The 144,179-nt window shown below is 34.6% G+C and overlaps 1 protein-coding gene across 1 annotated transcript; it reads right to left on the reverse strand.

Annotated features, from left to right (window-relative positions):
* Positions 1-21,908: 21,908 nt before the first annotated feature.
* BCHE (butyrylcholinesterase) lies at positions 21,909-91,918 on the reverse strand. Its single transcript, XM_033211619.1, has 4 exons — positions 91,760-91,918; positions 83,792-85,316; positions 35,061-35,227; positions 21,909-22,506 (listed from the first exon to the last, which is right to left on the reverse strand). Exons 1-4 carry the CDS (start codon positions 91,872-91,874, stop codon positions 22,382-22,384), a joined length of 1,932 nt encoding a protein of 643 aa, XP_033067510.1. The 5' UTR covers positions 91,875-91,918; the 3' UTR covers positions 21,909-22,381.
* Positions 91,919-144,179: the final 52,261 nt, after the last annotated feature.

The raw sequence follows: 144,179 nt of genomic DNA on the forward strand, positions 1-144,179 counted from the left end.
TTCAGCCGTCCGCGGACAGCAAAACTAAGAGAGTGCACTATAACACTCCCTCCAAGGCGTCAGGGGTCATGGGTAGCCCCCTAGATGTTGCCACGGGTCCAGCACGGGGTTCCTTCCTGCCACTGCCCAAAGGCACTCACCCCAGCTCCTCTACCTGTTCACCTGTGTGCTTCCCCTCCTATGAAGGGCTGAAAACTATGGGCTGAGTAAATGAACCACCCTGTTCACAAGTCCCATGAAGTGGTTAGGGGAACTCCCTCATTTCAAAAATACGTAGACTGATATCTACGTATGCATATTTGAAATGCATCAAAAATAAAATAAATAAATTGTTCCTTAGAGGCATGTTTAGATACATCAAGATGAAGAGATATCTGATAAAAGTAAATATATTAAATGTTAATTGCAGAGTTGACAGTGTATATATGAATTTTTAGTGTGAAATTATTTCAACATTTCTATATGAAAATTATTCTAACGAAATGATAGAAAACATGAACACCTTTTGAATCAGCACAATCTAACATGAAGAATGCATTCTCAGTGAATATTTCTATGCACTTGAGAATTTAGAAGAATCTATTCTTACTAGTTTTATGAAAGTATTTTACATTGCTTTAAATTAATTTAACTTCAGATCTCTAGTTCGATGTATACCTTGATAATTGTTTATAGTGGGCAATCTTAAATGTGCCTTTCAGTTTTTTTTTTTTTTTTTATTTCACTGTGAATAGGTAGGAATTTTAAAATACAGAGGAGCAAAATTCTGAAATATAAATTATCTGTGTACTCCCTACACTGAGATATTTAGCATAAATTTTTATGAATTTGTTTTAGATATGCTGTTTTAAAAGTTGAAGAGACTAAAGCAAATATATGGGAAGCATTTATTATCTTTGTCATTTAATTGATTTGGTCAGAAACTTTACTTCTTAAAATACAAATTTATCATTTTGCACCTGAACTCTATTGTGACAAATATTTGTTTTTATCCTTCATATTTCTCATTGACCTATTCCATGGGTATTTTGTGTTCTATTGATTTTCTCAGCTAGTAGAATATTGTACATGTAGTTTATAATATAATAATATTGGATTGTATTGTCTCCATAGCTTAGAGACTGAAATGTTTATTAAGTACTATCTGATAGGTACCACTATGAGTAGAGCCAGAAAGAAAAAAAAGATAAAGAGAAATAAAACTTACTTTAAAACATATTAAATAGATCATTTTGTTGAATGGTTGAGATAGGTAACTTCTCTGAGCCCCAGTTTTCTAACTTTAACAGCTTTAAGAGGCTTAAAATAAAATACTTGTAACACCTCAACTGACATGTGCTCAGTAAATCTAAGTGGTAGTTGCTATTGTATATTATATGTAATTTATACATTGTTAGGATATTGGCAGACAAAAATGTACAATAAAAGCCTTTAAAATAAGTTTTTACATTTTCCCATAAATATTTTTACAGTTATGTTTTTATTAAGTCTCTTTTCATTGCTAATGCAATATTGGTATTTTCAGCTCAGACAAGTTCTGACTCAAAAACAATTTCTGTTGAGTCTCGGTTAATGAAAACTTTGTTACTTAAGAATCTAAAATAATAAAACTCACCTAATGTTTTGGATTGTTTCGTAAGACATCATTCTTTTACCCCTTTACTGGACTAGGTAATCCAATTGTGTGTAACAAGTCATTAATGAAAGCAAAGGCTATGTTCCTCAAATTACAGAACTTTTTAAGTTTCTTTTTAAACTAAAAGTTTTCCTTTTGTCACATAGCAGCCATTACTAATCTATTCTGTTATTTGTAAAATCCTCACTTTCTTTCTTTTTTTCAATCACAAAGAACAAATGATACATATCTACTAGTAGCAAAGTATTGGGAACTGACAAAAGTTGAAGATAGTACTTTAACTTCTTCAACCAAAATTAAATGTTTTTCAACAAAAATAAAAAGATACTTATAAAAGATTTGCTTTGAGAAAAGTCATATTTTTACTCATAGTTTTCAAATCATACCTTTGGTTTTTCAACTATACCTTTGACTTTCCTGCTTGAAGATGTATCTAGGAAGAGTGATTACTATTTTTATATGTGGTGGAACTGAAAATACTGCTTGTGAGCTATTTTTCAGCATTAGTTCATAGAAAAGATGGCTTTTTGTAAGACTTTTTATGCTGAGCTAGTTTCCAGAAATTTTTATATGAATTAAATATTTACTCACTCTTCATACCTTCTATTAGTATGTATAGATAAAGTGAAAGATTGCTGCTAGAGAGAAGCAATTGTGCCTGGTAAGTGTCATGGAAAGCTGAAGAAATAAACTGACGTATGCTTACTATACAGGACATGTAATATTCCATTAGGAAAGTATGCAGATATAAGTAATTCAAAGGAAAATAAAATAACAGTTGATTTTAGAAGATATGGTTTAAGTATCTTTATTGGGATTAACTAGGGAGGTGATTGGAGAGAGATTCTGGATCAAAATTGAAGATCTAATAATTTATCCTAGGAAGTATGAGGTTTATTTTAATATAAGCAATGCAGATTATAAGCATGTCCAGAACAGAACACTTGAATTACACACTCAGCTAACAGATTTGTTCTACTTCCTGAGCTTCCCCATCTCAGCTTCTCTATCTTATCTCACCACAATATCCGCCACAATATGCAGTTAATCAAACCAAAAATCGTACTCATTCTCAAGTATTCATTTCCTTCACACTCCATATTTAATACATTAAAAATCTTTGATGATTTCACCTTCAGAGCATATTTTATTTATCTTATCTGAAACTTAACTACTACTATTCTCTTTCAAGCCACAATTATTTCAGCACAAGTCATTTCCTATATGGACTATTTCAATAGCCTCTTTATTGGTCCCCCCCTTTCTTCCAGGGCTACCTTTCCCAAGAATCTATTTGTCACACAGAGTCACAGTGATCTTCTTGAATCTATGTCAGATCATGTTATTACCATGCTCATTATCCTTCCAATATCTCCACTGAACTTAAAATAAAATAACAAAGCCTAATGCTCTTATAAGACCCTACATGATTCAACTTCATCTCCTATGGCTTTTCTGTTTTTCTCCAAATTCCAATTTTTTCTTAAAACACAGTAAGTTTATTTTTGTCTTTGTGTTTTTGCAGTAGCTTAGAAAGCCTCTTCCTCAGATCTTTGCATGACAGTCTCATTATTGCCATCTTCATCTCAGATTTCAGTGTTACTGACTCCTGACCACCCAACCTAAGGATATCCTCTAGGCATATGCTATTACAGTGCCTTTCTAAGTAAGCTCTTTCTGAGTACTGCAGCTGGAAAAGGAAATAAGAAATGGGAGCCAGAATGTAAAACAAGGCACCACTTTCTTTATCGAGAAAGACTTGCTGTATTAGAAAAAAGGCAAATATAATATCTTTTGTGTAACAGTCATGCTTCCTTTATTCATAAACTACAGAGGCCTCTATGGTGAAAATTCTGCAGAGAGTCAGATCTATCTTGATCAGAAAACAGATCTGAGAATCTGATAAAGAACCTGACTGGGCATGTTATTCTGTTTTTTTGCTCTTTGTTATTACTGCCCCTTATTATCTTAATGGAAAAAAGAGGGTAGTCTATGTGAGTAGTATGAAGTTTAAAGGAATTCTGTCTGGATGTGGTTATGACACCAAAATTTTGGTGCCTCTTATGAAGTGGGGAAATGACATGGGCTTTAGGCAGGTCCTCACGTCCATTTTGTCTATATTCCAGCAACCTAGGGTATACATAGATTCAGATATTGATGGGAGAATACTGTAGTTATCATGTTAATATACCATTATGTAAATTGAAGAATATAAATTGTATTTGTATTTAAGGGTCCTATTGATTATTTCTCTTTCTTGTGAAAGAACCAGTGCTTTAGTTGAGATCCCAGAGTTCTGTACCACAGAGCATGGAAGAGACATATTTCCCTGGAAATGTTGCCAATTATTGGGGAACTTTGGCGAAACCCTTGCCAAATGTATAATTTTAGGTACCACTGTCTTCATGGGTTCTTCAGGATTAGTTAGCAATGAAGTGCTATTCCAAGTATTTGAAGGCGTTAACGTGTTGGAAGGAATTATTTAGCATTATCTTTTAAAATGCTGAAAAATACCTCCTAAAAGGAACAGTATGGATATTCAGTTGTTGTAATTTTTCCCCTGAGAAAAATTAAACAGGTTTGGCAGCCTTTTTAAAGTTAAATTTCACTATTTGTTTTGAATAGGTAATATATACACATGCTACAAACTCTAAGAGGCACTCAAATAGAGAACATGAGAAATCATTCTCAGTCTCATATGTGTATCATGGCCATCCCATTCGCTACCCACAGGTATTTGCTGTTATGTTATACTTTTTAAATGTGGGCCTCTAGAGAGAATATGTGCATTTTCAAGCATATAAATCAAGCATATTTTTTAAAATAGAAAGCAGAATACAGATATAATACTATGTACATTGATTTTTTCTAATTTAAGAAAAATCATCGAGATTTTTTCATATTAGCACATAAAGAGTTACCTCATCAAACTGCTGCATGATACTTCATTTTATGAGTAAATCAAATTAACTTGAATTCTTTTTCTATTGGTAGACACTTAGGTTGTTTTCTAATCTTTCTAATAAAGTAGAGTTTAAAGCTTAGTAGAGTTTCTAAAATTTATGTGCTACTATGACATTTTTTTCCCCTTGAGAAATAATGCTCTTTTTAAACTTACAAACAAAAGTTTCCTTTAATACACTTTTTTCCTCAATTACAACTTTATTTTATTTTGTCCTGCAATTTCAGTTTTCAGATTTTAGTGGCTGATTTTATTGGATTTTTTAGAAAATCTTTTTTACATATTTTATCTGTTTTTTAAAACTTTTTACCTTTTATTTAGTTTACTTTTCAGTCCTGTTATATTTTCCTTCTATTTTTATTCATGATTGTTCTAATTTGTGTTACCCCTAATGTTGACTTCATAACTGAGAGTTTTTTTTTTTTTTTCTTCTATGTCTTTCCTGTGTTCTGCTAACTCATGCATTGTCACTGGAATCTACTACCTCTTTCCTGAATTCTTATTTCTGGGCTTTGAATTGCTGATTTATGTCACTTCTTGTTGCATTATTATTTTCTTATTGAATAACAACATATTTGGTCACAATTTATATCTGCTCCTTTAAATAATTTTTCTTTTTCTACTGTGTGTTTTTTAGTGTTCATCATTTATTTTCCTGTTTTCTTTTCTCACCCCAGTATTTTCCTGTATATCTTCTGCCAGTTTCCAAATTTGTGTTGAGTTCTAGGACCCACATTTTACAGAAACATTATGTGAGACAGAAATTTATTTAGGGTATTATTAAATGAAGACATCATTTCCTAACTTTACTATTGAAATAAATTATTATATTCACAATACACTTTTATATTTAGATATACGTCTTAAAATCTCTTAGCTTAGTGATCCCACTTGTTCAACTTGACCTTTATCAACCAATGCTATCCTTAAGATAATAAAAAGAAGAGGCATATGAATATATTAGAGAAAAAAGAATTGATTTGTTGCAACGCAGGGTTAGAACTACACCTCTTAACTCAATTAAAAATTACTTCAATGAATAATAAAGGCAATCTTTAAATGCTACTGAACGTATAAACATGTTATAAGAAAATATGTCAGAGTTATTCTGTCTATTACAAAGAAATAAAATCCTTGGATCCTTGGTAGATGTACTAGTTGAACTGAAAACTGGGGTAATGTGATTCAGTAAAAATAGTTTTAGAATTCTAACTATTATGTGATTGCACTAACATATATTTTTGGATGCCTCTTTTAATAGAACAATTAATACCAATATTATGGTTACCTGTTTATATCAATGTAGCCATATTACTTACTTTTTTGTGGGGGATGTTACCCTTTGAGATTCTGATGTAAGGCCTCTGACACATTGATTCACCTAAACTTTTTGAGGATATACAGGTTGTATTACTTTTTCCAAGACAGGAATTTCTGCACCAAGTCACACATAATCCCAACCTATGTTGCTTCACATTTTTACGATGTAAAAAAGTCTATACCACTGCAGTCAGAAGCTTTTGGACTCTACCATTTAAACTAATAATTTTGCTGTTACTGAAAAGGGAGTTAGGCAAAGAGCAAACAGACCTTGAAGGTGATCCCAATGACCATGTTCATTTGAGGCTAAAATAACATGAAATAAAATAAATAATAAAAAATAAAAAATAAAAACCAAAATGAAATGTAGCATTGCTAAGGCAATTTTCTGTCTCTCTCACCTATTTTGGGAAAGAACTCTCTAGAATCCATATAAATGTCTTCTCTGTGGGAGGGCACTCCACTGGGATTTCCTTTAAACACTACAAGATATTGGATTTCCACATTGATAAATCAATCATGTTAAATATAATCTTTCTCTTCTTCCTTTGCTTGTGCCTGGAGATTTTGAACAAGAAGCCCCAACAATTTTTGCCAAAACTCATCTCAATCAACCTCTATAATAGTGTGTTAGCATAGGCCTATGAAAAAATCCTTTATTTAAAAGGAATGAATATAAACTGCCATTTCTCACAGCTATGACCTAAGTTAGGCCACACCATCCTCTCTTGTCTAGAATAGTTAAATAGCTTCTTCCAATCTCACACTTACCCTGCTAGTCTCCAAGGAGCCAGAGTGACCCTTCTGAAGTAACATATAATTCAGATCCTGTTGCTCATCTGATCAAAGCCCTGTAATGGTTTCCTATCTGCCCCTCTCCCCACTTCCTATCCTCATCTCCTACCAGCCTCCCTTGTTTTCTCCAGCAGTATGCCTCCTCGCAATTTTCTTTTATTTTTTTTGTTTGTTTGTTTGAGACAGAGCCTCGCTCTGTCGCCCAGGCTGGTGTGCAGTGGCGCCATCTTGGCTCACTGCAAGCTCCGCCTCCCGGGATCACTCCATTCTCCTGCCTCAGTCTCCAGAGGAGCTGGGACTACAGGTGCCTGCCACCATGCCCGGCTATTTTCTTTTTGTATTTTTAGTAGAGAAGGGATTTCACCATGTTAGCCAGGATGGTCTCGATCTCCTGACTTCGTGATCCACCCGCCTCGACCTCCCAAAGTGCTGGGATTACAGGCGTGAGACATCGTGCCCAGCCGCTTGCCTTCTTGAAATTTTCTAAACACCATATATGAGAAGAAGCCTCCTAGAGCCTTCTCATTTATTTCTTCTGTTGGAACTGATATTCCCCAAGATATTTGCATGGTTTACTGCCTCATTTCCTTCAGGTTTGGCTGACATATCATCTGTTATCAAACAGGCTTTGCCCAATTGTACATCTTTATTTTCTTACTCTGCTATATTTTATTCTTGGCCCTCACATTATGCACTTTTACTGTTTCTTGTTTATTGTTTCATTGTGTATCCTATACCAGTAGAATTTGAGTTCCATGAGAGAAGATTTTTCTATTTTGAACACTGCCATATCACAAGTGCCTAAAACTATACTTGGACAATAATAATAATAGCTGCTAAATTGTAAATAAAAAGGTGTATATATGTCCCAGTATATCCTAAGAAATATTTTGATATGTATATATAATATATATGTATGCAGCTTTACAAAATATAAAAATTCATTAATACATGCACATGGGAATATATCATAAAAATAGAGATTATCTCTAATCAGTATAATTCCATTTTTTCATATTTCTTAAGATTTTTTTAATGCACACATTTTTAAAATAAGGACATATCTTAGTAACATTTTCTAGAGATAAATGAAAAAGAAAAATAGAAGATAATTAATTGGAAAATGAATATACAACCATCAAATTGTTTTGAAGATAGAGGACCTAGGATACCTGACCTCTTATACTTTATCAAGGAGTCCTTCTCTAAGGCTGCTTTTTAAATCTGTTCTGTAGGAACACCTTAGATGGAAAAATGTCTCAAAATATTCCACCATTGAATGTCTTTAGATGGGGTCCAAGCTAGACTTATGTTACTGAAATTGACACCCTATGCATTGCAGTGATAATAGTGATATGATCCATCAAATACTTTTCATTAGGAGTTTAGCATATAATAGTTTGAGTTTTTCTCCTTTCAAGGGGTAGTGGCAATTAAAAAAGAGGTTGAATAAATGGTAAGAGGTACTAGACAAAGTTAGAAAAGTTAGAATGTTTTTCAGGCAATGAAGAATGCATGCAAAATGGTAGAATTTTATATACCAGTGCAAACTGATAATCAAGAACCTTAGATTATTAGGAATTTGAGGCTTTCCTTGGTCACCTTCAATCCACTATAAGTAAATGACTACCTCTCTAACTGGCTGTTATACTATGAACTAGGAGGAAGGGCATGGTACTAAAACTTCCTGTCTTTGAAAGCTTACAAAATCTGAAAAGAGAGAAGGAATAGTGTTCTAATTCTCATTTAATATTTTACACATGACTTCAAAGAGACAACTCCAAAGGAGATTATTAAAATTTTATCTTTCATGGTTATGTGAAAATGTTAATTCACTTACCAAAGAGAATATTATGCACACATTTAGTTTAATATTGAAATGCCACAGCAGATGTTAGCATTTGAGATTTCCATTCACTTATTACTTTGCACGAAGATAGTAACTTCAAAATTATCATATTACAATGTTGTAAAACAAAGATAGCGCATTTCAACAAAAGAAAACCAGGGCGATATCTTTAAAAGCAATGGGAGAAGAAGCACCCTCTAGGACTAGAAGTGTTGTTTTGTATCTGAGACTATAAACTAAAGACAAATTTCTGTTGATGTATTGAAAAACAAGAGCTAAACCAAGTTTCATGCATCCTGAAACTCAGACACTTTAAGGAACCCTCTTCCGGGCGGAGCTTGCAGTGAGCCAAGATCCGGTCACTGCACTCCAGCCTGGGTGACAGAGCGAGACTCCATCTCAAAAAAAAAAAAAAAGAAAAATAATATAAATTTACAAATATATAATTATAGACAGTGCCTTTGAAAGGGGTCTTTGCAAGTCATTATCTCTAAAATGTAAGTTATTTTAGCTTCCTGATTAGTCTTTTTCTGGCAGAATGTTATTTTCCAGGGCCTGTTCCCAAACGCCTAAGATATAATGAAAATTTGCATTACAGATGTAAGTGTAATCCTTTAAATCACCAGTGACTTTTAGACCGTGACTCAAGCTCTCTAGCTATTCCTTTGCATTAATGGAAAAAGAAAGAAAAGAAACCCTTTATACAAAATAAAGTAATTAATTTGTTTAGAGTCTTTCTGTCAGGAAAACAGTATAACCATGAAAACTTAGATTTGATATAGAAGGGAAGAAGAAGGAAAAAAAAACTCTGACAACATTAATAAATACTAAAAATGCAAATGCCAACAATTTGAGATTAACACAGGTATGCACATTACTATCTGCCTAGGGTCTAAAAGATATTAGCAAAAGATTACACAAAAAGTAGGTATTCAAGACTTCTTATAAATTCAGGGTCTGCTACTCACTTCATTAGATTGTCAAGGGAATCACTATTTCTAAAGGAATTCTGCTGTAGGCACATGCTTTTATTCTCCTGATATGGTAATAGAAAATCGGTAAAATTTAGAGTGTGCCCTAGGCACTTTAAGAAGTGTTGGATTTTGGTTACTGTCAAAGTAAAAAATGCACCAGATAAAGTTAAACAGGCAAGGAAGACTTTATTTAAAACTATTTCAATAGGGGAGAAAGACTGAACTCAACTTTATTGAAACAAAAAACATGGTTTTTAAGTGCTGAGGTGAGCTAGTGGAAAAGTACTAAAAGGCATTAGAAGAGGGTTGATCAATGGAATGTGTAGAGCACATTGAGTAATTCCTGAGTTAACGAATGTTTTTCACTGTGATTGGGCCATCTGTGTTTGGAAATTGGTGCCCATTGAAGTTAGGTTTTTACCTTCATGCTTACATTGGAAGAATGGAAACACTATCTCTTTTGACGTTAAATTTCCCCAGTCCTTGAGAAAAACCATAATATCCTGGATTATAAAACTGGTAAGAGGCTGGACGAAGATTTCTTTATGTTTCAAAGGGGCAGATACAAAAGTTACAATTACAAGTTTTCTACAGCAACTAACTGCTTTAAGAAAAGAGCAGTCAAGGCCTATGGCGGGGTCGGGGGGGAGGGGGGGACCTGTCTAAACTTTAGTCATGTTGAAGAAAGTTAAGGCTATCTTGTATCTTGGTCAAGGCTAATAATTTTGAATTTATATTTCATGTATAAATTGGTTTAGATATATTAGTAACATTCATTTGTGCTTTTTAAAAATCTTTTGCTGAAATTGGATCACTGCAACCTCTGCCTCCCAGCTACAAGTGATTCTCCTGCCTCACGACCCTAGTAGCAGAAATTACGGGCATGCACCACCACACAAATTTTTTGGTAGAGACAAGGCTTTGCCATGTTGGCCAGGCTGATCTCAGACTCCTGGTCTCAGGTGATCTGCCTGCCTCATCCTACAAAAGTGCTGGGATTACAGGTGTGAATCACTGGGCCCATCTAAAAATATAACCTTCTAGTGAAGAAGTCATGAATAAAAAAGTCTATACTATAAATTTATTATAAATAATCAGTAAACTGTGTACATTTTTTTGTTCAGAGAGAAACAATTAGTTCACTAACAAGTTCATTTCTTTCTAGCATAAAATTGCAGGTTTTATAGCTATGTGCTTGTGAGTACTCTAGCAATATGAATATTCCCCCAGTTCTTTAAATTAACTATCTAGAATGGGTCATTGGTTCCCCAACTTCATTGCATATTGGGACCAACTAGTAATCATTAAAAAATACTGATGCCTGACTCCCACTCTCACATTGTGATTTAATTAGGATGAATTGTGGCATGAATATTGGAATGTTTAATAACTTCCCAGCTGATTCTAATATGTAACACATTTTGGAAACTAGTGATCTAGGACCTATACTTGCCTCTCTGGAGAAAGCATTGCCATTAAACCTGTCATAAGAAATAGTGCTGTCATAGAAAAATAAAACAGAGTCACCTGGGAAACTTTAAAAAACAAATACCGATATCTAGGCTCTGTTCCCAGATATTCTCATTTACTTCGCTTAGTGTGCAGCAGGCCACAGTTATCTCCAGGGATTCTAAAGTATGATTAAGGTAGAAAGTTAGGAATCACTGAGTTAAATGCCCCATAAATCTACATAAAATTACCCATTGTATGTATCTCCATTTCCTTATCTATTACCTCTTCCAAGCTGAAACTCTCAAATGCCTCGACGGCTCATTTGGAGAAACTCAGTTCCAAGTGGCTGCAGTGATATCTCTTCTCTTCCACTACCCGCTACTACTCATTTTCCTCCATCTTCTCCTCTTCCTCCTTCTCCATCTTCTCCTTTCTTTCCTCTTCTTCCTTGGTTCCACATATATCCCCTTGGCTTCCCAAAGATTCACAATGAAATTTTCTTCCCACATAGCAGAATGAAACTCTTTCATATATTATTCCATTCATCCACTTAATAAGCACCGAACACACTTATGGAAGCATTGTGCAAGCATTTAGTATCAACTAGATATCCAGAGATGAATCACTTACTACCAAGGCAATGAAAGCTAACTGCTTTTAAAAGTTGTTGTTTTTTTTTGCCTTTAGAGTAACAATAAAGTATTAAACTAAGAAATTGGTTAATATATGAAAGAGAAATAAGCCTTCTTTTGGTGAGATATATGGGTTTCTGTTGTGCTCTATCTATATATAGGGACATGAGGCAGAGAAATTCTGGCCAGAAGAGTATTGACCCCAAGTAAGGGCCCCATCCTCACTCCGAAAAGCCTGACACCTTGACCCAAAGTGAGAACTTACATCCCTGTTGTCCTGCTCGAATGTTGCCTTTTCTAAAACCATTCAGGGCCCGTTCCCACCCCCATCTGGTGTGCATAAAAACTCTAGACTCAGATGACAGAGACAGAAGAAGCAGCTGGACATTGGAGACTATGGTTGGATGTTGGAAATAAGTGGCTTGACTTCAGAGGGTCAGCTTGATGGTGTAGCTTCAGAAAGGAACAGACTTCAGGGGAATGTCACCTTCCTGCCCTGTCCCTTTTTTAGCCCCCCTTTCAACTAAGAGCTACGTTCCTTGGCAATAAAATCCCTTGCATTTACCATCTTCAACTCATTTGTGCAACATCATTTCTCCTGCACTCTGAACAAGAACTCAGGTGCCATAAGTGTGGGTGCAAAAGGCTGTCACATTGACCCTCCACTGAGCTCTTAAGCTATCTGCAGATGGCAAAGCTAAAAGAGCACTGTAACATTTCCTTTGGGGCTTCAGGGATCATGGGCACCCTCTCCTAGATGCTTTTGTGGGGCCAGTACGGATTTTGCTATTACTGACTCCCAAAAACTCTAGCCTTGGCTCCTGTGCCTGCTCACCTGCGCTCCCCATCCTATAAAGGGTGGAGCAGCGAGTGAGTGGTGTTCACCCCTGCTGACGCCCATGCACCCCAGTTCCTGCCCATGAACGGGTCAGGGAAATATCATGTTTCATATGTGTATCTATTTGTTTTAGGATTCACCTCTAAAGCATTATGCCACTTTTGTTGACTTATTATCTCACTTATTGGTAACTCTATTTTATTTTTTAATTTAAATTTTTATTTTGAATTTTTGTGGATACATAGTAGATATATATTTATAGGATACCTTAGATGTTTTGATATCAACATGCAATACATAATAATCATATTGTGGAGAATAAGGTGTTCATTTGCTCAAGCACTTATCCTTTGAGTTACAAATAATCCAATTATAGTGTTTTAGGTATTTTAAACGTACAATTAAATTATTATTGACTACCGTCAACCTGTTGTGCTATCAAATAGTAGATATTATTCATTCTGACAATTTTTTGGTACCCATTAATCATCCATACATCCCCCCACACACAAGCCCCACTACCTTCCCAGCCTCTGGTAACCATGCTTCTTCTCTCACTCTCCAAAAGTTCAATTGTATTGATTTTAAAATTCTGCAAATGAGTGAGAACATGTAATGTTTATCTCCAATTCCACCCATGTTCTTATAAATGTTAGGATCTCATTCTTTTTATGGCTAAATAGTATTTTGTTGTGTATATGTACCACGTTTTCTTCATCTATTCATCTATTGCTTACAGTTAGGTGGCTTCCAAATCCTGACTACTGTGAACAGTGCTGCAACAAATATAGAAATGCAGATATGTTTTTGATATACTCATTTCTTTTCTTTTGGGTATATGCTCATCAGTGAGATTGCTGGATCGTGTGGTAATTCTTTTTTTTTTTTTTTTTTTGAGGAACCTCCAAACTGTTCTCCATAGTGGTTGTACTAATTTCCATTCCCATCAACAGTGTATGAGGGTTCCCATTTCTCCACATCCTCGCCAGTTGTATTTTGTGTTTTTCTGTGTACTCACTATTACCAGTAAATTTTGTACCTCCAGGTGATTACTTATTGTTCATTAATGTCTTTTTCTTTCGGGTTGAAGTACTCCCTTTAGCATTTCTTATAGGACAGGTCTGCTGTTGATGAAATCCCTTGGCATTTTGTTGTTGTTGTTGTTTGAGGAAGTCTATTTCTCCTTCACGTTTGAAGGATATTTTTGTTGGATATACTATTCTAGGATAAAACTTCTTTTTTTTCTTCAGCACTTTATGTCATGCTACTCTCTTCTGGCCTGTAAGGTATCTACTGCAAAGTCTGCTGCCGGATATATTGGAGCTCCAAAATATTTTTTTTGTTTTGTTTTGTTTTGTTTTGTGTGTGGCTTTTTGTATCCTTTCTTTATCATTGGCCTTGGTAAGTTTGATTATTAAATACCTTGAGGTAGTCTTATTTGGGTTAAATCTGCTTGGTGTTCTATAGTCTTCTTGTGCTTGGATTTTGCTATATTTTTCTAGGTTTGGGAAGTTCTTTGTTACTATCCCTTTGAATAAGCTTTTTGCTCCTATCTCTTTCTTTAGTTTCTCTTTAAGGACAATAAGTCTTAGATTTGCCCCTTTGAGGCTATTTTCTAGGTTCTCTAGGCATGGTTTATTGCTTTCTTCTTTTTCCTTTTGTTTCCTCTGACTGTGTATTTCTAAATAATCTGTCTTTAAGCTCACTAATTTCTTTTTCTGCTTGCTCAGTTCTGCTATTAAAAGACTTACATGCATTTTCTTTTTTTTTTTTTTCTTTTTTTTTTTTGGACACAGTCTCACTCTGTAGCCCAGGCTGGAGTGCAGTGACCAGTGACACTATCTCGGCTCACTGCAACCTCTACCACCCAGGTTCAAACGATTCTCCTGCCTCAGCCTCCTCAGTAGCTGGGATTAGATGTGCCTGCCACTGCACTTGGGTGATTTTTGTATTTTTAGTACAGATGAGGTTTCATTATCTTGGCCAGGCTGGTCTTGAACTCCTGAACTCATGATCCACCCTCCTTGACCTTCCAAAGTGTTGGGATTACAGGCATGAGCCACTGTGACCAGCCAACTCTGATGCATTTTCAATATGCCACCTACATTTTTTAGCTTCAGAATTTCTCCTTAGTTCTTTTTAATCATTTCAATCTCCTTGTTCAATGTATCTGATAGAATTCTGAGTTCCTTCTCTGTATTATCTTGAATTTCTTTGAGTTTCTTCAACAAAGCTATTTTGAATTCTCTGTCTGAAACGTCACACATCTCTGTTTCTTTGGGATTAGTTCCTGCTGCCTCATTTAATTCATTTGGTGATATCATGTTGTCCTGGATTGTTTTGATACTTGAAATGTTCAGTCGTGTCTCTGTATTGAAGACTTGCATATTTACTATAATCTTTGCAGTCTGGGCTTATTTGTAACTGTTTGTCATGAGAAGGCTTTCCAGATATTTGAAATGACTTAGGTGTTGTGATCTAAGCTGTATCTGCTTTAGGGTGCACCCCAAGCTCAGTAACATTGTGGTTCTTATAGACTCACAGCATACCACATTAATAGTCTTGGACAAGATCCGGAGGATTATCTGGATTACCCGGAAGAGCCTCATGTTCTCTTTCCTTACTTTCTCCCAAACAGTTTTTCCTCTCTGTTCTGAGCCCCCTGATGCTAGGGGTGGAGTGACACACCCCTGTGGCTACCACCACTGTGACTGCACTGGGTCAAACCTGAATCCAGCACAGTACTGGATCTTACCCAAGGCCTGTTGTAATCACTCTCTGGCAACTCCCTATGTTCATTCAAGGTCCTGGACCTCCACAAGAACTATTCAGGCCTGTGATTTTCCTTTTAGAGTGGCAAGCTTTCCCAGGCCCTGGGCGAGTCCAGAGGTGTTGTACAGGAGACAAGGACTACAGTCAAAAACCTTAGAATTTGACCACTTGTTCTATTGTATTGTGAATGAGTTTGCACTCAAATCATAAGATAGAGTTTATTTTCACTTCTTCCTTCAATTTACGAGGTAAGGGAGCCTGAACTTGTGGCCACTGCCACCACAGGACTATGGAGAGTATTGCCAGACTATTGCTGATGTTCCTTTAAGACCCAAGGGTTCTTCAGTCAGCTTGTGCTGAGTTCCGCCTCATCTAGCACTCACTGTTTAGGGCAGTAGGCTCCCCTCTAGCTGAGGCCAGGTCCAGCATCACCATCTGAGAGCCAAGGCTTAAAATCAGGTACTCCAAGAGCTTTCCTGGTGCTTTACTCCCCTTGGCTGAACTGGTACCTAATGAGCAAGACAAAAATCTCCTTTATTTTTTCCTGTGCTTTTCTCAAACATAAGTAGGCTCTCTCCATAGCCACCACAACTGGGAATGTGCTGAGTCTCATTTGAAGCCAGTAAGTCTCAGAGTCTCACCCAAGGCCCTCGACATAGTACCTGAGTATTGCTGCTGGTTATTCAGTACTCGAGGACTTTTCAGTTATCAAGAGATGTATACTGCCAGGACTTGGTCCTTCCCTTCAAGGCGCAGGTTCCCTTCTGGCCCAGGGTGTGTCTGGAACTGTTGTCTAGACCATTGGTCATGGAAAGGCAGCCTCATGACTCTGACCTATGCCCTATCCTGTTGTGACTGAGCTGGTATTCAAATTGCAAGCCAAAGTCCTCCCTACTCTTGCCTCTCCTCTCCTTAACAGAAGGAAGGGGTATCTTTTGGAGTTATAAACTGTGCAACCTGAGGTTAGGGGAGAGGTGAGGCTAGCTCTCCTTTAGCTGCCTCTCTCCAGCTCCGCATCCCACCCCCGGCAACCAAGTTCACTGTCTCTTGACCCAGTTCAGTACTAGGACTTTCCTAGGAGTTGCAGTTCTTGTGGCTTAAACTGCCTTTCAGGTTTATTTGAAGCATGAGAGCTCTTTAGCCTGTGATGGTGAGGCTTGCAGGAACTCAAGTTCCAACTACTGGAATTAGCAAGTCCCCTCTGGCTAGGGCTTGTTTGCTCTCTCTGTAGACAGGCATCAGATGTGTTTTAACTGCTTTTCCTTTCTGCTATAACAGAACAGCACTGAGTTCAATGCCTCACAATTGCTACACCCTCCCTCCCCCAGTGCACAGAAATGTTCCCCACACCATGTCAGGGCTGCTGAGGAGTGTGGGAGGGGTGGTGTCTCTATTCAAGACTGTTTTTTCTACCTCTTCAGAGTCATGTTTAGTTATACAAAACTACAGCCAGGTACTGTGAGAACTCACCTGATTTTTGATTCTCATGGAAATGCTTTTGTTGTGTAGATGGTTGTTAAATTGGTGTCTTTGTGGGGGTGGGGGACGATCCTGTAGTAGCTCCTGTTCTGCCATCTTGCTCTGCCTGCTCTTTCTATTGCAAACTCTAATGGAATGATTTTTAACCAGGTGAAAAACAGGTCAAGGTAAGTTAACTTCATTGAATCTGGGGGTTAATGGCTAACTGTAGAGGAAAATTTCTCCCTCATTCTCTCACTTTTCAAAAAATTCTGAATTATAGATATTACTTACTTTGGATACACGTTTAAATTTCAGTGTGGCTATATAGATATTTTTATTATTTTTTCCTCCAGTAAAACAGTAATGCCTTGCTATTTTTGTTGATAATATTTTTTACTCAATTACTGACAATGTAATATAATATTTAATTCAATTTGTAAATAGAAATGTTTTCCAGTTACAGCTGCAGTTGAAAATGACAAATCAAAAATGACAACTGGCCCTAATATATGTTATATTCTATACATTATGTATTTTAATTTTAAAATTATATATGTATATAAAATAATTTATATCATTTTGTATTACTTCTTAATGTTTAATTAGATGACCTTCATATGATCACCACAGACTGTCCTTTTCTAGGATTCAAAATGTCCTTCTTTTTTCCTTCTTTTGGAGACATTTATTGAATGGCTCCTTAAAAATAAAATGCAATTTTCATCCCTGTAATCGTGTGTTGGACATTAACAGTCTCCTGTATGTATAAATTATGTAAGTATACATGTACATATGCATGTATACATTTATAAAACTGGTGTCCCAGTTTTATTCTTTTTTGGTCTGAAGGTATCACCAAGATGATGTTCATAAATAGTGCTTCTGATTTACATTTACATTAAGTATATTTAGTCAAAAAAAACTAATTTTTTTCTTGATCGTCTCATTTTAACACAAACTGTTTACATTACAGAGAATATTGAATTTAGTAAGACTACAGCTACAACAAGAAATTGTACTGAGTTTTTCACCCTTCCTCAGCAATGTCAGGAAAGTTCTATTTATTAGAATATTATTCATAAATGCCATAACTAAAATCATGTTAAAATTTATCTATGAAATCTAGTTTTGGATGGGCAAGAAATTTATTACCTTAACTTTAAAAATTATTCTCTTCAATATTGTTTGGATCCAATATTGAAATATGAAATCTCATGTGAAATTGTAATCCTCAGTGTTGGAAGTGAGGCCTAGTGGGAGGTAACTGGATCATGGGAGTGGAGTTCCTGTAACTGATTTAGTGACATCCCCCTTGATACTATATAGTGAGTGAGTTCACACAAAAGCTGGTTATTTAAAAATGTGTAAAACTTGCCCCTTGTTCTCTCTTCCTCCCGCTCTATCCATGTAAGATGTGCCTGCTTCCCCTTCACTTTCAACCATGATTGAAAATTTTCTACATCCCTTCCAGAAGCCATCATACTTCCTGTACAACTTGTGGAACTGTGAGCCAAATAAACTTCTTTTCTTTATAAATTACCCCTTCTCACATATTTCTTTATAGTAGTGCAAGAATGGACTAGTATACTCTTCATGCCAATAATATTCAGCAGCCAATTTCTGGAAAAACACAACCAGCTATAATTTTTTTAAGGAATGTGACTTATGTTAATTTTATAATACTACCTAAGTACCAAATGATAAAGGACGATTACTTTCCAGTACTTAAAATACTGATTGGGCTAAATGCCCTGATACTGGTTGGATTTACTACACTTGTTCTTTTCTAAACTTAGAGCTAATTTTCTCACACTTTGAAGAAACATACCTAAAAAGTTCGCCAAAATCAGGTAATACCCCCTGTGGCTTCGTATCGAATACAAATGCCCGTGGCTTTGTGTGTTTATGCTAAGATAGCACCTCACCACAGTCCGTCCTGTAGGTAGGGTTTTATTTCATTTGGTGTTTTAATACTTATACACTGTTAATGTCTAAATTCAGCAATCTTTTTGTCATCTATGTGCCCACGAAATACAAATTTCCAAGGAGAAGTCACAAATACTGACTTCCAAGTTTCTACCATCACTTGGGAGTCCCCGAGTTAAAATCCTCCCTCTAAACTGACCTTTAAGTGGTGATCTCAGTAAAGAAACTCACATAGACCCTGATATGCAACTTTTTTTGTGGGTTTGTTGCTGTTGTTATAACCTTAACCTAGATTTCTGCAACAGTGCTGGGAAGAGTAGCTTTACGTTAGCTTTTTATAGAACAAACATGGAAAGGTTTATGTGCTGGCTGACACTTCCTGTTGCATTTGACCAAATGCTTTATAATAAGTCAAGGAATTTCTAGATGTAATTCAAGAGCACGGCAATTGTTTATGCAAGATGGGACAAAGTAGTTCATGAGATCTTTCCATATGACTAGGACTTGACATACTGTGTCCAGAATTGGTGGGTTCTTGGTCTTGCTGACTTAAAGAACGAAGCCGCAGACCCTCCTGGTGGAGGGTTACAGTTCTTAAAGATGGTGTGTCTGGGAGTTTGTTCCTTCAGACGTTCAGATGTGTCTGGAACTTCTTCCTTCTGGTGGCTTCATGGTCTCGCCGACAGCAGTGAAACTGTAAACCTTGGTGGTAAGTGTTACAGTTCTTAAAGACAGCATGGACCTGAAAAGTGAGCAGTAGCAAGATTTCTTGCAAAGAGCAAGAAAACATAGCGTCCACGCACGTGCAAGAAAATCTGAGCGGTGTCCGTTGGCTGTCTCAGGCAGTCTGCTTTTATTCCCTTATCTGACCCCTCCCACATCCTGCTGATTGGTCCATTTTACAGAGAGCTGATTGGTCTATTTTACAGAGAGCTGATTGGTTCGTTTTGACAGAGTGCTGATTAATGTGTTTATAATCCTTGAGCTGGACACAAAATGCTAGACAGAAAAGTTCTTCAAGTCCCCACTAAGGTTAGCTAGATACAGAGTACTGATTGGTGTATTTACAAATCCTGAGATAGACACAGAGTGCTGATTGGTACGTTTAGAATGTTTGAGCTAGACATAGAGTGCTAGAAGGAAAAGTTCTCCAAGTCTCCAATAGGTTAGCTAGATACAGAGTACTGATTGGTGTATTTACAAACCCTGAGCTAGGCACAGAGTGATGATTGGTGTGTTTAGGATCCCTTAGCTAGACATAAAAGTTCTCCAAGTCCCCACTAGACTCAGGAGCCCAGCTGGTTTCACCTAGTGGATTCTGCACCAGAGCTGCAGGTGGATCGAGGGCCACCCCCAGCCACGCCTGCACTCCTCAGCCCTTGGGCCGTTGATGGGACTGGGCGCCATGGAGCAGGGGGTGGCACCCCTCGGGGAGGCGCGGGCTGCTCGGGAGCCAACTGCGGGGGCAGGCTCAGATATCATGGGCTGCGGGTCCTGAGCCCTGCCCCGCAGGGAGGCAACTGAGGCCTGGTGAGAACTCGAACACAGTGCCAGCCCGCTGGCACCCTCTGCAACTGCTGACCCGGGTGTTAGGCCCCTCACTGCCCTGGGCCAGCGATGCCAGCCAGCCACTCCGTGTGCGGGGCTGCTGAGCCCATGCCCGTGCCCACCAAAACTGGCGCTGGCCCATGAACCTGCGCGCAGCCCTTGTTCCCGCCCGGGCCTCTCCCTCCACACCTCCCTGCAAGCAGAGGGAGGAGACTCCCACCTCGGCCAGCCCGGAGAGGGGCTCCCACAGTGCTGGGGCAGGCTGAAGGGCTGCTCAAGCGCTGCCAGAGTGGACGCGGAGGCTGAGGAGGCGCCGAGAGCCAGGGCTGCTAGCATGTTGTCACCTCTCAATATCTAGCAGTTTTACATATGTTCTATGAACATCTGTTGTTTTCCTAATGATTAATCTTAACAAGTATGTTTTTAAAGGGTCTTTAATGGTGTTGAACAGGTGTCTTCCTGTTGTTTTATATATTAGAGTACTCTACATCAAAAGGAGACTCAAGTGATTGAGAGAAACAGTGGAATCTGGAAAGAATGACACCTGAAACAAAGATGGTGGTGTAGAACTGAGAATCTAATAACCCATCTATCCTGTATGTGGTTGTTTTTTTCTCAGAATGAGGGAGAAGCTATAAAACAAATATCTTTATTTACAGTAACCTCATAAGTAATATAAAAACTGGCATGGCTCTTATTATAATTGTATCTAGGGTACCATGAACTTTGAGTGAGTACTGATGACAGACACATACTAAATCTAACTAGAGACACTTTCTGACCAATAAACAATGGGGCATGTGGCCAGGCACAGTGGCTCACTCCTGTAATCCCAGCACTTTGTGAGGCCAAGGCAGGCAGATAACTCGAGGTCAGGAGTTCGAGACCAGCATGGCCAACATGGTGAAACCCTGTATCTACTAAAAATACAAAAATTAGCCGTGTGTGGTAGCGCACACCTGTAATCCCAGCTATTCCGGAGGCTGAGGCAGGAGCAGGAGGATTGCTTGAATCTGAGAGGCGGAAGTTGCAGTGAGTTGAGATTGTGCCATTGCACTCCAGCCTGGGTGAAAGAGGGAGACTCTGTCTCAAAAAAAAGAGAAAGAAACGATAGGGCATGCTTTAACTGTCAGTATACAGACCTATAAATTCAATTTGTCCTATTCTGAGTGCAAATTTTCAATGCGTAATTAGCATAAATAATATACACTCCTTTGTTCTGCAATTTAAAATATCTTGACTTCTCTCCTTTAGTAAACTACTGAGTGAATTTATTCAATGGCATATATTCCCTTGCCAAGCATGCTAATAAATGCAGCTCTGTAATTTTTTTAATTGCAAAAATAAGATAGTTTGTCTACAGAAAGTACAACGATTTCTCTTCTGGAATTGAACAATTTTCCTACTAATATGTTAATATTTCTGGGTCCAGGCAAGGGTTCCCCTGTCCCAGATTGTACACAACCTAACTTTAGACTTCTACGCATCCAGGTTTGTAAAAGTTTTGAATTACGGGAAAGGTAATTCACATATATACATGTTTGTGTATAGTTGAGAAAAGAGGAGGTGAGGGAGAGCAAGAGTCGAATGAAGAATATAATTTGAAGACATTACATAAATAATTACATTATTTTACATTTTGTTTCTTGGTAGCAGCATTCTGTTTCTATTATAAAGTGTTTTAAAGTGATTCTCTCATTTTAAGATTCTTTCTTGCCTTTATATAAAAAACAAAGAGACCAATGATTTTCTGTGCTTATTTTAATATCTCATATTGACATTAAATTCATATTTTAATTAGGAAACATAATATTGTAAACTATAGTGTACAGTGTTTCAAAATTTAATTCATTTAAAAAAGATACCTTTTTACAAGTGGTAATGAAAATATATGTGACTAAAAGCAGACCATTGATAATTTTGGGTGGAAAAACTTAAATTTATTAAGAAATAAATTGAAGCAGGACATTGTATTAATATGCATATAATTAATTGTAGAACTGTATATTGTGAAATTTAATTAAACATGTTCTAGCCATTTGGGTTTTGAAATGCTAGGTAAAATACTAAGTTAAAGATGTGAGGAATTGATATTATCCTTCTGGCATTTTTGTTTCAGCTACAATAGCTTTCTTAGTAGGTGTGTAAGAAAGCTCCTGATATTTTTGCCTTGATCTAAAGGAAAATAAATGTTCTATAAAGGGTGAATCTATTAATTAGAGACCCACACAACTTTCTTTCTTGCTAGTGTAATCGTTAAATTGATTTTTCCAGTCCATCATGTAATTGCTCCAGCGCTGGAATCCTGCTTTCCACTCCCATTCTGCTTCATCAATATTTCCTATAAAACATAGAATAAGTTGTATTAATCTAAATTTTAATCTGTTTCATTAATTGAAAAACAATTTAGAATGCAAAAGCCATTTTCTCTAACTACACTGTACAGCATTATTTTCTTTTTTCATTTATTCTTTATTATTATTAGCTCTCTCTGCCTGAAAAGAGATTTTAATAAAATGTTTACAGATTATGTGACAATGCAAATAATATATATAATTTATATAAAGTGTAACATATAAAATAGAAAATGAGTTTATATATTGTATTATGCATAATTACATTACGTATATTTTCTTTAGTTTTCAAGAAGATATGTAGATATTGTGCTCTTCTCTTGACCCGTTTTAAAATAACATAAATTTCATTGAATGGTCTAATTTACATATATAGTTATAAAACATAATTATTTCTGATGAAAATTATATATGAATACAGTCATCCTTAGTATTTGTGGGGAGTTGGTTCTAGGACCTCTCAGGGATACCAAAATCCTCAGATACTCAAGTCCCTTATGTAAAATGGCATAACATTTTCATATAAGCTATGCACATCCCTAGATAATTTATACCTAATATAATGAAGTGCTATATAAATGTTTATTATATTATATTGTTTAGAGAATAATCACAAGAAAAAAAGGTCTGTATATGTTTAGTATAGATGCATTTATTTATCAAATGTTTTTGACTCATGGTTAGGTAAATCCATGGATGTGTAATCCATAAATACAAAGGGCATACTGTATTTATTAATACATAAGGATAACTTTGTAATTGTCATTCCACATAGATTTTACCCTTATTATAATACATTATTTTATTATTATTTTTTGAGACAGAGTGTCACTCTTGCCACCCAGACTGGAGTGCAATGGCGCCATCTCAGCTCACTGCAACCTCTGCCTCCTGGGTTCAAGAGATTCTCCCGCCACAGACTCCCAAGTAGCTGGATTACAGACGCGTCACCACCATGCTTGGCTAATTTTTGTATTTTTGGTAGAGATGGGGTTTCACCATGTTGGTTGACCAGGCTGGTCTCGACCTCCTGACCCCAGGTGATCCGCCCGCCTCGGCCTCCCAAAGTGCTGGGAATACGGTCATGAGTCACCATCCCTGGTCAATACATTTTAATAGGAAACAATGTTTAGTCATTGTTTCAGCCACTTACTGTGAAAGCAGTTTATTAATTGCGTTGTAAAATAGAAAGATGATTAAGATAATTTATGTTTTCAAAAGTCGTTTGCAAAGTATATGCATGTGTTAGGAGAAAGGAGTGTGTAGGCAGGAATAGTGTGAGGCAGTGAACCACAAATGGTCTATATACTGCAAGAACTTTCAAATTCTGATTTATTTGGAAGTGTATTGTTAAAAAATACAGATTATGAACAGTAAAAACTATTAAATTGCCATGTTTTAAGACACATATTTCTGTTCCTGATATAAAGGCATAATAAGCATTATATATAACTGTGGTTTTCTTACTTTTTAAACTTTTAGAATGCTAAGCTACCAAAAAATTTTAAGTAATTTCATGTATACTGAAAGTAGGGACGGGCAACTCTTCTAATACATACTTTTCAGTTAGAAATCTTTGAAATTAATTAAACTTTGTAAGATATTACTTTGGAGGAGAAAATGTAGTGACTCATTTTAAGCTAGTACAAAAATAAAAATACTTAAATATTTGTACAGACATTACAATATCCCTTGTAATTTAGGATATATTTAGGTTTGAAATGTTCATAATGCTTGGATATTGGAAAAATATTTGAAAGTTTACATAAAGTGTTTCACTTTCATGTAAAATGGCTTTTAAAAAGGTTAATCACTATAATCACTATTTTTTTGTGTGTGAATAATAGAACTTCCATAAAGGGTCAAAAAAGATTACATGTGGAAGAAAGATGTTATATATCATACCAAATCATCCACTTTTATGGCCTTTAAAAAAATAAATAAATGCTGTTTTCAATGTTATTATATAAAATAAAAACTCTAAAGTCCAGAAAAAACTTTTCTTGATAAATACATTTTTGGTAATTTAAAATTTAGACCATGAATTTTAATCCTTATAGAAAGTGTCCTAGATCTGATTTTCTTTTCTTGTTCATGGAATAATACCAAATTCACTGATTTATATAAATTTACATTTATTTCCTACATGCCATAATCAAATGTCTATACAATTTAAATGATTTTAAGTGCACAAATGCTCTATAAATCTAAATACTATTCTGCTTTAGAAATAGGGGGCGCACTGAATAAGACAATAAAATATGAAACGTTTAATTATTTTCTAACAAAATTCGGAGAAAGCGAATATGCCATAATAAGTAAATATAATTTTGAGTTTGAAATACATCAAATTCAAAATTAAAAGTTTTCCTCTTTCATCTTCTTCTTTTCTTAGTCCTCCTCTCTTTCTTTTCTCTTCTTATTTCATGTTGGCTTGTTTGTTACTAAGAAGACAAAATCTAGTCACAACTCAATTTTCATATTATTATTAACATCAGCAATATTCATGATTAAAAACCATCTAACTTAAATGTTTGGAACATCATAATAAAAAAGTGAGAGCTGGCACATTATAAACAGAGATTAAACTTGATTAGCAAATTTTAACTTATTTAAAATTTGAGGGAATAAAGACCTTTATGGTAGACAATGTATTTGCTTTACAATTGATTAAAACATAATTATATTGTAGAACGGTCATAATGCTCAAACAATACAAGTTTCTTAGAATTGTAACCTCAACCAAAATGCAGCCTTCTAACTCAACGTACTTATTGTGAAGGAATCAATATATATTTTGTATGAATTCAGAGATATAAAGGAAGAATAACGCTGCCACCGATGTTTCTTTTCATGCCTCATGGTGTCTGAAAGTCCATAAATGCAACTTTGTCATTCTGTAAGTATAAATATTTTTTATAAGAAAAGGAAAAATAATCAAATTCTGAATGAGAGAAGAAAAAGAAATGTGTAGAGCGAAAAAGAAAGTGGAGGCTTGATACTAAATTCACAGGTCAAATATTGATGTGACGTTTTCTTTAAAGAAGATAAAAATTAATTTTAGAAATAAAGAACCCTAACTTGTAGAAAGAGTTTTTTTTATTATTTTCTTTTCTTTATAGTGGTAACATTTTGTGTTTTGGACACTGTGAACAAAATGGAAAGATTACCATAATATATTACAGTTTTAATTATATTTTATCAAGAAAAATGATGAATCAATTGATTGACCTTTCCAGATTCTTATGTAGAGAGTAAATATAAAGTCCTTTTTATGCATACTCTAATGATCTTACTATATAATAATATGTATAAAAAGTGTCTTAATTAATAATACCAACAATAGGTCACATAGTATTTATGTATTGACCTCAGCTGATGGCATTTAAATAATACATGTAAAATACAGTAATATAGAGGAGTGAAAATAAAAGAACAAGGGCAAATATATAGCAGAAATGTAAATAAAAGAAACAAATCAGAGTTGGCAACGTGTATAGCAGGCATGGTAACAATCAAGGCCAAAAAACAAATGAGTAAATAAGTATATATTAATAAGATTTTAAATCTTCAATATTAATAAAGCTTACAATTCTCATAACTATTTTTCAGATAAATATCTTCATGATTGTAGAATTTCATGCATCTTTATTATTTCTTAAATAAAAATAAAGCAGAAATAAATAAGGACATTAAGGACCTTATTCATATAACTATGTAGTAAGAATATAGTTGATTTAAAACATATGTAACCTTAGAGATAGATAGTTTACTTTTGCCAAAGAAAAACAATGTGTTAAAAATAATGTGTTGTTACATTAATTATCACCCCGAATAGAACTTACTAAATTTGCATTTAATATATAAATATGTAAAATAGGAAACTGTATAATTTATTTTTTATAAATTAAATTTCATGTCAAGATGTCAAAAGATCAAATAGACATACCAGTTAAAAAGATTATCTAATACTTAAGACAGTTTGTGAATGTTTATAACTTACACATATGTATAGAGATATTAAAAAACAAGTTTCTCCAAAGCAAATCTCTGTGTGCAAGGGCAAAGCAAATTTGCAAGTACAAATGTTCAAAAGAAAAAGTAAAAAATATACACACAGTTGACCTTGAACAACAGGAGTCTGAACTGCACAAATCCACTTATATGTGGATTTTCTTCCACCTCTGTCATTCCAGAGACAGCAAGACCAACAGCTCCTTTTCCCCTCCTCCTCCTCCTCCTCAGCCTACTCAATGTGAAGATGACAAGTATGAAAACCTTTAGGATAATCAACTTCCACTCAATTTCTCTATCTTATGATTTTCATTTTCTTTACAACAACTTACTTTATTATAATAATATAGTATATAATATAAATATTATTCAAAATATATGGTAATCAAATGTTTATGTTATTGGTAAGGTCCAGTCAAGTTGGCTTAATTAGTCAACTTAATCCGTAGTTAAATTTTTGGAGATTCGAGAGTTACAGGCATATTTTCAACTGTGCAAGGGTTGGTGCCCCTAACCCCCGGGGTGTTTTCCAGAGTCAACTGTTAATGCAAACATAGATGATATTTCCAAATTTGCATTCAGAGGCAAATTTACTAGTAAATATTTTTACACTAAAACAAGAAAAAGCAATTTTAGATTAATTTTTAAAGCATAAATAAAATAAATATAAGAGAAGTGAATATATTCCTGATGCGAATGAACCAGCAAACAAAAGAAGCTATTTGGAAGAACAACCCTACCTCAGAAATGAAATATCATGTTGATGCCATATAATAGTCTTACATACTCTAAGAAGACAAAGGTAAAAAATAAAACTCATGAATATAGTAAAAGCTTATACATTTATGAATCAATAACCAGAACATATCAGTTTCCCATTTAAAATTACTAAATAGCTTTACTTAGGATATCATTTAAATTCCTTAGCATGATACACAAGACACTTCATCTCTGGTTCCTGCTTATCCACTTTGCCTTCACATTGAGATTCAGTGCAGGTATCTTCTCTTCTTAAAAGCTTTTCATGGTCCTGGGCCCTGACTCCACTTCACTGTGAGTAAGCAGACCCTGTCATTTTCATCTGTGCAGCTCTAGCTGCTAGTGCAGTTCCTGGCTCACAGCAACAGTGTATAGGCTCTGTAAATATTACCAAATTAGTTGACAAAAAAGATTTTTTAAAAGATAAATTATATTTATATTAGGTATCTTGTTATACATCTGATAAGATGTCCTGAAAAACATTCAGAAACTAGTTAACTGTCAACTACCTAGGAAACATAACCCATTTAAAACCACCACAAATGTCTATTTAGAAATTTTTTTTTCTCTTTCCATTTTTTATATTTTCATGGGTAATTGCCATTAGGAACGTTTCACATTAGTTTTCATTAATAAATATTTTGCAAACCAGTTGCCCTCCCAACCTGCAAAATACTTATGTTGACTTTAACAAAAACGTTAAGTGGTATTTTGGAGAGGGGATTATACCAGCATTACTCATACTCATTGTAATTTTGACAACATATTAATCTCGTACTATGGATGCGAGTACATTTTCCACTCTCTAGGAAAAGAAACTTTGAAAATTCTGCAAGGGAAATGGCCTTTGATAAAATTCAACATCCCCTCACGTTAAAAAGTCTCAACAAACTAGGTATTGATGGAATGTATCTCAAACTAATAAGAGCTATTTATGACAAACTCATAGCCAATATCATATTAAATGGGCAAAAGCTGGAAACATTCCCTTTGAAAACCGGCACAAGACAAGAATGCCCTCTCTCACCACTCCTATTCACACAATATTGGAAGTTCTGGCCAGGGCAACCAGACAAGAGAAAGAAAGGGTATTTAAATAAAAAGAAAGGAAGTCAAGTTGTCTCTGTTTGTAGACAACATGATTCTATGTTTAGAAAACCCCATAATCTCAGCCCAAAACCTCCTGAAGCTGGTAAGCAAATTCAGCAAAGTCTTAGGATACAAAATCAATGTGCAGAAATCACAAGCATTCCTATATGCCAATAATAGACAAGCAGAGAGCCAAATCATGAATGAACTCCCATTCACAATTGCTACCAAGAGAATGAAATATGTAGGAACACAGCTAACAAAGGATGTGAAAGACCTCTTCAAGGAGAACTACAAACCACTACTCAAAGAACTAAAAGTACACAAACAAATGGGAAAACATTTCATCCTCGTGGATAGGAAGAATCAATATCATGAAAATGGTCATAATGCCCAAATTAATTTATAGATTCAATGCTATTCCCATGAAACCACCATTGAATTTCTTCATAGAATTAGAAAAATCTACTTTAAATTTAATATGGTACCAAAAAAGAGCCTGCATAGCCAAAACAATCTTAAACGAAAAGAACAAAGCTGTACATATCACGCTACCTGACTTCAAACTATACAAGGCTACAGTAACCAAAACAGCATGGTATTAGTACCAAAAGAGGCATATAGACCAATGACACAGAACCGAAACCTCAGAAATAACACCACACATCTACAACCATTTGTTCTTTGAAAACCTGAAAAAACAAGCAATGGGGAAAGGATTCCCTATCTAATAAATGGTGCTGAGAAAACTGGTTAGCCATATGCAGAAAACTGAAACTGGACCCCTTCCTTACACTTTATACAAAGATTAACTCAAGATGGATTAAAGACTTGATGGTAAAACCTCAAATAATAACAATTCTAGAAGAAAACCTAAGCAGTACCATTCAGGACAAAGGCATGGGCAAAGACTTCGTGACAAAAATGCCAAAAGCAATTGCAGCCAAAGCCAACATTGACAAAATGTGGGTATAGTTAAACTGAAGAGCTTCTGCACAGCAAAATAAACTATCATCAGAGTGAATAGACAACCTACAGAATGAGAACATTTTTGCAATCTATCCATCTGACAAAGGTCTAATATTTCAGAATCTACAAGGAATTTAAACAAATTTATAAGAGAAAAGCAAAGACCCCCATCAAAATTGGGCAAATGATATGAACAGACATTTCTCAAAAGAAGACATTTATGCTGCCAAAAAAACATACGAAAAAAGGCTTAACATCACTGATCATTAGAGAAATAAAAATTAAAACCACAATGAGATACCATCTCACACCAGTCAGAAAGGCAATTATTATAAAGTCAAGAAGCAGTAGATACTGGTGAGGCTGTGGAGGAATAGGAATGCTTTTACACTATTGGTGGGAATGTAAATTAGTTCAACCATTGTGGAAGACAGTGTGGCAATTCCTCAAGGATCTAGAACCAGAAATACCATTTGACCAGCGATCCCATTACTGGGTGTATACTCAAAGCATAAATTATCCAACTATAAACCCATGTATGGCCAGGTGCAGTGGCTCACGCCTATAAGCCCTGCATTTTGGGAGGCCAAGGTAGGCAGATCACCTGAGGTCGGGAGTTCGAGATCAGCCTGACCAGCATAGAGAAACTCCGTCTCTACTAAAAATACAAAATTAGCTGAATGTGGTGGCATATGCCTATAATCCCAGTTACTCCGGAGGCTGAGGCAGGAAAATCACTTGAACCCAGGAGATGGAGGTTGCAGTGAGCCGAGATCGCATCATTGCACTCCAGCCTAGGTAACAAGAGTGAAATTTTGTCTCAAATAAATAAATAAAGCCCATGCACATGTATGTTTATTGCAGTACTATTTACAATAGTAAAGATATGAAACCAACCCCAAAACCTATCAATGATAGACTGGATAAAGAAAATGTGGTACATATATACCACAGAATACTATGCAGTCATAAAAAGGTATGAGATAATGTCCTTTGCAGGGACATGGATGAAGCTGGAAGCCACCATCATCAGCAAACTAACACAACTAACACAAGAACAGAAAACCAAACACCGCCTGTTCTCACTCATAAGTGGGAGCTGAACAATGAGAACACATGGACACAGGGAGGGGAACAATACACACTGGGGCCAGTCGGGCTTGGAGAGTGAGGAGAGGGAGAACATTAGGACATACAGCTAATGGATGCAAGGCTTAAAACCTAGATGACGGGTTGATAGGCTCAACAAGCCACCATGGCACACGTATACCTAATGTAACAAAACTGCATGTTCTACACATATATCCCAGAACTTAAAGTATATAAAAAAATAAAGAACATTCTGCAAAAGACCAAATGGCTCAGTATGCATAAAACAGTTAAAAGCTGGCAGATTATAAATTTTTATGTGGTATGAAAAATAATAAAGTTTTTATTTTCTAAAAATAATTGCCTAATGGATGAGTGGTAAACACACACAGAAAATGTGAATTTGTATGATACAATGTGCATAACTAAATGTAGCAACTCATATTGTTGACCTGAATATTCCTTGGAAAAAGGACAGTACTTTATACCTAGGCTAGTAGTTTTAGTATAAATTTTCAAAGCATATTAATAGGACATAAATCTAATAAGAGGTTAGAGGCTCTACATATAAGTATGAATACATTACATATATATATTCACCTAGATACATATGACCTATTAATCTGTTATATTTTTATTCTTCAGTTTTCTATGCCCAATTTTAAATCAACAATAATATCCTTTTTAACCAACTCAGTAATATGAGTGATTTCACTGCTTTAAAATTATTTCAAATGTCACCAAGTCTTGTTGTGATTGTGAAACGGAGACAACTTGCTTTGTGTGTGAGTTTTGGGGCGATAGAAAAGATGGGAATCAGTTTTTTGTTTAATGTCTCACAGGGTAAAGAGAAGGGAAGAGTCATGGAAGGCAATTTATGAAATAGTAAATTGATAAACATATTGGCATAACTTTTTCAGTTCACTTATTTGTGATCTTTGTTTTGCATGTATTGTCTTATTTGAAAAAAAAAATTGTTTTCTCTCCTGTGAAAATAATAATGATTTTTTTTTGTGCGTGTGGTTGTTGTGTTTTGTCTAGCCAAAAAGGACACTGAGTAAATTTTCACCAGAGCCAAGTCTATTTAATAAAGTCTAAGGAATTAGAAAATATTTTAGTCCATTCACACTACCATAATAAAACATCATACACTGGGTAGCTTATGTACAACAGAAATTTATTTTTCACAGTTGAGGAGCCTTTCCAGCAGATTAGACTTCCATCTAAGACCAAGCAACAGTAGACTGGTGTCTGATGAGAACCTGCTTTCTGGTTCATAGGTGGCATTCTCATTGCTATGTTCTCACATGGAGGAATGGGGAAGTTCTCTCAGGATTTTTTTTTTTTTTTTCTTTTTTAGAGCATTAATCTCTTTTGAATGGGCTTTGTCTCCATGAACTCATCACCTTCCTAAGGATTTGCCTTCTAATACCAGCACCTTAGTGATTAGGATGTCAACATATGAATTTTAGGGGGACACAAACATTCAGACCCTAGCAGAAGAGAATGAAGAGGTGAATTAACCCACAATTGCTAGTGGAAGTGAAGATAGAAGAGATTATACTGATATTTAATTATGTTTGCCATCATAATTAAGACACAACAACAACATTCTTCATGTATTTGAGTGTTCACTGAAAATCTCTTCTGTCTCCATCACATTATTATTTTTCTGTTTTTGATCAGTTATTAAATTTGTCACAGAATGCATACTTCTTTATGCAATAAATCTCAATCATTAATTTTTCTGTTGCAATTTTGAGTATAGGGTAAGATCATAAAGTGAACCGTATAAACTCAGGCTAGGCTTTGTGAAGACTTCATGTAATTTAAAGTGAAACAGTTAATTTAACTTGATTACTAAGTTACTTAAAGCCACTTGTTTATTTGTTTTGTTTTGCTTTTAATGAGGAATTTATAATTCAGGCATATTAGGACAATAAGCTAGTACCATTATTTTCTCAAAATCAGCTTTGCACTCCCTCATCTTTGACTGACAGTCTTGCTGATTAGCAAATAGTAGTAAATGACTCTCAAAGTAACCAGTCCAAAGGGCATTTTGGCCCTTAAATTTACACGTGGTTTTTAGTGTTGGCAAGCACGATTTACTCAAAGGTCAAAGGAGGAATTATTGGATCTAATGTTTTTTCTTCATTGGGATAAAACGAAGGACTTTTGTTCTTTAAATAAATTTACCCTTCCACTTTTAGTGAAAAAATATTATTAGCCTTGACAATGGGTCATTTTTCTACTTCCTTTTCTTTTTTCAAATAGGTATGAGATTGTAATATTGAATAGTTATATTCTTATGTAAATTTGAATTTTTAACATTTGAAATAAATATTGTGAATTTTATTTCTTGCAGATGCATGCAATAACAGCATAGCCGTGTGCTGAAGTATGTTCTGAAAGTAAGCGTTAGAATTTGTGTATTTAAACAAGTCTGAAGAATCATTTTATTTGAGAACGTTTATTGCTCAAATGTAAACTACTGCTGAGGTGGTACTTACAAAGCTTATTGGGCTTCCATCTTGAGTAATGCAAATGTTTTTCCTTTTAAGAAAGCCAGCTTTCTTAAATTCTTTGAAATTTTTCTTTACGTATAGAGTTGCTTTAAAAAAAATTCCAAAAACTTTAGCCCAGGTCATCTGAATAACCCATTCTCAAAACATTAAAGATTAAAATATTTGAAGTTTTGTGACTTGAAAAATGTAAGGTATGGCAAGAACATGGGCCCTTAATCTTTTTAATCTGTCCACACTATTTATTTATAAAACATAAATCCTTCTAACTGCAAACTGACTTTGTTCAAATGCAACATTTTTATTACTAATGAATACATGTTACAATAATCCTATCATGCATTTACTTTAAAATTATAAAATATATCTAATATGAAAACCTTATTATGGGAGAATTAATTAGAAAAAATGGTATAATACAAAATTATATTTTCAAGACACACTGAACCCAACCTTATGCATGGTCCTAGACCACAGCTAGATAAGTATTTTCATAGAGCTCAGTGTTACACAAGCTAGGAATTTGTTCAACATCGTATGGGAAATAGCGGCAGCTGGCCAAAAACTTTGGAGTTTGTTTATTTAATCTGCTTTCTGACAGGTAAGTACTTGGAAACAGAAATTTGTGAAGGATAGTTTTTAAAAATGCTAACAATCAAATTTTATTGTATCATCACATAAATTGCAATAGATCACATGTGATTCAACCAGAACGGCTCAGCTTGGCTTATAATAAATAAGTCACTTAAAGTAACCCACTCATTTTATCTCAAATTATAACCCTCTCATATAAAAATATTTTAAATAAAGATTAAGAATATGTAGTATGTGATACGGTAAATCATAGTAGCTCTTTGGGTCTCTTGGCAGATTAATGAATTACCTCATCGTTATTTACAGCCGGAGGACACAGGGATGGCACTGTTGCTCTGCCAAGAGAAGCAGAATCCCATTTCTAGTTATATATTATGTCACAGAACATTTGGTAATACGCAGAGCACTGGTATATCAGAAACATTTCCCAAGCAGATGGGGTACATTATTATAATTTTGGTGAGTAATGTCTGATAATCCAAAGGCATATGAAACAATCAAATACAGCTCTGAGATGCCCATATTTGCTGAAACTAGCCCCTAACTTATCTAAACAAGAAATGGAAAACATCTACTGTATTATGATACCTAACATATAGCCTGAAAATTACAGAGCATCATGATGAACAGAATAGCTGACTCTGAAGGACCTGACCGGCAATATGTCTGATGGCTGAAAATTACTTTTAGAAAGTACACTTAAGGAACCACATGGATTATAAACAGCAGACATTTTAAAAATTAGACAGTGAGTTGGATATATGTCATATTTGTCAGAGAAGATCAAACTAAGGTGACACATATTTGATCACTCAAGTGGATTGAATATTTTCTTAATAATGAATATTGAGATAATAAATGAATAAATTTTGATAGTATTTCCTTACGTATTTCTCATCAATCACTTCCTGAAGACTAGTTAACTAAATAACTATTTGTTTATAATATGTAATATTATATAATATTATATTTTGTAATGTGTGTGTGTGCGCTCTTAGATAAATATTTCCAAGTTCAGAATATTTAGAAAATTTTTATTGTGTTTTTAAATATGTAAACTTTGGAGTTTTTTTCTCCCTTTAAATCAAGGTTCTATTATTTATCAATAAATTTGTTTTTATCAATTTTTGCATATTTTTTTAGTTCTATACATTATGATTGATATATTTATTTCTTTGCTCATTAATTAATTCCATAAAGATTTTCTGAATAACAAGTAGGGTTCTATTTTAATTTCCTTTTTCTATTTCATATTTCCAAGGGGTGAAATTTATATTTTAGTTTTCTTTATTTAACTACTAAAGTACGGCTTATATAGTAAGAGTTCAAAACATATCTAAACTTGATAGAAGAAAGTCTTAAAAATAATGTATTCATTGAATCAAGTTATTTTAAAGTCAACGATACATACAGTAACTCCATCATCATGCCTTAGAGAGTATACTTCATCCCTTTTTTACATAAACCATCATCTTTTAAATAACCAAACACTAAAACACACACACCTGTCATTTCCAAGACTTTTGGAAAAAATGATGTCCAGAATCGGCATTGCTGAGCACGTAGTTTAGTCAATATTCTTGATGACTCTGTATTCAAGGTTAGATATTTTTGTTCAGTGCTTTTGAAGACAGGCCATCTTGTGCTATTATTATGAGTCCCATTTGGATTCCTAAATAATAAAATAAAGACATTATAGTAAAACTGAAATCATTGTTAGATTAAAAACAATATTGTTTTCTAACAGTGTTCACAAGAACTTTAAAGAGTTTAAGACAGAAAAAATGTGGATATATATTGATAATATGAAACGTAAGTGAACTGGGCTTAGTGGTTTTAGAACTGAGAACCACTATGTTATTTAAAATTGTAAGAATTAAAATTTAAAGTTGAATTTTTTATATGCATTTCTGCCTAACATATTGGAAGAAAAAATTTGTTATTTCAATAAAATATATCTTCATTCACAGTTAAACGTGCTCAAAGGGTGGTGCTACTTTTGTTTCATTCTCTTCCCTTATCTTAGACCCAATCATTTCACAGTAAAGAATCATATCACTTACACATCTTTTATATCTATTTCATCCTATATACTCTTATTAATACTGCCTGAATTTAATACCAAGTTTAATTACAAATCTTATTATGTAATAATCTCATTACTTCAGGAAACTTCTTTCAGTCCCACATTTAAGTTTATCTAACATCTCCTAGATCTGTTTACCAACTAAAAATCTTTCAATAATTCTTCAGTGGTTTCATATTAAGGTTAATGAACATGGTACCATCCATATTTCCAAGTTTATTTTCAGATATTCTTTTTATAAACCCAGCCAATAGGAATTAGGTAGAGTTCCCCAGTAAATCCCTCCTTTTTTCATTTCTTCTCTTTGCTCCAGCTGTTACTTCTGCTCAGAATTCTTTTATTTTCCAATTTTATGTGTCTAAACTCATTCAAAACTTTTATATTATCTTTTCATGATATTTTCCATATTTATAGCTGTGATTTGAAAATGGATAATTGTCGACTTTATCTTTTCAATAGCTATAGTGTTGAGCTCATTGATACCTTTATAGCACTCAATAATATATTAATTCCAAGGTCACACAAGTAGGAACTCAGAAATTTTTTTAAAGTGCCTCTACACAGTCACTACATCTGTAGATTTCCTTATAACATATCTTTGTTATTAGTATGAGTTAGACACGGATCTAGGCTCTAGAAATATAAATATGAAACACAAAGTTTTCCTCAGGGAATTTATAAGCATGAAAACCCAGGGAAACAAAGAACTACAACATAAGACAGCATAAACCAAGTCTAAAAAAGGGCCACAAATTGTTCAGAAGAGGGAGCAGTCATTACATGCTTGAAAGGAAATTACCTTATGGAATGGGAATCTGACTGAAAGAGAGGAAATAAGGAACTGAACTGGAAAGGAAACCTGGGAAAGCTAGAAAAAGGGTTAGAATTAACATAGACATTAATGATTAATCTACTTCTTAGTTCAAATAATGATGAAAAAACTAGTTTTGTTTAATTCTAGGATAGAAGGAGATACCATTGAATTTATGTACTTAGCATATTAGTGTTATCACATTAAGGTCTAACAGCCCTGGAAAATTGTTTAGAATCGAACTTGTAGGCATTTACTACTCTTGAGGAACTTTTGACTAAATGGCTACTAAATGGCTAGTGTGAGCATAATATTTTTGATCTCAAGGTGAGTATTTAGAATAATCAAGCTTTTCAGCCTTCTCTAACATAAACGAAAGATTAAAGTGACAAAGATAAGTAATTCATTCCTTGCTCTTATTCAACCTTATGCAAAATCATGTAAGAAAAACTTTAGTTGAACTTTTCTAAAAGTTCAACACAAAAAATCCTTCATCATTCAGATATCTTCTGCATATTATTAATAGATAGAAATTTTGGAGTAGTATGAGCAGATCTAAGTTTGTTTTGCTTTGTTTTGTTTAGCCAAGGTCTCTAAGTCCAGTAGAATTTGGAAGGAGAAGTAAAAGTATGGTTATCAAGAGGCATATTTTTGCATCAAGAACTTATATTGAATACGCACCATATATTCGTATTTTATCACAGATGCAGACATGTTCAGCCATGAATTCAGGAGCTTTACAGACAAATAGTTTCTTGATGTACTAGTTTATTTTATGGAGGAATGGGATATTTTAATAAGAATTATTAATAATCAGAGCTATTCAAGCTAAACCAATATCATAGCAGAGTTGAAACCTCTTGCTTTAGGGTATTATTTGAGAGAGGTCAAGAAGAAAATTTCTCTAGATCACAGATGGCACACTTGTCTAGGTAAATTATGTAGTCTTTTTTCTTTCTTTTAAAGCTGTAGAAACTAACAAATACAGCTGCTGGAGGTTGGATATTAAACCAGGAGAACCGATGGTCTGATTCAGTACAGCAATTCTTATGTTCCTAAATTGCCCACTTTTCTTCTAATTCTGCTCTAATTTACTTATGGCGCCATTTTAACTGCACATTCATTTCTGTCCTCTGTGAATGGCGACTTAAACAGAGCTGACTTGTACTTGAGTTCAAGAGCAAAGCACTGCCGGTGTTCATTTAACAAACTTTGTCCTATGAAATAACTCATGACATACCAAATTGTAATTTAGAGATAATAACATTCCTTTGCCTGAAGATGTGGATACAGTTTTCAAAAGATTGAAATAGCTATTGAAGTGATGAAGTATTTTATTCTATAATTTGAGGAAATCTCCATGACTTACAAAGTAACAAGAGAGACAATTCTTTCTGTCTGTATCAATTAAACACTTTGTGAAATACAACATATTTCCACTATACACAATTCCAAAGCATTACATTTTTAAATCTCAAAATCATAAGATCAATTTAAGCATCTTGACTTTGCTGTTTCTCAAAGAAGTTTTTGTTCTCGTAACAAAATAAAGACTTCAAAATAGTAATAATTAAAATTTTCCATGAAGTTGTATATGCTCTATTTTTATCAGTATCAGGTTCTTTTTCTACCTTGTAGTATACCAAAATGCTCTATAGATCACCCATTAGAATTTTCTTCATATGTAGGTTTGAAAGGTTTTAAGACACAGCTAATTTAACAACAAAAAATCAGAGAGTATCTTTCTTTAACATCTGTGTTACAGAAAATTACTTGCTTGACATTGATATTTGAGCACACAGTTGATAACTCATTTTATGAACAGATTAAAGAAAAAGACATCAATTGATTCAGGATGCCCTGATATGAAGAAAAATTCTGCATCTAGCTTCAAAAATAAAGTTTTCTTGGAATTATAGAATCCTAGGATTGCCTACCCAAGCCTAAAATGAGAATTGAAATTATCCTTAGGAATTCAGAGACAGTTATTTCTAAGTAAGCTATAGTAGTTTTTGAGAGAATGTATTTTAATTAGCTTTAAAATCTAGTAAAATGAAGCTAATAGTTAATAGTTATATATTAAAAGTTTAGATGAAATCTTTCACTGTCATAAGAGGTTTGAAGAAAATATATTGAAAAACTTTTAAAACGTTAAAATATTTATAGATTCCATTCCATGTCACTTAAATGAAATTCTATTTTAATATAAGGAATAGAAGGGCTATAAGAAGACCTAAATTTAGAAAACAGATTCATTCATTCGTTCAACCAATATTTATAAAGTGTGTACTAGGTCAGTTATTATTTGAGTGATAACAGATTCAACAAATACAAAATAGAAATTTGTTTATCTTGCCATTTTTATTTGATGAGAAAGACAAGAAATAAGATCAATAAAGAAATGATATAATATGTCAGATGATACCAGGTGCTAGTGATAATAAAATGAGGAATGGGGATAAATAGAAATGGCAGGTGAGTAAGTATCAGTGTGTGTGTGGCAGGGGGATGGTGAGGGAGTCCATAATAAAACATCTGATTGTTGTCTGTCTCTTGTTCTTGCAATGTAATCTCTAAACACTTGGAATATTGTGTTACACATAATAGCTTATGCTAACATGATGCCTTATGGTGAGTATATAATAACTTAGGCTCATGAAATGACTCAGGGTGGGGATGGCCACACTGATGATCTTAGGGTGGAAACTAGCCCTGCCAGAAATACCGTCCATGTTATTAGAGGGATGAGACTTTTAGCTATGTGATATCATCCTGACTTCCACGGAGGGGACGGAGCTGAAGACTGATTTTAACCATGCGAGCAATGATCCAATCCATCTTGCCTATACATAATAATAAAATCCCAATAAAAACTAGAGATACAAAGCTCAGGTGAGCTTCTTAGATTGGCAATACTCCATAGATACATAAGCACAATAGATGTCGTGAAGATAATAGATCTCTGAGAAGAGAGAAGTTTTACATTTGGAACATTCTAAGTCAAAGATGCTCTACGTGTCTCATCCTCAGCTAGTTCTAATTTATATATTTTTGTTATAAGAAAACTGTAATTGTACTTACAGGGCTTTCCTGAGTTCTGTGAATAGCTCTTGTGAGTTATAAAATCTGAGGGAGTCCAGAGGGACTCCCATATTTGTAAACAGCTAGTCTGAAGTGAGGGTAGCCATGTGGACCCTAAACTTCTGACTGGTGTGAGAAATCTTGGACCAATTTCGCAGACTGGAAGATTAAACTTCACTTTCTGTAGCTCTGGGTAAGGGAGCTTTGTAATATTTAATAGAAAATGAAGTGAAGACTTGAGGAGAAAAGGGATGAGCCAAACAGTTGTTTGGGGAAATAGTATTTCAGCAGAAGGGATGGAAAACAATGATCATGAGAAAAACGTTTGCTTAGAGTTTTCCAAGGAAAGCGGGGGGGCAGTGTGACTAGAATAGAGGCAGCAAGGGAATGAGTGTAGGAGGTGAGGTTGGAGAGGGGACAGTAAGGTCACATTACTTAGTGCCATGTATGTCTTCAAAAGTATTTTGCATCTACTCAGAGTAAGAGAGGGAGGAATTGGAAGGTTTGCACAAAGAAAGAACAAGATTGACCAGGCATGGTGGCTCACGCCTGTCATCTTAGCACTTTGGAAGGCCGAGGTGGGTAGGTCACGAGATCAGGAGTTCAACACCACCCTGGCCAACATGGTGAAACCACGTTTTTAATGAAAATACAAAAATTAGCCAGGAACGGTGGCGGGCCCCTATAATCCCAGCTACTCAGGAGGCTGAGGCAGGAGAATGGCTTGAACCCAGGAGGTGGAGGTTGCAGTGAGCCAAGATCACGCCATGGCACTGCAGACTGGGTGACAGGGCAAGACTCCATCTTGGGGGGTGGAGAAAAAAAGGAAACCATAAGATCTCATTTACATTGTTTAAAAGATCATCTGTCTGTAGTGTTGGGAATAAACTACAGATGGTTCAAGAAGACCAATTAGGAGGCTACTAAAATAATTTATGTGAGAGTTGATGGCTACTTGAACTAGAGTAGTAGTGGCAGAAATGGAAAGAATTAGATCTTACATATATTTTGTAGCTAGAGTTGTTACTAGGCCGATAGATTAAAGAGGAAAGGAGCAGGCAAGGTTGACTCCAAAGTTTCTGGCCTGAGAAACTGGAAGAATGAATGTGGTTCACATTGCTGAAATAGGAAAGACTGCAAGAAGAGCATGTTTGGAATGCAATATCAAGAGTTCATGGCTGGACATGGTGGCTCATGCCTGTAATCCCAGCACTTTGGGAGGTCAAGGCAGGCAGATCACTTGAGGTCAGGAGTTCAAGACCAGCGTGACCCACATGGTGAAACTCCGTCTCTACTAAAAATACGGAAATTAGCCGAGCATGGTGGCGCATGCCTGTGATCCCAGTTACTTGGGAGGCTGAGGCAGGAGAATGGCTTGATCTTGGGAGACGGAGGTTGCAGTGAGCTGAGATCTCACCACTGCACTCCAGCCTGGGTGACAGAGCAAGACACTGTCTCAAAAAATAAATAAAGTAAAATAAAATAAAATAAAATAAAGAGTTCACATGTTAAGTTCACATGTTAAATTTTACATCCAAATGCTGATGGTAAGTAGGCAGTTGGAAATTTGCAGTTACTCTTGATTTTACTGATAGAATCTCTGCATTTCAATTAGATCCACAAGTTCTTATTTAACTTGTATTTTTTATTGGGATGACCTTGTCTAGAATGTGACACACATCCCATGATTAAAAATGAAAAGATAACAGAAATTAAAATAGCTTTGTACTGAATAGGAGATTAGACAATATTATTTCAAGGTAACTTCAAATTCATTTAAAGGGTATAATATTACTTTTGATAAAAAAAAAAAAAAAAAAAAACTTAAGTCACAGAAATTTTCTTTTAGGAAAAATTACCCAGAAAACAGTTAACTGAAACAATTTAAGAATAAAAAATCTTTGATCATAAAATACTTCTGATTATATGCTAATAACATAAAATGCTTCCATGAGAAATATTTGAGGACTGAAATGAGACATCATAAAACTTCCAAATAATAGAAAACATGAATGGGATATTTTTACTTAGTAATGATTAGTAAAATAATTGGGAAAAGAATTATTGAAAAACAACATTCCATTATATGTGGAAGGTAGCAAGCATATCTTTATTGTTACCTCTCTAATATTAATATAGATTTGAAATTATTTTGGTCAAAGGTTTTCACCAATTAATTAAGATTCTGAAATGGATTACTAATATAAAATAGATTATTTTGTATGTATCACCATTTTAATGGTGACAAATTCAGTATTCTTAGATGCTCACTTTGAAAAATTAATTAAACATGATATAGGCTCAATTCTGTATGTATGTGTATTGCAATAAAAACTGATTTAAAATGTTTGTTGTGCTGACATCTTCCTCCAAAAAGTAGTATCATTGCTGTCTGAGCACCTTAAAGTGGCACATTTGGTTGTTTTATCTTACTTTTCCTATAAACAATGTCTTTTATTGATTTTCAAATACTTATTCGCATTCTGGAGGTTGTGTCTTTTCTCTGTTAATTGTTTCCTTTGCGGTGAAGACATTTTTAGTTTAATACCGTCCCATTTGTCTAAATTTGGTTTTGTTACCTGTGCTTTTACAGTTTTAGCCATAACATCTTTTCCTACATCAGTGTCCTATAGTGTTTTCCTTATGTTTTCTTCTAGTAATTTTATGGCTTTAGGTCTTAAGTTCTTAAATGTAATATTCTCCTAGTTACACTAACAATGTTACTCAGTTTACAAAATTCAACACAGCTATAATATTTAAAAACACACATAATGCAATATAACAATTCATAGGATATACAATGCCTATATTTCCCCAAAGCATAGCTCCTTGTCCTATTCTCGTCCTACCATCTCTTCAGACAGACCTTCCTCAGGAACCAAATTGAAGTAGTCAGTGTTTATCACCTGATATTGTTCCATGTACTTCAGCTGTCCTTTTTCCTTTTTCTCATAAGAGGCTAAGAAGTCTCATTCAAACTATCATTTGATTGTTTTGTTGACAACCTGAAATTGTGCCTGACTCAGTGTGTGCAGGCAAGAAATATGGGTACAATAGGTAAGAAACATCACAACTGATGTGTGGTTACCTCTTCGTCCTTCACAGTAAATGTTCACGTTTAAAAACTACTACCACATGGGAAATAGTTCACAGATGACAATTTCTGTACTTTCAAGAAAAACAGTACTCCAAACCAAATAATGTGAAATTCTGCTTCCAATCACTATTTGTTGTGGCAATCAGACACCCTGGGACAACTTTTCAGTGTCTCACATGCAAACTATTTTTTACCATGTGCACTCCTGTAATCCCAGCACTTTGGGAGGCCAAGGCGGGTGGATCGCCTGAGGTAAGGAGTTTGAGACTAGCCTTACCAATATGGTGAAACCCCATCTCTACTAAAAGTACAAAAAATTAGCCAGGCATGGCGTTGTGCACCTGTAGTCCCAGCTACCCTGGAGGCTTAGGCAGGAGAATTGCTTGAACCTGGGAGGTGGAGGTTGCAGTGAGCCGAGATTGTGCCATTGCACTCCAGCCTGGGCGACAGAGTGACACACCATCTCAAAAAAAAAAAAAAATTACACAGATTTATTAAATTAAATTAATTATAATATTTATTGTTAACTATATATCCAAATAAAATGAATTTAACATCCATTGAATTTTATTAGAGCAAGTTAGTATTAACCCACAAATGCATTACTACGAGTAATTTAATCATGCTGGTTCCATTTTAATCCACAAGGCAATGTCCTGGGTAATTTGTTAGTTTTATAAACCCTTTTATTTCATGGTTTTCTACAAGCTTCTAAGATGAAGCTTTAAAGATAAAATAAAAATTTATTTTTTCTTTGCATACTTACACATATACACAAGCTATCATAGTCTGTTTGGGATGATACAACAGAATACCATAAATTGGATAGCTTACAGACAACAGAAATTGATGTCTCATATTCTGGAAGCTGGGAAATTCAAAATCAAGGCACTGGGAAATTTGGTGTCTGATGAGAGAGCTTCTTGGTTCATAGACAGCAGTCTTTTTGCTGTGCCCTCACATAGAAGGGAGAAGGGAGTTATTTTAGATCTCTGATATAAGAGCACTAATCTCACTCATGAGGACTCTGCCCTCACCACCTAATCACCTTCCCAAGGCCTCACCTCCTAATGACAGGTGACAATGTGCTAGCAGCCCTCGCTCTTGGTGCCTCCTCAGCCTCGGAGTCCACTCTGGCAGCGCTTGAGGAGCTCTTCTGCCCTTCACGGCACCGTGGAAGCCCCTCTCTGGGCTGGCTGAGTCCAGAGCCACCTCCCTCTGCTTGTGGGGAGGTGTCCAGAGAGAGACGCAGGTGGGAACCGGGGCTGCGGGCTGCACTCGCGGGCCAGTGCGAGTTCCCACTGGCAGGCGTGGGCTCCAGGGCACAGCACACGGAGCGGCCAGCCGGTGCCGCCAGCCCAGGGCAGTGAGGGGCTCAGTACCTGGGCCAGCAACTGCGGAGGTTGTGCCGGGTCCCCCAGCAGTGCCGGCCTGCCAGTGCAGCACTCAAATTCTCGCCAGGCCTTAGCTGCTTTCTGGCCAGACAGGGCTCGGGACCTGCACCCTGCCATGTCTGAGCTCCCTCTCTGTGGTGCCCCTTGGCAGCTGGTCCCATCCACAGCCCAAGGGCTGAGGAGTGCAGAGGCGGCTCTGGACTGGCGGGCAGCTCCGCCTGCAGCCCCTGTGCAGGATCCACTGGGTGAAGCCAGCTGGGTTCCTGAACTGGATGGGGACTTGGAGAATGTTTATATCTAGGGGGAGGATCGTATGTGCACCAATCAGCACTCTGTATCTAGCTAACCTAGTGGAGACTTGGAGGACAAGCACTCTGTGACTCTGTCTAGCTCAAGGATTGTAAATGCACCAATCAGCACTCTGTGTCTAGCTCAGGGTTTGTGAATGCACCAGTCAGCACTCTGTGTCTGGCTCAGGGTTTGTGAGTACATTGGTTGGTGCTCTGTATCTAGCTAACTAGCACTCTGTGACTCTGTGTCTAGCTCAAGGATTGTAAACGCACCAATCAGCATGCTGTCAAAATGGACCAATCAGCTCTTTGTAAAATGGACCAATCAGCAAGATGTGGGTGGGGCCAGATAAGGGAATAAAAGCAGGCTGCCCCACTCAGTCAGTCAGTGGCAACCTACTCTGGTCGCCTTTTGCATTGTGAAAGCTTTGTTCTTTGGCTCTTTGCAAGAAATATTGCTGTTGCTCACTCTTTGGGTCCACGCTGCCTTTATGAGCTGTAACACTTACTGCCAAGGTCTGCGGCTTCACTTCTGAAGCCAGCGAGACCGCGAACCCATGGGGGAGGAACTAACAACTCCAGACGCGCTGCCTTTAAGAGCTCTAACACTTACCATGAAGGTCTGCAGCAGCTTCACTCCTGACAGTGAGACCACGAACCCAGCAGAAAGAAGTTCCAGACACATTTGAACGTCTGAAGGAACAAACTCCAGACACACTATTTTTAAGAACTGTAACATCGTGAGGGTCTGAGGCTTCATTCTTGAAGTCAGTGAGACCAAGAACCCACCAATTCCTGACACACTATTACCTAATACCATCACAGTGGGAGTTAACATTTCAACATACGAGTTTTAGAGGCACACAAGTTTTCAGCTTACAGAGCAGCCAAACGTGTGTGTGCGTCTGTGTATTCTGTAACTCGAATATTAGAAATACCCAAAATAACTGAACAAATATCATTTATATAAAATTTTATTTTATATTATAAGATACAAATGAAACACTTAACAATGCCAAGTTACATAAATTAAAAACTTATATGTTGAGCCTCAGAAATAATCTAAATCTATTTATTCATGCCCAGTGCCTACGATAAGCCTAGGAAAGTATGCATTGAAAAAATGCTTTTTGCAATGAGAAGTGAGTAGCTTTTGGAACTTTGGATGTATGCTGGATCAATTCACTATCAGTTCTAAAACAAAACTTTTCACTTTATTAAAAAAGAGAAAATAACCGTTTCTCATGTGTTAGAAGTAAAATGTCTTGTAAATATTAATCTTCTAAAACTCACATTGACTAAAAACTCACCCTGATTCTTCAGGTGCAGTGAGATAGCACAACGTTTGACTTCAACTTGCTTCATCTGCTAATGAGGCATCATTTTATAGATGAATATGTCTTAAGCCTGTTCACAAACTAAAATCTAACTCAGAGTTTTCAAGCCCCACTTATATTCTCCATCTTGACTTACTATGGTTTGTTAAGAAGGTCTTTATAACTGTGTTTTTGTTTTCTGGAAGATGTAATAAAGGCAGAAAAAATTAGTTAACTAAAGCAATGTGAACTGTATAATACAGCTATGGATAGAGACTATAAGAGGATTATTTGCAATTTAGATTATATTTAATGCAAATATCTAAATCTACTTCACTTTTATTAGTTGCTTCCTCCCATCTCCAGATATTTCTATTGCTAACGGTAGAAATGAGAAAAATGATTACTGAAAAACAATTCCCTAGATTCATTATAGTTTGTTCAGTTTTTCTATCTTTGTTAAATAATAAGGTTTGTTATTTTTAGGCAGGAATCAAGGTACCCAGAGGGACAGGTTTATAATAACATACCTTAGAAATTTGCAAAAATTCAGAAATTAACTAAGGATGATTTCTCGTATCTAAATACACTGTGCTATAGGAGTCCATGGCCAAGCGGCTGATTGAACTTTTACTGTTTCATCATTCCTAACTTGTGGATTGGAATACATTCTCAGCTTCGCGGAGAATTTGGATATAGGTTTTTTTTTTTTTTTTTTTTTTTTTTTTGAGACAGAGTCTCGCTCTGTCGCCCAGGCTGGAGTACAGTGGGGTGATCTCGGCTCACTGCAAGTTCCGCCTCCCGGGATCATGCTATTCTCCTGCTTCAGCCGCCTGAGTAGCTGGGACTACAGGCGCCCGCCACCGCGTCCGGCTAATTTTTGTATTTTTAGTAGAGACGGGGTTTCATTGTGGTCTCGATCTCCTGACCTTGTGATCCGCCCGCCTCGGCCTCCCAAAGTGCTGAGATTACAGGCGTGAGCCACCGCGCCCAGGCTGGATATAGGTTTTTATGAGAAAAAAGAAGGGAAGAGAAAGGGAGAGGAGAGGAGGAGAGAAGAACCCTACAGGAAATATATAATCTGTATAATCCTGTACACAAATTTGATCAAAGGCAAAACATTTCAATGTGCTAAACTTTCTAGGAAATAAAAAAAGAAGACATTTTTATTCAGCTCTAATAAAGAGGAACAAATTACACTTCAGTTAAATAGTAGGAAGATGACATATCAGCTGCACATAATTTTCAAACTTTAAGAAAAGTTAACAGCTGTAGTTCACGCAAAAATATGGGATGAGGCTTCATCACTAGAAATAAGCAAAGACCAATTATAATATAATATAGCTTGGCATGTGTTATCAAAGTGGATGCCTCATAAGTAAGAAAGAAACATTTTGTTTTAGGGGGAAATTAAAACATATAAACAAAAATGCAAAACTGAACCCTGCATATAAGGTGAGACTTCTTGAGTGATTTCTGGTATCAGGAGTCCTACCTTACTCTAATCATTTGTTTTATTACTAGTTCCTAATGAAGAGTCTTGTTCATTGTTGTCAATTAGTATTGTTAAGCTCTGTTCTGTTCAGGAAATAAAATGGAGTAAAAAACGCCTTAAGCACACAGAAATATGTTTCTCTTTTTAATCCAAATCAAAATCTTCACGTAGATTTGATTTTAATCCAAATCAAAATTTTCACCGTTGCTGAGATGTACTGTGTTTTTTTAATCCTAAATTTCTAACTGGGAATCAAGTGCCCACTTAAAGCACATTTTTATTTATTATGAGAACATTTTAATCTTAATAAGTATTTAAAAGAGGCTTGTGTACTTAACCCACTCTCCTAAACACTTCACTAAAGTAGTTGGATAGAGTCATGAAAACGAATTGATTCCCAGTGCACAGTTCTCTTCTAGTAATTTCTTTGTATCGCATATCTTCAGTTATTCATCAGCTGAAAGGTTAAAGAGTTGCCAGACAAAAGATCTCTAAGATCTTTAGTACACTGTTGGTATGATGGATGAACAAAGCTTTCATGGTCTGGAAGATCATTCTGTCTTCTTTCCTCTGCATTGTTTGGATATAAAGGTTTGCATAATTAGCTGGTGAGTTAAACAGGGACACTAGGCAATGTTTAGCCTCCTCCAACTCCAGAAAATGAATTGGGCTGAATACGAAATCGTATTAAAGAAAATTAGACATTTTTTTCTTTTCCTTCCTTCCTTCCTTCCTTCCTTCCTTCCTTCCTTCCTTCCTTCCTCCCTCCCTCCCTTCCTCCCTCCCTCCCTCCAGTCTCTCCTTTCTTCCTTCACTCCTTCCTTTATTCTTCCATTTTTCCATTTATTCATTAGCTAAGCAAGTACATCCAGATGTCTTCCCTAATTTCTAAATGTGAAGATGCATTATGTTTGTACCCATTTTCATTTTCTAGTGACAGCAAAGCAACTGTTATCATTTGGATGTGATCATATGAATCCCAGAGGAGTGACAGCCTAATGATCTGTAGAGAGCTCAAACGTACTTTCAAATAATGGCACTAGAACACTTATTTTAATAAGGGTGCAGACTTTGGATTAATTATAGATAAGAAAATAATCTCAAACTTGAAACAAATTGGCTTCTTTTTTGAGTCTTCCAAATTCTATCAGTTTTGCTCTTATTCACTTCTGTTTGCGTTAGTCTGTGCCACAGAATTGATGGCAGCAAGCCCACAGTTTCAGGAATGAGCCTAGGAATTGCCAAAAAAATGTCCTGGAAACTTAGTTTTGTAGTAGCACATACAAATCTTAAAATAGCTTGATTTTTAAATGAATACTTAAATATTAGAAAAGACCTGGGAAATAATACTCCAGGAAAATTATACGAAAACTTAATTGTGATGTTTTTCTTTAATGGGTAGTTTCAGCATATCAAATAAATATTCTTGAATTCAAAGTTATTGACTTTATATCACTATTCACAGGAGGTCCCTATATTTGGCTAATCACCTCCATTAGACTTTAAGGCTCCATAATAGCAGACAAAATGTCTGTTTTGTTGACTCTTGTAGCCTTGCATAGAGTCAATGTTTGACAAAAGGTTGTTTGGTAAAGGTTTTACCTAAGTAAGTAAGCCATTAGACTAATTGTATCAGAATGAACTTTTAAAGTGATTAGAATTATACTGCAGTGTATCCTTGAAACTACAGTGTATCCTTTTAAACGAAAAAACAAACTGTGTGTGTGTGTGTGTGTGTGTGTGTGTGTGTGTGTATTTTCTCTTCTAAACAACTGGTGTGGATGTTGGCTAAGATATTTTGAAGTTGTTTGAGATCTGTTTCAGAGGTATATGAGTAAATTTAAGAATATACTTTAGGCCAGGCGCGGTGGCTCAAGCCTGTAATCCCAGCACTTTGGGAGGCCGAGACCGGTGGATCCCGAGGTCAGGAGATCGAGACCATCCTGGCTAACACGGTGAAACCCCGTCTCTACTAAAAAATACAAAAAACTAGCCGGGCAAGGTGGCAGGCGCCTGTACTCCCAGCTACTCCGGAGGCCGAGGCAGGAGAATGGCGTAAACCCGGGAGGCGGAACTTGCAGTGAGCCGAGATCCGGCCACTGCACTCCAGCCTGGGCGACAGAGCGAGACTCCGTCTCAAAAAAAAAAAAAAAAAAAAAATATACTTTAAAAACATTTATTAGAAATTTTGTATCTATTAGACACTGAACTAAGCACTTTTTATGCAAAAACTCAGTTAACATTAACTATGATTATTTGAAAGAGGCAATTTGATTATTCACATTATATAGATAAAGAAGCTGAGATTGTCCAATGTCACACAACTTGAATGGCTGAGGTAGGTGAATTTTCAAATCTCAAAGCCTACAATGTCAAAAACATAAATCTGGTGTTTTCATGGTTTCAACTAAGTACCTCAACATTAATATTTTTAAAAAAATTACTGTTTCCCAATAAAAAGCAATTTTGCTGAGTGTTGTTGTGTATGCTTGTAATCCTATCTAATTGGGAGGCTCAACTGAGTTAGAAGGATTGCTTGAGTCCTAGGGTTCTAGATCTGCCTGGGCAACATAATGAGCTCCCCATCTCAACAAAAAAGAAGAAAGCAGTCTTCTCATGCAGATTTTGTAAAACAAAACCAACAAACAAAAAACTAGAGTATATAGTTGCATACAGAGATACAAACAGAATATAAAAAAAATTTCATCTTCTACGATAGAATTACAAATAATACAGTTTTTAGGATAATATCTGTGGCTGTGGGTGACTATCTCGTCTCCTTATTTCTTTACTACTTATTCAAAACACATACTTGTATCATCTTACAGATAACTTGGTAAACTTTGATGAATAAAACATTTTTCAACTTTTAAGTTGAAATAATTTTTTTTCTATTTTATTTGAAATCTTTACGAAAATCCTATCCAATTTTCAAAATATTTTCTCTGTATTTAGCATTGTGTTTCCTTCCAAATGGCACAGATCTCATCTTGGAATAATGAGAATATAATTTCCTTACATATTCTTCCTGCTTTAGAAAAACTGTATGTTATTTTAGTTGAAGTTCCTTTTATGAACCTACACTCCTGCCTAGTAGTGAATTTAGGTTAAAAACTTTAAGGTGTTGAACCTATTGTCATTTTATGTATAATACGCACAGTGTCTAATGTGCAAAGAGGGGATTTTAAGAAATATAATGAATTTAGTGAAGCTAAAATTTAAAATAGATCTATGTGTATTTAATTTTATTTGTAGGTCTACATAAATGATGTTGTCTATAGGGAAAGTAAGATGTAACAACCAAATGTGCCACATTAAGGTCCACAGACAGCAATGACACTATTTATGGAGGAAGCTGTCAGCACAACAAATAAATATTGTAAGTCAGTTTATTTATTTATTTATTTATTTATTTATTTATTTATTTTTATTTTTTGAGACGGAGTCTCGCTCTGTCACCCAGGCAGTGCAGTGCAGTGGCGTGATCTCGGCTCACTGCAAGCTCCGCCTCCCGGGTTCACGCCATTCTCCTGCCTCAGCCTCCCGAGTAGCTGGGACTACAGGCGCCCGCCACCTCGCCCGGCTAGTTTTTTGTACTTTTAGTAGAGACGGGGTTTCACCGTGTTAGGCAGGATGGTCTCATCTCCTGACCTCGTGATCCGCCTGCCTTGGCCTCCCAAAGTGCTGGGATTACAGGCTTGAGCCACCGCGCCTGGCCGGTAAGTTAGTTTTATTACCATAAACATACATACAGACTCGAGCCTAAATCATGCTTAATGAATTTTTCAAAGTGAGCATTGAACATTGAATTTGTAATAATTAAAATGGTGATACAAAATAATCTTATTTCATTTTAATAAAACATTTCAGATACTTAGCTAATTGGTGAAAACCTTTAACCAAAATAATTTCAAATCTATATTAATATTAGAAAGGTAACAATAAAGATATGTTTGCTACCTACCATATAAAATGTCATGTTATTTTTCCATAATTCTTTTTTCCCAATTATTTTACTAATCGTTAGTAAGTTAAAAATATCCCATCCATATTTTCTACTATTTGAAAGTGTTACAATGTCCCATTTAGCCTTCAATTATTTCTCATGGAAGTACTTTATTTTATTAGCATGCAATCAGAAATATTTTATAATCAAAGATTTCTATTCTTAAATTATTTCAGGTAGCATTTTTCTGGGTATTCTTTTCTCCAAACTTTTTTTCTGTTACTTGAATACTTTTTTTAATCAAAAATAATATTAGGCCACTTAAAAGAATTTAAAGTTATCTTGAAGTAATATTGTCTAATCTTCCATTCAGTGTTTTATTCTCTGTAGAATATCTGCACAAAGCTATTCTAACTTCTGTTTTTTCACTTTTAATAATGGAATATGTGTCACAATCTGAACAAAGTCATTCCAATCCCTGATAACTTTATTCATTACTAAATCTAGTTGGAAAAACAGACCTGCATTCAGGCCCTACTAGAATTCCAGGCCCTGGGGCTATTTTTATTTTTTTTCTCAAAGAGAACTGTGTCTTTATTAATAACAAATATAATACTAAGCTAAACAATATCTCCATAAATTTTACCCAGGGATTCTGTTTTTCCTGTAGAATAAATTTAAATTCTCCCTATGACATAATTTTAGTTGTACTTGATGCCAGATGTATTCACTATTGCTACTCTCTCTCCGTATATATAGACCTCAAGACTTAAGATAACCTCTTTATTGTGAAAAAATTAGATTACTCTTTTCTGGAGAAATAGCATATGAGGGCCAGTATTCTGTTGATTTTTTAAAAATCCACAATAAAAAAACTGAACTGACTTTTTTTCAGGAAACTGTTTGTTATTCAATAATTGAATTTTATTGCCTGACATGTGCCAGGAATGTGGGCAATGGATATAACAGTAAACAGAACCTATAAGTCACTGATTGCTGAGCTCCATCAGTTTAATGACTGGAGATAAATAATAAATTGATTAATAGATATGAATTAAGGTAGTAATATCATTTATGAAGAAAATACAAGCATGATAACCAATTTTTTTTTTTTTAAAATGTGGTAATTTGGAACTGACTATTGAGTCATAGAAAGGAATTCTCAGTTGAACTGAAGAAGGGTATTGAAAACCAACCTTCCTTCCTGCCCTTTTTGGCTACAGCTTTCTAGCTTTTCCAAACAAATAGAAACGTGAAAAAGATGAACAGACTGGACTTTGCAGCTCTCATGCATGCTAAATATAGCACAAGCAATTCCTTCTAGACTCTTCTGAAATGATAGTGATGAATGTGATTTCTGAATGACTTGCTAATTGCAACTAAGTCAGTCACAGGATTTCATTTCTTATGTCCAAGGCAGATGTGCCATAACGAAAACGGCAAGGGTAATTATTTTATACTGAAAACTATTATTTAATAACTTATGATTTAAGGGCAGTGTACCTTGGAAACAATCTCATGACTTTCATTCAAAAATGTCTATCTGAGGGAATGCTGAAGAATCGGAAGCATCTTGTTTTATTAAATTTTATACCTCTTTATAATTACAGCTACAGAAATATTGTAATGAGAAGATTTGCTTTTTGCATTTTGTATAAATACATAATTATGAAATATGGAACAAAACATATAATATACACTATAAAAATAAATAAATAGAAAGATTTTGAAATTAGAAATTAGAAAATGTCTTTTCGGATAATGTTTACTTACTACACCGAGCATGGTAACTTTATAAGAAAGATGAGAAGTATCCCTGCCAACAGTATATTCATCTTATGTTTAACTCTTGTTTTTCTGATTTTAGGATTCCTAAGGTATTATTTTAGGTACCACAATTTAAAATAATATTTTACAATCAAGACACACAGGTGGAAAAAGTAACCCACAAAAATTAAAATATTTAAAAAATGTTAATTGTGTCACCTAAACTTCCAATCATCAGTTGCTTTATTTGTAAAATAGGGATATTAATGCATTTTACACAGAGTGGTTATAAAAACTATATGCAAAATCTATCTGGAATACTTAGAACCCTGCTTGGATTTTAATGAAACATTTAATAAATGGAAACTATCAAAGGAAGAAGAAGATAATGAGGCAGAGGCAGGGACTTTAATGAAGACAGCTACAATACCATCCTATTACCAATCTAGCTGTTGCTTACAGACTCATCTGTAGGTATACCCAGATCTATTTGCACATACAATAAAATACATATATACATATTACTCACTGGGCAAGTTTACACAATAACCATGTGAGGTAGGTTTTATTAGAAAAATATGGACATAGAGGGAACAATTAACTTGGCAACTATGTGGCAAACGCACCTTCAAAATCAAGCTGTTTTCCTCTAATGCCGTGCTAGTTTTGATGCATCATATTATGTTGGAAATTCAATTAAAAGTCAATGTGTTTTCTTTGAAAGTGAAAAAACCCAAGAAATTCATACTTAAAGGCGTGTTTTGGTTTTTAACATCTAACCTGAATTATTTTAATATTTTTTGAAAGTAATAAAACATATTTTTAGAAATTTAATTAAAAGTAATTAAAGTAAATAGTATTACATTTTTAAAAATGTTTATAATTTTAAGAATCATCATTCCAATTCTTTTCTAGGAAGTGTATTCTTTCAGGCATGCATTTACCAGTAAGTCACACTATTTTTTATATTGGTTATATAATGATAAGAGTTTTAGCCACAAAATAGTTTTTAGTTAAAGTACTTATTTATTTTTAGGCTGTACCTGTTTTGCTACTACCATTTTAGCCAGTCACAAGCTGTTGGGAATAGGTCTCTGAACCTTCTTCTGTTTTTGAGTGCTGACCAATTCATGAATCATTATTTGCTCAAGTAACCTGTTAAATTTAGTTTTCCTAAAGCATTTTCTTTTAACACTATAAATCAATGATTCTCAATAGGAAGAAAAATTAGAATGAGGAGAAATTTTGGTAATTAGTAGACACATCCATGTAGCAGATGGTACCAGTCTGATTTTCAGGATTTTAAAATTTACCAACCAAAGATTGTATTAAAGATATATATGTCCCTTTTTCACCTTTAAAATTACTGTTATTTTGGCCTGGTGTGGTGACTCACACCTGCAATCCCACCATTTTGGGAGGCCGAGGTGGGCGGATCACCTGAGGTCAGGAGTTCAAGACCAGCCTGGCCAACATGGAGAAACCCTGTCTCTACCAAAAATACAAAAATTAGTCAGGTGTGGTGGTGGGTGCCTGTAATCCCAAGTACTTGAGAGGCTGAGGTGGGAGAATTCCTTGAACCCGGGAAGCAGGGTTGCAGCGAGCTGAGATAGCACCACTGCACTCCATCCCCTGGGCGACAAAGCAAGACTCTGCCTGAAGAAAAAAATAAAGAAAGAAAGAAAGAAAGAAATTGCTGTTATGTTGATCTCGTATTCCAGAAACAAGTAAGACCTTACTACTTAAATGTTGTAAAAAGTAAAAAATCAAACTATGATTCAGATTCTGAGTTCCCAAGACATAACCTCGCCCCAAATTTCTTTTCTCTATACACTATTTTAACAAATGTATCCATTTTTGTTTCTAATTATACTTACACATGGTGATTCACATCTGTGTCTCCACAATCCTTCATCCACAATGTCTTCCTGATGTCTAGTCATAATATTACACACACTGCATACACACCTATATTTAGCTATTACCCACTTCAGTGTTGCAGAACCATGCTATATTAACCTTCACTGTCCGCAGCCCATGCATTTTATGTTCTGTAATTTCATTAATGTCCCCAACTTGTTTCCAGTAGCACATTACACTCTGAGGTGAGAACTGTATGTTGCATGGTTTGGAATCACTAGCTTTGCAACCGGCGTCTGCTACTAAAAGCTGGTTGAATTTGCATGAAGTTATTCAAATTATCAGAGCATATTTATCCATTAATTTGCAATAAGTGATATGAAGGAGACCAAGTTGGTTGGAGTATAGTGAGCAGAGAGATTATTTTATCAGAGACTGTCAAAGAATTTGTCATATGGGCCCATTTAGATAATGATAAGAAATTTAGATTTTATTCAAGATAAAATAAAAAGATCACTGAAGAGTTATTAACCAGGCAGTGCTAAGATCTGGCTTATATTTTGAAAGGATCTCTCCAAAATAGGGAGGAGAATAAACTATGAAGAGAAAAGGGTGGGACCAGGGAGACTGGCTATTGTAGTAAACCGGAAAAGATACCTTGGTGGCTCAGATTAGGCTTTTCGTTCTGAAGATAACGAGACCTAAGTTACTTTCAGATCCATTTTGAAGGTCAAGATGATAGGAATTTGCTGATGTGGAATGGGGAAAAATTTTAAAAATAGCAAAATTTTTTTTTTTTGTAACTTGTTAATGAAGGAGACATTTACAGAGATATAAATTCATGAGCATTTACATGATGTTTAATGTCATAGAAACAAATGATTTAGAAACAAATGATTTTGTTTGTTTGTCTGTTTTTGTTTTGTTTTGTTTTTTGAGACGGAGTCTCGCTCTGTCGGCCACGCTGGAGTGCAGTGCAGGCTCTTGGCTCACTGCAAGCTCTGCCTCCCAGGTTCACGCCATTCTCCTGCCTCAGCCTCCCGAGTAGCTGGGACTACAGGCGCCCGCCACCACGCCTGGCTACTTTTTTTGTATTTTTAGTAGAGACGGGATTTCACCATGTTAGCCAGGATGGTCTGGATCTCTTGACCTCATGATCCACCCCCGCCTCAGCCTCCCAAAGTGTTGGGATGACAGGCGTGAGCCACTACACCCGGCCAATAGATTTTTTTTTTTTTTTTATGGAAGAGTTCAGGAAAAGAGAAGAAAAGAGATCTAAGAACTTAGCTCTGGGAAGATTTAGAGATTGGGAAGGTGGGAATAATCCATCTAATAAATAATTACTCATATATTCAAAAAGTATTCATTGACTACCTGTTGTGTGCCTAATAATGTCGTAGGTACTGGGAATATAGTTGCAAACAAAATAAATGAAAAGTCCCATCTTTTTAGAGCTTACATTTTGGTGAAAGAGAGAAAGATGAGCAAGATCAATCAGTTAAGTAAATACATGCTAAGGAAAAATCTAAGTGTGTAGGAAGTTGCAATGAGTTTCTAACTCATTCTATTCACTTGTTTAATTCTGTAGTACAGATGCTATGATATTGTACAGCTAAGAAATTTAGTATGCACATCTAAAAAAAAGGTCATATTGTTACTGAGCCAAAACAACACTCTCACACTTAATCAATTTATTTAACAATAATCTCTTAATATCATCCAATTCACAGACTATATTCCTGACTATTCTAAATTACTAAATATATAATGGGCATAATAATTATAAACAATGTAAACTCTTAAAAAAATTCTGACTTGGTTATTTTTCTAAAGGTCAAATTGACAGAATTTACTAATTAACTGGCTATGGAGAATGATGATCAATATTGATCCTGAATTTTTTGGCATAAGCAAGAGAAAGAATGAAATTGTTTTTTTAACTGAAGTGAGGAAGTATATGAGGAGAATATTAAAAGTAAATTAAGAATATATAAAGTTTGAAATGCATATTAAATACTTAGGTAGATATGTACATAAGGCACAGGGGTTTAGGAAGAGACCTGGGCTGCAGATATAACTATAAGTCATCAGTATGTAGAAGTTAGCTAAAGCAGTAAAACCGACTGACATCACCCATGGAATAAACATGCACAGGAAAGAGTTGTCCAAGGACTGAGCTGCAGTACACTACAGTATTTTGACATGAGAAGAAATCACAAAGGAGACTAAAATGGTAAGCCTAGAAAGGTTAGAAAAAAAACTCTGATGATTCCTGGGTTTCCATGACTCCACTGAAACAGATGCTTCAAGAAGAGAGATTACACACACATCAAATACTGATGATAGGCTAAGATGATTCAGAAATAATTAAGTGACTTGGCAACATGGAAATACAGACCAATATGAGAATAGTTGGAATGAGGTAACTGGTATAGTGAAATAGTTTAAATAAAGAATGAGAGGATAAAAGTGGGCAATTGGTAGAGGTAAATTATTAGTGAGTTTTGCTGTCAAGAAGAATATGAAAATGGGAAAGTAGTTATTAAACAATATGAGGTATTTTTTCAGATTATGCATTTTTTTTCACAGCAGTAAAATTACATGAATAATTAAATGGAGGGCAAAAATGATTTTTTAAAAAAAGAAGAAAAATGCTTTTAGAACTAAATTCTTGCATAGTCATGCGTGAATGGGCTCTAGAGAATCCCACCGGCAAGTCTAGATGGGAGACAAGGGCATAATTGACATTGCAACTGGAAGGAGTTAGAGAGGACTTAGCCATGGTTTTTGATAGGCTAATTGATTTTGTGATCTGATTAATTTTGGATTTTGTTTTCTTGTGTGTGACTGCATAAAAAGCAAGCTTGTAGCTGTGCGAGTAGAGAAGAAATTTTTGAGTTTTGGGAAGACAGAACAGGTATGAATATCCTTTAGGAGCACTGAGGGAATAAATTGGCTAGAGACATTAATGCCAGGCAACATTAAAGAATCTCTTGAGTTTAAGGTCTTGAATTGATTAACATAGTGTGTATACACATTTATATCCAGACACATTAATTAAGCTGTTTGATAGCAATCACATATTTAAACATAAACAAGTTTGTGATTCTTACAGGTGAGAAAGATTAAGATAAAAAGGTCAAAGCATTGCATAGTTTATTTGTATGAACACCGAAATAATTTAAAATGTTTACAAATCTTTAGCAGAGAGAAGGAAAATAAGCTAGATGCTAAAACATCTCCAATGGATGAGTAAGATTCAGCAGGCTTTAAGCAGATGAATGCAGCAAGAACAAAATGTAAATGGCATACTCTGATATAATCTAGTAGAATCTACTTCAAGAGAGTTTATTCTGTGGAGGAAGGAGGAATAATGTTTTGAAAACAATGACGAGCTCTTAGTAGGCATATATATGTGTATATATGGCTGTATGTACATGAGTAGTGGGATAAAAACGTCATCACTTGAGAGGGGTGAAGATGAAATAGAAACTTCACGATCAGTCACGCATCAGTTAAAGCCAAAAGGTAAAATAAGTGTTCATAAATGGAAACTGCAGTTAGTTTTGCTGCCAGATTGCAAATCCCAAAAGAAGAGTTGAGGGCTTCAGAAGCTTAGAAAATGTGTTAGTGTGACTAATGTAGATTTCAGTATAGGTTACTAAAGGTTACTAATAGGTTACAAAAACCTATTTCCAAAGGACTTTCAAACATGTTTCTTAGTGGCTTACAAGGTTTTGTTACATATTTTAATTATTTAACACGATATTTGCACACTCATATGCAAATGGGCAGATGGAAAGACATGTCTCTTCATATGATTCTGTAAGATCTGAGATACAGCACAAACGGATGACAGCAATAACCTAAATCATTAAGCACAACGACCGTATTTTTAATCTTTACCAATCTTTCACTTTTATTTTGGTTAAACTTACTTTCTTTGCGTTTAGAAATGCCACAATTCTTTTTCTAATTTTTAAAACACTTCGTCTTACTTTAATTTTCAGTCCTACATACGTTCTTAACTCATGAAATAGCCCTGGGTATTGCTAAGTAAGAAAACTGAATCACATTAATTGGTTTTCCTTTCTTCTCACACACTCTTCGTATCTACCTGATTACCAGAGCTCATAGATAATATTCCCTGAACATCTGAAAGCCATCCTCTGGTTTGTCTTTTCATTCCCAAAGTTACTCCCCAGTGTACACAATTTGTATTGCTGCCCTGGAATGCGACAATGTGTCTCTTCTCATTCTCCCTGTCAGCTTTCTAACTCTCTTCTATGCCATTCTCTCTTCTGCACACAGAATGATGTTTCTAAAATTCAAATCTGATAGCATTCTCCCCTCACATTAAAGAAAAATTTGCACATGGTGCTCTTGGCATGTGATCTAAAACAAGCTTGGTTTACAAATGTACAATCTGGTTTCTTCATAACTCCCCAGATCATGTCTCCTCACACCTGACCTTTTACTTTCTCTTTCTCTATCACTTCTCGGTCTTTGCCTGTACTGTTTCATCTTCCCCCAAAATTTTTTATTTTTTTGAGAAAGGTTTCTGTAAGCTTCTAGGACTGGACTGGGGTTCCCCTATGTTTATTTCCTAAGCCTGTAGTTAACCATAGTATGGTTCTCATTATGTGGTTTGGTAAATTGTTTATTTGCTGTGATCTGCCAGCAGTAAGTGGTAACCTCTGTGATAGTAGGCCTGCATTTTATCCTACGATATACTCATACTGACTCCATAGCACTTAGCCCAGTGTGTGGCTCACAATTGGTGCTCAATAAGTATTTGTGAAATGATTATAATAAATCATACAGATGTGAGGTAAAATTTAATATAAAATATCAGATATTTTATGATCATCATTTGCATTCATAATGTTGGATAAAACCAAAAGGTATTAGAACCAGATACATAAATAATGGTGTAAACACATCTTTATAATAATCATTATATAGTTTTTTAAATCTGCCCAAATAATAGCTAAATCATAAATGAAGTATTATTCTAATTGTTTAATCGCTATATTTGGTTCTCTTTATGACAGTGTTGATTGACTATGCAAAACTCAGTTGTTAAAGGAAGAAAACAGCATGACCAGAACACTATAATCTTACAGAAATAATTATAAAACATGACACCATGTCTTTAGGAGGATATGTTAAATAAATACAATCAAAATCTCTAACTTTAAAACAACTATGGTCTATCATATTTTCCTTAAGAAATTATTACCTTTTTGGGGGTTGGTGGAGTGGAAAAGGAAATGTAAATTGTATCTAATTTTCATTTCCTTTTTAATTTTAAAGCTAAAAGATTTCAAAACTGAAGAAAATGTTTCACTGAGTTCTTCACGTTAATTCATTAAAATTTTTCACACTGGTATTTTTTATAAGTTCAGTACAAAAACCTTGCAGATTGAGGTAAATTATAATTGAATTATAATGTTTGTCTACCTTTCTGACATAATATGATTTTTATTTTTTCTGTGATTGCTCATGATAGGGGCCATTTTAAAAATCAAGTCATATTTCCTGGAACCTTATTTGTCTAGTAAATTTCCTTAGGAGCTATAGTTAAAGTTCTCCCTGTTTGGAATACAATAATACTGTAATATACCTAAAACATAGTTGTTACCATCAGCAGCATAGTACACTCAGATATTTACTTAATAATGACTGAGATAAAGATAAAGAAATGCTATTATGAGATTTATTTATTTATTTATTTTTATTTTTGAGACAGAGTCTCATTCTGTCACCCAGGCTGGAGTGCAGTGGCATGATCTCGGCTCATCACTGCAACCTCCGCCTCCCAGGTTCAAGTGATTATCTTGCCTCAGCCTCCCGGGTACCTGGACTACATGCACATGCCACCACGCCTGGCTATTTTTTTGTACAATATTTTTAGTAGAGACGGGGTCTCACGATGATGGCCAAGCTGGTATTGAACTGACCTCAAGCGATCCGCCAAACTGATCCTCCCATAATGTTGATATTACAGGCATGAGCCACTACACTTGGTTGAGATTTTTTTAATGCAAAAATTATTTACTCATAGTGAAGTTTTTACACTTAACATTTGTTCAGTTGAATTTCCTTTAATAGAAACTGACAACCTGGTATATTGTTGCTTGTTTTAAATAATGTTAAGTGTTTCAACTCCAGCTACTGAAAAATAGTGACAGGTTCTGGTCGTTAATTTGTATATGCTGATGGAAAACATATTCCAAGATTTATTTTAACATGTCAAATACATACCTAATTTTTGCATACCAGATACCTATACCATATGAAAATAATGAGAAAATCATATATTCCTTTTAGTAGCTGTTGATATGTTTAATTTGTAATACTTTAGTGACTTTTATGAACAAATGATACACAGTCTATGATGTTGTAAGACTATCGTTAAAATGTGTTTTACTTAAATACGAATTTGGTCTTCTTTTATAAACATGAAAAATAAATATTTAATTTTAAAGGCTGTGACTATAGACCGGGTGAGGTGGCTCATGCCTGTAATCCCAGGACTTTGAGAGGATTGTTTGAGCCCTGTTTGGTTGAGGTTGCAGTGAGAGCCGTGATTGCACCACTGCACCCCAGCCTGGGAGACGGAACAAGATCCTGTCTTTTCAAAAAAACAAACAAAAAAAAGGCTATGACTATACTATGGTTACTTTATTTCTGCTACAACTCAAAAAGACTAATTTTGAATCACATCTATATTGCTATAAATGTACTTCTAAAGAGCCATACATATCTACAAAACACAGGCATATACTGCAGAAAAATGCTAAATATAATTTTCTCTCTGGGTAAGTTAAGAAAGTAAAACATAAGAAAAAGAAAGCTATCAATTATGGAGTAATATACTTACAGTTTTTATCCCTTTTGACTTTATATATTATATTAAGTTTAAAAAGTAAGAAACTATGCTTACTTTATTTAAAAAGTAAATGATCCATATGTATTTATCAAAATATTATTAAAAGTTTTTTAATGGATGTCATAATGTTATTTGGTATTTAGATTATGGAAGAAAAAGTTGTTATGGCCCTCATGTTTCTATATTGCAAAAATGTTAATTTGTATTTTATGTGATCCTTTTGAGGGATTGGATGGACAACATTAAGCCAATATAAGCAAAAATATTTAAATCCAGGTATAAAACCGTAGCTAAACCCAAATTCCATGTGGTTTAAATTGTAAGCATGTATGAGAGTTTTCAGCTGTTGTGAAAACATCACTATTGCCAAATTTGAATATTCGTGTATTTTTTTGTATGGTATTCTGAATAAAACTTACTTACTGTATACTTTTAATGCATTTATTTTTATGCAATAAACACTTAGGATGAATGAGTAGATTTTAAATATTTTTATATCCAATATGCTTTAAAATGTTATTTTTCACTATGTATATGTCTATATAATCCTACATGTATAACTTTTTAGATCCATTGCACAAATTTATCAGAGATATATTAAAGCAAATGTTAGGTATATTTTAGTCTAATAATTCACCCAAATTTCCATGCATTTTCATAACACAAGGGTAGCATACCTTCATGATATAGTATTTCCCAAAGAAAAAATACATACTATGATAATGTACACAAATCATCTAAGAGAAGTGTCATTGCTTTTATAATGATTAAATTTACAGTAATAGCAGCAGCTCACTTTAAGGGTGTCTAGTAGAGCATAGTCTTAAATTTCTTTAACTGTCAAACTTTTTAAAAAGTATTATCATGCTAAGAATTATGTTATCATAGTTTATGAGAAAATGCTCCTATTTTCATTCTTTTATTAGTATTTTACACTGGTCAGAATTTTCCACACTCCTAGGAAACTTTTATATGTTCATGATTATTGGTAGTATAAGTTAATATTAAAATTACTATTCTTAGTCATGCTTACTAAATGATAGACATCATATTACATGATTCACATAATTCTTTAACATCAGTTACAGAGTTGAGATATATTTTGTAGACAAAGTAGTATGTTTCAGATAGGCTACCTTTTGCTTACTGAGGTTTTAAACATAAATATCTGATAACAAGAATTAGTTGTGTTATCTTTAGTTACACTCAGTGTGAGGTAAGGATATTCGTCTGTTCAAGTTCTGATAGTCTAGCAGCAGGTTCTGGTTCACAGAAAGTGTCTATGAAAGTTATCCCTATTATCCCTCCTAGGAAGATTATGCCCACTCAAAATATCTCAGTAGACATTACATATGGTGTTCCAGAAGAATGCAGATTCCCAGCACATACATTTCCTTCCTGTGTGTGTGGATAGGCATATTTTAAGAGATTCACTGAGTACTTTGCATGGATTCATCACTTAACATTGGTTCTTATTTTATCTTTGGATATGCTGTTTTATTGCTAGATTTCTACACTGAGGCTAGACTAGGATATTGTGCCAGCCAAATCATCTACTAAAGGCATGACAAACATGATAGGAAATATGCAAACAAACACCACTAGTCAAAGTACTGCTGGGAGTGGGGATGCATTGTGTTCATTAGTTCTGTTTTGTGGCTACCTGGAGAATTAAGTTCCTCCATTTGAAATGAATAGTAAGTTTTTCTACATTGGCTTCCTTAGCAGTATTTGAGGTAAGCTTGCTGTTACTCTTCTGTCTCTTTCAAAATGTTTTGGTCTTTGGTATACTGTTAAATGAAGAACTGGTGTGGTGCTTTCATCTCAAAGGACACACCATGACATATCCAGCTGATAAAACTGATGGAGAACTTTTAGAAGAACAGAGGATTTGGCTCAAGATTAATATATTACAACTCTAACTAAAATATATAGTGGAGTGAAGTATCCTTTTCCTTCTGCATTTTATTGGAGTTATAAGTTAAAGTGACCGAAATTTATTGCACAGTGATGATAAAAGTAGAGCTGCATTACCTAATTGGTATTTAAGACCAAGAAATCTTTATTTTAAAAAATCGGTCATGAAAATAACAGTAATGTTATATTTTAATTAGTAGAATATAAAAACCCAACAATTGAAACTCTCTTGCCCAGAAGTGAAAAAGTAAAACTGTAGGTGAATTTAAAATTGAGGATTAGACCTCTCCATTTTTGTAGGCAGTTAGACTCTTGACAGAAGCGTTAAATTTAGAAATGATCTCTAAAGATGCAGGTGCAGGTTTAAGGCTTCTTCTATCTGAATTTCCATTTGATACCGAAGGAAACCAGTCTGACAAAAAAAGTGAAAACATAGTTACCCACATATTAATGAATGGATAACAAGTTGTATGTAGATGTGCCTAATAGAGCAGTGTAAGTGTGTGTGTGTGGAATGCAAGGATGTGTGATAAATGAAAAAATAATACAATTGTTTTAAACATAAGGGAGGTTTTGCATGAACAGACAACGGTAATGCTCTAGGAATAACTGAATTCTCTGTGTCTACCAAAAAAAATCTAAACTGACAAAAAATTAATGTTATTTGCTCTTAGAAAATTCTAGTTTTGGAATTCTGTTCTCAGTATTATTATTTTTAATTTATAAAATTCAAAGAAAACTTAATATAATAATTTAGATATAATATTTCATCAGCAAGATGATAGTATACACAGATAACCATAGTTTTACCTTCCTAATGCATACAGTTAGAGCCTAACAACAGAAATATTATTAATAATAAGTACTGATCCTATTAAGGATTAAGAAATAATAAAAAACAATAAATTTAGAGTGACAATGTGGCTAGGTGATCTAGTGAAAAGAAATGGGCCCTCATGTCAGAAAAACTTGGATACAGAAGCCCATTTCAAACCATATCTGGCCTTTTGACTGTTTTTCCTCCTTTTTTTCCTTTCTGTTCTTCTCATCTTTCAATCTCCGGAGATTCCTTTTAGTGTGTGTTAGTTCCAGCTCAAAATATCTGAAGGCTGGATATGAAAGACTGTGAATACTGACCTTCAAGAACAGACAGAGGACCATCTGAATTACATCAGGAACAAACAAGTTTATATACATAAATATTTTTGATCTTTATTCATTCTCAATATTTTAGTACCAACTCTAAGATACACAATTTTATCAATAGCTGAACAGTTTGGAAGTATTAAAAATACTATAATATCCTTATCCAACTATTTCTTAGACATGAATCTATCAATGAAAAAAATGGATCTCATGAGTCTTTTGATTTTTTTTGTGGTCCCACTACAAGAGTTTATTATGTATTTTATCAAATCTTTATCACACTTTATCAAGCATTTATCCATACTTATACTCTCTATATAATTTTAGACATTATCTGTTATTATTGGCATGATAATCTAACCATTTATTTTGCATGTTACACAATAAAATGATTTTAGTGTACTTTCAAACAAATGGACTGTTCCATGCTTAAACTGGATTTAGCATGGGCATTTCCAGTTTTCTGTATGATAATATCTTTATTTCATTTGAAAATTTATCTCTTGCTTGTATTTAGAACTTAACTACTGTAGAACAACAGAAAAACAAAAAGAGAATTAAATATTTTACATAAAAATGTCCATTTTGTTTTTCAGTTGCCAGTGGCATAATTGTTATTTAGTTTGGGCTGTATTTTAATGTGGTAGTTTCTCATAATGAAAAAGGTTTAATCAATATTCTCTGAAAGGAAGCATAATACAGTGAATATGCATATACTCTAATCATGTCTGAGTATTGGAGAGGTGCTTCCTAAATGCCCCCTCAGAAATGAAAGTATAGTCTAGTCATTAAAGGACTGTGGTCCATAGCACTTTACACCAGCATTAGTTCTTCCAGAATTTTTTTCTATACTTCTTTCTCTGTGTCCTCATTGAAAGCTACTAGAAATGTTCAATATCCTTCATAATGTAATAGGACTTTTTACATTTTTCTAATTACTCTATCATCTTTACTTTTGGTCTGAAGCATTCCATGAGGGTCCTTTTTTTTTCTGTCAGGATAATTGTTTAAAACTTTTTTTTACCAGAAAAAAATATCATAAAATTAGAGACTACTGTGAATTTAGCAGCAGAAGTTGCAAAATTATAATAAACAGTTCTCTGCATCATACTGTTAAATAAGACTACTTACTAATAAAATTTATAAGATAATTTAATATGTAGTTGAAATCTTTCTATTGCTGAACTAATTTTTTATATTATGTATAGGTGTTAATCAAATCATTATGTTTAGTGTTTTACAATAATCATCTATTTTGTTCTCTTTTATATTTTTGTTCTTTGTTACATGAACAGTTTCTAGTTCTAAAATTACTAAAGATTGCATGTTCATCGTCTTATTATTTTCCATTTGTAGATATTTGATTATGTGTTTATACCTGAAGTAGACTCACACTTCTGGTTTACCAACATTTTGTAAAGTCAATGCTATTGAAATTTCATTGAAATGTTGATTACAAGCAGATTGTGTTACAACTGTGATTGAACTTATTATTTAGATTCCTTTACTTCAAAATCTTTTCTAGTCCAAAAAAGAAGGAAAAAATATAGAAACACAATAAAAATAAATGTATGATTAAAAGCATATTTTCTGTAGAAATTTCAAGAATAACAAAGCACAATTATAAAGATAAGGTTTAATTTTATATTTAGTAGATAATCATTTATCTGACTCTAATATTATTTTTTCTTTATATATAAATGGTCTGCCTTGTACTAAAGGAAGATAAATAATGTAATTAAATTAAGAAAGATTAAAAAACAACCAGTTCAGCTATCACCTATAATTTAAGGTAGAAATTTAAAAAAAAAAAAAAAAAACTGTCTTAATTTACACATACTCTACTGTAAGTATGAGTAACTAACAGAATATCTGACCCCAAATTTGATGGAGAAAACAAGATTAGGATTTGTATGTACTAAAAATTTAGTAATTTTTCATAAGTGTTAGGTTTCTTTGACTTCCACAATGATTTCATTTTAATAAATACAGGTAGTATCCTTCATATTACGATATCTGAGTTAATCATATACTAAGTATATAAGATTATTGTAAGCAGTAAATTTAGTAATAAATAATTTGCATATGAAATCTGAGATTGCAGTATAGTGCTGTAAATAGAATTAGTTTAAGGTTTTATAAATACGTTTTCTGGTTTATTTTATTCTCCTCTCATTCTCTATTTCAGGGTTCATTAATATGATTCAAAATTTTTATGACTGTCTTCTTTGAAATATTTATTCCCTAGATGTTACCATTTTTTTAAGAAGATAAAATGAAAGAAAAATCCAAAAACAATAAAATAAATGCCAATACATAGTTATAACTTTAGAGATTCAGGTTAAAGGAGAAGGCAAGCTTAGTTTAGTTATAATGTTAATAGTTTAGTTTTTGCTCTTTTTAATGATGTTAATCTTTACTTTCCTCAGCTCACTAATCCTCACTGGAAACCTGAAACGTGCATGCTGAGCCCTGCCTAGCCAAGAGCCTATCTTCAGGAATTCAGCCAAATCTTAGAAATGCAGCTTGTCCCTTGAGTCCCCATTCTCCAGTTCTTGCTGGCCTGATTTCTGTTCTGCCTACCAACCCCTGGGCCCTTTGCTGAACTTCTCTAAACTTCTCTCTGACATATTTTTCAGCTTTTGTCAAAATTTTTTTCCTTCAGGCTACTTCCTATTCTCTGTAGTCCATAAGCTTGCAGTTAGGTTTACCTGATTTAGTGAAAACAAAGCAAAACACCCAGTTCAATGTGAATTCCAACTAAAATACAAATAATGTTCAGTGTAATTATGCCCCATCAGATTTATGGGGCATATTTATACTAATATATATTATAATTAGTATCATATTTATACTAATTTTTAATTTATACTAATGTTTAATTATAAATATTATATTTATAATATATAAGTATATTTATAATACATATTAGTATTAGTATTATATTCATACCAATATATGCTAGTATTAGTATCATACTTACATATTTAAAATAATATATTACATATGTATTCCTGGTGTAGCTTATTTTCACATTTAACTGAATGTTCTGTATTTTATCTGGCAATATTACTTAGAGTATGTATCTGGAATAATGTCAGGCATATTACATATAGTTTCTCAAATTTCCATAACAGCCAAGGAGATAGGTATTAACACTTTTATTTGAGAAATAAAAAAAAAAAAACCTAAGGTCAAAGGAGATGGAATTTTTGCTCTTTTCCTTTCCTAGTGGTATACAAAAATTCTAATAAAGAGGGAGCAAAGTTTAGGGAAGATGGATCTGGGTTCATCCATCACACCACAAAGTTCAATTTGGAGTTCCGGTTTTCACTGACAGCTCTGTAAGCCTCAGTTTCAGCTCTGTAAGCCTCAATATTCTTATTAACACCTGTTGAGGATGATGATACTTCTTTAGAGAATTGCTATAAACATGAAAGTGAAGTCCTGAGCAAATATTAGCAACTAATAAATTTAATTGATGTAATTGTCAATATTATAGATTTAAAATTACGACTCCAAAGGCTAACTGGTTGGTACTTTCTTAAGACTATCCTACCTACACAATAGGCTGAATTATTATTATTGTTTACATATTACAAGAGAAGTATATTCTTTAAGGACTCAATTATTTTTATCATAACATTCATTATATTTTAACAGATTAATTTTCTATTAGACGTTACATAATACTTCTATGAATGTTCAAGGACACACAGAGAGCAGCACATAAATATTTTGTGGTCTCAGGGTCAATGTTTTGTCACTACTTATACCAGCTTTCTTATGAGAAGTTATTTTCCCTCTGTTTCTTGTCATGCAATTAGACTATGACCTCTCAGTTCTGTTTTAAGGTTACTTGCCTTCTGCCTATGCCTTCTTAGAAAATTGTTGTTTCTGATTTCATCAGAAACAAAAAAAAAAAAAATCAATGAGTAATTCTCTTAAAATTTAGGGCACACTACAAGTCAATAGGTTTCAATATGACCTTTTCTATGGAATACATATCAAATAAATATTTGCCATACTTTTTTTGATGTTCAGAATATCTAGGATGTTGCCTATTTTTCTCTTTGCTACGTGTCTCTTGATTCCTTTTATTTGAGTTCCACATAGTCTTAATTACTGATGACTTAAGTTCTAACCATGTGGCTTGCATTGTATTTATGAGGATAGTTTTCTATAAATAAAGCAAATAAAATTAAGTAGATAGACATGATGCTTACACAAAACCAGATTGATTACTATAATCACTATACCATTCCCATCAGTTCACAATCATGTTGCAATATTCCCCATGAAAAAGCAAAGTCAATCAAAAACACCTCTACCTTCTCTTGTCCAGACATCCCCTGAGTTGACTTCCCTGATCCACTTTTGAGTGATACTCTTTGAAAGAGTTGCCTCAAATTGCAATTACTGATTCCTCTCCTCTCATTCTCATGTGCATCTCTATTAAGGTTTTAGTTCCCACCATCCCATCAAAAAACCATGTCTTTGCTACCAATATGTCCACATTTCCAAACCCATAATCATACACAATTTCACATAATTTTCTTTGCACTAATTCTGTATTTTATACGGATATTCCTTGGCTGAAATATTTTCTTTACTTAGTCTTGAGTGGATACCATGTTCTCGTAGTTGCCCTCCAACTCTTTTGGCTACTCCATTCTCTCTCTACAGTTTCCTCTTCTTCCTCTCACTCTCTAACCTTGGGGTACTTAGACATGTGTTTTATCTAAAACTTCTGTAAGTGAAATAAACCTGTCTCATGGCTTTAAATACAATCTTCATACTTTTAGATACCAAATTTATAACTTTAGCCCCCTTTTCTCCCTTGAATTTCAGATGTCTTGGCATAATAAAAATGTAAATCTAAATTAAATAATTTAATTTAATTTTTCTGGAAAAACAGGTCCCTTAAATTTGAAACGTCTGAAATAGCACTTTTGATTTCACTGTCCCAACCACATCCTCCAATAGTTGTCAATATATCAGGAAGTGGTACCTCTACTCTTCTGGTGGCTTAAGTCAAAAATTTTGCAGTATAGTATCCTTGTCTCAATTTATTCTCTTATATTCCACATCCAATATCTCAGCAAATATTGTCAGACCTTCCTTCAACATATAACCTGATTCTGATCATTCTTTCCCACTTTTACCCAATTTAAGATATATCATTTTTAATTGGATTGCTGTAATAACCTCCTAGTTCTTCTGTACACTTCATTCTTGTGTACCTACCAGTCAGAGATTTCTTTATACTGTTTGAGCCAAAATATACTACTCGAATTCCTGAATATTTCATAACTAAATGTCTCACTCAGGAAAGATTTCAGAAACTCATCCAAGCTTCAAATCATATATCTTGGCTCTTTATTCTTCTCTGACTTTACCTCTTTTTTTTTTTTTTTTTTTTTTTTGTTGTTGTTGTTGTTGAGACGGAGTTTCGCTCTGTCGCCCAGGCTGGAGTGCAGTGGCCGGATCTCAGCTCACTGCAAGCTCCGCCTCCCGGGTTTACGCCATTCTCCTGCCTCAGCCTCCCGAGTAGCTGGGACTACAGACGCCCGCCACCTCGCCCGGCTAGTTTTCTGTATTTTTTAGTAGAGACGGGGTTTCACCGTGTTAGCCAGGGTGGTCTCGATCTCCTGACCTCGTGATCCGCCCGTCTCGGCCTCCCAAAGTGCTGGGATTATAGGCTTGAGCCACCGCGCCCGGCCTGACTTTACCTCTTATCACTTCCCCTTCACATACCTATTCCAACCCCACTATCTTTCTTGCTTTTCCTGCAACATCCCAAATACTTTAGTCTTAGAGGTTGTTCTCTCTTCTGGGAAAATTTTTCCCCAGATACTCACATGATTTACTCTGTCCCTCTGTTTTAGTACAACTTTGTCAGAAGCCTTTCATGACCGCCTTACAAATGATAACACATTCTATCTGCATCTTGTTCTATGCTTCTATGTTTTACATTTTTTTTCAGAACTCTCACCATGATAAGACACAGTATATATTTGTTTTTTGTCTTTTTCCTTCTTTAGATTGTAAGGCCCTTGTGGGTAAAAATTTTCTCTCTGTTCTCCATGCCTCACTGTTTTTTTTATTTGCTTTGTCATCTTTGCCTATTTATGTTGTGTTTACTGCTGCATCCCTATTACCTCAATAATGCTTGATGCATGTGGGCTTTCAAATATATTTGTTGACTAAATAAATGAAAGAATGAATAAACAAGTCTCCGTAATATATGACCTAATCATACAAAAAATTTTAACATACAATTACAAAGTCTTCCATCAAAATTGTAGACTTTTATTTCAAGCAGCTTGAGAAAACATATATGTATGTATATATGTGTGTGTGTATATATATGTGTGTGTGTGTGTGTATATATATATATACACATATATATATATATTATTATTATTTTGTTTTTTGGAGACGTAATTTTGCTCTGTCACCAGGCTGGAGTGCAGAGGCATGATTTCAGCTCACTGCAAACTCCGCCTCCTGAGTTCAAGTGATTCTCCTGCTTCAGCATTCCAAGTAGCTGGGATTACAGGCAAACACCACCACACATGGCTAATTTTTTGTAATTTTAGTGGAGATGATGTTTCACCATGTTGGCCAAGTTGGTCTCCAACTCCTGAATTCAGGTGATCCACCCACCATGGCTTCCCAAAGTGCTGGGATTATAGGTGTGATCCACTACACACATCCAGAGAAGGTATAATTATAAGGCTTCCAGAAACCTTATCGAATCACCCAAAGCAAGACTAGTATTACGGCTCCTAAGCATAACCTAAAATTTAACGCTCATTACATTATTGGGTTATGATGTTTCTTTTTAATGATATATTAAAATATTTTTTCCAATTAATATTTTGACTTGTCATAAAATAAATAGTATTTTGATACCAATTCCTAGATGTTGATATACCAAAAAGTGTTCAATTTAATTTTTATAAGGTAAAAATTCACTTGTTTTTAAATAACAGAGATCTGTGGATTGGTTAATATTAACATTTCATGTACAATAAGTGTGTGGATCATCTCATCAAGTTAAGAGTACCTATTATGGTAAGATAAAAGAATACTGAAAAAAATATTAACATATAGAAAATAAAGGTGGTGGGGTTCTGCTTTTTAGCACTCTGATCTTGAGTGTTATAGACAGAGGAGGAAAATTGCAGCAGGTATAATTTCTTAAAACTCATCAATCTGACCATAATTATTTTATACTGAAAAGTATTATTTAATAACTTGTGATTTTAAAAGCACTGCACCTTGGAAACAATCTCATGACTTTCATTCAAAAATGTCTATCTGAGGGAATGCTGAAGAATCAGAAGCATCTTGTTTTATTAAATTTTATACCAGTTTATAATTACAGCTACAGAAATATTGTTATGATCGAATGTATTTTTCACATTTTAAATAAATACATAATTATGAAATATGAAACAATGCATATAATATAAACTGTAAAAAATAAATAGATTTTGAAATTAGAAATTATACAATGTCTTTTTGGATAAAGTTTACCTACTACACTGAGAATGGTAACTTCATAAGTAGGATGAGACATATTTCTGCCAACAATATATTCTTCTTATGTTTAACTACTGTTTTTCTGATTTTAGGACTACTAAAGTATTATTTTAGGTACCATAATTTAAAATAACTTTTTAAAATCAAGACATGCAGGTGGAAAAATTAACCCACAAAAATGAAAAATTAAAAAATTAAAAGCAAATGTTAGTTGTGTGACCTAAACTTTCCAATCGTCAGTTGCTTGATTTGTAAAATAGGGATATTGATGCATTTTACACAGAGTGGTTGTAAAGAATACATGCAAAATCTATCTGGAATATTTAGAACCTTGCTTGGATCTTAATGAAACATTTGGTAAGTGGAAACTATCAAAACGAAGAAAATCATGAAGCAGAGGAAGGGACATTAGTGAAGACAGCAACAATACCATCCTATTACCAATCCAGTTGTTGCTTGCAGACTTATCCATAGGTATACCCAGATCTATTTGCATCTACAATAAAATACATATACATGCATTACTCACTGGGCAAGTTTTCACAATAACCATGTGAGTTAGGTTTTATTAGAGAAATAGAGACATAGAGGGAAGAATTAACTTGGCAACTGTGTGGCAAACATGGCTTCAAAATCAAGCTGTTTTCCTCTAATGCCATGCACTTTTGATGCATCATGTTATGTTGGAAATTCAATTAAAAGTCAAGGCCTTTTCTTTGGAGGTGAAAAATAATAATAATAAAAAATACTTAAGTAGTGTGTGTTTAGGTTTTTAACTTTTTTTTTTTTTTGAGATGGAGTTTTGCTCTTGTTGCCCAGGCTGGAGTGCAGTGGCGCAATCTTGGCTCACTGCAACCTCCGCCTCCTGGGTTCAAGCGATTATCCTGCCTTAGCTTCCCGAGTTGCTGGGATTACAGGCGTGCACCACCACGCCCAGCTAATTTTTGTATGTTTAAAAGAGACGGGGTTTCACCATATTAGCCAGGTGGATCTCGAACTCCTGACTTCGGATGATCCTCCCGTTTCGGCTTCCCAAAGTGCTGGGATTACAGGCAAGAGCCACCACGCCCGGCCTAGGTTTTTAACTTCTCACTGGGATTATTTCAACATTTTTAGAATTAAAAGTAATTAAAATAAAGAGTATTACATCTCTTAAAAATGTTAAAAAAATATCATTCCAATTATTTTCTAGTAAGTACATTCCTTCATAAATGCATTTACCAGTAAGTCACTCTACTTTTTATAGTGTTCATACAATGAGAAGAGTTTTAACCACAAAAAATAGTTTTTAACCAACACGCTTATTTATTTTTAGGCTCTATCTGTTTTGCTGCTATCATTATTTTCTTTTATGCTGTTAACCTTGTCTTCTGCGTTTGTAGTCTTAAAAATATTTTAGGTGTGTTTCTGTTCTTATGTTTTTGCTAAATTCAATAAACAGAGAATCATTAGCCTGAGTCATATCTGATTGTGGAACAGAAAACTCCATACAGAAAAATATTTAAATTCACATTTTATTTACTATGTTTTGTTACTTTGCAATATGTAAGCTATTATTTCTGACAGGTCTTTTGAAGCATTACATCAATGTGTACATTCCTGAAATTATTACTTTGATTTCTAAAAAAATGATTTATTAATATCAGACTGAACTTAATATGTACAAGTGGACTGAATGTTATACTTTTTCCAACTAAAAAATGTGCGGAAACACAGAAAACAAATCAGATTATTTCCAAGTAAATCGACCCTATAAATGAGATTTTCCATGTTTTAATGAGCCATTTTATACTAAGAGTGCATTAGTTTTTTTTTTTTCTGCTGCACTGTGAGAGAGTATTCTGAAATATTTGATCAAACATATCTCAGTTTGATAGCTCTCTTTATAGATTTGCCCTTTTGGGGGACATCTGATTTCTCTATCTCATTCCACTGTCATTCATTGTAAAATATTGCTGCATTCTGAAATGGTTCTGAAAGTGGTGTATGTACAGTTTAAATTGTCTCATAACACAATTCTTTCTTTTCAAATACATGACACTAATGGGTATCAGTTTTTTTTTAACCTACATTTATACTCTATCTGTTAAAATAAGGTAAGTTACAGGAATATTGCAGTTGGCATTTTTGCCTTATTCATTTCTGAGTAACTCCTAAATTAATTTCTAAAGAGAAAAAAAGGATTTAAAGTGATAGAACATTGATGCTGTTACGATAGCAATAAAATAAATTCAAGGGTATTAAGCCCTGATTCTTTTTTAAAGTCATGAAAATGTTTCATTGGGTTAATTATGATAATATACCACAAATAATTATAGAATCAGATGGTAAATTTATTTTTCTTCACTCTGGAAACCACGTGAACTATTATCTGTCAGAAAATCTAATTATAAGTCTGATAATAATTGGACTAGATGGCCAGATGACAGTCCCACAAACATAAACTTGCCTCTAAATCTCATAATGATGTCTAATTTTAGTCTGTTCTCTGCTCTTACCTCTATAACATTAACCAAGCAGGTATAAGCATGCTAACATTTAAAATTACAAGTTTGCAACCAAATGCATTTTGTAAGCATACTTAATGACTGCTTTTAAGAATTCACGGTGAAGGCAGCCTGGCTAATGTATAATACAAGGAAATGAAAGTTAATAGCCTTGAGTCACAGTTAATCTTTGTTCTGTCACCTATTAGTTGCAATTCACTTTTCTTCTGTGGAACACACTTTTCTCACTTAAAAAATGCTAGATAGTCTCATCATTTCAGTATTTTTAAATTCTAATAGAATGTACATACCTCACATCTTGTTGTTGTGATAGTACCCTGTTCATGTTAAGAGTATCTTTAACAGATATTATTTTGATATATTGAAGAGACCTCTAAGAATTGTATTGTGGTGAAGTTCTATAATATTTATTATTTGAAAAATATAACAAAATGTAAATTCAATTATACTTTGCAAATTAATTTCTTAGTGAAGGAATTTGCACAAATACTCTATAAGTATAAATATATGCTAAATTCCTATGCAGACATTTAGAATGAAGTAGCATGATTTCTCCACCCATAATTTCTTTGACCTTTACCCTGTTTTTCTGTTGTACTTTAAAAACATGGAATGGTTCCAATAAAAAAAAAAAAAAGAGATAGTGCACCAAGAAAATATACCCATTTGGGAAATAAGTGATGTTAAAATACTGTTATTTCAATCCATTTTTTATGGTGTCATATAAAAATATACAAATTTAATGTTAAATATTATTAAATTAAAACTACAGTAAAAGCTTTAGAGAATAAATTACTGAGTGTATTTCAGATATTTTAATGACATTATGGCCATCTATATGGCCACCCTTCCCTCAGTGTGAGTGTGTGTATCTCAAATCAGAAACAAAATTGATTCCTTTAGGAATCTGTCAAATCTGCAATTTCTGATTATTACAATTAAAATTTAGTAAAAAGGTGAATATCTGTTTTCAAACTGTCCTGATTATTTTAAAATACCTTGTGTATTAACAACATTTGGCTTAGCATGTAATTTAGTCTTACCCACTCCCCATTACAAACATCAAGAACTGTTCTCATTTACTTTTTTCCAGATCAGTTAACTTCAGTAGTGAAAAATTTATTAATACATTTTTGTTCAAGTTTAATAAATTGCTCATTCTGTGATAAATTTCCTTAAAGTGTAAGGGAATAAATAATAAATAAAATATTATGATATGAGAATAGCAGTTGTGCTATGATGTTACTTTCAAATTACTTTGTTAAGTAGCTTGTGATTTTATAATATCAAAACAGGACAAAATAAAAGTGACATGTCAGAACATTTATTCCTGGCAAAAAGCATTAGAAAATATTAATATTTCAGAGAGGTGCTGAATAAATAAATGATAAATAAATGAGGCTCTGAATGAATGAATGAATGAATGAGTGAAAGAAAAAGTATAGAAGCAAGTAAATTACCTCAATATTGAAGTTTACCTGTATTTGTTTGAAAGCTTAATTGATTAATTAAGTAGTTTTGAGTCAGGAAATTAAACAATTGTACTTCTTTTTGGCACAGAATCTAAGTTTAATCTTAGATGAGATTAGAGCATGAGAAATAACTGATATTTTTAAATAGACAAGAGGAATACAATTTTCTGTCAATGACAAATTTTAATGGCAATGAGATAGTTATATTTATATTCCCATTTTACAGATTAGAAAAAATACCACGGAATTTTAAGTAGTTTGCCTAAGTTTACATATACAAAGGATCTGTAGAAAGACTGACACTGGGCACATTACATTGGCTATCACACATGATCTGGAAGGCTGCGCAACTGCACTGTGAATGGTTTTCTCTGAGATTTTACGCTGAAGAAGCTCTGAATGAAGATAGTACCAAGGGAGGATAGTGTAAAGGAAAGATTATCTGCAAGAGTAGAAAGAAGCTGGAGGGGTTTTGAAATAATGTTAACCTCCATTTTATACTATCTTACTAATTACATTTGGCATATTTTCCTTCTTTAGTGCTCTAGTCTTTCTCATAACCCAAGTTTAATTTCACCAATTTTCTGTACCATTGGGATAGTATTGACAATATTTCATTAAGTTCTGGTAACTTAATTTTTTTCACTATCAAGTTATTTATTGGATGGGTGATTGGTAGACGTATTATGTTGTACTGATATTTTTGCATATACTATAATGTAATAGACATAATGCACATATAGACCTGTGTGCTATTTAGGTAAAATTTTAAGTTCATTTCTACAGGTAGCATTAGAGGAAGAACAAAAGCAAATAAAATATATATAGGTAGCAATTCCAGTTAGCAAAGGCCTAAATTATATTGTGACTTCTATTTTGTAAGAAATCTTAAAACACTGAAACTGAAGACACCAAATCTGAATATCCTTTAGTGTTAGCTCAAAATAACCTTTAATTTTATTAAGAAATCAAATTTGAAAATCTTCCATCTCTTTCATAATTTATAAAGTAACTGAAAAATGAGTTTTATATAATTGAATGAGATCTATAAGGTTAAGATGCCCTTAAAATACCAATGGAGAGGAAAGTGTTGGACTTTCACTTTCATCCATGATAAGGTGAGATTAGCCTTCTCATCATAAACAGTGATAATACTGGACAAAACAAACAAGGCAATGAATTTCAGAAACTGGATAATGGGCAATGCAAACCTATGACAGTTAAGAGAAGGAGAATGCCAATTGATAATGGAATAACTGGAAAAATAATCCGTGAAAACTATAAACTATCAGTACTGAATCAAGAAGGAATAGATGTCTAGATAGCTCTATATCCTATGAAGTATTATATTTATAATAAGATATTTTCCCATCAGGAAAACTCCAGATCTAAGTGGTTTCATTGATGAAATATGTTAAATATTTAAAGACTTAAATAATCTCAATGGTATGCAAACTAAAAAATCTTGAAGCAGAAGGAAGATTACTACATTTTTTTTTCTCAGAGATGAGATCCGTTCTGCATCTTCAGTGCAGTGCCATGATCAAAGCCCACTACAGCCATGAATTCCTGGGCCCAAGTGATCCTCTTGCCTCAGCCTCCCAACAATTTTTTTTTTTTTTTTTTTAAATGTAGAGATGGACTCTTTCACTTTGTTGCTCAGGCTAGTCTCAAACTTCAGACTTCAAGCAATCCTCCTGCCTTGACTTCCCAAAGTGGCAGGATTATAGGCATGAGTCACCATGTTCGGCCTAAGATTATTCTTACATGAAAACTTTACAAATAAATTAAAATAAATAAAATTGTATACTGATATTCCTCACGAATAAGAGAAAAACATCTATCAATTATATTATTATTAGAAAGCAATATAAAAATGACACTGTATTATGACAAAGTTGTTTTTATTCCAGGAATTCAAGATTGTTTTAATATAATTCACCACACTAACAAAATTAATGAGAAAACAAAGCAACAAAAACACGATGGTCCTTTCGACAGAAGCAGAAAGAGCATTTGTCACAATTTAATATCTATTTATAATAAAGACTCTCAAGAAATAGGAATAGAGGAGAATTTCCTAAATTTAATAAAGGGCAAAACTATAGTTAATACAGACAATACTAAAAAGATGAGCTCATTCCCTCTAAGATTTGAAACGATATGCTTTCAAATCTATTATTTAATATTGTGCTAACAATCCTAGAGAATGCAATGACAAAATCATCAACAAGAAAACAACAGATATAAATATTGAAAAGGAAGAAGCTGACCACAACCATTCACAGACAATAGATTATTTAACCCCCAAATTAAAAATATTAATAAATCTACTAAACTTTATATGTGAAATTAGCAAGATTGCATGACATAGAAAATCAAGTGTATATTTAGATACTAGCAAAATCTAAATTTTAGAATACATAAAACTCTTAGGAATAAATTTAATTAAATATATTCAAGGACTGTACATATAAAACTTTTAAATATTTACAGAAACTAAAAACATAACAAAATAAAAGGAAAGGTAAACCATATTCATGGATTTAAAAAGCAGTAATGTTAACATAAACATTCTCTTTATATTAATCAATAATTTCAACACCTCATCAGCTTTTGTGAAAACTGAGAAACTGATTCTAATCTTTATTTGGAAATGCAAAACTAAAATAGACATAACTGTTTTTTTTTTAATCAAAAGTTTTGTTTGTGAAAACAAAGTGTACTCCTTTAAACTCTCCAATTAAAAAAATATTATGTAGACATACTATATAAGACACTCCAGTACTGGCATAAGAGTAGACATTAGACCATTTAGTGTGACAGAATAAAATGTACTCATTCATATACACACATATATGGTCAGTTGATTTTCAAGAAAGTAGCCTAGGTAATTTAGTAAGTAAAGAAGTGTTTTTTCTAATGAATAGTGATGTAATATCTGAATATTTATATGGGAAATAATGAACCTCAACCCCTACATTAAAAGTTCACAGGTATGAATTTAAATATATTATGAATCAAAAGTAAAAATCTAAAACCATAAAGCAAAAAAAAAAAAAACAGAAAGAAAAACAATCTTTACAAATGTTGGTGTAGGGAAATACTTATTTGATAAGATGGAAATAAATTCATAAGCTGAGATTCATTGAAATTCAACATGTCAAAAATCAAAGTAAGATAAAAACTGGGGGAAAATACTGAAAGTACATAGGATATGTATCTTAAATATATAAGAATTCTTACAAGTTAATGAGAGATAAACCCAGTAAAAAATTGCAAAAGATTTAAACATTTCAAAATGGAAAAAATACCAATGACCAGTTAGCATAAGAAAAGATGCTCCACATCTATATCCATCAGAGAGAAACAAAGTAAAGGCACAAAGAGATGTCATTACAAAGCCACAAGAACAGCTAAAATTGAAGATTGATTAGTTGCGAGTGATGCTGAAGATGTGAAACAAGTGGGGCTCTGGTATATCATTGCTTTTGGGAGTATAAAGTTCTCAACTAAGGAAAATGGTTGAACAGTTTCTTTAAAAAAATAAGCATGTGCTTATATATGTTCCTGCAATTCCTCTCACTTTTACTCAAAATAAGAAAAAAAAATCTTCTACAGATTTTGTACAAGACAAAAGTCTTCCAGAAAATATTCATAGAACGCTAATCATAATATCCCCAAAAGGAAACAACGTATGGGTGAATGGATAAACAAGCAGCGGTACAAGCATCCACAGGAAATAGTACTTAGCAGTGAATAACAAATAAACTCCTTACACATACAACACAGATGAATTGCAGCTCTGTTATGCTGAGCAAAAGAAGCCAGACACAAGATTATATAAGCTATGATATTATGAATATAAAATTCCAGAAAAGGTAAAACTAATCTATAATAAAAATAGAATCAGTGATTGACTGGACATGGGGAGTAAGAGGACTGTTTGCAAAGAGGTGGGGGGACTTTATTCTGAGGCAATGGAATTATGCTTTATCTTTATGGAGTTGTACATATTGGCAAAACTTACTGATCTGTATGTTTATTATGTATATTTTTTACAGTATGTACATTATATTTCAATGACGATTATAAATAATATACATAGATTTACTAATTAAGAATTTATTTAAACATTTCATGAATCGTGAACTTGAAAACTCATTTTCCTAAATGATAATCATAGCTCTAATTCTACTTTTACTTTCTTAATAAGACATTTTGAAGTTTTGAGGAAGTAGACACTAGCAGAGTTTCTCAATCTTGGCATTAATGCTGGCCCTTCATCTGTACCCCCAGTAGTGACACTCAAAAAGGGCTCCAGACATTGTTAAATGTTCCTGAGGGGTAGAAAGAAAGGGTCCAAGGAGGAAAGTCTTTGCCCTTGGAAATTACAGATTTGGGACATCAAGTCTGCGGTCAGAAAGATGTGGATAGATTTCCAGACCTAACAGTTGTCAACTTGGTTTTCACTGCAGTTCACTTAATTATTCAAAGCTTCAATATTAATTTACATGTATACTTTGAAAATAGATAATGAACATCAGGATATTAACATTATGCTTGACATCAAATCAACCCTTAACACGAATATATAGTGTTATTATCTCTGTTCAACTGTGCAAATATCATCTGTGAATAAAATTACTAAAATAACATCTTGTTATTGCTACACTACAGTTTAACTTTTTATAGCTTATGATCTCCATTACTTTTATTTATTATTTTTAAAATGTTAATTTTTATTTATTTCCCATTATAAGGCTAACATTAAATAACCTTATTAAATAATTAATAAATAATTAATAAATAATTATTAAATAATTAAGTATTAAATAATTAATCCTATCGTCAAAGATTTTCTTCTTTGGTCTATTATATGGGTGCCAAAAACAAGGCATTTAACACATCTGATTCTTTGTGTTCTCCATTATGAAACAAGAAAATGTAAATAATTATTGCAACACGCAAAAGAAATGAAGTCTTTTGAAAAATTTAGGTTTCAATAATTTAAAAAATATCCTTAAATCCTTAAATTATTTACAGTCCCTAGAATTTAAAGAAAGAATTAAAAACATATATAAATGATGTAATATGGATAGAGCCTCGAGGGAGAGAGCAGAATGAGATATAAGTAATTCTAATATAGCTCTAAAAATAAGCTGATGGTTCATTCCTTGAGCAGAAATTTATGCTGATGTTGGGAAGGAATAAAATATTTTACAGCTACAGGTAATATAATAACCCACATATCTTGAAAAGGCAATATAATATTTTTTACTCATACTACCTTTTACCAGCTCTCATTCAATCATTAGCTAAATATTTGTTAAGTATGATAGATACCCATCATAGTAATTCAATGAATATCAAATCAAAACCACAGATTCTGTTTCAAGAGGGTAGTTTAGTATAGTTGAGGAGGAACAGCTTACAATGAAAGAGGAAATAGACCAGTTACAGTCAACTTCTGTGAGAGTGAACAAGAAGACTGAAGCAACTGCACCTCTAGTAATTAAAGAAATGCTGCATGAGATGTGTAGTAAATTAAGTCTTCAAAAATGTAGCACTTTGTCATTAAAGAGGAAAGAGGTGTTTTAAACAGGGCATACTGCTAGAAGAAAGTTCTAAGCTGCAGTTAAGCTGAGAATCTTTGGTATTAGTGAGATAACTGGCTCACCCAGAACCTGGTGTTACTGAGTAATGTGAGTTGCAGCAAGATTATAGAGGCCTTTCAATGCTAGGTGGAAGAATTATAACTTTTTCTACAGTGAATAAGTAATAAACGATTTGAAAAGAATTGTACAATTGATATTGTAGAAATATACACACAGTGACATGAAGTACAAAGAATTCCAAATGGAGGGTGGAAAAGAACACCAGAGAGCAGTAATGTAACTATCAGCATTTTGTTTAGTTATAAAAGAGAGTGTGAAAGACTGAATTACTGCATCAATTTATAATTTATGTAAACACTTCTTGTATAAATAAATTTCTAAATTTCTATTTTTTTAAAATTATTCACATTGGTACAATTTACTCCCATGTATAAAATGTGGTTTTGGTTTACAAATGTAGAGGAAAGAAAAAAAAAATATTTTCTATGGATACACGCACGCATTTAAAAAATACATTAAAAAGTCAGGAAACAACAGGTGTTGGAGAGGATGTGGAGAAATAGGAACACTTTTACACTGTTGGTGGGATTGTAAACTAGTTCAACCATTCTGGAAAACAGTATGGCAATTCCTCAAGGATCTAGAACTAGATGTACCATATGACCCAGCCATCCCAATACTGGGTATATATCCAAAGGATTATAAATCATGCTGCTATAAAGACACATGCACACGTATGTTTATTGCAGCACTATTCACAATAGCAAAGACTTGGAATCAACCCAAATGTCCATCTGTGACAGACTGGATTAAGAAAATGTGGCACATATACACCATGGAATACTATGCAGCCATAAAAAAGGATGAGTTTGCGTCCTTTGTAGGGACATGGATGCAGCTGGAAACCATCATTCTTAGCAAACTATCACAAGAACAGAAAACCAAACACCGCATGTTCTCACTCATAGGTGGGAACTGAACAATGAGATCACCTGGACTCGGGAAGGGGAACATCACACACTGGGGCCTATCATGGGGAGGGGGGAGGGGGGAGGGATTGCATTGGGAGTTATACCTGATATAAATGATGAATTGATGGGTGCTGACGAGTTGATGGGTTCAGCACACCAACATGGCACAAGTATACATATGTAACAAACCTGCACGTTATGCACATGTACCCTAGAACTTAAAGTATAATAAAAATAAAAAATAAAATAAAAATAATAAAAATAAAAATAAAATAAAAAATATATTCTAAATGGTTATTTTCTTCTGACTCTTGAGGACATAATATCACAATATTTATAATATGTGGGGGAAATATGTTATTTGTAATGTCTCTGATTATCTAATATCAGCCATAAGACTGCTCAGGTGGAGAACAGCTTAGCTAAACCCTCATGGCCCCAGTGAAACACAGGCTGCCTCAAATCTGAACAGGTCTATTAGGAAAAAAATAAAAACCAAAGAATACAATGGCAAATGTTGTGTATTTTGGGTAATCTGAGGGCCAATTGCATCACGACCATGTTCCTTCAATTTCCTAAGCAGAGATGTATTACTTCATGTATCAGGTACCAAGCTGAAGAAATTGGAAAGGAACAGTCCTACTCTGACCTCAATCTGTGAACGCTGTAAAATTGCAGGTTAAAAAGTGTTCTCACATTAATTTTAGTTCTCCAACTAAGCATCTTTTTCTATACAAACTTTGGTTAACATTGTTGAAATCCTTTAAAATATTCTGGAGATGAAATCAGAAGATTTTTTAAATAAAATTTCTATGATGATGATTTCTTTTAAACACTCTGACACAGGGAGTTGAAACGCACTTCATAAGAAAAAATAAAACCAGCTTTGGTACAAATAGAATAAATAATTAAAACATTTCTGTGTCTTTATAATAAAGTTTTCCCCAGAGACCAAGCAGAGCTAAGCAAAACAGATCAAACCAAGTCAGAGAACAATGACAAAAATCAGCACTTACCCATATTTTGCAAAATTTGCCCACCGTTTCACTATGGATCTACTCAAAATTTCCTCAGCTTTTGTGTAATTAACTCTTCTTTCCAGAGGTAAACCAAAGACAAATTCAATTTCATAGCCATGCATCACTCCCATCCATTCTGGCCACGGAAGTTTGGAGGATCGGTGTTCAAAATAGTAGAAAAAGGCATTATTTCCCCATTCTGAGAACTTCTTGGTGAACTCCAAGGCAGGGCATATGATATTATAATCCCCAACAACATCATCCAATGCCTCACGGTAGTTTTCAGGTCTCTGATCATCTACCCAGTCTGTGTAATGAAAAAGGATGGATTCCTTTCCAAACTCACTCACATCTGGAAAAAATATTTTTAAACCTTCCTGAAATTCGTTTCTACTTATGATACTATTGTTGTCTTTGCTGAAGCCAGGAGCACCATAGACTAAAAAAGCTGTCCCTTCATCTTTATTGACACCCACCAAGATCTGGGTTTTCTTAAATTGTCCAAGTTCAAGTAATATGTCTGGCATGTTAGTGAGAAAATCACCATCCATGGTTGGACCAAAGTTTACTGACAAGAGAGTCCCATAGGGGACAACAAATGCTTCATTCAGAAGAATTTCTTGGGGATCTTTATTTCTAAGGCACTTGACTATTTCAGTCTCATTATCTCTAGAGCAACCAGTCAATTTAGCTAAGGTCAATGTTCTGTTCCTAGCTTCATAAAGAGATTTTACTGCCCAAGGAGCATTAGAGGATCCACTTTGTAGAATGGCTCTGGTGAACAATGAATGGCTTCCAGGAGAAAGCAAATGCAGGCTAACTGAAGCTGCTCCTGCACTTTCTCCAAAGAGAGTTACACTTTTAGGATTTCCACCAAAGGCTGCTATATTTTTTTGAACCCACTGAAGCGCCAGCTGTTGATCAAATAAACCCATGTTCCCTGGAGCCTCAGGATTTCCTGGCAAAGCTAAGAATCCAAGGGCACCCACCCTATAGTTCATTGACACTACAATAACTCTTTCAACCCGAGCCAGAAACTTGCCATCATAAACATGTAAAGATGATGTTCCAGTTTGAAAACCACCACCATAAATCCATATCATTACAGTAGCATTTTTTGGTTTAGGTGCCGGAATCCATACATTTAGATATAAACAGTCTTCACTGAGGTCAGTGTTTGGGTTCCACATCTCTGATCCATGGAAGCCTGGAAAACTTTGATCTATGTTCTGATAGCAAGAATTTGCATATTTTGTGGCATTCCAAATATCAGACCACTTGGTCAGAGACTGTGGCTTTCTGAATCGAAGTCTACCAAGAGGTGGCTGTGCATAGGGAATTCCAAGAAAGGCTGTTACCGTGCCACCAAGAACTGTTAAGTTCATCCCTCTGACTTTTCCATTCTTTGTTGCAATTACGATGTCATCTTCAGTATGTGACTTTCCAATAAGCATGCAGAGCAAAAGAAACCAAAAGAGAAATCTGATGCATATGATTGTGACTTTGCTATGCATATTGATTTCTGAAAAAGAGGTAAGTATAATGTTTTATAAGCCTTCTGCATATAGCATATTATACTTTACTGATGATAATTACCTAAAATATAGTAGTTAGTAATTCTACAAATTATGAAAACAAGAGATATTTTAGTTTTCAATTTAGAAAAAATAATAGTAGAATGGAAAATAAAAAATATTCATTTTGGGGATATTTATTGCTAAAGCTTTGTAACGAAGAGCTACTAGAATGTTTGTCCTAGTCAAATTTAATATTACCTCTGACTATATGTACAGTTCTACCAAAAAAGCAGTAAACAGTAGTCTACCTACATCAGATATAATTTCTACCTTGGTAAGAGGAGAAAACACAAGTTCATATATTCTCTGAAATATCATGACTGGCTGGTTCTTGGCAGCACTGTTAAGTAGGTTAAGAACTTTTAAGGATCAATAGATTGTCATTATTGTCCTTTTCTGTTTTCCTTGTCTTTTCTATGGTCCCTTTTGCCAAGTGATATCTTCCTCTGTACGATATCTTCCTCTAGTATATAAACTGAAGATAATTTAGACAAATTATTCATAGAATATTAAGTAACGAATATATGGTAGTCACCATTATTCTACAAATTGTGAAAGCTAACAAACATGCTACCACTAGTAAGGGCTATGGAAAAATAAAGAGTGAAGGTTGAGGATATATTCCAGGTAATTTCTCTAAAATTTAATAAACATGAGGGACTCTCTATCACATTTATAATGTCAATAGAGAGAAGCAGGGGCTAGTATTTTAATGTCTGGGAGAAGATTGTGGTTTAAGAGGAATTATATACTCAGTATTACTCAACATGTGTTAATATTTGTTATAGCAATTTGTTAACAGATTAAAGTATATGCAGCTAGTGAAGCTAAATGTGTTAGCACAAAATTACTTGCATTTTTATAGTGAAAAAAATGACTGAAATTAGCGGATTGAAGCTTAGAAACTATTGGGCCACATGGCAGAAGCAAAAATAATCTTTGTGACCTACAAAATCATAAGTATTTGACATTTATGAAATATTAAATAATATTTAATGGATGACATAGACTATTTGGGGAGATCAAAGTTTTATCAGAAATTCATAATGCAGACATGAGTTTCTTTTCTTTTTTTTTTTTTTGAGACGGAGTCTTGCTCTGTCGCCGGGGCTGGAGTGCAGTGTCCGGATCTCAGCTCACTGCAAGCTCCGCCTCCCGGGTTCACGCCATTCTCCTGCCTCAGCCTCCCGAGTAGCTGGGACTACAGACGCCCGCCACCTCGCCCGGCTAGTTTTTTGTATTTTTTAGTAGAGACGGGGATTCACAGTGTTCGCCAGGATGGTCTCGATCTCCTGACCTCGTGATCCGCCCGTCTCGGCCTCCCAAAGTGCTGGGATTACAGGCTTGAGCCACCGCGCCCGACCGAGTTTCTTTTCAATAAGAAAGAAATTAAAAATCAGATTTGGAAACTGTGACAAAAAGGGAGAGCAAAATGTAATGAAAATATCACTTAAAAGAACTAATGTCTCTTTTTTTTTTTTTTTTTGAGATGGAGTCTCACTCTGTCGCCAAGCTAGAATGCAGTGATGCGATCTCAGCTCACTGCAACCTCCACCTCCTGGGCTCAAGCGATTCTTCTGCTTCAGTCTCCCAAGTAGCTGGGATTACAGATGTGTGCCACCACTCCCAGCTAATTTTTGTATTTTAGTAGAGACGGGGTTTTACCATGTTGGCCTGGCTGGTCTCGAACTCCTGACCTCAAGTGATCTGCCTGCCTCAGCCTCCCAAAGAGCTGGGATATCAGGCATGAGCTATCACGCCTGGCCATGAAAGAACTAAAGTGTTTATGTAACTGGAAGAAACCCAACTAAAATAGTCAATTGCAAATACTGATTCTCATTCACATAATAATAACAAAGATCCGTTAATGTACAAAGTCTTCCCCTTATTTTTTCTCAAGTTACAATCCAACCTACACAACCAATGAACGAATCCTACAAACACTAAGCATTTGTATTAGTTTTTTTCTTTATTTAATTTAGATTTCTCAAAACAAAGAGAATAAATAACGATTCTAATGTCTATGTCCCAGACCTAGGATATCATATTTCAAATCAGCCTAATTCACCAATGGTCATAGGACATCTGGTGACCTACAAGTATTTTTTATACCAATAAATATCTGAATTGATTAATTCATGGTCTGGAGCATTTGGTTCAGGACTTGATACTTAATGGATATATCTATATCTATATCTATATCTATATCTAATTCTAACAATATCCATATGTATATGCATATATATTTACATATAAAATGACTGCTATAATAATAAGGTTTAAAAAAATCAATCCACAAGATTATCATTTTTTCAGTTCTGTTTGGTAGAATTAGATGTGTGCCAAGATCAATAAAACATAATTAAAATATATTTTTAACAGCATTTCTACATTCATGATATTTAGGTACTATTAAATAATAATAAATGCAATTTGTTGTACAGTCAAATGCCATTTAATGAGAGGGATACATTCTCAGAAATGCATTGTTAGGCGATTTTATCATTGTGCACATATTATAAGTGTACTCATGCAAACTTAGATGCTATAGCCTACCACACTTTTAGGCTATATAGTATAGGCTGTTGCATCTAGGCTACAAATCTGTACATGTTCCTATACTGAATACTGTAGGCAATTACTAGAAAATGGTAACTGTATGTGTATGTAAACACAGAAAAGGTACAGTGAAAATAGTATAATTGCATAAGACCACCATTATTGATTGAAACATCATTATGTATTGTATGACTGTATCATAAATCGTAGTAAATAAATAAAATATAACAATGACTTAAAGTTTCCTATTACCTGACACTAATAACATTTCAGACATAATCAAAGTTTTAGAGGCACTACTGCTTCAGTTCTTTTTTCTTTCTGATAATCAATAATCCCTTTCTCTTAAATAAATGCAGGAGAGCACTCGGAGAAAAACAAAGAGCTAGTATGATTTTTTATTTTCTTTTTTGAAAACATCCTCTAGGAAGAAAAAGTGAATAAGGTGCAAAGCTGATTCGGCTGTTCGCTCTAAGCTGCAATTTAATACATTAATTGCAGCATCCCTGGTTGTATCCATTCTCCCTCTTGCCTAGTTCAGTCAATGTTCTTCTAAGTCTAATGCAAAAATCATCTTTTTTTTTCTTGATTTTCGTTGAATATTAGTTTGTCTTTAGAAAGCAAACTCCAAATTGTAATAAATTTTGGTCTCTGATAGTTTTCAAACTTGTGCTATAAACAGTTTAATAATCTTATTGCAAAACAAGTAATATAGTTATTACAAAACTGTATTTTTGTTTTGTGTAATTATGAAATGTGGTTTCATTGTTTATGTTAAATAGTTGCTATAACATCTAAATGGTTGTAATATCTTCCTAAGTCACTTAATTTGATTTAATACAAAATTTGTTGTATGTTTATATTTATATTTTGTGATGAGTAAATCTTGTTATATAACAATATGATATGAATTAAAATCTTTAATTTTTTGGTAATGATATCTGAGTCATCAACTTGCAAATAAATTATTAACAATCCAAACAATCCTTGTAAGCATATATTCACTGCAAGACCGACAGTGTAATGCCAACTCATATGTATTGTTGTAGAGTGTTATATGACATTTAGTGTGTACTTTAATGTAAAAATATGCAGATGTTCATATACTTACTGTTAGTGTATTGTAGGCTAATATTTTTATGTTTAATTGCAGTACTTTATTTTTTAAATAAGCATCACTTTGCCCTTTTTATAATCTGGTATTGTCTATTCTAACATGCTGCTCTGTAGTTTTGACATTAAAAGACTTTACAAATTTTAATATGTTTATCATGTAATTGGGCAATCAAAAGAGAAATAAATGAAAATAGAACAAAAATGTTGAGTCTATATCTCAAAATTTTTATTAATGATTAAGATATTCATTAAAACCTTATTTTTCTTTCAATAAATTCTGGTGCAATTGGATACTGTCTCATTAAACGATTCTGAGAAAACATAATATGTTTATCATAAAGAATGAGGCACATTTTCACAATTACAGCTGTATATCTGAACTTAGAACAATTTGCTTATCAAAATAGTATTTAATATTGGAAATAAAGACAGGAGTTTTTGTTTGGAATTGAGAAAATCACAGTTTTTGAGGAATTGAGTTTTTGAGGTAATTGAGTTTTGGAGGAACTGAGTTTTAGTTTGGAATTGAGAAAATTTACTGGCAATTTTTGAAAATGCTAAACTCTTAAAACAATAAATTTCAAAAAAGGTGACAAATCTTTTTTTTTTTTTTGCATTTTTAGTTCAGTTTTAAAGGTACCATCACAATTCCCTAGCTGACATTAAGAAAAAATATGAAATGTTATACTATAAGATATGAGTACGATAAAATAATTTGTATAAAGAACTTTTATTTGGATACTTGAATATCAAATAGATTTTCAAAACAATGGGCCAGCCAAGAATTTTTAAAGGATGGTCAATCAAATATTCATAATATTTTCCCTGTGTATATAGTAATTTCCCTATCTTTTAAAAAGTTACAATTAAATAAATATTTATTTCTACTTGGAAATAAACCCTCCTAAAATGTTAGAGAAAGAGCCATCTAGATAATATTAATATGATCTAGAACAAGCACTATTAAATGTATTTGATGAAATTAGAACAACAATATCTTACATCAAACTTAAAAGCTTGTTTCGTTGCAGACTAAGTGAAGCAGGGAATTGAGGAAGTCTGTTTATAAATAGACTACATCACTGTCTTTCAGGGATTCTTCAGCTATGCTTTAGGCATGTATACATATAGAAAACACTACATTAGATATAAGAGACTTAAGATGTGTATCTGTCCTCAATTAGGAAGAACATTCACAAACTTCATCGTGTGAATAATTTGAATATTTATTAGAGAGATTTCTTGAGTCTTCTTTGAAAATTAAATTTTCTCTTAGGTTGCTATCCAATTACAATTCTCTTAACATCTGGGACCATCTAATTTCAGTAAGAATAAACAGATGCTGGCAAGAAACCATCAAAATGAAGATAATATACAATATAAGTATGTATTACACTTATCAAGAAATGAATCAAAGAAGAAACCAAATTTATAGATAACATGTGACTTATTTAGCTACTATTAGCTTATATTTTATAAAAATGAAATATGGAGTACATCCCAAACATATTTTTACAATTAAAAAAGTGGGACATTTCAAACAAATGATAACCAAAAAAGTTAGGAGAATATAACAGAACTTTGATAATCCAATTAGAAATTTTATTTGGCATCCAAAAGGCTACTTTATTTCATATCCAGGGAAAATTCTGAAGATTTTTCTTCAAATGTTAAAGTCACACCTTGAAAGCTCAGACATCCTTAAACAAAGTAACTATTTATATAAGTAAACTGTCATTGTATTTATTGTAACTATGAGTTTATATTAAGGAAGGTATTACACAGACTAGTGAAAGGAACTCCTAATCGAGTTTATTATCAGGAAATATATTCATAAAAACATAGAAGACATACTCATAAAAGTATATAAAAAATAGAAGTCATAAACAATGAAACCACATTTCAGTTTACTTTTAATCATTCATACATTTTATATCCTTAATATTTGATTCCCTTGTTAAAGTGGAACTGATGTTATCAAAATAATAGTTTTACAAGATTATAGGATGAGCAGAAGGTATATTTGCTTACTATTTCTATAATAGCAAAATAATAGCAAATGTAAAACATTTTGCTGCAATTTAAACAAACATATAAAAAGTGAACAAAAAGGGCAAAGTGGACATGTTCATAATCATTGTAAATCAAATTAGAAAACAGTTTTTTTTTTACATAAAATAAACTTTAATGTTTCATTTGTCAATTGTTATTGTTAAAGTTTTAGGTGACAAAATGTTGACTGAGAAAAGTATTTTGTTCAGCAAAAAATAAGTTAACTCTTAACTGTATCCCACTTAAAAAGAAAAAACAAACAAACAAAGTAAGACTAGTCAAAGATTACTTTTACAGAGACATTCAATAAACAATGCATTTAAGGGTAAGCCAGTATGAAATGTTTTTTCTTAGGAAACTCACTTAGAATATATATCACTGTGATTCCACACGTGCTATGGTCCTTTATACAGAGTTGAATAAATTCATTATTTTCTCAGCAGTTAAATAAACAAAGTCTGCGTTCCCTGAATAATAGGAAGATTTGATGCATGTGCCTGCTGGCTCGCTTCCTCTGTCCCATTTGCAAGCTTCAGTAACTATTCCCCACAGAGCACCAAAGGGACACAACAAACACGTGAAGAGATCACTCTCATCCCACAGAATCAGCTTTACAGTAACTTGGATCTCTATATGACGGTGTAAATTCAGAGCAACTTACCCGATTCTCTGCAACAAAAGTGGTAAACTTTGCAAGGAGTGAAAATCATGTAATACTTCAGAGAAATGCAGGATGCAGCTGCTGCTCCAGCCTGTAAATTGGACTGCACTGACATTCAGTGTTACTGAATGTAGCAATCAACTGTTACTGACAAAGCTCGCGAGAGTTGGCAGCAGTAACTTGATCTAGAGGCAGCCAGTCTTTACTTTCTGACATCTGTTCAGAGGCTAATGGTATGAATGCAATAGTGATTCATTTACAGTAGTATTACAGGATTCATGCTTTACAATTGCAGGTAGTCTTCTAAGAATGAAGAAAAAAAGCATAGAAGCTTCTTTAAAATAATCTGAAATGTAACAGAAAATACATGTTTCTTTTAACACTATCCAAACTTTAAAAAAATTATTTTTAGAATATACATATTTCCTATGCTTGTCTTAATATTTAAAGATGTATACATCATTCTAAAGAAGCGCTATTATTGAAATCCGTTATAGCTTCAATCTGTGCTAATTATGCAGCTAGAGAAGATAGTAAAAGAGAAAATAAGAAACAGAATTCTCTATATATAAGCTATGCAAATCAAAAACTAAGTTCTACTAACTGAATGGATGTCTCTGATACGTATCTCCTTTCAACCCCCACACTCCAACTCTTATTTAAGTCATACAAATTTCAGCATTGGTAATTTCCTATTCAGAAGACCCTGCAGGCAGTTATATATGATGAGAAGCCACAATTTTCTGGTCAAGACAGGAAAAAGAAAATGAATAATTTTCACCAAACTCTATAAAAGAGACACATTTGTCAACTGGCAGTGCACATGCTCTGGGGAATATATTTATGTCTTTGGCACTCATCTTTCTTGAAATGATGTTCAGGAAAATAATTTAAAAAAAAAAAAACCTTTAATGTAGTCTTTAATCCCTATCTTCTCAATGCAGTATATTCTGAATCTCCTGTAAGTGATAGCTTCCACTTTTAAATCTCTTACTTTTGGGCTCACTATGGAGTAAACAGAAAGCATGTATTAATATTTGCAGGTGAGCACTTTTTTTGCCTTTTGATAGAGTGTTAAATTTTCAAACAAACAAATATAATTGGCATTTATTGTAATTCTAATTTATGCCATTCATTATAATTGACAATTTACATTAAATATTTTATATTATTCCAACAAATATGAGAGTTATTATTATTAACCACCTCATCAGATGAGAAAGCCAAGGTTTATGCAAGTCAGAAGCTTACTATATTTCTTACCTCTAGTACCTGCTGGGAAACAGAATTTTAATCTGTATTAGTCTATTATTTCATGTCAAATGCTTCCAAGAGAATAGCCATTTTGGTCTTTTAAACTTATCTTTTCTGTGAAAATTGCTACTTAGGCAGTATTGACTCAATAATAAATATCCCGATCACAATTTATCATGATCATAACTTATGATGTATTTAGAATATAGTTTATGTAATAACAACTTAGTTACACAAAAGGTACAGAATACATAATCTATCTAAAAAGGAGGAAAAGGAGGTGGAACACAGTGGTTCACGAATGTAATCCCAGCATTTTGGGAGGCCTAAGTGGGTGGATTGCTTCAGTCTGGCAGTTCAAGACAAGTCTGGGTAACATAGCAAAACTCCATTTCTACAAGAAAATGGATCAGGCATGGTGGTGCACGCCTGCATTCCCAGTTACTTGGGAGGCGGGTGAGGTAAGAGGATCACCTGAGCCTAGGAGGTCGAGGCTGCAAGCCATGATTGTGCCACTACACTTCATCCTCGGTGACAGAGTGAGATCCTGTCACAAGAAAATAAAATAATTAATAAATCAATTAAAGCAGGAAAAGGCTTTTAAAATGGAAGTATACTGACAAATTTGCAATGATCTATATAGTGATGGCATTTCTGTTTAAAATATAGTAAATCTGATGTTCTACATGAGGGTTCATGGGTTCAATATACATGATTTTTAAAAATCCAAATGTCAAAATTCTTCTCACCAACACAAGTCCACTGCATTGTTTCCTGTGTTAACATACAGTCAGCCTATCAAACCTGGCAATTATTAAGGAATGTTTTGTGATGCTAGTGAATTCAGCAGAGCATTTTATACGCTTCCTGTATCTACTCACTGCTATGTAAAATATGTCACATATATACACGTATTTCATTTTCATCTTTAAACAGGAAGCCAAACAATAAAATTATTGATTCCAACCAGATCTTTATCTTTAATGCCCGTTTAAACTGGCTAACTAGCAACATCAACTGATTACATAAGTTGGCAATTTTTCTTCTGCTCAATGTCTTTACTTCAAAGAACCATCTTCTGTTACTGCCCCTGTAGTTCTTTTCCTCACATGATTTCATAGCTATGCCACATTAGTTCATTATTTCAGTGCACCTCTAAAGCATTTCTTCTTCCTGTCTTGGAAGTTTCTTCCTTGTGGCTCAACTTACAGCAGCTGCTTTGTTTCTGTGAGGTCATCATTTTCTCACACACATCCAGCGGAAGGATGTAGGTCACACAGTGAGCTTGTTTTAGAGTTAGTAGGCAAGCACTATTCCATTACCTCACAACCTGGATGGTTAATGATCCTGTTGTTAAATGTTGAGTATGCCTTGTAAGCGACACTGATGACTGATGAAATACCACAAGACACTTGACATGGCACTAACACTGCTCAGATTTTGCAACCATATATGCTGAAGCTTGGGCAGGACAATTATTATGGTCTTGGCTCTGTGATCACTTTCAGTTAGCCAGTCACAGTGGTTTTTTGCTTTTACAGTCCCATTGTAACTCAGTTACCATTCTTTTCTAGATAGCAGCATTCAGTAAGATTTGAGATGGTGTGAAAAACATTAATCCTGTATTACACATTAGTTTCCCTTAGGCATACTGATGCCAACAAAGTGCTCTAAACTTACATTAATTTTATTCACTTTTTACAATAGCACTGTGTTCTCTGAAATAAATATGGATATAAAGAAAAGTATATATGTATATATATATATATATATATATATATTTTTTTTTTTTTTTTTTTTTTTTTTCTCTCTTGAGATGGAATCTCACTCTGTCCCCCAGGCTGGAGTGCAGTGGCACAATCTCGGCTCACTGCAACCTCTGCCTCCTGGGTTCAAGCAATTCTCCTTCCTCAGCCTCCTGATTAGCTGAGATTACAGGCACCCACCACCACATCTGGCTAATTTTTATATTTTTAGTAGACACAGGATTTCACTATGTTGGACAGGCTGGTGTCGAATTCCTTACCTCAGGTGCTCCACCCGCCTCAGCCTCCCAAAGCGCTTGGATTACAGATGTGAGCTGCTGCATCCAGACCAGAAAAGTATATTTCTACATTTTACATATCACAGAGAATGAAAAGATCATTTTGTGTATTCCAGTCAATTTTTAAAAATATGTGTATGTGGTTATAGTCATGCAGATAAATACAGTGGTAGTCAAATGGCTTATCATCATTCTTCTTGCTTTTTATCTTATAATATTAATTTCCTATTAAAATATTTTTATTACTGTATGATATATTATCATATGGGCATATTATGGTTTGTTGTATCTCTTGTTACTTATATGATGATAATAATAATGTTAGGTAATAAATATTATTTGAAAGCACTATTCTATCCACTTTGAATACATGAATTCATTTAAAACTCATGACTACCTTTACAATAAGCACTACTATTATCCCTATTTTACAGTTGAGAAAATATAGCCACAAAGTGTTTAAGTAACTTGCTCCAAATCATACAGATACTGAGGTTAGTTTCTGACTTTTTTAATGTAAGTATTATTACAATAGACACTTTGTATATCAATATTTGAGTGCCTCTTTTGATTATTTTCTTAATTTATTTTCCCAGAATTGGAATAAACAAATATGATGGGGACAAAGTACATATACACATATGTGTGTATATATGTGTGTGTGTATATATATGTTTATATGTATATGTGTATATATATATTCAGTCTTCTGGAATCCTACACAGACTGTTGAATAGAAATAATTTCCCAACAATTCTGGCACAAAAGGGAAATGTTTTTATAATTAGAATTAACCTGTACATGTCTCTGGAGCCCAGGGACCAGACCCTCACAGCTGGATGTGGCAGGTGTTTGAAGGTGGATATCTTCAGAGATATTAGAAGTAGGTCCAGTGCCATAGGTAATAAAATTCTTTAGTGATGTTGTGGTGACTAACATGGAAGGCCTTGCAGGAAATGACATCTGTAAGGGATAACACATAGATATTTTGGGGTTAAGGGAGAGTGAGTGATGGGAGGACTGTGGTGCTTTTTACATGAGGATACAGATAGTTTGGGTAAAGGAGTTATGGAAAGAGATTTACAGGCAACAACAATTTGGTTAGACACTAGAATATTAGATTCTAAGAACAGAAATAAAATCAAGAAAAAGCAACAACTTCTAAGGAAATGTGGTGCCAAGCGGATTTTCATGGAATTGGCAAAGCCAGGAGAATCAAAGTAAGAAAAAAAATTCTGAACTAAATTGTTCAGGGCTTGAACAAATAAAAGGAGAAACTCATTATTTTAAAACATAAATAAAGAGAGAAAAACAGCAAGCTTCTTTGTTTATCACCTAATTTACTGAATTGTCTTAAATTTACTCTTCCCAAACCCTTAACTATTCTTGGAGTGTCACTCTCAGAAAAATTGCAAAGTAGCATGTTATCAAATTAATCAAAGTGCTATTTAAACATCCAGACTTCTAGGCCACATCCCTGGACTTTGGTTTCAGTAGACTTGAGGACAGCGTTATACTACTGTCCTCTGTGAAGCTGATAGAGGAAGTTCACAAACTACATACTAAGAGGCAAAGTTCTGGAGCCTGGATACTAAAGACATTTTTGTGCTACCATATATATATATGCTTTTTCTTTTCTTATTCCTTATTCTCATGCACAACTGTACCTTTTGCTTCAAGCTAATTTGGAAATATGTCACACATAGTCTTTGGTAGCCTACTTTCATATAACCTATCTTAAGTTTTTCTAAAATAATGCTACCAAATATTTTTTAATTTCATTTATATGCCTATATGTTAATTATTTGTATAGGTACAATGTAATTTATCTAACTTGTTTTTATTGTATATGAAGACTATTTTAAATTTTTCCTGGAAATAGTAACATAAAAATTGACTTAATAATTACAAATATTTTTAAATATTTCTTATTTTCCATGGAAGAATTACTTAAATCAGAATTCTTCAAAAGGTATCTATGCTTTTATGACTAAGATATATCAACCAACTACCTTCACAACACATGAGCAATTTATACTCTCACCAGCTGTCCAGGAAACTGTACGCTGTTCTCATGCCGTAAAACACAATTTATTGTTACATATTTTCTCTTTTGTCATTTCATTTGATAAAAATGTACTATTTTTAATTTATTTGCTTATAACTGTGACCACCCATATCTCAGGTGTTTATTCATTTCCTAAAAAGTAACTTTTTATTTCTGTACAATTTTAAATTTATGGAAATTTTCAAATCAGTGCAGACAACTTCTATATACTATTTACTCAGATTCACTATGTGTTAATATTTTAAGCCATTTTCAATTACGTCTTCCTTTACACATAAGATAAAATATGTGAATTTACAAATTAATTTTTCTGAATTATGTCAATGATTTGCAGTACCAATGTCCTTTATCCCTCACCACTCTGGTAAGATCTATGAACATTCCCTTCTCTCTAGCTGTAAATATAATAAGTGAATTCAATCAATAATCTAGTAATAGAATATAAAACTATTTGTGAGGAAAAGCCCTGTTATTATGGAACAACACTAATTTAAAAAAGAAAGATAATTAATATGTGTAGAAGGAATAATACGGCAGAAAAAAATGTTCAAACCTTGATGAGCATACTCATTCAGTTAAGAATTAATAATTGTGTTAAGACCACTAGATGTATGATTGAAGGAAAACTGTATAGATGATATTCTTGAGAAGCCACACATACTACAATCCAAATTTTATAACTAAAGCAAACGGTAAATTTTAATGTCACAAATAGCAGAATCAGTAAAATGTTAGGTAAACAATATCACCTAGTCTATCTAAAAATTTTGAGTCTTTTATTATCACATTGAGATATGAATTTCACTTTATATGAAATAAAGAAAACAAATGAAAGAAACAAATTGTATCTCAACGGAGCACCCAGACAATTCCTGAAAGTGGAACATTCTGGCTTGGTCATTTCAACAAAACAATGAAAGTAAAGTTCTATGAAGCCTGGGCAAAATGTAAGAGACATAATCACATGCAGTATGTGGTTCATGACCGGAAATGGGTTTCTTGGGGGATACATTTTGGAAATTTAAATAATTTGGTGGTACTAGCTTAGAAAAAAGTAACAGGTGAAAATTCTTGAAGAAGTGGCTTGCAGAACATTATGAAAAATATAATCCCATTGTGGTGTGCATGTATACAGACACACACACACACACACACACACACACACACGGAAAGATTTGGAAGAAGAGAAATTAAGACTTTATGCTCAGATGATTTGACAGAGATATTTATACAAAATTATGGAACCGATTTATTTTTATTTTGCATTATATTTAAGAAAATCAGGAAGAGATGGAGCTGCCAAATTTTCATTATTGAAATGATACAAACTTCATGTCAAAGCAAGTTAAGAATAATAAAATGCCAGCACTTTGGGAGGCCAAGGCGGGCAGATTACGAGGTCAGGAGATCCAGACCATCCCAGCTAACATAGTGAAACTCTGGTCTCTACTAAAAATACAAAAAATTAGCCAGGCGAGGTGGCGGACGCCTGTAGTCCCAGCTACTCAGGAGGCTGAGGCAGGAGAAAGGCGTGAAAACGGGAGGCGGAGCTTTCAGTGGTCCGAGATCTCGCCACTGCACTCCAGCCTGGGCGACAGAGTGAGACTCCATCTCAAAAAAAAAAAGAAAAGAAAAGTTGGAGTTTGAAGAAACTGAGGCAAAGAGATTTTAAGAGGAAATGGAGTAAACAAATTGAGAGGAAGACTAAAGATAACAAATTAAAGAAAAAGGAGCAATTTGGGAAACCACCCTAAAGAGTAGAAGTTTTGGGAAGGTAGATGCATAATAAAGACTTCTAGAAAGATATTTGTGGTGAGGTGTAGTTCTCTCCTGAGAATCTTCAAACTTGTTAGGAGAAACCAACACTGTTTTTTAAAAGTTCTGGAGCAGATGTGTATGTGGGTTTTTGTGTTTCTGTGTATCCGTGTGTGTGTATTTGTGTACATGTGTTACAGAGACAGTGGATACAAAAATATCCAGAGTTGGGCTTCCAGGGAAAAAATGGTACAGTCTCATTTAATACAATAAAGCGGCTGAATATTAAATATATTAATTAATTAAAAATTGTTATGCTATTATGTTTCTTAGGTAGAAAATTGTACCATTTTATATAATTTCTTCATTTCTGTAATTTGAAAAGTTTCCTAATTTGCATATAATATGTTCAAGTAAAAATAAGCTTCTTATAAAATACATTTGATTATCATAAGATCACATTTTAGAGCCATGCAGTCATTTCTAACATGAGAGTTAAAGAAGAGCAAACCAGTGGTACCCTCCACAGCAGGGACTCACCTTCAAAACCAGGGTCATCTGGTGCTGTCTTCTCAGATTTTTTTCTCTGTCTCAATGTTTGTCTTCAGTCTTCTTTCCCTTTATCATCTTTGCAACATTCCCAGATATCTGTATTTCTGTTATTTTTTATTTTTTTGTGAAACTGTATTTTATTATTTCAGAATAGCTTTGTAAATGCCAACATTTAAATCTTATTTCTTGCGGGGAGTCAAAAGCTACAATACAGAAATTGTGAAGTGCTGAGATTCACCTTTGTTTTGGAACTGGATCACCAATGTAATGCCAAATAATCTGACATTTAGCTAAACACTGTATTGCTAGTATATGACTGCAATTACTAAATATAATTAGGCAAATAATAATTAATCTTGATATGTCTTAGTACAATCTGTATCTTAACAATGTTTTTCAGTCTGCTCATATTTGGTGATTATATTCACAGCATGATTTTATCATAAAAAAGAGATTTACTCAGGGTGTATTTCTAAATACATAGAAGCTTATTTTGCTAGCCATGAAAAAACATCAGTATAATTTACTGCCTCCAAGTAACTGTTTTATTCCTGACTTCCCCCTTAAACCCAATTATGGTACTTTAGCTGTTTTCTGCATCATCATTGTTCTGAAGTCAGATTTTGGGCTCTGTTTAAATGATCAACATGGCATAAAACATATTGATTAGTGTTACAAACCCCCAGAAACATGACTGGAAAGGACAACTTATTTGCAGGCCTCACAAAGTATTCTTCTGCAGATAGATAACCATATCTAACTGATTTTTATGGAAAAATTGTTAAAACTATGTCTACATGAACTTTGTAAATTTAAATCAGTAGTCACAGAAAAGGCATGTAAAGCTCTGTGATGATTGTGTCGACTTAACTGAGTAAATGAATACCCTAATAGCTGGGAAAACTTTTTTTCTTGGTCTGTCCAGAAGAGATCAGCATTTGAATCAGTAGACTGAGTAGCTCTCACCAATATGGCCAGGTGTCATCTAATCCCTTGAAGCCTCACCTAGAGAACAAGAAGACAGAGAAAGAGCGAATTTTCTCTCTCTTCTTGAGCTGAGACATTCATCTTCCCATCCTCTGCTCATCTTCTGCTCCTGGTTCTTGATTCTCGGGCATATATCATCCCCACTCAATTGTCGACCTTTCGACCTTGGACTGGAAATTACACCGTTGATCAGTTCTTCTGGATCTCTGGCCTTCAGATTTAGATGGAATTACACCAACAGCTTTCCTGGCTCTCTAGCATGCAGATAGCATATTGTGGCAATTAGCCTCCATAACCATGAAAACCAGATTCCATAACAAATTACATTGTCTCCATCTCTACATATCCTGTTGGTTCTCTTTCTCTGGAGAACTTTGACTAATATAAGATCTCAAGAGAGAATATGCATTTCTGTCTTACCTATTTCATTAAGTTTCGGGGAAATAATCACGTGGAGTAATACACAGATATCTTGTTATGATATTGCCAAAAGTTTGGTTTATCACCTACCCCATCTCTTATCCTGTATATATTTTATGATTTTCACATCTTTCTAAAACACAGAAGTATACATATTGAAAACCACTTATAAACTATTTCTGGATTTAAAAAGAAGAATCAAATTGATATTACAAAATAATGTATAACAAAAACACTACATATAACCCACTGTAACTTGCAACTGAATAGATATTATTATTAAAAGAAAATTGATAGATGTGAATGCTTGTTGGAAAAGAAACAGAATTGTAAACAGTGAAGAATCTCATGCAAGATCTATTTTATTTTTATTTTTATTTTTTAAAATTTTTTTTATTATACTTTAAGTTCTAGGGTACATGTGCATAACGTGCAGGTTTGTTACATATGTATACTTGTGCCATGTTGGCGTGCTGCACCCATCAACTCGTCAGCACCCATTAATTCATCATTTATATCAGGTATAACTCCCAATGCAATCCCTCCCCCCTCCCCCCACCATGATAGGCCCCAGTGTGTGATGTCCCCCTTCCCGAGTCCAAGTGATCTCATTGTTCAGTTCCCACCTATGAGTGAGAACATGCGGTGTTTGGTTTTCTGTTCTTGTGATAGTTTGCTAAGAATGATGGTTTCCAGCTGCATCCATGTCTCTACAAAGGACGCAAACTCATCCTTTTTTATGGCTGCATAGTATTCCATGGTGTATATGTGCCACATTTTCTTAATCCAGTCTGTCACAGATGGACATTTGGGTTGATTCCAAGTCTTTGCTATTGTGAATAGTGCCGCAATAAACATACGTGTGCATGTGTCTTTATAGCAGCATGATTTATAATCCTTTGGGTATATACCCAGGAGTGGGATGGCTGGGTCATATGGTATATCTAGTTCTAGATCGTTGAGGAATTGCCATACTGTTTTCCAGAATGGTTGAACTAGTTTACAATCCCACCAACAGTATAAAAGTGTTCCTATTTCTCCACATCCTCTCCAGCACCTGTTGTTTCCTGACTTTTTAATGATTGCCATTCTAACTGGTGTGAGATGGTATCTCATTGTGGTTTGGATTTGCATTTCTCTGATGGCGAGTGATGATGAGCATTTTTTCATGTGTCTGTTGGCTGTATGCATGTCCTCTTTTGAGAAATGTCTGTTCATATCCTTTGCCCACTTTTTGATGGGGTTGTTTGTTTTTTCCTTGTATATTTGTTTCACTTATTTGTAGATTCTGGATATTAGCTCTTTGTCAGATGAGTAGATTGCAAAAATTTTCTCCCATTCTGTAGGTTGCCTGTTCACTCTGGTGGTAGTTTCTTTTGCTGTGCAGAAGCTCTTTAGTTTAATTAGATCCCATTTGTCAATTTTGGCTTTTGCTGCCGTTGCTTTTGGTGTTTTAGACATGAAGTCCTTGCCCATGCCTATGTCCTGAATGGTACTACCTAGGTTTTCTTCTAGGGTTTTTATGGTATTAGGTCTAACATTTAAGTCTCTAATCCACCTTGAATTAATCTTCATATAAGGAGTAAGAAAAGGATCCAGTTTCAGCTTTCTACTTATGGCTAGCCAATTTTCCCAGCACCATTTATTAAATAGGGAATCCTTTCCCCATTTCTTGTTTCTCTCAGGTTTGTCAAAGATCAGATGGCTGTAGATGTGTGGTATTATTTCTGAGGACTCTGTTCTCTTCCATTGGTCTATACCTCTGTTTTGGTACCAGTACCATGCTGTTTTGGTTACTGTAGCCTTGTAGTATAGTTTGAAGTCAGGTAGCGTGATGCCTCCAGCTTTGTCCTTTTGACTTAGGATTGTCTTGGCAATGAGGGCTCTTTTTTGGTTCCATATGAACTTTAAAACAGTTTTTTTTCCAATTCTGTGAAGAAACTCATTGGTAGCTTGATGGGGATGGCATTGAATCTCTAAATAACCTTGGGCAATATGGCCATTTTCACGATATTCATTCTTCCTATCCATGAGCATGGTATGTTCTTCCATTTGTTTGTGTCCTCTTTGATTTCACTGAGCAGTGGTTTGTAGTTCTCCGTGAAGAGGTCCTTTACATCCCTTGTAAGTTGGATTCCTAGGTATTTTATTCTCTTTGAAGCAATTGTGAATGGAAGTTCATTCCTGATTTGGCTCTCTGTTTGTCTGTTACTGGTGTATAAGAATGCTTGTGACTTTTGCACATTAATTTTGTATCCTGAGATTTTGCTGAAGTTGCTTATCAGCATAAGGAGATTTTGGGCTGAGACAATGGGGTTTTCTACATATACAATCATGTCATCTGCAAACAGGGACAATTTGACTTCTTCTTTTCCTAGCTGGATACCCTTGATTTCTTTCTCTTGCCTGATTGCCCTAGCCAGAACTTCCAACACTATGTTGAATAGGAGTGGTGAGAGAGGGCATCCCTGTCTTGTGCCAGTTTTCAAAGGGAATTTTTCCAGTTTTTGCCCATTCAGTATGATATTAGCTGCGGGTTTGTCATAAATAGCTCTTATGATTTTGAGGTACGTTCCATCAATACCGAATTTATTGAGCGTTTTTAGCATGAAGGGCTGTTGAATTTTGTCAAAAGCCTTTTCTGCATCTATTGAGATAATCATGTGGTTCTTGTCTTTGGTTCTGTTTACATGCTGGATTACGTTTATTGATTTGCAAATGTTGAACCAGCCTTGCATCCCAGGGGTGAAGCCCACTTGATCACGGTGGATAAGCTTTTTGATGTGCTGCTGAAACCAATTTGCCAGTATTTGATTGAGGATTTTTGCGTCGATGTTCATCAGGGATATTGGTCTAAAATTCTCTTTTTTGTTGTTGTGTCTCTGCCAGGCTTTGGTATCAGGATGATGTTGGCCTCATAAAATGAGTTAGGGAGGATTCCCTCTTTTTCAATTGATTGGAGTAGTTTCAGAAGGAATGGTACCAGCTCCTCCTTGTACCTCTGGTAGAATTCAGCTGTGAATCCATCTGTTCCTGGACTTTTTTTGGTTGGTAGGCTATTAATTATTGCCTCAATTTCAGAGCCTGCTATTGGTCTATTCAGGGATTCAACTTCTTCCTGGTTTAGTATTGGAAGAGTGTAAGTGTCCAGGAAATTATACATTTCTCCTCGATTTTCTAGTTGATTTGCGTAGAGGTGTTTATAGTATTCTCTGATGGTAGTTTGTATTTCTGTGGGGTCGGTGGTGATATCCCCTTTATCATTTTTTATTGCGTCTATTTGATTCTTCTCTCTTTTCTTCTTTATTAGTCTTGCTAGCAGTCTGTCAATTTTGTTGATCTTTTCAAAAAACCAACTCCTAGATTCATTGATTTTTTGGAGGGTTTTTTGTGTCTCTATCTCCTTCAGTTCTGCTCTGATCTTAGTTATTTCTTGCCTTCTGCTAGCTTTTGAATGTGTTTGCTCTTGCCTCTCTAGTTCTTTTAATTGTGATGTTAGAGTGTCAATTTTAGATCTTTCCTGCTTTCTCTTGTGGGCATTTAGTGCTATAAATTTCCCTCTACACACTGCTTTAAATGTGTCCCAGAGATTCTGGTATGTTGTATCTTTGTTCTCATTGGTTTCAAAGAACATCTTGATTTCTGCCTTCATTTTGTTATGTACCCAGTAGTCATTCAGGAGCAGGTTGTTCAGTTTCCATGTAGTTGAGCAGTTTTGATTGAGTTTCTTAGTCCTGAGTTCTAGTTTGATTGCACTGTGGTCTGAGAGACAGTTTGTTATAATTTCTGTTCTTTTACATTTGCTGAGGAGTGCTTTACTTCCAATTATGTGGTCAATTTTGGAATAAGTGTGATGTAGTGCTGAGAAGAATGTATATTCTGTTGATTTGGGGTGGAGAGTCCTATAGATGTCTATTAGGTCTGCTTGGTGCAGAGATGAGTTCAATTCCTGGATATCCTTGTTAACTTTCTGTCTCGTTGATCTGTCTAATGTTGACAGTGGAGTGTTGAAGTCTGCCATTATTATTGTATGGGAGTCTAAGTGTCTTTGTAAGTCCCTAAGGACTTGCTTTATGAATTTGGGTGATCCTGTATTGGGTGCATATATATTTAGGATAGTCAGCTCTTCCTGTTGAATTGATCCCTTTACCATTATGTAATGGCCTTCTTTGTCTCTTTTGATCTTTGATGGTTTAAAGTCTGTTTTATCAGAGACTAGGATTGCAACCCCTGCTTTTTTTTTGTTCTCCATTTGCTTGGTAGATCTTCCTCCATCCCTTTATTTTGAGCCTATGTATGTCTCTGCATGTGAGATGGGTCTCCTGAATACAGCAGACTGATGGGTCTTGACTCTTGATCCAGTTTGCCAGTCTGTGTCTTTTAATTGGCGCATTTAGTCCATTTACATTTAAGGTTAATATTGTTATGTGTGAACTTGATCCTGCCATTATGATATTACCTGGTTATTTTGCTCGTTAGTTGATGCAGTTTCTTCCTAGCCTCGATGTTCTTTACATTTTGGCATGTTTTTGCAATGGCTGGTACCGGTTGTTCCTTTCCATGTTTAGGGCTTCCTTTGGGGTCTCTTGTAAGGCAGGCCTGGTGGTGACAAAATCTCTAAGCATTTGCTTATCTGTAAAGGATTTTATTTCTCCTTCACTGATGAAACTTAGTTTGGCTGGATATGAAATTCTGGGTTGAAAATTCTTTTCTTTAAGAATGTTGAATATTGGCCCCCACTCTCTTCTGGCTTGTAGAGTTTCTGCTGAGAGGTCTGCTGTTAGTCTGATGGGCTTCCCTTTGTGGGTAACCCGACCTTTCTCTCTGGCTGCCCTTAAGATTCTTTCCTTCATTTCAACTTGGGTGAATCTGGCAATTATGTGTCTTGGAGTTGCTCTTCTTGAGGATTATCTTTGTGGCGTTCTCTGTATTTCCTGAATTTGAATGTTGGCCTGCCCTACTAGGTTGGGGAAGTTCTCCTGGATGATATCCTGAAGAGTGTTTTCCAACTTGGTTCCATTTTCCCCCTCACTTTCAGACACCCCAGTCAGACGTAGATTTGTTCTTTTTACATAATCCCATACTTCTTGCAGGCTTTGTTCATTTGTTTTTCTTCTTTTTTCTTTAGGTTTCTCTTCTCGCTTCATTTCATTCATTTGATCCTCAATCGCTGATACTCTTTCTTCCAGTTGATCGAGTCGGTTACTGAAGCTTGTGCATTTGTCACGTATTTCTCCTGTCATGGTTTTCATCTCTGTCATTTCATTTATGACCTTCTCTGCATTTATTAGTTTAGCTGTCAATTCTTCCACTCTTTTTTCAAGATTTTTAGTTTCTTTGCGCTGGGTACGTAATTCCTCCTTTAGCTCTGAGAAGTTTGACAGACTGAAGCCTTCTTCTCTCATCTTGTCAAAGGCATTCTCTGACCAGCTTTGATCCGTTGCTGGCGATGGGCTGCACTCCTTTGCAGGGGGAGATGGGCTCTTATTTTTTGAATTTCCAGCTTTTCTGCCCTGCTTCTTCCCCATCTTTGTGGTTTTATCTGCCTCTGGTCTTTGATGATGGTGATGTACTGATGGGGTTTTGGTATAGGTGTCCTTCCTGTTTGATAGTTTTCCTTCTGACAGTCAGGACCCTCAGCTGTAGGTCTGCTGGAGATTGCCTGAGGTCCACTCCAGACCCTGTTTCATGGGTATCAGCAGCAGAGGTTGCAGAAGATAGAATATTGCTGAACAGTGAGTGTACCTGTCTGATTCTTACTTTGGAAGCTTCCTCTCAGGGGTGTACTCCACCCTGTGAGGTGTGGGGTGTCAGACTGCCCCTAGTGGGGGATGTCTCCCAGTTAGGCTACTCAGGGGTCAGGGACCCACTTGAGCAGGCAGTGTGTCCCTTCTCAGATCTCAACCTCCGTGTTGGGAGATCCACTGCTCTCTTCAAAGCTGTCAGACAGAGTCGTTTGCGTCTGCAGAGGTTCCTGCTGCTTTTGTTGTTGTTGTTGTTAACTGTGCCCTGTCCCCAGAGGTGGAGTCTACAGAGCCAGGCAGGTTTCCTTGAGTTGCTGTGAGCTCCACCCAGTTCGAGCTTCCCAGCGGCTTTGTTTACCTACTTAAGCCTCAGCAATGGTGGGCGCCCCTCCCCCAGCCTCGCTGCTGCCTTGCAGTTAGGTCGCAGACTGCTGTGCTAGCAATGAGGGAGGCTCTGTGGGCGTGGGACCCTGCCGGCCAGGTGTGGGATATATTCTCCTGGTGTGCCCGTTTGCTTAAAGCACAGTATTGGGGTGGGAGTCACCCGGTTTTCCAGCTGTTGTGTGTCTCAGTTCCCCTGGCTAGGAAAAGGGATTCCCTTCCCCCTTGCACTTCCCAGGTGAGGCGATGCCTCGCCCTCATGCAAGATCTAAAGAAAATAATGATAAAGAAAACCAAGAGAAAATATCACATTAGAAATTGTAGTAATGAGAAGAGTAAAATAGAAGATGGGGGAATGACAATGGGAGCACCAAAAGCAGAACTGAGTTCTTTGAAATATTCCTATCAAATATCTGAGAATAAATATAACAAAATATACACTTTGTATGATAAATGTTTTACAGTTTTATTAAATTCATCAACAGATGACCTCTTCTCCTCCAAATAGGAAAATATATCTTGTTCACACGTGGGAAATCTCAGGCCTGCAAGATGTTCAGTCCCTATTTGTTACACAATTCCAAATAAAATTTCCTCCAAAATTTTTAACAAATCTGAAAATTCACTTGAAAAGTTATGAAAAGTAATGAGATCAAAATAGCCAATATATTTTTAGAGAAGAAAAATAAAGAGAAATTAATTTGTCTCATTTGATATATTTAATAATGCACTTCAATGATTAAAATTATATAGCATTTGGATATACTGCATTTGGATAGTGATAAATAACCTTGTAGAAGAGAATAGAGATTCTATATCCTCAGTTGTACATAAGGATATATTATATGATATGTTAGAGGGATTTTAAAACATGATCTATGTAATAAGTGAAATGAAACAATTGTTCATCATATAGAAAGCATTTTGATTAAATTTCTACTTTAACTATAAACCATACACAAACATATTTCTGCATGAATATGAGACCTATGTATGAAAAACACAAGGACCAGATTATGACTAGACAAACTTTCATGGTCCAAAGTAGAATAGCATGTAATAATCAAGAATGAAGATAAACATGAATACCAAAGAGTTAAGAGAAAACATCGACATGTGGAATGGCACGATGTGTTTTTAATACATTTTAGGTACATACTAATTTTTGTTTTGTTTATCACTGCATATGCATTTGGTTGGATGAATATAATGTTTGGATAGTTGCTATACATGGAGAGATAATATATTTATAATGTATCTATACTATTCATTGAACTTGTTGACGATTGACTCCTTATCATAGCCCATAGAAAATTTTGAATTTTAAATGTATTTGTATGTTCATTTACAGTTTTTTCTTTTTCCCCATAGTTATGGGTTTTAAAATGAGAAGAAGGACCATGTCCAGTTCATTACCCACTAGTGCTCAGCCCTAACAGTGCAACTCTGGTGTTCATTAAATATTTATTGAATGAATAAATCCCTATATTGTATACTCCCAACCGCATTTGATATTATCTTTTTCTAATAATTGTATACTTATTATTTAAATATTATCTTTGTATGTTCATTTATAAGATTTATATATTCTGAAAAATTATTCCACTCCGTTTCAGTTTGATCTTAATGTATTTTTCTCCTATTATAATTTTTTATTTAAAATAGTAGTATGTGATTATTTTCCCTCTCTAGTGTGAAATAGAGAATTAATAATTATAAATTACCAAAGTTACTAAAAGGTATAAATACCTTTATATGCTTAATTTAATCATTATTCTCCCTTCTTTATATAGTACGTTCATGCTATAAAATAGGAATTTGTTGACTCCATTTTGTGTTCTATTACTGTATATTTTCTTCTTTATATATCACACTATATTTGGATTTGCATGTTTTATGTTGAGGTTTTTTTTTTTTTGTAACCAAATAATATGAACTTTTTTTCTTCAGCCTTTATTTTAATTTCTGGGGTACATGTGCAGTGTGTCCAGGTTTGTTACATAGGTAAACGTGTGCCATAGTGGCTTGCGGCACAGATCAACTCATCACCTAGTTATTAAGCCCAGCACCCATTAGCTATTCTTCTGGATGCTCCCCCTTCCCCTGCTCCCCGAAAAGGCCCCACTGTGTGTTGTTCCCCCACAATGTGTTCATGTTCCATGTGTTCTCATTGCTCACCTCCCACTTATAAGTGAGACCATGCAGTTTGATTTTCTGTTCCTGCATTAGATTCCTGAGAATAATGGTGTCCATTTCCATTTATGTCCCTGCGAAGGATGTGATCTCATTTCTTTTTATGGCTGCATGCTGCTCCATGGTATATATATACCACATTTTCTTAATCCAGTCTATCATTAATGGGCATTTGGGTTGATTCTATGTCTTTGCTACTGTGAATAGTGCTGCAATGAACACACACATGCGTGTATCTTTGTAATAGAATAATTCATATTCCTTTGGGTATAAACCCAGTAATGGGATTGGTGGCTCAAATGGTATTTCTGCCTCTAGATCTTTGAGGAATCACCACACTGTCTTCCACAATGGTTGAACTAATTTAAACTCCCACCAACAGTGTAAGTGTTCCTTTTTCTCTGCAATTTCACCAACATCCATTGTTTCTTGACTTTGGACCTTTTTATTTTTCTAGATGAAATGTCATAAAAAAAAAAATAATAGTATATCCATCCACTAGAATTTGGCTTATAAAAAAGCAACAGAAAACCAACTCATATTAACTTAAGACAGCATGAGTTTTATTTTTCTTACATAAGGAATCTGGAGGTACCTGACCATGAAAGGAAACTAAAAAGTGAAGGTGTTTTTAGTCTGCCATATTACAACCCTGAATAGAATTTGTATTTTGTTAGTAAGGAAAAGGTCAAATTTGCATAGTATAGAAAACAATTAATATTTACCATTGTGTAGTATTTTTAAAAGTTCCATCAGTTAATTTCATTAATTAAGGAAAATGTTTTCTTATAAGTATAATGGATATCTCTCAATTTATTTATCCATGTACCTAAAAGTTAATGTAAAACAATTATGATATATTTTAAAATATGGTTTATATCCTATGCATTTTTGTATGTCTTTAGTTAACTTTTCACTAATTGGCAATAATTTGCAAATATATGACCAGAAAAATATTTTTATTTTTTTTTTGGAGATGGAGTCTCACTCTGTTGCCCAGGCAGGAGTGCAGTGGCACGATCTCAGCTCACTGCAACCTCCACCTCCTGGGTTCAAGCGATTCTCCTGCTTCAGCCTCTCGAGTAGCTGGGATTACAGGTGCATACCTCCACACCCAGCTAATTTTGTATTTTTAGCAGAGCTGGGATTTCACCATGTTAGCCAGGCTTGTCTCGAATTCCTGACCTCAGGTGATCTGCCTGCCCCGGCCTCCCAAAGTGTTGAGATTATAGGTGTGAGCCACTGCACCCTGCCAATATTTTTATTTTTATTGTTAAGCATATTCTGTTTCCCAAAGCACAAATTGTAGTGCCAATAGTGATTAGTCCTATTTCTATTTTCCTCCTTTTCACCTTCCTAAAAAATAGACATATTTTTAAGCTTAGTTATACTCAGTGCTTAAGTCAGTTAAACATCTGAAAAGGCTGGGGTAGGTAGTCACAGAAAACAAAATGGATGCACTTAGAGTAAATACCTTATGGTTGCTTACATATTAGTTTTCTCGTGTCACACTCCTATATTTGAATTTATAAAAGGGACCTAATTTTGTTTGATTTTGTGAATTTACGAAGATAAAATTCACCTTGCTAATTTCCTAGCACATAATATCTACTATATAAAAATTTGGTACTTGTTTGACTATATTAATAAAGTATAAAATATGTCTATTCTTTTTCTTAAAACTTCTTTCAATGTACAGTGTGCCTCTTTCTCTAAGAATTTCATTGTTAAAAAGAGAAAGCACACTTAAAAAATGCTCCTTATCACTGGGGATATTTTTTGAAGCCATTCATCTATTATAGGTGGTTATCTACTACAAGGATTTGTCAGTACCTTTCCCCAGGGTATTTTCTCAGCCAGCTTTATTCCAACTGGATGCACTCATTGAAGCAATTTATTTGCAGGTTGAGCGTATCTCTTTTATCTAAGGAAGGCAAAAGAAAATCTGGAACATCAAATTCAGAAAGACATTCCTGAATTAGTTAGACACTCACCTAAGGTGATTATGCCAATGGTTGTAGTCATGAAATACAATGGCAAAGGGAGACTTCATGGAATGTATACGTGCACGTAGGCATTAGTAATCATGGCTCCAATCAAAAACTTACTGTTTTCGCTTAGAGGAAGATTTGTATAAAATTTTAATATACCACACACAATCTTAGTAACAGCTGATTATTTATGACATTTTGGAGGCAGATCATTAGCAGTGTTTTGAGAGCTATTTTAATCAGAATTTAAGCTTTTACTTAAATTTTACAATATTTAATGGGGCTCAATTTCTGTAATCGAAGACTTGAAGTACATTTATCTGGGAGACTTCCGGTATATGCCTGTTTTCTCTGTATAATTACTAACAACGGAAGCTTTCACTCTAAGATATTTAATGACCAATTACATAAGCCCTTACTGATGGTAAAAGGAAGTCAATGAGAAATACTATAACATATTTCTATGTGACAGAAAACAAATATGAACTCATGGCAATATATTTTTGTGTAATGATATGGCTATTAATGATTTATATATATACAAGAGAAAAAAAAAAAAACAGTATCCTTTTTTTGTGAGATCACTCTGTAAACAAAGAAAGATCTTCAAAATCTCACTGGCATGATTACTTTTCATCATATTTTCTTAAATTACCAAGGCATTTCATCACCTGTTAAGATAAAGCAGTTCATGGTATCAGCCTGGCACAGAAGGGATTTATTGACTGTGTAGTCTGGAATGTTACATAGTGATGAACATAAACTCTGCTTCTTGCCACTCACACTTCACCTTACAGTGCTGCAGCTGTGCTTAGCAACAGAATGCCAGATGGCACGGAGACATCAATTGATTACTACTCAAGAACAATGTCACTTATCAGAACAGATGACAGATAAATTGACAAAGACAATGCTATGTTTGCAAGCCTGAATAAGAAGCACTTTAAGTAGATTTATGGCTGCATTTTAAAACATATCCTCTTTGGAAACTTTTGTCTAAGGATAAAGAAACAAACAATTATATGCACATTCATGCTTTGCTAGAATCTTTTTTTAATGCTTAGATTTCTGTACTGGTCTACACATGTAGAAGATTATTTATAACATATCAAAGCTCTTTGTTGTATGCTATTGCAAACACCAAATTATCTAAACTCCGTTTTAAAAATGCATTCTTAACTATCTTTTTGTGCTGATCAGTTAACATCACAAACTTGGGCTGGAGAGAAAAGCAGAAGAAAAACTGCCTAAAGAATTCTGGAATTCACAAGCTGTCAGCATGAGTTATCTGTTCACAAAGAATGGCTTTTATGAGTAAGCCTTGTTTTTGTAGAAGACATTTATTATCACATTTGGCATCACTTTATGTAGCATATCTTGGATTGTTTGCACTCAAATCTTGGCTGTGCAATATATCTGATGGCCTGGAATGGATGTCAATGCTGAAAAACACACATGCCAGGTTACTCAACTTAGCTGTGGTAAATAAGTCCTATTGATTTTCAAAAATAATATTCCAGAGAAGCTTCTTGATCATTGTAGCTTCTCAAATTTATTTGAAGAGATGCTAGTATGATAGCAGAAATTCCATTTCAACAAATACAGTTTATTGCTGCTTTTATGCAGTGCATGAATTGCTGATAACTATTGTTCCTGATGAAGAATGTGCATTTACTTAAGTTCAAATATAATATTGCTTTGGACAGAAAATTGATCTACTCATCTGAAATGTTACCAAAGTGCCTCATTTCCAAGTAAAAGAAGAGTGTTACTTGGAAGACCTAAGAAGACTATTGGAAAAGATAGCTCTGTGGATCATGGCGCCTTCTGTGTTGAGTTATAATTTTAACTCAGCAAATGTACATTTATTGTCTATAATCGACCTCATTGTCTCTGAGAACACACTTTCTTGCTGATGATGGTGGCAGAGGAGTGGATCTTACGCTTGCTTCTTAAAATGTAATTTGATCTCTTCTGGTTTAAAACAGTTATTTTATTTTCAGTTAAATATTCTGTCGATATAAAGTCGAAACACACTATCAGAACTATTTTCTGCTTCAAAGGGTCTCTTTCTGCCATGACTTTTTGAAGTTCAGTGCCTTGCTTCAGTGTGAAGCATTTTAGTCTTTATCAAAGGTATTATCCATACACATCATCTTGTCCTCACTGACCTTTGCACTGGCCATCAGTCCTGAACTGACGGCTGCAGGTGTGCCCGTAGTTCTGACTGGTTCTAGATTATCAGGCTGGCATTCACTGAGGATGACTGTGTAGCCCCCCCCCCACAGTCTCAGATCACAAGTTTATCTGATTATGTTCTTCTCTGATTCTAATTTAGGGTGTCTTACAGGTCACAGGTCTTCCTGGTGTTGCCACATATCCAAAGAGAAAATTAAGAATTTCTGTAGCTCTTGCATGCCTCAAGCAAGCTGAGAGATCCTTGTGACATCATTTTTGCCATTCCTTCTGCAGGTGCATGTCAGGCCGCTATTTCTAGTCTTCTTGGTTATCACATACCTCAGGGATAAGGTCTCTTTCAGCTCACCCCCTTCCCAACCTTGGGTTTATTTTATCTTTTCCCAATTGAAGGCTTGGGGCCTGGGTCCTTATCAGAGATCTCAAGACCTTAAGTATCTGGATATTTATATTCCTAGCACTGTTCAAACATTTATTTCCTTTCTAAGTCACAGTAAAGCTGCCATGATAGCATTTATATATTATGTCCTCTATATACTTTGGCTTTAGCAAAGAGCCATGCTCAGATTTTTAAGTTCCATCTAGATATTTGAAATGAAATTTCTAAAATGTAAGGGGAAAATTAACAACGCCTATTATCTTTCTGTAAATGAAAAAAGACATCTAACTTAAAAGTTGAACAATAAATACTTTATTTAGGCTGTATTTGACCTTGCTCTAATACAAAGCATGCCATTATTTCAATAGGTATGGAAGCCAGGGTACAACCAAGTTTATTAGGAATAGAATTCTATTGCTTTAATCTACAAAATATAATCTCGATTTCATCCTACCTCAGTAAGACTTTCCCTACTGGAAAAGACACGTACTCTTACATAAGTGTGCCATTTAATCCTAGAGGTTGAAAGCTGAATATTATCAAACTTGATTGTTCTACCCACTTGCCATTTCTCCAAATTTGGCTAGATAAAATCTGGAACCTAATTTGTATTATCCCATATGAACACTAGAGGGAACTATGCCTTTCCCTAAAACAGTAGTACTTAAAACAGTACTACCCTAAAACAGTAATTGTGCCTCAGAATCACCTAATGGGCAAATTAAAGCATATTGCTGACCTCCATCCTCAGAGTCTCTGATTCTATAGGGCTGAGGTGGGCCCATGAATTTACATTTTCTTCATTAGTAGCTTTGCCACCAGCACAGGCAGCGCTTTCTTTGAGCAACTGTGCATCATTATCCTGTTGTGACTCACAATGACATCTGGCTCAAGAGTGATGGAGATGTCCTCATATCTTAAACAATAACAAAACTCTGTGATATTCTTCTCTGACTTCCCAAGACCTCGCAAAAGTGGCATCGTGTCCACATTTCCAGCTGAAAATTTTCTTTCTGGCCTTCATATTGGCTCTGGTCTTTTCCAATAAATCTCACCCCTTTCAAATATTCTCTAGGCCACAACACTTAGAGCTTAAGATGTTGCTCTGGGTATGTTCATTCTGTACCTGAAAAGAGGCTCAATATGTTGACAGTTCAGAGTCCCAGAAAGAAGATTTACAGGTTATTTTATAGGTCCCTCTTTTTCTTCTTTTCTTACTTTCCCTGAATAACCTGTTTCTTCCTTGGTATGCATGTATATATGTTTGTTTTCCTAAAAGATAATGACCTTGAGCTCAAATAACTAGGCTTCTGGTTTTTATTCTAGGGATTGGTAATGATTCTGTGGTGTGGATATAAGTTCTCATGAATAACAGATCTGGGACTGGACTCTATAGTGCAATCACTAAGGTTTTTCCTGTGTATATCACTGTAAGTTCGTGAATTCTCTTATGATGTTCAAAGGGCCTACAATTGTACAAGAAGTAAATATTGAAGTGTCCACACTGGCAATTTTGAATAAAGCTCAAAAAAATCTCGCAGCATGTGTGAGAATCACTTCCATGGGATGACTCACAGGCAACCTGCTGGAAATTGTTGATGAAGACCTTGCCGAACAACAATAAAAAGATAAACTACATGACTTCTCAAACCAACTTACATAAGGCATGTGCTCATGTGAGAACTGGCACACCTCAAGCCTTGGCTTGCCTTCCTTGGTGCTCAGTGAGAGTGGTAGGGCTCATGCTGGCCAGGCTTATCATGCTGTATTTCCTTCTTGACACATGGTCACTGTAAGTTTCAGCACTCACTATTGCAGGTTTCATTGTCTTCTTCTAAACTCTATTTCAGACCAGATGAAGTATATCTTCTAGGGGCTAAGCTTCACATCTTTACCTCATTTCTCCAGTTATTGATGTGACATAAACATATGTCCTGCCATTTAAAATGACTTCTCTTTTGCTTTTTGAGAATATTTTTGATATGGTTTGTCTGTGTCCTCACCCAGATCTCACCTTGAATTCCTACATGTTGTGGAAGGGACCTGGTGGGAGGTAACTGAATCATGGTAGCAGGTCTTTCCCATGCTGTTCTTGTAGCAGTAAGTCTCACGAGATCTGATGGTCATTATAAGAGTGAGTTTTCCTGCACAAGCCTTCTTCTTCTCTTGTCTGCTGCCATGTGAGACATGCCTTTCATTTTTCCACCATGGTTGTAAGGCTTCCCCAGCCATGTGGAACTGTCAGTTCTCCATTAGACCTCTTTCTCTTGTATACTGCCCAGTCTCAGGTATGTCTTTATCAGCAGTGTGAAAGCAAATTAATACAATTTATTCTCTTACAAAAGCTAAATTTTATAAATCAAAACTTGATTTTAAAATAGACCCTTGAAAAGCCTATATTGTAAGGGCTTTTTTCCTTCTTTTTATATTCCTGCTATGTTAAATTTCCTTGAGGCAGCATATGTAGCCCAGATGCACCCCGGAACTTGCGCAACTCAAGCACTGGGATCTTAGGTGTAGGAAGGTAATAACTTTGACTTAGTGCTACCATTTCTGCTAAAGAATAACTAAGGCAAAATAATTAACGTAAAAAATACTGAAAGCACTATTCAGTAAACAATGTTTTGTGTCAGAAACATGCTACAGTACCACAAGCGGGTAACACCCCTTTATTGATTAGTGTATAATAGCTCCAGAACACTGTTTTTTTCTGATATAGACATGGGGTTTTACAGACCCTTTTAGCCCCAATGCTTAGTACAATAATTTGATTATTAAAATTCTTAATATATTTTCACTGAATAGGATAAGAGAAAAAAAGCAGGAGATACTTGTCATTTTAAGTTTTCATATTCATGGAGAAAATGGCAGTAATCTCCGGAATTGTAGATTAATCTAGGACAGAAGTTTTCAAAGTTTTGAGACTTTGGACACCTTTATATATTTAAAAATTATTTAATATAAATATTTTAAATATTTTAAAAATATAAATTATACCTATTATTAAAGCATCTTGCTTTAATAGACCTTTAAAAAAAAAAAGCATATATGCGAATCACTTCCATGGGATGATTCACGGGCAACCTGCAGGAAATTGTTGATGAAGATTTTGCCAAACAACAATAAAAAGCATAAGCTACATGACTTTAAAAATTAGACCTTTAAAAATTTTTTTTAAAACTTAAGAATTAATTTATTTAATTCAGTAATACACTTATGTGTTAACATAAATACATTTTTATATAAAATAACTCTTCTTTCAGATCAGCAAACAGTATAATCAAAAGAGTGTCATTGTTTCACATTTTTGAAAATTATTTTAACTCTCTACCTTAATAAAAGACAGCTGGACTCTCATATCCACTTCTAAGTTCAATCTGTTATGATATCACATGTTGTACAACCTCTGGAAAACTTCACTATACATTATTCAGATAATAAATGTGAAAAGGCAAACAAGGTCTCAGTATTAGGAAAATAGTTTGACTTTATGAAAACCCTGAAAGGGTCCTAGGGAAAATGTGATCTCCGATCACATTTTAAAAACTGCTGGCCTCATTATTCATGGATGGTTCTGCAGTTTTCTTGTAGCCACTAAATACAATTCTCAACAATTAAAAAATGTAAAAGTAAATAGATAAGCAAAATAAAAAAAGGAAATATAGGGAAAAACTATTCATTCTCTCTGTGTCTATTTAAGTCATACTCTTATAAATTTACCTATATGTTTAAAAAATTTTCCTAAGCCAGAGTATATTTAATGTGAAGTACAAACTGAAGGAAGAAAAACACAGTTTCCACATTTTTGTATCGATTTATTTTGTATGGTACATTTACAAAGGTATGGTTAAAAAAATGTATATTATATTTTTCTTAATGAGAACAATATGGCAACTTAAGACCACAAAAGAATAATCAAAATATCATACAATCATTACATTTTAGTTTTTAATACTGTCATCATTTATTTCAATAAAAGTTCCAGATATATTGAAATTTTAATAAAATGGAGACATCAAATTTATTATGCATCAACCAAATTCAAATTTACACACACTTGAAGCAGCTCTCAAATGTGCCTAGGTAAAAAGTGTTTGTAATACAGTTTTTAAATATAAAACTGAAAGATAGGTAGCACGTAAATTGGCATATAATTCATCAGCTGTGGTTTGTATTCTTAAAGTTCAATAATGACTGCCTGTATAATACATATGTAGCTAGGTGAGAATTGTTATTTGTAATACCGAAATATAAAGCATACAATGAAATTAAAACATTCAGAAATATTTGTGTATGTTCAACGTGGTCTCGTATCTTCTTCCACTGAGTTTTTGGAAAGTGTGTTTTTATAAGCAGAGTGGTAAATGAAAGACATACACAAAACAGAGAGTAATATAAATAAGCTAGGATCTAAAATATGCTAGAACCTTTGTGTCTTTCTCCATACATAAATCAGAGAAACAACATTGATGTCAGAATTGAGACTCAGACATTCAAATATTAGGGATTTAATATCTCAGTATTAAAGAACTGAGAAATATGCCATTATGATCTGTGTTTCTGCCAGTTATTCGTATTTATATTACATGTGATTTATTTGACTTCCTTGGGAATTATCACTCAAGATTCCAAGTCACTAGCTCTCTATTTATATTATCTAAAGTCTTTTACAACTCCAGTTTGATTAGTCTTGTTCCTTTGAATAACAGCTTTTATTTTTTCCTGAATGGTTCATTTTACCTATTCTGTAACCTGTAGTTAGAGGAGAATTGATATAGCTCCTCAATTCATATATCTTGATATAACCATTTATTTTTCACTTGAAATAATATTTTTCTCCATGTAAGAAAATGAAGTTATTCTCAAATGATAGACTGGAGAGCTCTGTGGTTAAATAGTAAAATTGTATGGAGATCCAGAAAATACCCTGGGCTTAAAGGTGTTTACAAAACAAAAGGTGTTTTGTAAACACTTTAAGCCCAGGGTATTTTCAGCTTCTTTTCAAATAAAATGAATAAACTTTAAATTGATACATTCCATCAAAATCTTGTCTTGAACATATTTTGCCTCAAAGATTGAAACCACCAAACATAATAAATATATTCACTGAGGAATACATCATCCTTAAACCAAAGCAGTGACACTAAACATTTCTAAAAAAACTCACCACATAAGCTTCTTTCATAACAGAAGGATCTGTTATTCTTTGAATGTGCAAGTAGTATGTGATCATGAACATCTCATTATAAGCATCTGTGCAAAGTTTCCAGATTCATGCCATGATTTCTACATATTGGGTAATTTGTCATAGTGCCATCTGCTTAAAAAACATAGTTGCCAACGTGGATGGATTATCAGAAAAAAATAAATTATTTTGTGTCTTTATGTAAAGGCTTTTGATGATATATGCATGAACATTCTGCATAGATCATTAGCTTTTCAAAGCAAAATAACGTTGTAAACATGGAAAAACCTTTGAAAATAAATTTAATTCCAATCAAAGCAATAACTCTTAACCAAAATGATAACCAAGTTTCAGTTGTTCTGGCCAGTTCATGAAAAAATGCATAGAAATAAGCAAAGTGATATTTTGAGAAAAATGTTCCATCTCTAAACATTTGTGCTGGTCTCATATAGTTACAAACTTGTTTTCTAGAAACATAGTAAATACATATGGTTACTTAATTTGTATGTAAAATTTCCTATTGTAATTTATTTGTAATTACAATTATTGTCCTTTAGAACTAAAGAACATATTATAAGTGATTAACACTGGAAATAAAACACAGTGCATCCAAGCTTTGCTATATCACAATTTGTTGAGAAAATGACCTAAAATTGTAGTTCACAGACAATCTGGATGCAAGGAAATTTGAAGTCAGCTAGTCCAACTCCTTTATTTTAGAGATGGGAAATTATTATTCACAGTGATTAAATGTTCACTGTTACAAAACCAGTTGTATTAGTCAGGGGGATACAATACACACACACACACACACACACATTCATGTAGACAGAGAGATAAAAAATTATTCTAAGGAATTAACTCATGTACCTTTGGAAGTGAATGTACAAAATTTTCAGGGTTGGCCACCAAACTGGAGTCTCAGGGAAGAGATGCAGTCTGTATTCAATGATAATGTGCTGGCAGAATTCCTTCTTGCTCTGGAGAGGTCAGTCTTTGTTCCATTCAGGGCTTCAAGTGATTGAATGAGACCCACTCATATTATGAAGGTCATTCGCCTTACTTGGTGTCCAGTGATTTAAATGTTAATCTCATCCAATAAACTTTTTCACAGAAATATCCAGAACAGTGTTTGATCAAACATCTGGGCACCATGGCCCAGCCAAGTTGGTACAAAAAATTAACCATTCACACTACAGTTTACATTGCACTTTCAATGTTCTATTTCCATTGCTCAAGGAACTCTTTAGGTATTTATACATTTCCTTTCATGTATTTCTTACACATCATTCTCCCTTCACAGAATTTAGTATATATGAAATTGCCATTACAAAGTATATTCTAAAAATATACTGAGTATATGACTCCTCTATTAAATGGACTGAGATGTCTGTTTGTTGATGTCTGATGTTATATTTATATAACATCAATAACAAGTTTCAGATGTTATATAAATCCTAGATAATAAGGATCTATAATTTCTAGAATATTTCATGCTGGTCATAAAATTTAAGTAGGACCATAACCCTAGAACTATTTAGAAAGGAGACGGGACCTTAAAACTAGGTAAAAGTAATTAATAAGATGTTTGTGCCACAAATATTCAAAGGGGTCTTCTTGAGTATACTTAACACGAAGAATTTCAATAAAGGTACACACCAGTCCTTAATATAAAATTATTTTGCAATTCTGTGTCCTTATTTCTGCTATTTCTTTTCTGATTTTCAACTCATTCTCATTCTCCAAAACAAAACTCAACCATCGCCTACTCCTCTATTTTTTGGTGGCTCCTTCCTCTGGTCACAGAGCGACTTGTTTGTATTTTCATATTTCAATCCAGACAACTTCCTGTAACATAGTTCACTCATTTAAGTGAATCAACATTATTTTCTACAACAAAATTCCAACATTTAGCATGTAGTTCCCTGTGACAAGCATGTATATATTCAAAGTTTCTTTCTTTCTTTTTTTTTTTTTTTTTAGACGGAGTCTCGCTCTGTTGCCCAGGCTGGAGTGCAGTGGCGCCATCTCCAATCACTGCAAGCTCCGCCTCCCGGTTTCACGCTATTCTCCCGCCTCAGCCTCCCAGGTAGCTGGGACTACAGGCGCCCGCCAACACGCCCCGCTAATTTTTAAATCAAACGTTTCTGGAACTATGAAAGGAAACCTTTTCGTCATTTAGGATTGGTCTTTGGCAATTTTATTATCTGAAACAATTTAACTTCCTGATGATTTTCACAATGACAACTAGTATGCAGATATTTGTTAATATTTATTTTCTTTATTAAAAAAAGAATATAGTCGTCTTTCAGTATCTTCAAGGGATTCATTCGAGGACTTCTTGCAGATACCAAAATCAACTGATATTCAAGTTTCTTACAATTGGTTCTGTATATCCATGGGTTCTGCATATATTGACATGGAGGGACCACTGTAATGTCTTCTGTAATGTTACAGTTTTAGATGTAATATCAAAGTTTCTTTCTGGATTTTCTCATTTACTAATTGCTGAAATATTTGTCTTTAATTGGATCGTTAATTTTAATCATGGTTGAATCATAAATATTTAAAATATATAATATTTTCATAGGTGTGAAATATTTGACAAAAGGTACTGTGCCTATTCACCCCCCCTTTTTTTTTTTTTTATCTTTTTAACCTTTTTTTAATGTTGTGGGTATATAGTGGGCGTATATATTTATAGGGTACATGAGATGTTTTGATACAGTCTTGCAATGTGAAATAAGCACACCATGGAGAATGGAGTATCCATCCCATCAAGCATTTATCCTTTGAGTTACAAACAATCCAATTACACTCTTTAAGTTATTTCAAAATATTCACCACTTTAGCAATGGTACCTGCCATCTTTCATAATAGGTACTACTCAATAATTATTATTTTTAAACAATAAATACATCAGATACACTATGTGACAGCTATTAAGGTAAACTGATTTTGGATTTCCATCAAGACAAACCATAATAAAATTACAAATTTCTTTTTATGCTATTCTTAACATTTTATTATGAAAAGGCTCAAACATATATAAAAGTTGAAACATTTATATACTGAACACCCTAATATCTACCACCTAGATTCTACGATTATCATTTTGCTATATTTGTTTTATCCCATATCTATCCATCCATCTATTTATCAATCCATCTTAGCTTTTTGATACATTTCAAAGTCAGTTGCAGACCTCAGTACACTTTATCCCTAAATACTTTGGCATGCAAATCATTGACCTGAGTTCAATATTTGTTTACGAACTTTGTTGAAGCAAACTTTACCATATATCACTTGTTTTTTGTTTGTTTGTTGTTGTTGTTTTTGTAAAATATACTATGGCTTTCCTATCAAGCTCTTTAATGTTGAAAACTGCTTCTTACTCAACTCTATCCCCACCCATCAAATATCTAATAATGACACTGATAATGAGTGATAAACACAATGAAAATAATCATCGCTAACATATATCAAGTAATTTCTTTTTTCTAGGCACTGCTCCAAGCATTTCAAATGATTTAACAAATTTATTTTTCTTTACATTCTACACCATTCTGCTATTAGCACACTTTTGCACTTTACTAAATTCAGGAGCCTATACTGTCTTCTCTTCCGTCAGAAAAAAAGTTAAGATTTAAAAAGCTCTTACTTGAGAGTGTTTGATAATATAAATGGACACATCACCAAAGGTTTTTCTTTTTTTAAATCCATCTAATATGGAAACATCAACACAACCCGGAAGAGATAATTGTAAATCCATGCTGACTACACCTGACATTTAGGTACTTTTTATTTTGAAAGGCATAATTAAAATGAAATATTAATATCTTATGTGTGGGTAGAGCAACACTTTATAGTAAACACATCCATACGCACTTTCAAATTTTATGCTCTTTTTAAAAACCTGTGAGACATGTAGGCCATTTTTTAGTTTCAACTGCACAAAGAAAATCTCATTGGTCCAGTTCAATTTTTAAGTGTGATCACTAAGGTCAAAACATCTCTTAGTTTAGGAACTGGCAGTTGCTCAATCCTAGTATAATCAAATTTTGTTGGAATAGTAGGAAAAATGATCTCATCTGATAAAATTCAGGGCTCCTGTGGGGTCTACTGATATGACAGTATCCTTTAATGTCATCTTCTTCTTCTTTTTTTTTTTTTTTTTTTTTTGGTCATTGGTAAGCCACTAGGTCTTAGTTCTCTCCTACTGGATAGCAAATCATCACAAACAAAAAAATAGAAGGCTTAAAATAACCAGGATTCATTATTTCACAGTTTCTGTGGGTCAGGAGCCTGAGCTCAGCTGAGCTTTCTTGTGTGCCTAGCATCTCATAAGGTTGCAGCATAGGTCTGCCAGGGCTGCATTCTTATCTGGATGCTTGACTGAGAAAGGATCTATTTTCAAGCTCACTCAAATTTTTGGCAAGATTCATTTTTCTTCACAACTGTATGACTAAGTGCCCCAGCTTCAGACTGGGTAGTGGATAGAGATCACCCACAGCTGCTGTAGGTTGCCCCCAATTACTGCAGGTGGCTACCTTCCTTGTCATGTTGGGTTTCCTAACATGTCTGTTTACTTCATCAAGCCACTAAGGAGTGTCCCTAGAGCTAGTCTGAAAGCAAGATGGAATCTTACATAATATGATATATCCATAGGAGTGACATCTCTTTGCCTTCCTTTGCCAAATTCTATGTATTAGAAGCAGGCTACACCTCCTGTCCACAATCAAAGGAGACTATTACACAAAGGTGTGAACCCCGGGAAGACCCGAGCTTGTTGGGTGTATGTATTCAGTAAAAACAGGTTTTATCAGTCCTAGATGAAAACAGCAGAAATAAAACTTTCTCTGAAGTTTTAACATCACTAGCAAATGATGACTCTAGTATTTAAAAATAAATCACTCTTGTTCCCAGAATTAAAATCTCTATATCATGAAAACTTTATATCTGGCTCTTTTTCTTGGATCTTTGACTTCTGTTACACAGCTTAGCAGCATGAATCAGTTCAGCCCTGGCTTCAAGCCCCTTCCCAGATTCATCCCTGGCCTTCACTCATTATTCACCACTGTACCTAGTTGGCAGATGATGTGTTTCAGATGCCTGCACTCCACACCTGCTTCTGAAATTTAAAATATAGAGAGGCATGGCATGGGAAATAGGCCCACAGGAGACTGTCTGGGAAGAGAGATCCCAAGGCAAGCAGCAAGTAACTCAACAGAAAGCAGAGGAAAATCAACTGAGGAACAGAGAAAATAAGATGATAAAATGAAGGCAATGGCAGGGGTGGAAGGAGACTCTTCTCTTTGTGTTCTACATGATTTATCTGGAATATTTTTAAAAATGCAGACATGGCTATAAGTACAAAATTGTAGGTGGCAAATTGATACCCTGAAGGCTGCATATTTTAAAGATGTAAATGTATGTGAAGCAGGCTGCAGGCTGCTCCTCCTCCATTAGGAAGGATGGTGGAGGTGATTCTGGTGAATGGAGACTTAGATGGAAGGGCAAGCAGCTCAATGTTAATCCAAAGCAATCCTCAACATGAAGGGACCAGGAACTGAGGTTTGGTCCTGAGGCATATAGATAAGCATCAAAGAGACAGCTAAGCAGTAAGGTCTTTGGAGTATTATTCTGGGAAAATCCCAAGAAGGAGGTTGTTCTTGAAGATAATGCTTGCCACGTGGTGAGCACGTGTCAGAAGTATAACAGACCATGGCAAACAGAAGATGTTTCCTATAGCATCAAGAAATCCTGAATGCCCTCTGCTTTAGTCATCCAACGTGAGGCTACTCGTTCATTCATCAAATATAGCAGTCAATAAAAGAGATGAAAACACTTTCTTTTGTGGAATCTAGTATTTTAGTAAAGGGAATCAGACTCTCATATAATAAATATGTACATTAAATAATGACAGTTGATAAGTCCAATGGAAAACAACTAACAGGGCAAGGGGTTTCAGAAGCATTGACTTAATTATAAGATAGAGGTCACTGAGAGAGTAACATTTAAACAAATTATTGAAGAAAGTAAAAGTATAAGCTATACAGATGTGTCCTGAGATGGGGTCACATCTGCTGTGTCTGAGGAATACAAAGGAAGTAAGTTTTCTAGATGAGACTTAACAAGGGGTATGTAGTTATAGATGAGAACAGACAAGTAATGACAGACCTTATCATATAGGACCTTCTAGGACATTAACAAAACTTTGGCTTTTACCCTGAGTGAAATAAGAAACTATTGGAGTGTTTAGACAGGTAACAGGAGGCCTGGACATTTTTCTGGTAAGATGCTGCACCTACAAGCAGGCTTCAGTGTCCTACCCTGTGTCTGATTTCTTTCCTACTCTTTCTGACCTCCAAGATGTAATAATCTTATCAAACATACGGAAATCTCCTGACCTTGTATTTGCCGCTAATTCCACAGGTGATACTGCTGGAATATGATCTGGGAAATAATTTTCAGGGATTGACAAATAGCTTTGCCTTTTAACCAAGCAGTACCTGATGAATGTGCTTGAAAATTTAATTTTTTATATTGATGTTTTTGTAGTATATGAACATAAAACAAAATCTAAGTCGGCAAAGGACAATTTTGATGCATTTGCAGGTCACTAAAATCTGATGATAGTGATCTGTATAACATCAAGTCAAGGACGGAGGCCAGTGATGTCTAAAATCATATTCCAATTTCACGTATTTTCAGCATATGACTTTCAATTATTTTTAAATGAGAAATGACCCACCTCCACCCTTTGGATTTTAATGTTCCCTAAACTCTTCTCCCTTTCTCCACTTCTTATTTTTATCTACACAGATGTAAGCAATTACCTGGTTGTTGGACAAAATCTATTGGTATGCATTTTTCTATTTGACAGAGCTAACCTACCAAAAAAGTATAAACACTGGGGATTTTATTTATTCTTCCATCTCCATCTCAAACCAGTGTAAAACAGAAAACAAAACAGGAGCACTTGCTCTTCAGACTTAAACTCTTCCCCAGGTGAGTTCTGCCAGGCCTGGATGGAAGCTCAGGAGATAACAAGCCCACATGGTCTCACTTAACTCTATCAGTTAAGGTAGCCTTATAAAACTGACATTTTGTACTTTTTTACCTTTTTTCTCAATTTGTTAGAAACATTCAGGTGATGTAAAATGCTTATTAGGCCTCTTTAAACTCTAGACGCTCTTTGTAAATTAAAGCAGACATTGGTCCCAAAGTAATACAAGAAATCTGAAACCCTAGTAATTAAAAGATGGCTATATCATTGTGAAACCATGTTTTTCACTGTTTTCAGCTTTGTGCTGACATTTCTTGTCAATCTCATTCTTGTAATAGTAAAACGCTGCTCCTAGGTGAAAATGATGCCACATATTCCAGACTTCAAGCTTAATTCCTTTTGATTTAGCTAGAAGAAGGGAGCACATGTTTATGTCTCTGTTAATAAAATAAATGACATATCTTAAAATGCAAATAAACAATACCAGCACGACCCACGTTTTTGTTTTTGTTTTTCAATTGAAGAAGATTGATGTATGGGGCATTTATGCATAATCTCAATTGTATAGTTTAATGAGTTTTGACCAATGTATATACCATAAAACCAGCAGGCTGGCAAACTGTTCCATGACCTCAGGATGCTTCTAGTGTCTTTTACAGTATATGATTTTTGAGGGCATGGGATTAAAATGTAAGTAGTGGAAAACCCAATTTAGAAGAATATCAGGATTTCCATGCTTGGGTATAGTTCAAAAAGCATCTCTTCACACAAATCACATGGGAAAGTGGGAGTGTATGTCTTACTTCTGCTTTAAGAGTACTAACTTATGAGAATGTGTTGTGAAAATAAATGCTCTAAAAGTGAAAAAAAAAATGGGTGGAACACCTAGAACATTTAATCAAACCCCTAGAAGCAATACAACACCTACTTTTAATATCCCTGGATGAAACATCAATCTTTAACATCCATTTGCCCATTGTTGATTTGAAGGCAAAAGATTTCCCCTGAGACCTATGTTTAAGTTAGGTGTTTCAGATAGCTTTTTCCTTATTGTTAGATGAAATTGCTGGACATAGACAGTTAAGTTAGCAGAGTATCTCTTTAAATTTTCAATGCCTCATGTGTGGCATAACAGGAGAGTAAAGAGCTACATATGTGGGTCCTCTTTGTAGAAGAGCTTCTACCAGTCTTGGAGTGTTCACTTTTATCATAAGAAAGGAAATATAAATTTACTTAAGAAGATAAGTTGCTCACTCATCTTAGATATTTCAGCTGGATATTTCCAGACTGTTATAATTTAATACGTCATTTTTTCCTCTGCTAAAATGGCTTAGCAATCTGCAACATTTATAAAAACGTGATGCAGGATTTTTCTCAGCCCCTTTACTGAACTTACTGGAGGGACGCCCCCCTACTCAGCCCGTGGGCTCAACCCCTCATAGGAGGAAGCACATGAGTGAGCAGGTGTGGGATCCAGGCACCAATACAGAAACAAGCTCTGTGTGGGTCCCCCAGCCAAACCCGGCCTGTAGCCTCTGGGGGAATGCAGTGGCACCCAAGGGAGGGTGCCCATGACACTAAAGCCCCTGACGTGGTGTTGCAGTGATCCCTTAGTTCTGCCATCCATGGACAGCAATGTGTTAGCAGCTCAGTTGACCCCTTGCCTCATCGTGTGAGGTGGCTACCCTCCACAGGCAAGGGAAAAGGGCCGATGTGACAGCCTTTCTGTGTACCCAGGCTTAATGGGTACCAAGCTACTGTCCAGTGTCCAAGAAGAAGGTCACATGGATGGTTGAAGGATGGTGAAGGTGAAGAATTTTCTGAGCAGTGAAAATGGCCCTCAGCAGAGAGGGGAGCTGGAGAGGAGTTAGGAAGTGCAGATTGTCTTCACCGAAGTCAGGTTGTCTCTTCTCCAAAGTCAGGTCAGCTTCTCTCTACTGGTAGAATCTGGGCTCTTATAGGAACAGGATGGGGAGTGCATGCAGATTGGTTTGTGAATATGCAAAAAGACTAAAGTGAAAACGCCACTCAAAGGACCATGACAGTGTAGAAAACCAATTAGGAGAAGACAGGTATATGTAAAATAGATGAAGGGTGGAAATGAATCAGAAGAAAGCACACCAAACAGGAGGACAAATTCTCAATCAGGTCTGAGGATTTAACTTTTAGCTTGGCTTTCAGGCTTCAAGCTGTCTTTGACTTGGACTAGGGTTACACCAGGTACTCCTCTCTCTGCCTAGGCATTTGCCTGCCTTCTGTCACTATCAAATGCAAATTGCTTTAGTACCATAACTTTAAAGATTTCATGTCTTAGGGAAACAAAATCTTTAAAGATTTCATGTCTCAGGGAAATAAAATAATCTACCCCAAACAAAACTCAAATAAAGCAAGTGTAACTGTAAATAATATGAAAATTTAAATAAATTTTAAGTAGTATATTATCAAATAACTAGTAAAAATTAGGAGAAATTTCTTGTCTTGAATTTTTTTTTTCCATAAGTTGTTGGGAATAGGTAGTATTTGGTTACATGAGCAAGTTCTTTAGTGGAGATTTGTGGGAACCTGGTGAACCCATCACCAAGGAGTATGCACTGCACCGTATTTGTTGTTTTATCCCTTGCCGCCTCCCACTCTTCACCATAAGTCCCCAAAGTCCATTGTATCATTCTTATGCCTTTGTGTCCTCCTTACTTAGCTCCCACATTTCAGTGAGAATATACAATGTTTAGTTTTCCATTCCTGAGTTACTTCACTTAGAATAATAGTCTGTATTCTCATGCAGATCATTGTAAATGTTGTTAGTTCATTCCTTTTATGGCTGAGTAGTATTCTATCATATATCCATAACAGAGTTTCTTTATCCACTTGTTGATTGATGGGCATTTGGGTTGGTTCCACAATTTTGCTATTTTGAATTGTGCTGCTATAAACATGTGTGTGCAAGTATCTTTTTTGAATAATGACTTCTTTTTCTCGGGGTAGATAGTAGTGGGATTGCTGGATCAAATGGTAGTTCTACTTTTAGTTCTTTAAGGAGTCTCCACACTGTTTTCCACAGTGGCTGTACTAGTTTACATTTCCACCAGCAGTGTAGAGCCATCAACACCAACATCTACTGTTTTTTGATTTTTTTGATTATGACCATTCTTACAGGTGTAAGGTGGTATTGCATTGTGGTTTTGATTTGCATTTCCCTGATCATTAGTGATATTGAGCATTTTTTTTCATATGTTTGTTAGCCATTTGTATATCTTCTTTTCAGAATTGTCTATTCATGTCCTTAGCCCACTTTTCAATGGGATTGATTTTTTTTTTCTTACTGATTTGTTTGAGTTTGTTGTAGATTCTAGATATTAGTCCTTTGTCAGATTTATACATTGTGAAGACTTTCTTCTACTCTGTGGGTTGTCTGTTTACTCTGCTGACTCTTCCTTCTGCCTTGCAAAAGCTCTTTAGTTTAATTAAGTCCCAGTTATTTATCTTGTTTTTATTGCAATTGCTTTTGGGTTTTTTTTGTCATGAAATCCTTGCCTAAGCCATTGTCTAGAAGGGTTTTTTCCAATGTTACCTTCTAGACTTTTTATAGTTTCAGGTCTTAGGTTTAAGTCCTTAATCCATCTTGAGTTGATTTTTTGTACAAGGTGGGAGATGAGGATCCAGTTTCTTTCTCCCACATGTAGCTAGCCAATTATCCCAGCACCATTTGTTGAAAAGGGTGTCCTTTCTTTATGTTTTTGTTTCCTTCATCAAAGATCAGTTGGCTGTAAGTGGTTGTTATTATTTCTGGGTTCTCCATTCTGTTCAACTGGACTATGTGCCTATTTTTATGCCAGTGCCATGCTGTTTTGGTGACCATCGCCTTATAGTATAGCTTGAAATCAGGTAGTGTGATGCCTCCAGATTTGTTCTTTTTGTGTAGTCCTACTTTGGCTATGTGGGCTCTTTTTTGGTTCTAGATGAATTTTAGAATTGTTTTTCTAACTCTGTGAAGAATTATGGTGGTATTTTGATGGGTATTCCATTTAATTTGTAGATTGCTTTTGGCAGTATGGTCATTTTCACAATATTGATTCTACCCATTCATGAGAATGGGCCATGTTTCCATTTTTCTGTGTCATCTGTGATTTCTTTTAGCAGTGTTTTGTAGTCTTCCTTGTAGAGGTCTTTTGACTCCTTTGTTTTGTATATTGGTAAGTATTTTTTTTTTTTTCAGCATTATAAAAGTGGTTTAGTTCTTGATTTGATTCACTGCTTGGTCATTGTTGGCGTATTAGAAGAGCTACTGATTTATGTACATTAATCTCATATCTGGAAACTTTGCTGAATTCTTTTATCCATTCTAGGAGCTTTCTGGAGGAATCCTTATGGTTTTCAATGTAAATGAACATATCATCAGCAAACAGGGACAGTTTGACTTCCTCTTTACTGATTTGGATGCCTTTTGTCTCTTTCTCTTGTCTGATTACTCTGACTAAGGGTTGCAGTACTACGTTGAAGAGGAGTGGTGAGAGAGGGCATCCTTGCTTTGTTCCCATTCCCAGGGGGGTGGGGAATGCTTTTAACTTTTGCTCATTCTGTACTTTTTTGGCTGTGGGTTTGTAATAGACGGCTTTTATTACATTAAGGTATAATCCTTATATGCCAATTTTGCTGAGGATTTTGATCCTAAAGTGATGCTGGATTTTGTTGAATGCTTTTTCTGCATCTATTGAGATGATTGTGTGATTTTTGTTTTTAATTCTGTTGATGTGGTGAATCACATTTATTTATTTGTGTGTCTTAAACCATCCCTGCATCCCTATCATGAAACTCATTGACCGTGGTGGATTATCTTTTTGATATGTTGTTGGATTCAGTTAGCTATTATTTTGTTAATGATTTTAGTGTCTATGTTCATCAAGGATATTAGTCTATATTTTTCTTTTTTGGTTGTGTTCTTTCCTGGTTTTGGTATTAAGATGACGGTGGCTTCACAGAACTAATTAGGGAGGGTTCCTTCTCTCTCTTGGTGAATATTGTCAAAAAAATTGGTATCAATTCTTTGAATTTCTGGTATAATTCTGCTGTGAATCCATCTGGTCCTGGGCTTTTTTTTTTGTTGGTAATTTTTAAATTACAATTTCAGTCTCGCTGGTTGGGTATTGGTCTGTTCAGGGTATCTAATTCTTTCTGATTTAAGCTAGGAGGGTTGTATTTTTCCAGGAATTTATCAATCTCTTCTAGGTTTTCTAGTTTATATGTGTAAAGGTGTTCATAGTAGCCTTGAATGATCTTTTGTATTTCAGTGGTGTCAGCTGTAATATCTTGTTTCATAATTCAGTGAGGGTATTTGGATTTTCTCTATTTTTTTCTTTGCATGATATAAGAAAGGACACCCTTTTCAACAAACATCTTTTTGTTTTATTTATCTTTTGTACTTTTTTTTTGTTTGTTTGTTTCAATTTTGTTTCTCTCTGCTCTGATCTTGATTATTGCTTTTGTTCTGCTGGGTTTGGGTTTGGTTTGTTCTTGTTTCTCTAGTTCCTTGAGGTCTGACCTTAGATTGTCTGTTTGTGCTCTTTCAGACTTTCTGATGTAGGCATTTAAGGCTATGAACTTTCCTTTTAGCACTGCCTTAGCTGTATCCCAGGGGTGTTGATAGGTTGTGTCATTATTGTCATTCAGCTCAAATAATTTTTTAATTTCCATCTTGATTTCATTTTTGCCTTTTACCATTATGTAATGTCCCTCTTTATCTCTTTTAACCACTGTTGTTCTAAAGTTTGTTTTGCCTGATATAAGAATAGCTACCCCTTCTTCACTTTCAGTATCTTGCTAAGGGTCTATTAATCTTATTTATTTTTTCAAAGAACCAGCTTTTTGTGTCATTTATCATTTGTACTTTTTATTTGTTTCTTTGTTTGTTTGTTTCAATTTTGTTTCTCTCTGCTCTGATCTTGGTTATTGCCTTTGTTCTGCTGGGTTTGGGTTTGGTTTGTTCTTGTTTCTCTAATTCCTTGAGGTGCGACCTTAGATTGCCTGTTTGTGCTCTTTCAGACTTTTTGATGTAGACATTTAAGGCTATGAACTTTCCTTTTAGCACTGCCTTAGCTGTATCTCAGGGCTGTTAATAGGTTGTGTCATTATCGTCATTCAGCTCAAATAATTTTTTAATTTCTATCTTGATTTCATTTTTGACCCAATGCTTATGCAAGAGCAGGTTATTTAATTTCCATGTATTTGCATGGTTTTGAAAGTTCCTTTTGAATTTTATTTTCAGTTTTATTCCACTGCGGTGTGAGAGAGTGCATGATATAATTCCAAATTTCTTAAATTTATTGAGGTTCATTTTATGGCCTGTCATATGGTCTATCTTGGAGAAAGTTCCATGGGCTGTTGAATAGAATGGGCATTCTGCGGGTATTGGATGAAGTGTTCTGTCTATATCTGTTAAGCCCATTTGTTCCAAGATATAGTTTAAATCCATTTTTTGTTGTTGTTGTTGTTGTTGTTGTTGTTGTTGACTTTCTGTCTTGATGACCTCTCTAGTACTGTCAGTGGAGTATTGAAGTCTCCCACTATTTTTGTGTTGCTGTCTATCTCATTCCTTAGGTCTGTTAGCAATTGTTTTATAAATTTGGGAGCTCCAGTGTTAGGTGCATATATGTTTAGGATTGTGATATTTTGCTATTGGACAAGGCCTTTCACCATTATGTAATGTCCCTCTTTGTCTCTTTTAACCACTGTTGTTCTAAAGTTTGTTTTGCCTGATCTAAGAATAGCTATCCCTTCTTCACTTTCAGTATCCAATTTCATGAAATGCCTTTTTCTATCCCCTTACTTTAAGTTTATATGAGTCCTTATGTGTTAGGTGAGCCTCCTAAAGGCAACAGCTAGTTGGTTGGTGAGTTCTTAACCAATCTACAGTTCTGTATCTTTGAAGTGGAGCATTTACGTCATTATATTAAATGTTAGAATTGAAATGTGGGGTATCGTTGCATTCATCATGCTTTTTGTTGCCTTCATTGTTTCTTTTTTTGTTTTTTACTTTTGTCTTTTAACTTGTATTTTTTTTTTCATATAGGTCCTCTGTGCTTTATGCTTTAAGGAGATTCTGTTTTGAGGTGTTTCCAGGATTTGTGTGAAGATTTAGTGCTCCTTTTAGCAGTTCTCTTAGTGGGGTGGCTTGGAAATGGAGAATTCTCTCAGTTTTCATTTGTCTGAAAATGACTGTATCTTTCCTTCATATATGATACTTAGTTTTGCTGGATACCAAATTATTGGCTGAAGATTGTTTTGTTTGAGGAGGTTGAAGATAGGGCCCCAGTCCCTTCTAACTTGTAGAGTTTCTGCTGAGAAGTCTGCTGTTAATCTGATAGGTTTTCCTTTATACGTTACCTGGTGCTTCTGTCTTACAGCTCTTAAGATTCTTTCCTTCTTCTTAACTTTGGATAACCTGATGACAATGTGTCTAGGTGAAGATCTTTTTGTGATGAATTTCCCAGGTGTTCTTTGTGCTTCTTGTATTTGGCTATCTAGGTCTCTCACAAGACCTGGGAAGTTTTCCTTGATTATTTCCCCAAATATGCTTTCTAAGCTTTTAGAATTCTCTTCTTCCTCAGGTACACTGAATATTCTTAGGTGTGGTCATTTAACATAATCCTAAACTTCTTGGAAGGTTTGTTCATATTTTCTTATTCATTTTTCTTTGTCTTCCTTAGATTAGGTTAGTTCAAAGATGTTGTCTTTGAGCTCTGAATTTCTTTCTTCTACTTGTTCAATTATATTGCTGAGACTTTCCAAAGCAATTTGCATTTCTAAAATTGTGTCCAAAGTTACCTGAATTGTTGAATGTTTTTTCTCTAAGCTATCTATTTCATTCACTGTTTCTCCCTTCACTTCTTATATCATTTTTTGGATTTCCTTGTACTGGCCTTCATCTTTCTCTGGTCCCTCCCTGATTAGCTTAATAACTAACCTCCTGAATTCTTTTTCAGGTATGTCAGGGATTTTTTCCTGCTTTGGATCCATTTCTGGTGAACTAGAGTGATTTCTGGGGTGTGCTGATGATCCTTATTTTATCATATTACCAAGGTTGTTTTTCTGGTTTCTTCCCATTTGGGTGGGCTCTGTCAGAGGGAAGGTCTAGGGCTGAAGGTTGTTGTTCAGATTTTTTTGTCTCACGGGTGTCCTCTTGTTGTACTCTCCCATTTTTCCTATGGATGTGGCTTCCTGTGAGTGAAACTGCAGTGATGGTGTTCTCTCTTTTGGGTCTAGCCACCCAGCAAGACTACCCAACTCCTGGCTGGTGCTGAGGATTTCTGCACAGAGTCCTGTGATATGAACTGTCTATGGGTTTCTCAGCCGTGGATACCAGTACCTGTTCTGTTGGTGGTGGCAGAGGGTGCTGGCTCCGTGAGGGTTCTTAGCTTTGGTGGTTTAATGCTCTATTTTTGTGCTGGTTGACCTCTTGCCAGGAGGTGGCGCTTTCCAGAAAGCATGAGCTGTAGTAATGTGGAGAGGGACCAGCAGTGGGCAGGGCCCTAGAACTCCCAAGATTATATGTCCTTTGTCTTCCATTACCAGTGTACTGGAGGGACCATCAGGTTGGGGCAGGGCTAGGTGTGTCTGAGTTGAGACTCTCTTTGGGCGGGTCTTGCTGTGGCTGCTGTGGGGATGGAGGGAGATTCCCAGGTCACCAGAGTTGTGTACCTAGGAGGATTACCACTGCTCCTGCTGAGTCATGCAGGTTGTCGGGGAAGAGGGAAAAGCCCACAGTCACAGTCCTCACCCAGCTCCCACGCAAACCAAAGGGCTGGTCTCACTCCCACGGTGCCACCCGCAGCCTGTTTACAGGCGGAGGGCGGGCTTAAAAACTTGTCGGAGGCTTTCTGCCTCCCAGCTGCAAAAGAAAAGGGCTTCAGTTCTTCCCCTACCTGTGAAGTCTGCAAGCCGGATTCACACCCTCCCCTGTGCTCTGGCCAGGAGGCTTCTCTCCCTGCTCAAACTGTTACAAAGTTCAGGTGGGGAGGTCCTTCTCCCAGTGGGGTTTTACCCCCTGCTCCTCTGGCCACCCTCCTGATAGATCCCTGTGGTGCCAGGCAGGAATGGGCTGAGGGGATTCAGTGAGCTTTCAGGGTCTCCCTGCTGCCTCCTCCATCCCTGTATTTCAATCAGCTCTGCTCTCTAACTTGACTCAGCTCCAGGTAAAGTCGGGAACGTCTCCAGCAAACAGACCTTCAGCTTCTCCAGTGAGTGTGTGTGTGTGGGAAAGGAGGGTCTCTCTTTCCCACTTCTGCAGTTGGGACACTCACAGTATTTGGGGTGTTTCCCTGGTCTTGTAGGAGCAGTCTGCTTCCTTCAGAGGGTCTGTGAGTCCTCTCAGGATTGCTGGTTCGTTCTTGCAGTCAATCTGGAGCTAAAATTCACAATGCAAGCCTCTGCATACTGCTCTGTCCAGAGTCACAATCTAGTCCTGCCTCCTGTCCGCCATGATCCACTGTATCTCTCATATCTTAAATATTTTTAATATGGAGTTTTACCATGTTTATCCTCTGATGATGGTGATATTGATGACAAGATAACTTAATCAATCTCTCTCCTAGTACCAGTCTCTGGGCCAATGCTTTGCATGCACAACCTCAATGCATCCTCACTGCAACTCTGTGAAATAGAAAGCATATTATTCCTGGCTTCCAGTTGAATTAACTGAGACTTAGCAACACTAAATAAGTAATGCCTGGGTTGGCTTATCTGAAAAAGTGGCGGACTCAGGGTCCAAAACCAAACAGTATTAATCCAAAGACATATGCAGCTTCCATGACAGTATTTCTCCAACTATGGGCCATGAAAATTTTACGTCATTGTCAGTGGAAAATGCAGATTTTGTTCTCACACTGTGTATGTCCAATGTTAATTCAATAATTACATTTTGACCATACTCAATTCTTAATACACAATTCCAACATCTATGTTTTCCTAAGAGTTTAGGGTAACTTCAAAGACCAAGAATGAACAAAAAGAATTATTTTGTCCATGTGACCAGCTTTTGGAATGGGAAAAGATAATTTGTGTAGACTTATCTATGAAAATTGTCTAAATATTATGGCATCAAAAGAGAGTGACTTATTTTTACTAAATATGAAATTCTGTTTAATGTATAATAATGCAATGATTCTCAGTCATTTGCCTATCCCTCTACATGAAACAACTGAGGAATAAAATGCATTCCTGTCAGTAAAAGTGGCTGACTAAAGCAGTGATCTAAAAATGAGAAGAAAAAGAGACGTGTAGTTAATTAAAGGACTCTTAACCTCTAATTTATTTGAGAATCCCTGATGGCATTTTTATCAACCATTAGTATTGTTAATTTCAACAATGTGCTGGTTTGAAATCCGGTGAAAAAATCATAGAAATATTATTGGCAATATTCATAAGATATTTATTTTTGGATCAAACATCGTACATGTAGTAATGGAAGTACAGGATGTTTGGGAATTAGCCAAGAGGAAGGTCCATTTTATCTTGTTTCACTAAAGAAGGATTAAAAATTGCTTGCAATTTAACAAGAGGAGAAGTATATTCTTGCAACACAAAATTGTGGGTAATACATTTTATTGTGTAGTAAATATGTATAAGAAAAAGAGGTTTATTATATACTGTCCATGCTGACATAGCTTATTGTTTTTGACATGAATACATAATTTATAGAAAATGGTTAAATTATTTCAGAGATAATTTTACATTCTATCAGTATAAGCTACATTTTGTTGCTAAAAATTCAATGATCAGTTCTAGCTTAGACTGACAGATGTCCCCTAATTAAGATGTCAGATATTTGAGTTATTCATTCTGAATAAAACCACAATGCCAAATGCTGCCACAGAATGTACAGAAAATTGTCATATCAATTAAGATGAAGTCAGTAACGATCCATAAGTTAAAAAGTCATAATTGTGAAGGCTGAGTATTTACTTAGGAATTTGAGTTTTATATGTTTAAGAATACATCATTGACATTAACTATTTCTCTTTTTCATTATCTATATAATGTAGCAGTACTTAAAATAACATTTTGTCAGCAAATTTCAAGAATTTTTGGAATTAAAAAACTCCAAAACTGACTGCAAATTGATACCCAATACACATCCCTACATTATCTCGGCTGTATGTCTTCACACGCCTGGAAAGATGGTCACAATGGAGTGTTTGAAACCATCATTTTTTTTGTAACTTTTATACAGCACATAGCCTCTTGAAATCTTGTCTGTATTGCAGCTCTCTATGTGCATCTTTTATCATCTCTACTGAACTCTAAGCTCTTTGAAGGTAGAGTCCTAGTGCTCATCTTTGTTTCCGTGCTTATAGATTAGAGATTTAACAGTGGTATGTTTTGAGTTTAAAAAAATATATGCTTTCCCAATTTTATTCTTCCCATAAATGACCTGAGCAGAGAGGTTATGAAAACAGGTATTGCATTTCTATGATATAATTCATGGGAGAGCCAAGACCTTTGGTTTCTGCAAGCTGTTATCACAAACATAGGCCATTTATAGTTGTCATAAACATTTGTTGCAACAATAAAAATATATAAAAAGCATTTTCTCATGTGGATATGACTGCATTATGAGTTTTCAAGCCTCTTTTCTCTAGTATATTGTGAGAATTAAAAATACTCACTTATCATCTACTACGTGATGCAGTGGGTTGTGTGGAATGAGGAAGAAGAGGAAGCTGAAGTACTAAATCTACTGATATCTCTCTTGATCATGTTTCTATGTGTCTGGAATCAGTGACCAGGCCAGAGTCAAGAAATCTCAAGAAGTTTCATATCTCTAAATCCAGTTTAGAGACCAGGGATATGGAAGTACAAAGATGGACTCAGTAAATTGCCTAAATTATGTGAATATCCTCAAATATCATTAATTTCAATTTATTACTTTTTATCAAACCCAAAGTACACTCAATGTTTTACATTGGTTACCTTAAATTATACTTCCTGTCTATGGAAATAACTGTTAATACACAATCAATATCTTCTTATATTGATTAAAAATTGTTAATCAAATTATAGGATCTTATATTTCTATTAACATTAATATTTGAATAATTAAATCTGAACAGTTACACACTTTAATTAATAAAATTTTCTTTCACTGACAAAGAGAGCTGTCAGACAGTATAATAAAACTACCTCATTTTAAATACCAAAATACTGAATAATTTTACATTCAACCCATTTATTAAGAATAATACAGAATATGTTGCATGACAAGCATTCACAAATGTGAATATAAGATATTGACATAACCTAAATTAGAATATGCAAATATATTTTATCACAATATTTTCCCTATAAAGATGAAAAATGTCATTTCATACAATTTAGAAGTATGTTCAATGTGTCTTGAAACAACAAAATCTCTATTCAAACATAAGTATTTCCAGAGGAAAAAAAAGAAGGAGTTTTTGTTTGTTTGTTTGTTTGTTTGTTTTTTAATAGCATGTAGCCACAAGAAAGAATGAGTTCACGTCCTTTACAGGGATATGATTGAAGCTGGAAACCACCATTATCAGCAGACTAACATAGGGACAGAAAACCAAACACCACATGTTCTCACTCATAAGTGGGAGTTGAACAACCAGAACACATGGACACAGAGAGGGGAACATCACATACCCAGGCCTGTCGGGGGATGGGGGGCAAGGAGACGGAGAGCATTAGGTCAAATACTTAATGCATATGAGGCTTAAAACCTAGATGACAGGTTCATGGGTGCAGTAAGCCACCGTGGCACATATATACCGATGTAACAAACCTGCCCGTTCTGCACATGTATCCCAGAACTGAAAGTGGAAAAAAAGAAATGAGATGAGAGAGTTTTCTTGTGCTGGCTGTAGGGCAACAGCTCACTTCATTTGTACTGACTGTTTTCTATATTAGTTATCATATAACTAATATAGAATATTAAGAAATATGTCAAGAAAAGAGAGACATATGGAATTTCTAAATATAATCATCACTATTAAAGATTCCTATAATTTAACTTCTTAAAGTTTCCTCATTAAATGTTGTTGCTGTTGTTGTTCCTATGCCCCATTCAACTCATTTAATACTTTAATACTTCGTGCCTTTTCCTGATGCAAAGTTCCCTCACAGTCCCCCTTTCCCTTCAATATTGTTAGCAACTAGAAGTCAGAATTGAGAGTCCATCTTACTCCCCCTTGTATTTCCCACATAACTTATTGTGGGTTCATAAGAGACATCATAATTGTTAACACCAGTGGAAAGAATTCTCAATAGCTGACAAATATGTGGACAAGGGTGAGAGGTAAAAATAATAATGCTTTCAAGAATTGCATGTTATCATTATCTGAAATGATCCTGAAGTTTTCAGTAATAAAGTATAAAATGATACAAATTAAAAAAATAAATTGAACATCTTCTCCTCATCTAGAGGCATAACTTTAGAATTAAAGTCTCTTAATTATTTTCATCTTTGATTAATGACCAGGGTTACATTGGATAAAAATTCAGTATTTTCTACTGGCAAATTAGACAATTCCATCAGTGAAAGTTTAGGCATGATTTGGACTGTTCTAAATAATTTGCATTGTGAAAATATTCATTTACTCTAATGTGTCACCACTATACACTCCATATGGTAAGGTGAAGGGTGTGCATTGAAGTTTTTAGTCACATCGAAGAATATAGATTTAAAATTCAAATGATGATGGAATCAGCCTGCATTAGAAAGCTGCTTTTCCAATTATTAGAATGGATGTTTGCATAAATCTGGATAGTGAAAACAAAATTATCTTCTACAGTAAAATGGTAGATCTAAATATACAAAATCAAAGCAGAATTATGCTGTGTCATCTTAAAAGGAAAGGAAGTGTCAACATTTCATTAACAATATTAAGATCCCTGAATAAATAATAAAGTGTAAGATGATTACTAAAAGAAAAACAGAAAAAGCAAATTTATTAGTTTATTTACATTTTCTGTGTTCAAAGGGCTGTGATCATTTCTTAAAATATAGCAGTAAGTTGTATCCTTGTGTTTGTCAAATTAAATGAGCAAATTTAAATGACTAAAAAACACATAATAACGTGTATTAATAAAGTAAGCATATACATAAAAACATAATTATAATGAATGTATATAATATATGTATATACAAATAAATTCATGCATGTGTGTGTATATATATATATATATACTAGAAGGCAGAGTGTGTGAAGGTAAAAGGTGACAGAGTGCTCTACTTTGGAATGGTCAGTGAAGCAATGTGAATCACAGCTCTCAGAGTTTGTGTTTATATCTGAAGGGTGACCAAAGGGTACCATAAAGAAGTGGTGGGGAGGGGCACAATTCAGTCAAATAAAACAGCAAGTGCGAAAGCCCTAAAGTGAGATTTACCTGTTAGAAAACTGGAAAGCAGGTCAGTGTGGCTACAACCTAGCAAGTAAAGGTGATACCAATAAAAGGTTGCTTCATGATAAAATTGTGAAAGTCGATGGGAATTCTTCACTGTCTATCTCATGCTTCTGCTACCCTCTGTGTTGGCTTCATTTTCAGACAGTTTTCTTCCCATGGTGACAAACATCAGCAGCTCCATTCTTCAGGGCTCAGAACCCATAGACATGACCTAACTTCACAAATCTGCTCCTTTGAAGTCTCTCCCATCCAAGTTAAAGGGAATTCCATCTTTCCTATTATTTGGGGACAAAAAAAAGTTAGGATTACCTTTGTATCTTCTTCTTCCTACGTTCCAAATATAAGTAGTAATTCTGGTAGGAGGCACCTTCAGAATATTTCCAATTTCTGTCCAGTTTTACCACACATGCCCCAGCTACCATCTTCTTTTACTTGGATTATTACAATAACTTTTTCAGTGATCTCTCTATTTTATACTTGTACTTCAGTCTATTTTCAATGCAACAGTCACTTCTCTGACCTCATCTCTACCTCATCTTCCATCCTTTCTCTTTACTCACAGTCACACTAATAAGCCACACTGTTTATATAAATTTTTCTGAGCTTTACTTCACAGGATCTATCTCATGAAATTATTTAAATATTTATAAGTAAACATGCATTTGAATGTTTCTTGTTATGTTTCCTAAAAACTTACAATTAAATATTAGCAGGTATATTAATATTATTGCTGACTAAAATTTTGGTTTCTCAATAGAGAAAAACATCATATCATTCAAAGAGACTTTTGTAGTTTTGTTTCTAGTTGTTATTTAAGTTAATATAATACTATTATAACTTGCACACTGCATCTTATTTTATAATATAACAAGTTAAAAATAAATTATTAATTTTGTATTAACAATGCTGTAAATTTGAGCCAAGTAGAAAAATAATATTCTTGACTCAAGATTTAGATTTTAGGTGTCTGTAAATGCACAAAAACGATATCCTTCAAAGAAAGATGGATTATAGGTCAAATTAGCACAGGGGTTTGACATAGTCTGTGATTCTTGTGTGAATGTGAAAGAGTGGCAGGAGGTTCTTAACATACACAAACAAACACTGAAGCTAATGAGTGTAATAAAGAGGACATTACAAAAAGAAATGTGGTCTTTTTTTATTACTTATTTGCAATTTTTTCACTTTGAGTTCCTTATTCTTGCATCTAAAAGGCAATAAAAAAAAGGGACTTGGAGAAAATACTTTAGTCAAGACTAACTATCTGTATCTTACTGTGAACCCCGAATATCTGGGACAGTTCTCAGGTAATTTAGAAAGTTTACCTTGCCAGGGTTGAGGACGCGCACCCGTGACACAGCCTCAGGAGGTCCTGAAACTTGTGCCCAAGGTGGTCAGAGCACAGTTTGGTTTTAGACATTTTAGGGAGACATGAGACATCAATCAACTTATGTAAAGAAACATTGATTTGGTGTGGAGAGGTGGGTCAACTGGAAGCAAAGTCTGGAAGACTTGAGGCAGGGATGGGGCTTCCAGGTCATAGGTAGAGAAGAGACAAATGATTGCATTCTTTTGAGCTTCTGATTAGCTTTTCCAAAGGAAGCAAACAGACATGAATTTATCTTAGTGAGCAAAGGAGTGACTTTGAGTAGAATGAGAGGCAGGTTGGCCCTAAGGAATTCCCAGGTTGACTTTTCCCTTTAGCTTAATGATTTGAGAGTTCCAAGACTTGCTTTCTCTTCACATTACTTTCAGACTTTTCTTGATCACTAGTTTTCTTGTTTATGGTATTTTTCTTCTTACTACTTAAACAATGATTAGATGGTAGTTCATGATAAGGGGATAAACATTTAAAAAATAATACCCTGTATCCAATAGTAAAAACACTATCTGTGTCACTTTCTGCACTGCATACCTGAATAAAGCATGATGGGCATTATTGGCTTATCCAGTTAACTTTAAAGATTGTGAAATATCTTCAGTCTCTATGCCCTTAAAAAATAGGCCATCTCACGTACTTTATATTCTAATTAATCAATTAATTATGAAATGATAGCATAATGACCAATCAAAGACAATATGCACAACAATGTACCTAAACCCCTTTCAGGAGGAATCTCTTGCCAAGAAATTATCGAACGGTATGCATAATATAAAATACGCATTTCTGTACAGGTCTTTAATCTCTGCAAGAGGGGAGGTACTCTCTTGATAAACAATAATAGAAATGCATTACCATTTAAAACACTAAATAAGAAGGAATTCCTAATCTCCAGTACTTTATGTGAATTACTGTTCTTTTTCTAGCAAAATGTAATTTGGTAGACAAAACCTAAGTTTTGATATACATAAGTGTAAAATATGTCCTTTGTAAAGGAGAATATTCCACTGTGTTTCACAAAAATTTATCATGACAAAAGAATAAATCTTAGTTTATTTCTTTAGTCTGTTTTTATTTCCTTAATAAAACATAGTTTATAAGATAAATTAGAGTTGAATGGCATATTTGTTTGTCATTAATAAGTGAAATCATCATTTATTCATTAGTGAAATTGAAAGTATTATGTAATAGGGCCTTAGAGCATGGGAAGTGTATAGAAAAATAGAGTAAAAATAATCATCATCAATATTTATCAATGTTACCATGCTATACAGTTACCTATAGTGTTTCAACATGCTGTCATGAATTTAAAAGAAATATGATGATAGAAAAATGCATAAGTTAATTAGAACTTAATTTTTGTAATCTACAAGAAAGTGTATACCCTTTAATAAAAGGGATACTTTTAAGTTAATAGATTCATTAATGAAGCATTAATTGACTAAATATTTTAACTGAGAAGTTAGTGCAAATATAAATATTGGCTCAACTTGAAACACTATACGTAAGTTATAGATAATGCTCCAAATATAAATATATATATATATATACACACACAAATACATGCCTGAAAATTGATAAAGACATTGAATAATTAAGTTTGTGGTATCCATATTTACCTGACATTGAACATGTTGCAAATTTGGCAGAAATATGTTTTGTCATTTTCCTGTCTGTTGACAATATTGATGGTAATACTTCATTATTCAATTAGCAAAGTAATTAATTAAAACCTAACTAATCTGGGCTCTATGCTATGAAATGGTATTAAATACAGCACGATATTTGTTCCTAAACACCAAAGTTCTCATAATGAGGTTGTGGATGCAAAGTATAAATACAATGAACCCAAATCCAAATGGAAAATCATCAGGTAGTATCTGGACCATTATGATGCTGTTTCCCCAAAAATTGAACTGAAGATGTGGAGATAGGGACAGGTGTTTGGAAGCAGAACTGAAATATTGTAAAGAAATGTCAGTGCACAACATGTGCATCAGTGAAAACCACAAAGTATTGATGCAAGTCATGCAGAAACAGAAGCTAAGATGAGACAAAGTTATGGAGTAGTGATAGGAAACACAGAGTCGAGGGAGAAAAGTTAATTGTAGCCACACATGGAGTGTAGTCAAAGAAAAAAAATGTTTAATTTTAATGATGAAGTATGACATTTTCCCACTTTTGTAGATATGCTCGGAATACATTCAAGATCAACGAGGCAGTTTATTCAACCACTGGGAGCTGGTTGTGTTCTTGCTGTGGGATATCATGACATAAGACAACACTTTGTGACTGACTCTCCGTTTCTTTCTATTTCCATCTACATCTTTAAAATAAAGCATCCATTTCACTGTTATATGAGGTTACCACATGTATTAATTTTCTATTACTGCTCTAAAAAATGACTACAAATTGAGTGTCTTAAAGCAACACAAATTTATATATTATAGTTCTAGAGGATGG

The sequence above is a fragment of the Trachypithecus francoisi genome, unplaced genomic scaffold (assembly GCF_009764315.1).
Source record: "Trachypithecus francoisi isolate TF-2019V2 unplaced genomic scaffold, Tfra_2.0 Lachesis_group0, whole genome shotgun sequence".
NCBI lineage: Eukaryota > Metazoa > Chordata > Mammalia > Primates > Cercopithecidae > Trachypithecus > Trachypithecus francoisi.

What these genes read in the sequence shown, in the direction of transcription:
- BCHE (XM_033211619.1), bottom strand. Translation starts at nt 91,874, where the DNA reads ATGTCAGTGCAGTCCAATTTACAGGCTGGAGCAGCAGCTGCATCCTGC. An exon ending in CTTTTGTTGCAGAGAATCGG is followed by an intron (nt 85,317 to 91,759) that starts GTAAGTTGCTCT and finishes CCTCTTTTTCAG; the next exon opens with AAATCAATATGCATAGCAAA. An exon ending in GCAAATTTTGCAAAATATGG is followed by an intron (nt 35,228 to 83,791) that starts GTAAGTGCTGAT and finishes TTTATTATTTAG; the next exon opens with GAATCCAAATGGGACTCATA.